Raw genomic sequence first — 144,179 nt, 5'->3', positions numbered from 1 at the left:
AGTCAATGAACACAACCCAGTACCTCAGAATTGCTGAAAATTACAAGGTTTTGGGTGCTTATTCAGAAGTCTGATACCATTGCCTCATTCAACAGGGATTTATGGGGGTTAAATAGGGGTCAGAAGTAACCTATAAGAAATCCATGTACTTTAAAAAGTGCGATAACTGTGAAATATTATCTTGAAATTGAGACACACTTTGAACTATCACAGAATGAAAGGGGACTCTGTGGTCTGGTACATGGATACCTACCTTGATAGCTCCTACCACCGAATTTAATATTCCATATGTTCAAAACGCCGTTCAACTAATCATCCAAAAACGATTTTACTTCTGGTTTGGATTAAGTATGTTTTGATGTCTTTTTCTTTTTTCTGGTTTGCTCCATTTTGATTCTGGTGAAGACACAGTGGTGCTAAAATGTTTGCACAGTTAAAGGCTGTGAAGTAATTGGTGAAATCTTGTCCACTTTTATACTCTGGAAGTTTCCTTTCCTTAGACTGAGAGACTCCCATTCAGAAAAAAATATGATACCAGATGCAAAGAAAACCCAGTCATTATCTTTTATTTGTTTAATTTGTTTGTGTTGTGCACATACAGCACTAGTTTGTACCCTGGGGAGATAGTTTACTCCCATGATTAAGAGAAAATACTATGAAATGCAGCCAATTTATGAAGTTCAAAAACTTTACCTTTTTACATACAGTATTTATGTATACAACTATTATACAATTAGTATAATTAGTATAAATTATACAATTAGTATAATTTGTATTATTATGTTTAAATATTGCTTGTTCCAATTTGGCACAGTTTGTTGAGATGCCAAAAGAGCAAGACATCTTCTTTATGTAATCCATGATCCCCCTCCCTTCTATTTCCATGTTTATTTCTTTTGCAGTAGGTTACCATCAATTCAAATGGAGCCATCTTACATCCCAGCTTATTTTTCAACAGCGCTCTACAAGAGGGACAGTGTTATGAAAGGCTTTTTCAAAGGCCAAAAGTCCCTTTTATTGAAAACCGTTTGTTCTGTGAAATGTATTCACAAAACCTGCCACAGTCTCTCCTGTGTGCTATGAGCCATGCATTCTAATAGATGGTCATAAATGAGAGAATTAATAATTGACATCCTGCATGAAGAAGCTTTAATGAGTGTTGGTCTGAGCCAGTAGCCCTTGGGGGAAAATAAACAACGTATTTATTAAATAAAATGGAACATGACGAAGGTTGTTATGCTCAGTCGGGTTCCTTTTTTAGGATCCCCTTTGTTAATTGTTAAAGCTGATCATGTGTGACGTAACAGCTTGGAGGTGACACAAGTGATCTGGTTAGATAATGCAAAACTGTTGAGGTTACCATGATATTTTATAGATGGATCTATCAATACAGCCATGTAGGAATAGTAATCATGGTCCAGTTAAAGGACTGACTGCTACAGTATGTATTTATGTCTATGTTTGTGTTTCATAAGCCCGAAATAGAAAGGAAACGTGTGGGTGTGTTATTGATCACAGACAGGTAATCACCTGCTGCAATCCTTAATTACATATATAGATTGGCTGAGGACATACAAGCAGCTGTGGCTCTACACCTTCCAATCTAATTGACAAGGTCACTGCAATGACAGTAACACTAACATGTAGCTGCCTTGCAATGCAGTTAATATAGTTGAATATCAACAACTGGCAGAAGCCTTTTCCCCCCACAGCAATGCAAGTATAGGGTAAAAGAAAGAAAAGGATCTTTAAGATTAATTAGATTAATTAAGGGATGATTCCCAAGCTGTGTGATCCTCTGCACATCCTAGAAGGCTAAGCAAAAGCCTACTCATTCATTCATTCATGTGTAAAACATGAATGAACTGTCTGTTTGATTTGTTTGGTTTGATTTGTTCAGTGATATAATGTATAAACAGTGAAAGTTGTGGTGTTAAAGTACCAATACTTATAATAAAGACTACAGGGTTTGTGCTGCTATTATAAGGAATTTATCAGTTCAAATTTAAATATGATATCAAAATTACATCACTGATCCAGATGTATGCATTATATATGTTCAATTCAATTTCAATTTTATTTATACAGCGCCAAATCACAAAAACAGTCACCTCAAGGTGCTTTATATTGTAAGGTACACCCAACAATAATACATACAAAGAAAAAACCAACAATCATATGACCCCCTATAAGCAAGCACTTTGGAGACAGTGGGAAGGAAAAACTCCCTTTTAACAGGAAGAAACCTCTGGCAGAACCAGGCTCAGGGAGGGGCGGGGCCATCTGCCGCAACATCATGCCTCTTTCAATAAGGATCGCTTTCTGCATCAACTTAAAAAAACCTGCAGTCCATATCTGGCTTCCCTTCTTAAAAAAATGAGACAATACTGGACTGAAATGTTTTGTTTTAGTTTCATGATCTTCTCCTCTATGATTACATGTTTTCATGGAGACACACAAAACCACGGAGATTTTTGGGAGTATCCAGTTTCCATCCAGATTCTCTTCACACATGCTTAAATAGCTGTACCACTGAAAAAAGTGCTGCCTGGTGTATCACTGACAATTCTGTGCTGCATTGTTTTCCCTCTTTTGCAGATTTCACTTTATTTTTTTTTCAATGGCTTGGTTTAACAATGATGCATTGTGACGACTTTGATTTCCCCCAACACACATTCTCTGTGCTTCTCTTGGTGACAACGTTGCGGTGTGACAGTTTCTTGTTGTTCTGATGTCTGTGTTTCCCCTCAGCTTTCACTCTCAGCTTGTAAGAGCTTAACCAGCGGCTCCCTGTGAGCTCAAGTGTAATTACAACAGCAATAACATCAGCTCAGCTGTTTTGTCTGACAAGAAAACTACTTTGCAAACACAGACATACTTGTTATACTTAATTGAGGTTTGGCATTGTGTGTGTTGTACCAGTAAGGTTTTGCTGTCCACATCAGTGTATTGTATGTAAAGGTATATATGCGAAATTACTTTGTTGCTCTTTGTGTCTCCTGTCTGTATGACATAAATATATGAGGAAGACGTGCATTAACATAGGAGAGTTTATCTCTTTATTTGTGTTCTCGCACAATAATTCAACAGTCACGGCTGCTGTAAAAGAAACCATGATAATTATTATCTTTATCAGGACAAATATTTGGTCACAAAGCACTTTTCTACTGTGCCTCAGCACTTTATACAACATGCCTTTTCCAACCATTCACAAAAGCACTTTTTTCTATGCTTTTTTCCATGGGATGCTTTGTGTCTTACACTCGCATTCATCGGATCTTCCTCAAGGATATTTGGCATGCAGGCTAGCATAGCCAGGGATTAAACCACCAACCTTCCAATTAGTAGATGTCCTGAGCTACAGCTACCGCAGAACTACTTCTGTCTTTTGGTTTTCATTGTGTGGACAAGCATACAATATTGAATCACTTCTGTAAAATAAAAGACAAGCTAATTCAGGCACTGCATTATATACACTTACATGTCATGTTCCAAGCATACCCTCCAAATCTGGCAGTCTTTTTAAGCTGCCAAATGTCTTACATTACTTTCCTTATTTCACTTTCAGTGCAGTTCATTATCTGCTGTTTTGACCTCTCAACTACGCCCAGATCCACCTGTAGAAATCCACCTGTGGGTTATTTTACTCATCACCCAATTTTCTGTGAATCTCATATTTGAAGGGAGTGCGGAGCTCAAAGCCTAGAAACCAAAGTCTAACTGTATTCTGCTGCTGTAATAGATCAATCATTCCGAGCATGTCTTGTCTGACTGAACAGCACTTACTTTGTGAAAACAAAGAATGGAAAAACTTTAGCTTCCAAATTATTTGACATTACAGCGCTAAATCATTTCTACATAATTTTTTAATGTGAAATCTTTTTGACCAATGTGTGATTTACTTTACACACCCACATGCTGCCTCTACTGGAAGCATCATGAAAGATAACTTGTTTAAAAGCAAGGCCTTTCAAATAGTCACATACTGTTTGGTTTTTGTTCGTTTGTTTGTTTGTTTGTTTTTTGTTTTGTTTTTTATCTGAAGCCTTTAGCAGCTACCATAGGACGAGAGGTGGGTGCACCCTGGACAGGATGCCAGTTTGACACAGGCCTAACACCGAAAGACAGACAACTGTTTGCACTCACATTCGCACCTATTGGCAATTTGGGCAATTTATAATTACCAATTAACCTAACCCACGTCAATCGGCTGTCGGAGGAAGCTGGAGTACCTGGAGAGAACCTACACAAACATGGGGAAAACATGGCCAGATGTTGGATTCAAACTTCAAACAATGTTCTTGCTGTTAACCAGAGTGCTACTAGATATATAGAGATATCTCTCTCTCTCTCTCTCTCTCTCTCTCTCTCTCTCTATATATATATATATATATATATATATATATATATATATAGTGTATATATATATATATATATATATATATATATATATAGTGTATATATATATATATATATATATATATATAGAGAGAGAGAGAGAGAGAGAGAGAGAGAGAGAGAGGGAGAGAGAGAGAGAGAGAGAGAGAGAGAGATAGATATATATATACACTCCTTTTTTAATAAGTTGAAAAATGCAAAAGCTAAAATATGAAAAAAATATGGGGGAGGAAATACTCTTACAAAGAGAGGGAACCACTGAATTTACCCAGAAGGCCTTTGAGTATGGAAATTTCATTAGTAATTGATCCAAATGCACTGAAGCACACATGCTTAAAAGAAAAAAAAAGACTACATTAATTTTCAATGCAGACATTGTGGGGCTTCAATGGTTTCAAAGCTTTATGCTCCCAGACATTAGTATCGAGTTCGGTTTTACTTTTCAACTTTTAAGACAAATTACATCTCAATGAGTACTTCAACACAAATAATACCAACAAAAAAGAGAAAAGCTGACCAGAAGTTGTGAAATCACAACTTCTGGTCTGTTTGTAAGTGATTACAAAGGATGTATCCATATGGCACCTGTGCAGGTGTGTTCTCAACCATCCGGTCATTCGGTTTTAGAGAAAAGCAGAAGAACAGATGTGAAATTTTATATTTAAATTTCAAGCTTTCAAATTTTTGTAGTTCACAGGATCTTAAACTGTCCCATATACAAAACCAACAATTATATGTCAACCAGGTTGCATTTTTAGGACTTCAGTAGAGACTACAACAGAGGCTTACAGGGCAAGAAGACGTCGGTCGGGGCAGAGGAACAGACATGAATATTGAAGGGAGGGAGGAAAGCAGAAGGTCTAAACACAGGTGGCAGATTACAGGCAGGTTAACTGGACCAAGAAACACCATGGCAGCGAAGCAATGCTAATGGAAAATGGAAGTGGAGGGGCTGGTACATATACACTGTAGGACAGGTGTGACCTGTTGTAGAAATGAAGGGCAGAAAGAGCAGGGTCAGGCGAAGGGCAAGAAAGGGAACCTTTTAGGCACAGACTGATGGAGAGATGGATATGATCCCAATATCCATGTGTCAGTCTCCTTTACCAAGTAAAGTTTCCATAATTAATTTAGGATAAATGGCAAATGTGGTCTACTTACAGATATTTCTTATATATAGACATATATATTAAAAACAGATGTAGAGTGTCACTGCAAATTAAAAGAACACTTCAAATTGTCAAAAATTAGATTAAACATATGCTCTGAACAAGATTGCTACGTGCAGGTCTGGTGTCAAAACCTTCTGCAGAGCTTTCTCTAAGCTCAGTTTTTCGTTCTCTCAGATTCTATTACATGACCGATCTACTAAAGCTCCAAACAAAAAGTTAGAAAGAACTGTAAGGAAGTTGTTATTCCGAGCACAATGTTCCGTTAATATAACATAATTAGAAAATAAAGTTTGATCTGAAGATATTTTATATACTTCCAAACTCTTGCCTGGCAGTCTTAACCAGTGATGGGAATAACGGCGTTACAAGTAACGGCGTTACTAACGGCGTTACTTTTTTCAGTAACGAGTAATCTAACTAATTACTATTCCTATCGTTACAACGGCGTTACAGTTACTAACAAGGAAACACGGTCCGTTACTATTTTTCAACAAACAGATGGTTGAAGCTGTGTTCAGCTTACCGCATCTTATATCAGCTGCACGGAAGCAGCTGTAAGTAATCTGGACGCTACAGCTTTAAGCAGCTGCGCGCTCCCGCGGACGGTAATCACGATCACTGTCTAGCACAACAGCTGGAGCTCAGGGGGCAAAACAATCGAGTGCTGCTGTTTGACTGAGGAAGAATAAAGTAGTCGTGGTAAGTCAATCACGTGACCACTTAAAGACAAAGCAACAAGGTGCCAGTTTTTAAATTGTGTCGATAGGCCACGTAAAACCAGAGTCATGATAAACAAGATATACGCGACGTTTTTTCCTCAATAGTTTCGCCACGTTAGCGCTAGCAAGCACTCTCTGCTTATGAGCAAAAAAACTAAACAAAAAAAACTTTTAGGAGTGACAGAGAGAGAGAGAGAGAGAGAGAGAGAGAAAGAGAGAGGGAGAGAGAGAGAGAGAGAGGGAGGGAGAGAAAGAGAGAGAGCAGGAAAAGAGAGAGAGCGAGTTTTGAGATGTGAGATTTGTGACGTTTAGCGTGTTTGGAGTGTGTAGTTAATGTGTTGTCTTGTGTAGTTAGTGTGTAGTGTTGTGGATAGTTTTGTGTTGTGTGTCAGAACAATGAGGCGACTGCTGTCTCCAGGTAGAAACAGCAGTGATACACCTGCTGCTGTCAGACCTGCAGGTATCAGGCTGTGATGTTCTCCTTTATAGTGGACAGAAATGATTTTTTTGGAGTGGCACAAATAATTTGTGTGGCATCTTATTGAAGAACAGCTGATTGTTCTGTAAATAGTTTGAAATGGTTATTTTAAAAAAGGGTAAAAGGTAAATGGATGCAAATAACTTTGTTGTTTGCAAAACTTGTGCATAGGATTTTAAAATTGACAATTTATATTTGCATTTGAAGTTATGAAATATGATTCATTAAACATGTTTGTGGTTGTTACAGTAAAAATATAACTTTTCTACTGTGATTTTATGTTTTTTGTCTGATTTTAGATCAATTCTGGTTATACAGTATGACACAATGAGAACATAACTGTAAATTCAGGCACGTGAGGTTGTGCTAAAAAGAATGATCCCAAACAAGGCAAAGTAAATAGTTTTTAAAGGTAAAATGTGGAGAGAAAATCAAGAGTAGTAAAACAAATGGTGTCATGATCCTGGGTCCGTTTGACCCAGCGTTTTGTGTTTTTCTATTTAGTGTGATTTTGGTTCTGTTCTTCCTCTGTTTAGTGTTTACTCTGTTCGGCCCGTGTGTGTCCTTGTATGTGTAGTTCCTGTTTTATTGTGAAGGTCTGTGTCTTATGTCAGTGTGTCCTGTTTACGTTTTCCCCTGCCTCGTCAGTTATGATGTCTTCCAGGTGTGTTCCCCTCCTGTTTCCCTTCCCCTGATTCCTGGCGTGTGTATTTATAGTGTGTGTTACCTCGTCCTCGTTGCTGGTTCGTCTGTGTTGTTTCCCCTCGGTCTCCCTGCGTCTCTCCATGTATATTTCCCCGGACCTCCCTGCATCTTCGTTTCTGGTTTGCTTTGTTAGTTTTCCCAGTTTAGGTTTACCTGTTAGTGTCACCCGCCATTTCTGTTTATTTGTATCACTGTTAATAAATTCTCACCTGCACTTGAGCTGCCGCTGCCTGGTCCTAATTAATTTCCACACGGCTTGCACCCGCAAACCGTGACAAATGGCCAATTATACCCTGGACGCCAGGGGGTTAAACGTTCTTTGTTTTTTTTTAAGTAACGCAATAGTTACTTTTCCAAGTAATTAATTACTTTTAGAATATTGTAACTCAGTTACTAACTCAGTTACTTTTTTGAAGAAGTAACTAGTAACTATAATTGAATTACTATTTCAAAGTAACTTGCCCAACACTGGTCTTAACTGCACAGACTAGAACAGCAGCTAAAAACCTCCATTATTGTGTAACATAATGATGGCGATTATCAGAATTGACTTTTCATTTTTTTCTTTTTAACTTCCCCAGATGGATGAAAATTGCAAGAAAAAGGTCTGGGTAAGGGTCTCAAGTAGCACCACGACTTTTTGCAAAACAGCCAACTAGAATTAAAATATGCTGTTTGAAAATGCAGCCTGTAGCTCCATTAAAAAAAGCTTGGAGCTGCCAGTGGCTCTCGGTGTGAAGAGAACAACCTGGTAATGAACTGTCAATTAGCCCGGATAACAAAGCTAACAAGATGAGACATAGGGACGCAGACACAGTGGATGTGTGTATGTGTGTCAGCAAGGGATGGGAATTATATGTTTGATGTTTTGCCGTTGTATGTATTAATGTGTGTTATGAACAGTAGTGGGCAGGTGTGTATTTGTCTGTGTCTTTGTATCTGACTGTTGACAGTCTGAGAAGCTGACCCAGTAAGTGTCAGACCTGACTTGTCAGCATGCTGTACAGTGTGAGCATATTTATGTGTCAGTATGATCAGAAAGAAAAAAAGGAGACAGACTTAACTTGACTAATGAAGTTAACAAGACACAGCCTCCTGTGTGTATGTGACCAGGAAAGAACAGAGAAATAATATGAGCATCTGCAGTGCATGTTATACACTGTAATTTTATTTATGCAGATAATGTAGGAGTTAATCTGAATATTCAATTTAATTTTATTCATACAGCACCAAATCACAAAAACAGTAGCATCAAGGCGCTTTATGTTGTGATGTAAACACCCTACAATAACACAAAGAAAACAGAAAACCCCAACAATCATATGGCCACCTATGAGCAAACTCTTTGGCGAGAGATTAATAATAAGTAATGGATAAATGCAGAGAGGTGTATAAACACATAGTGAGTGAGAAAGGTGACTGAAGAAGAAACACTCAATGCATCATGGGAATCCCCCAGCAGCCTAAACCTATGGCCACGTAACTAAAGGAGGACTTCGGGTCAACTGATGCCTTATGAAAAAGGAAAGTTTTAAGCCTAATCTTAAAAGTAGGGATGTGTCTGTCTCCCATATCCAAACTGGAAGCTGGTTCCATAGAAGAGGGGCCTGAAAACTGAAGGGTCTGCCTCCCATTTTACTTTTAAATACTGCAGGAACAACAAGTAAGCCTGCAGTCTGAAAGCCAAGTCTTCTAATGGGGTGATATGGTACTATAAGGTCATTAATATAAGATGGGGCCTGATTATTAAAGACCTTGTATGTGAGGAGCCGGACTTTGAGTTCAATTCTGGATTTAACAGGGAGCTAATGAAGGGAAGCCAATATAGGAGAAATATGCTCTCTCTTTCTAGTTCCTGTCAGGACTCTTGCTGCAGCATTTTGGATCAACTGAAGGCTTTTTAGGGAGTTTTAAGAACATCCCGATAATAATGAATTACAGTAGTCCAGCCTAGAAGTAATAAATGCATGAACTAGTTTTTCTGCATCAAAGAGACATATGTCAGCTTTCTCATCTCTCTTATCAACATGTCCATGTCTCCTTGCAGACTTTTAAAAGGTAGTCCTTCTTAATTTATGCATTAAAAAAACAAGGAGTGAAAGGAGATGAGTGAAAGAAATGCTGAGTGCATTACGGGAAGCCCCCAACAGCCTAAGCCAATTGCTTCACACCTCAGAGACGATTCAGGATCACCTGATCCAGACCTTACTATAAATTTTATCAAATATAAAGTTCTAAGCTTAAACTTAAAAGTAAAGAGGGTGTCTGTCTCCCAAATCCAAACTTGAGAGCTAAAGGCTCTGCCTCCCATTCTACTTTTGAAATTATAGGAATCACAAGTAAGCCTGCAGTGTGGGACTGAAATGCTGTGTTAGGATAACAGGGTACTATGAGTTCTTTAACATATGATGGAGTCTGTTTATTTAAGACCTTATATGTCAGGAGAAGGATTTTAAATTAATTTCTCAATTTAGCAGGGAGAGAGACCACCGCTCTTTGTAGTCCCGGTTAGTACTCTTGCTGGATCATTCTTAATTAACTGAGGGCTTTTCAGGGAGCTTTTATTGCACCCTGATAATAATGAATTACAATAGTGCTGCCTAGAAGTATGAACTAACCAAATGGAATGAGAAAGAAAATGATGCTAAAAGGGGACTATCTTATTAAAATATCATGTCAAGGAGTCCTGATCAAGCAACCATGAGGGATGACTTGAGAATGAGACTACCCCCATGTAGATATCTCAGGTCAATGCTTCTAAATGGTGAAAAAAATGTACAACTAACCATGATGTAATCAAGTTGGTAGGCACAGGACAAACTGGAGAAAAATGACAAAAATATAAGGTACTTTGTGACTGCAGTAAATATCAGTAGAACCACAAGCTGCCCATCAACATACAAAGGCTGCATTCATTCTTAACTGTTTTCTTTCTGGAAGGTTTCGCTTCAATCTGACTCAAATACACAATTTACCATCAGTGCTTCGGTGTTTGCTTCCTCTAAATTCACTATTTGTTTATGTCAGCATCGCTTTTGTCTCTCTTCCATACCTTGTCTTTGCACATCCCTCATTCTTCTGTCATTTGCATGTGTGTTTGTGTGTCTACCAGATAACCTGTCTGAGGTACTATTGAGGTTAATGAAGGGAGACTGCATCAGGCTCCAGATCCCTTTAATAAACCTCGTCAGCTCCACCAGCCTGCTGAATGCCAATGAGTTACTCAAATGTATCGCTACACCTGTGTCAGGCAGACACTAAAAGTCTGTGTGAGAGGAAATAAGGTTTGAGTAAAGACAAGTTCAGACATTAGTAAACCGTCAGGTCATGAATGTTATTTAATGTTTAGTAATGCTAAACTGATTATGACTGTTCAAGTCCATATGGCATCAATGTCTATATGCATAACATTATTTTAGTTTTCAAACCACTTTGTCATGATGAATGATTGTTTTCTGCAACCTGCACTCATCAAAGGGTGCGAGAGGGCTGAGGATGATCCAAGCACACAAGTTCACACCTGGCATAACTCCAGAACAAAAGAGACAAATCAAGTTACATTTCACATTAGGTTAGAGACTAAATTGTTGACACCTATATTTATATTACAACTCTGAACCAACATGGATGTAAACTGTAGTTTTAGTGGTGGGAAGAGGCATACAACTGCAAGTTCGTACTTCCACGTGTATTTGGCACAGACCACCTCTAAATCTGGGAATCATATTTAAGTGTCTTCCTCAGTGTCTTTATTCAGCCTAGTACTTGCATCAATTTGTGACTGGATCACAGATATCACAGTTTTTGTGAGACTGCAAAGCATCTTTATCTCGTGTCCCCATGTATTATTGTAGCGGCTTTACGTTATAATGCAAAGCACCTTGAGGCTACAATTGAATTGAATCTAACATATTGAGACAATGTCTGGTATTTTGATTGACTTTGGCTGACAAAAGATAACACAAGAAAAGGATGGCTCCCAAAAAAAAGAAAATAAAAGCTCATCTGTAGATGCATTCTTACAGAAACAGCTTAACAGCTATTGCACTTTTTAAAGTGTGTACACAACTGCAGATAGACAGTCACATAAGGCCTTAAAAGACATAAGACCATATTGATGCTTAACCTCTAACTCTCATGAGATGTGTAGGTTGCGGCCTTATTAAAAAATAAATCTTTATTGATTGATTGATAATGCTTTATTTCTCCCGAGGGAAATTGTTTTTTTATTGAGGTGAAATTAAATATTCTTAAGGCAACAAAAAAAAGACAAATTGAACTTGTTAGACTGAACAATTTAACTCTGTTGTATGAATAAGTGAGACTGCAAACAATAGTTCTGAAAATATTACAATTTTATAATGACTTAAATTCAGTCTGTTGCCACTGAGTTAGCTAAATATGGAGTTACTATTAACCAAAAACGTTCAACTTGTGGCACTTTTTTTTCCCTCTTATTGTAATGTGGTTGATTATTTGAGACATTTCAGTAAATCAGTCGGTTGTGCACTTAAATGTAAAATGTCTGAAAATTTTTACCGCTATTTTATGTTCTATATTTTCTGACTAGCCCTGTGGCAAAATCAGCAGCACAGGGCAAAGATGTTACAGAGCAAGATGGAGTGGAAATGCAGAGAGAAGGGAAAATATGTTAGTAATGGTGGGAAACTGACACTGATGCAAGGCAAAAGAAAACAAATCAACTTAAGCGATAGAGATATTTGATGTAGTCATTTGTAAAGTAACGTTTTCAAGGGACTTTATGCAGTTGTACCCTTAATGAGTACCATAGGAAATAGGAGAGTAAGCAACAGAGAGGTGCTGTTAATAAAACACAATTGATTAACTGATCATCAGCAAGTGTAACCATTTGCATGCTCAGTTGCTTTGCCAGTATAGTGGTAAAAATTTACTTAAGTGTCTTTTCAAATCACAATTACATGTGATTCAAATTATCTGTAACTGGGTTGACCTCAAAAGGATTTTAGTGAGATATAAATCCTCAGTAATGACTGTGATTTCATGCCTGAGGTGCAAACTTGTGTTTTCTGATATATTTAAGTAATCCACTAGCAGAATAAGTTAGACATACAATTACAGACATGCAATTATAACAGGTCAATTTTTTCAAGTTATGACCCAAAGGGCGCCCGACTGACAGAATTACCCGGGTTGCCATTCAACATAACATTCATATTTTTGAATTGTGGGAAGTAGCCAGACCCTGAAGAACAAACATGTTTGTATTGCCAAATACATTTAGAATTGTTTCTGTTGGTCCCTGCCAATACGTATTATTAGTACTATTATTATTAAAAAGTAATTATGTTGCTTTGCACCATTTGCTATAAATGCTGAATACCTAATTACGAATAAGATTATTTAAAGCAATGCAACCACATAACAATGCACTTTTTTCTTTTATGGGTTTTTTTTTGTGATTATACTAAATTCTGGGAAAATGTTGCACGAAACATCAGTGGTATATTGCATAAATGCGTTCGTTTCTTTACCTTTTACCAGCATGAATTATTGGCCCTCAGTCCATGCTTTGCAATCTTGCAATCTTGTGTTTGGTAAAACAAAAAGTTGAAATAACTGGATGTTTTCATAAGAGCATGTGAGAACCAGTCTCACACACTTTAATACTGCATGCTACTTCCACTTTCAGTATTTCAATGCCAACTCTGGACACAGACAGGAGTAACCAACCTGCAGGTGATTGTTCATTTGACTGGTGCACTTCTCCTCACTGCCCTATGTGATTCTTCCCAACATGGAGGTATAATCTTAGAACTTCTTTTAGTGATGTGCTCCAGGGCCTGAAAAAGATAAATGGAGTGAAAAATAAAAGGTGACAGTCTTGGTGACGCACTGAACCACTCATACTATAGTGGTCAGAATGAATAAATAGCCAGTTTTTCCATTTGCAGTAGTAGCTGACAGGGACATGACAAAATCATCTGTCCCTGTGTGTACATCTGATTATGCACTTGCATTTGGAGTTAGATTGTGTTCAGCTGAACACAGTCCTTCACATACAGCACAGAAAGAGATTTGGTGGTTGCAAGAGATTAAAGAAGAACACGTATTGCTTCTCATACTGGTGTCATGAAAGGAACAGCTCTATTTTTTCTTGGTATTTGCTACTCTCTTACGAGAGCATTCTGTATATCCAACCTCTTCACACACACACACACACACACACACACACCTGTACTTGGTGCAAGTTCCCCAATGAAATGCCTTCCTTGTACTTGAAGAAAAACTTTAAAGTAGCTCATATTTCTCTCTAGCTTGTATTCATATGAGTATAGATCTCTGCAGAGTCATACATCTAAATATGTACAGCAGACAGACAAAGAGAGAGGGAAAATAATACAAAGGAGGAGGAAGTGTAAGAGAAAGGAGGAAGGAGGGGAGAGGGAGGGCAGGAGGAAATTGTGATTGCATTCATTTTGTAGTCAGAGCTTTTGTTCTATGTCTCTAAAAGGGGGAAGGAACCATCTCCATTTAGATTGCTTTCTCTGGTAACAAAGAGGACACACACACAAATAAACATATGTTAAGTTTCAGTCTTTTACCTCTCTTATACTGATCTAATGAAATACCTGTACAAAATGTTATGTTGTGGTAGGGGGGAAAAAATCAAAGGATAAACTGAATGCTGATTCTTCCCACACTAATATGTTGGTGATTTTTGCGAACTATAGCAAAAACTTCTCATTGACTACAAAAATGGACCACAATGAAATAAAAGAAATCTCTCTTTTTCCTGTTTGACTCTGCGATAGACTGGCAACATGCTCGGGGTGGCCCCTGCCTTCTACCCAATGTCAGCCGCCCCAAATTATATATGTCAACATTACTTTTTCCATATGTTTTTGTATCATGTTCATAATAGAAAATTTGGTGTAAACTTACAGGTCATGACCAAATTGTTCCATAGGAACACTGAGCAATTTAGTTGCTCAATTTAGTTTCTCATGTGACACCATACACACATTGTTCAAGAGTTGTCCGCCATATTGGATGTGATTCAACCACCGGCTGCTATGGAAAAATCTGGAGGGTACTGGCTGTAGATGGGTGAAACTGGTAGCAAAGAAGTTGGAACCAAGGTCACTGACTGGTCTGTAGGTCTGTGTGAATAGGGTTTTAGCAGTCAGTGTCACGGCGGGTTGCGTCGATGGTTTAAGAAACAGGACCCAGAAGCAGACGCAGAGAGAGGGGTTGCAGAGGAACACAAGTTGAGCCTTTATTGTGGCTGATGGCACGAGAAAAACATGAAACAAGGAAAACTAAGAAGACTATGAACACTGTGTTAACTAAATGATTATGAAACTCTGTGAAAAAATATGAAAAACTACGAACCCTGAGTAAACTAGGAATTCTATGAAACACAGTGAAACAATGAGGAAAACCTATGAAGTCTGTGGTGTGGATAACAGACGACCTGACAATAACTTAACAGAAACACACTGACTAAATACACACAAGGGTGATTAGGTGGAGTGAAAACACATGAGGAAACAGCTGATACACATGAACCCAATGACGCTACAGGGGAAGTGAAACTAAACACAATGAACAAAGAACACAAGACTCTTTCAAAATATAACAGGAAACATGGAAAAAAAATACAATAATCAACAAAATAAAAATGAAATACACACAACACCGGGTCACAGACCCAGTACCGTGACAGTCAGCGTCCAGCAACCACTTATAACCAGTTGAGAAATACTTTTTTTTTTCACGACTGATTTCACATTGTCACCTTGATTGCCACTTCTCCAACGCAGTCATGTCACAACAAATCTCAAAAGATCTCATATACTGTTGTGAACCTGTATTGTATTTCAGTGTGCAACCATCTTTGAAAGACTAAATAATGGTTTTAAGATCAAATAATATATTCAGTGCAAACCAATACCCTGTTAAACCTGTCTCCTTGCACGTGGAATGCACTTCTAAAAGATGCAAAATCAAAAAAATGAATAAATTAATCTAACCAATGTAGAGTTGTAGGTAAAATGAACAAAATAATACCTAAAAGTATCATGATCATTTTAAAAATAAACAGATAAACAAATAAACACATTAAAGAAGCTCAAAATTTTTTCTGCATTTCTGCTTATATCATTCAGCTCTCACTCGCTTTAATCAAGTCATCATAATTTCTAATGATTTCTTAATGAGTTCTGTACAAAAAACTAAGCAAACCAAACCAAGAGCTGACCTAGAGTGAGGTCTATGTTCCACTGACCTTCAAACAGAGTAAAAGTATGTGGCGTGGACAATAACGAGCCTGACTTTATACCCATTGAATTTACAATATACTCCCCCAATGTTGTATGTTGCTATGTTACTTATTAATATATTTATCATTAATATATTATCATTCACCTGGTAAAGTTTGGTAAATGTAGAATACATTTCACTTGGAAGTCATGGTAATTTTTCTTTTTCTTTATGTAGAGTCTGACCTTTGTTCTTCATAGTTACTCTACAGTGATTCTTTAATATAAATACTTCAAAAGTTTAATTTGCCATTCTTCCACATAAATAAAATAGACTAGGTTATCAAAGTTTTTTTTTTCTTCACTATCATCCTTCCCCCACAGTGAAGCTTTCTTTTATTCAGGGTTTCATTAAAATAGTAAAATTGAGTTGTCAGTTGTCAGAACAGTAAAAAAGTGTCCAGTGTAACATCATTTAACTGAAGAATTAATTAACTCTCACTGGCAGTATTTATAATATGTGAGGGCAGAGGGTTGGTCTGTAGTTTTTAAGTATCACAGAGTTCGTCTGCAGAATAATTCAGCTGTTGAATGAAGCCTTTTTTCCCCTCTCAACCAATGTCGATGTGTGTTCAGGGTACAGAGTGATTGCAAAGAGAAAGCTTGACCTGAAAACTGAAAGTAGGCAGAGAGCACTACAATTGCTAGTTAGTCTACACAGTAAAAAGCTGCAAAGTGAAAGAGAAGTAAATCCAGGGCTTTTCTTCTTTTCTTTCTTTCAAAGTATACTGTCATGACATGGATTTGTGATTTTACAATTGCTAAAATTAAGTATTCATCATGTTCAAAACACATACCACAAAAATATCATTGTATTTAGATATACTGTAGAATTATGAGTAAAGGTACTATAATTTGAACCATCACTAGCAAATTTTTATTATTTGGTGACACTTACTAAGGCTAAAATATTGACTTTTGAAACATGTTGCAGCAGTACTTGTATACGTTTATCTCTTATGTGACATTTAGTAAAAATTTTATGACTGGGGATGAATCTGAATGACGGGATTTCTTGAATTTTGTACTTGCAACAGGAAGGAGAAATATTAGAATTCTTACACACCTTGCTAGCATTAAAGTAAACCTGTCTACTAAACATCTGAATAATAGCAATTGTTCCTAGACTTACATTTTTTTTTTTTTTTTTAGAATAACTGTACTTTTAAAAACAAACAAACAAAACAGTGTAAGATATCATTGAGATACATTGTGAATGTAATTTAAAAACACCCGTTGTTATTATTGGGCAATAAAAGGCATGAAATTGATTAAAATTGAGCTGTTAAGAGTTAAGGCTGATATACCCCAATGTCACACTATATGAAACACAAAACAGAAAAGTTTGTATTATTCATGCCATTTTCTGCAACCTTGGTGAACGACACAGTAAGCTGGTTTGTGGATAAAAGCCTGGATTGGTTACTTTATTTTTGTTATTCTTTCAGTATTTTATGAGGTCAATCCTTGAGAATCTAATGCAAAAATATTCTGATCATATGTTTCATGTCATTACAGCTTTTCTTTTTAAACTGATATGTTGACTCTGTGGAATCCTTTAAAAAGCAGTTAAAACTTTACTGTTTAAACAAGCTTTCTGTTGACCGATGCTTTTTACATTTTTAATTTACATTTAAACTCTATATTGTATATAGTGTGCATTTCGCTCTTTATTGTACTGTTTATTTTAATCTTTGTGTACAGCGCTTTGTGACTACCTGTCTATGAAAAGCGCTTAATAAATAAACTTTACTTACTTACTTACTTACTTACTATGTTCAGTTCCTTCAGTTCTGCCATCTGGATGGAGTTTCTAAAGGGACATATCAGCGAGAAAAGTATTAACTAATTTGGCAGTATATAATAGCATGGGCCATTGTTGGATAATGGAATATCATGCTAACTGGTTTATTTGAGGCAGCAAAAATCTTCAGCCGCAGAATTTTATCTAGTTTGTGTAAACAGTTTCATCAATTTAAAAACCTTTGCTAAAACACAGAGCTTCAAAATTCTGAATTACCGTGTTAACACAACCAATGGGACATCACGGAGAGGAAAGACTGGAGAGGTGACGAGACGCAGAGAGAGGAAAAAGATGAGCGTGTGGAGAAGGGGATGAGAGAGGAGATATAATGATGCAAGTACCCGAGATAAGTGACTTCCATCTGAGGTTGGCAGGCCCTGAACGCACACACTGGCACACAAAACCTACGCACCGCCCTGCTGTGCAGAGCCCGTGTGCCATCTGAAAAATGTTCGCTCTTTTCTCAGCTTGTTTACAACACTGGCACTTTTCAATTAGCTGGGCAAATGGACACACATACACACACACAAATATGCACACTCATATATTAACATGCTGACAAAGAGACACAATAGCACCACAAACACACTGGAAGCCTATTTTTTAGAAGAGAAAGCTATCAGTTGAGGATATAAACAACAGAGGCAATAGAGCAAATGAGCTGCTGCAAACAAACGGACACACAAATTCCCTGAAAATCATCCAAATACACAAAACCTTTGTGTGTGTGTGTGTGTGTGTGTGTGTGTGTCTGTGTGTGTGTGTGTTTTTGTGTGTCTGTATGTGTGTGTAAATTCAGTTCAATTCAATTCAGTCCAGTTCAATTCAATTGTTACCTCAACATGCTTTATATTGTAGGGTAAAGACCCTACAATATAAAGCATGTTTTTTAAAGAGAAAAACCCAACCATCAAACAACCTCCTATGAGCAAGCACTTGGCGACAGAGGGAACAAAAAACTCCCCTTTAACAGGGAGAACCAGGCTCGGGAGGGGTGAGTCATCTACCATGACCAGTTGAGGGTGAGGGGAGAAAGGGGCCCTTTCTCAATTCTAAGTACGCGAGTACGTACTCGCGTTCTCGGCGAGACTGGACTTGCCGAGACCGCACGGGAGTACGGACTTACCGAGAACGCAAGCACGAACTCGCGATTTGTACAATTGGAACACCAGCGTACTTGATGATGTCACAGGTCCGGAGTTTTTACTGCCGTCCCCTCTTAATTTAACTGTGAGTAACATGTTATGAAGCTTAACTTTAATCACAGCCAAACCGATTTACTCAGGAACAAATAAAACACTGAAATAAACCAAACATTAACATTTAGAAGTGATCTAAGTCACTTATATATCATGTTCAACCTCAGTAGCAAAATCTCTATTAATAAAAATAGTGTACATGTATGCTTTAATAAAAACAAGCAGGTGAGATGTTAGAATGCTTTTATTTTTATTTTAGTGGACACTCAATACAATAGACAGCTGCTGGGGTTTAGGGTTTGTTTAACCTGAGTAGCGAAAAGACCGCCGGGGGGGGGTTGAAAACGATGTGTCGGGAGTCCGCTGTTCTCGCCGGCTCTAGTGATCCTTGACCTCGCTGTCTGCTATGGAGCTGGCGGGTCACAGACGTCTCCGAAAACGTCGGAACACGTTTGGAAATATATGATATCTTGATAAATCGAGCAGATATTTGAAGCTTACACAGCTACATTCTCGCTTGAAAATAACTTAAAAGTTTATTTTGTGACCCAGAAAGAGTAATATTTAAAAGTTTTTACCCCCGCTCGTCCGCCATTGCCGTATTTGAGTTTTGGACGAAATGCATTCTGGGATATTTAGCTTTACCAAGTTCACACAAGTCACCACCAATGCATGCTCGATAAAAGAGGCGGAGCGAGAACACATCCGGGACTTTTTCGTGTTCTCGGCTTGATGCGTACTTTGAATTGGAACAGTATTTGGTCTCCGACTGATGACGTATCGCGAGTACACGAGAACGCAAGTACGCACAAGTACGCATATTGAGAAACGCCCAATGTCACAAACTCATACGCACACACACTTCCAAGTCCTTCTGTCTGAAGAACAAAAAGTCACACCATCCCACAATTACATCAATGAATTTGGGTGTGATAAAATAAAATTGCATATCATAGCAGTCGCTGTGGGCGTGTCATTTATGGCCACGCAATGACATGAAAAAGTTTAACATATGTAGACATATTGATGATTGAGATCATTAAAGATAGGATGACAGCAGAGCTTGGTTACTGCACATGACACGACATGATGGACGAAAAGGAAAAAATACTCTGTAATGATTTAAGGAAATTGCCTTGTTATTCAGCTGCCATTGTATGATACCAGGCTGGTCTTTCCTTTGTGTCTTTATCATTGTCATTGAACAGAACACACAAAGCCACAATATGCATCAGTACGTATACAATACTATGAGCATAACACACTGAACAAATATACACAAAATTAGAAACATATTTAATTGCTTCAGTCTTGCACAGTGGGATCAAAGAGTGCTTGCTAGGTGTTACCCATAGGTAAGGTGAGATTCTTACCACTCTCTCAATGAAAGAGTACAGTCTACACTAAAAGAAGGTGATGGGGTTTGGGGGCTATTTTTAACTGTTTTTGACTCCTGATGTGGATGTGCTGCATATCTGTATAATGTTTTATTATGCTGTTTCTTGTTTAAGCCCAATTTGAAAACATTTTACAATATTAACATGATGTTATTAATCTTAAAAATTCATAGATCAAAAAGTGTGATATAATGAAACTACAAACCAAATTCCATTAATAATTAATTTAATGGTAAATCAAATAAATATAGACAGGCTTTAAATTGTCCTATTGCAGTTAATGTGTTTTTACTCACTAAAATTATGGACTCAGAATTTTTAGAGAAAACATGGAAAAGACTTTAATTAAAACATCTTGTTCAACCCCAGAACATCATAAATATGAATGTAGATATCATCCCAGCAATAACAAAACAATTAATGAAAGAGCAGTTCATGCTCTCAAATCAATTATTTGTTTTCTTTCTTTTGAGATAACAGCCTACACTTGTTTTGGGCATTTCAGCAGAGCCGTGTAAACTAGTTCTTACAAAAGGCATCAAACATGCACCATTCAGTTTTACTTTGTTTCCTCTCCTCTCTGTTCCATTCCTCTCCTGCTGTGTCTCTAATCCAGTGCCACCACCACCCCCCACTTCCTTTCTCCCTGCTCCCCTTGCATTCTCATCCATTTAAAAATGTATGTTTGTACAGCTGTGGTGATGTGGCTTTATTTTGGCTGGTTGGCAATTTTAAATTTAGAATAACCCACTTTTAAAATTGCATTTCCTTACCTATATGTTAAAAATATATAGTGAGATTACAATATGTATTATTATTATTATTATTGTTATTATTATTGATTATAGTTCCGTGCAAAAGTCTTGAGCCAGCATTAATTTCTTTATATTTTGGTTTGAAAGAGTTTCCTGTGATTTTTAAAGAGGCCTTGGGTGTTTTGTTGCTGTGTAGAGGTTTGGCGATCAAGGACAGGAAAACAAAGAGAAAAGGCTGAGAGATGCCACATTACAGAAGAACAGAACTGAAAATCTATGGCAACTCATCTTACTTGAACCAAAAATGTTTTTGGTTAAGATGATAATCAGTAAATATGGAGGTCAGAAGAGAGGCATAATAGTGAGAGTTTACAGCCATCTATAAAACAGAGCGGAGGCTCTGTCATGGTTTGGGGTTTCATTTCTTCTGTGTTGTTTGGGATGAGCTTTTGATCTGATCTAAAATTCTATTTAGCAACAGCTTCATTGTTCAGCATGACAATGATTTAAAACACACTGTCATTGCAGTAAAAGAATACCTGGATAGAATCACGTATAAACACACACACATCCAAAATTAAGGCAGCATGGAGGGAAGTTAGCCAACTATTGGAGCTACACAAAGACATGATGAAGAAAGGGATGCCAGAAGTGCAGCAAGCTGCCCATATCTGAGGTCTTGGAAACTGCCAAGTAAAGACTCACAGCCTTGGCCAGCCGCTTGAAGAGGATAGAAGGATAGAAGCGAGAAGCCAATCCATCCAACGTGTACGCTCAGTGCCAGGGTAAGAATATGAGAACAGCAGCCCTATCAAGCTGGAGAAGAGCATATGGGAGAAGGACATGATAACAACAATGCTCAGTGGATAGTGGAGCTAAGAGCAGACCATAGAAACCTCTCTGAACAGGATCCAGTAACCATCACAGTGGCAGACATCACCAAAGACCCATAAGTATATCAGTAAGATGACCACAACTGATCATATGCTCAGGCAGGAGAAACCCGAGAAAGAAGAGAGCAAGAAGAGGGACCATTATGAAAGGACAGGCCTCTGCATGGCATGCACCACTGGCAGATAGAAGAAGTGGCTGATACTGAAAAGTTCTACCAATGGTTGGGCAAAGCTGAACTGAAAGACAGGACAGAGGCACTAATCATGGCAGCACAGGAACAAGCTCGAGATTGATAGAGGGTGGGATCTACCATGTTTTGAAAATGCTGAAAACACTGGCTTTATTTTCATGACTTTGGAATATTTCATGTATAAAGAAACCCTTAAACAAAATAAATAAATAAAAACATCTTCACAAAGTATGTGAAGATTGCTTAGATGCCATCTTCCTGCTTGAATTAGTATTGCATTTATTTATGGATCAAAAAGAGAGATTATCCACAAAGAACTAATTTCACCTCAAATGAATCACTCTGCACTTTAGCATTCAAACTGTGACATTTCTTGTCATTTAATAAGGTCCCGCTGTTAAAAAAAATAATAGGGAAGCAGTAATTACAATTGCCCAAAAATCTGACAGGGTGTGTTATTTATTATTAACTGATGTCTCTTTCATCTGTCCAAAAACTGACATCATCTGCTTTGTGAATAGCCCATGTGATATTTAGGCTGACAGACATCATAAAACTCCAATATGTGATCCTATACTGGATGGGATGTTGATATGATTAGTATGCAAGATCCAGCAAAGCATGTTTTCCAGCTGCTTTTTCATTGATCTTAGAAATATCTAGCACCTAACATCTTAACCTTTAAAATGATGTGAATCTTCAGAGAAGCTCTGCTAATATTTATGCTTATTTATTTATTTTTTTAATTTTTTTAAGCTGGGTTTAACAGTTTCAGTGGTTCCCACAAATATCAACATCTTTCACCAAAAGCAGACATTACGATATCTCGCTCAAGGTATTTAAGACTCTTAAACCAGGAGATGCAGAACATAGTTGAAATGTATTTGAAACTGAAGGCCAAATCATTCTTCATATTGCTTTTATTACCAGACACACCCGCTGCTATTTAAGTTACTCATTTTGGTCCATTATCATCTTAATGAAGGTCATTGTTTTACAAAATTGTGTCTAAAATCTCTTCCTATTGCCTTGAGTATACTTTAATAATTTAGTCACCAAAGTAAGAGTAAATTTGTTCCATATTATGTGCCCTCAAACATTAACATTGATCCGAAAACTCTAAAAAAGTTAAAGATTTTGGCATTTGATATTTTGCACCAAAGGTCTTCTTTTCACAAAGCATTTAATTTTTTCCTCACAAAATGTGATTTTTTGGCATCTGATGAAATGAAATGTCTAACTGATTCAAACCACCACCAATAGTTTGTCTTTAAGTTAAATTAATTATACACTCGTTTTCTTCAAACAGTACTTCTTCAAAGTCATTAGCTGTCTCCTGCCCTCCTGTGCGTCCAACTGTGCTTTAATTGTAACTTCAAACATGAGGATCAGCGAGTCATGACTGATCATGACAATGGCAAGTGCTGTGCTTTTCTGCTGTAATCTTCTTTTTTATGCTGTTTCCACGTGTAATATTCTGTGTGTATATATAATGGCTTTGCACACACTTTCCTCCTACTCATCATATTTGTATGTTAAGGCCAATCCTGCTCTAATACCTACATTCTCCATGAGAGTTCATTTTCTCCATTTCATGAATAGAAGAAAAAAATACTTAAAGAAAGGTTGTCTCACTGACAAATGTACAACAAATATGTGAATTCTGAAACTGAGAATCTGAGGTTTGTGTGAACCTGAACTTGCTCATTATGTGAAGATATATTTCTGTTCAACACACCCAACACTGCAATTCTGTGACATACTGCTACTGTAGCATCAGAGGGATGTGCAAAAAGCTGCCCTTTGGTGTTGATGCCATCATAAACTGGCCGCTGTATTATTGGACACAGAGATAATGGTTCCCTTTTAAACAATCTCCAAATGTGGACTGACTTTTGTTGAGCCAGTTCACATGTGGAGGTTGGAGAGATGGCAGCGGAGTACAGGTTTGCCAGCTAGGAGACAGTGGTTCATGTTGTTTGCACTTGGTGAGTTTTAGGCAGAAAAAATAAATTAATTGAATTAAAAAAAAGGTTTTAATAGAGCAATAATGTAACACATTGCTTTACTACATCAAGGTTCTTCAATTGTCCGAATGATGGGCTAAAAACAAACTCATATATATTTATGTGTGTTTGTGCGCGCATGTGTGTGCACGTGTACACAAACAACTTCTGGAGAGTAGAGATCTTGGACTTTAATTTTTATTGCAAAGGATAAGAATGTGATTATAAAGTGCAAGCTTGTGCTGACGCTGCAAACAAAGATCCTTTGCAAACATCTGCAAAGAGAACATGCTAACACAGAACTACACTGAAAGAGAGATACTGTGTGTGTGTCCTCATTGGTACAGGGATTTGTGTCAGTGAGAGACTTTAGCCTAAGGTTAATATTGTTAACTGGTAATTAGGCTACATTACGAATGGCCTTCTCTGTGGGGTAAATAAGTAATCTAGTGCATTACTTTTAAAAAAGTAATGAGTAACACCCCACACACTGCTCTTTATATATAAATAGCTGTGAGATAAGGCATTTTTTTTGGCTTTTGCAATAACCAAGGGTGTCATGACACAAACAATGACAGAACACCTTTGGAATATTTGAGAAATGCCAGTGGCTTTGAAAAAACAGCAGTACTCGATGACCTGGGTGTGATCTCTCCCTCCAATCACATTGTGGGGTGTCTTATGGCTTATGTGGGCAAAAAGGAAGTCTTTAGTCATATAAACCAATAAATGTAATTTTATACTGGCACTCTCAAGCACAAGGAGTGTGTGTGTGTGTACGTTTGTTCAAACAGACATGCAATTATCTGTTTATCTATTACATAGACAGAGACACATAAAATGCCCAAAGATCCCAGCCCAGAAATGTTCCAAACACAGGAAAATAAGAAAATAAGGGAATTGCAAGCAGAGAGTGGGGTTTAAATACATCACCACTTCTACTGGGCCATTAGAGATGATTGTATGTTTGTATGTGTGTGTGGATATTTCACATACGCTGTAACCACTGATTTTATTTGTGAAGGTCATATTTCTGTGGAAATCAAGGCTTTCTCCCAGCCTGGCTGTGACCTACATACTGAGCTTACAGAGAATGACAGAGAGACAGACTCAGATGGGTTAAAAGTGTGTAAGGTGACATGACTTTGTGTTCATGCGTTAACAACAACAACAAGTTCAACTGCAATACTGATGAAAAACAGCACCATCGCTGGGATGATGATTATTTCAAATACAAGGATTTTTAGACTCAGAATTATAACCTGCAAACTATCATCTTTTAAAGTGTTTATTGAGGTACAAATCTCCATCGCAAATTCATACTTTCAAACTAATTTCTAAACACTGTGACCTTACATTTCCATTCATCTTTCTTTAGTGAACTCACTAAAACAGATACATTGTGTCACAGCTCACTTAATCTTTAAAATGCCCTGTGTGTTACTTTCTTTATTCTTAAAGGAATATTATTCCATGAGACCCTAACCTGTCATATTACTCCTCACCCCATGTGCAAATCAGAATATATTACCAGCTAAGCATTAGTTAAAAGCCTCTGATAAACTCTGAGATACGCTGATGTGGCACTTCAGTGAGGAACAAAGTGGTTTGTGTCAATTTAATAGGTAGAGTGAGGTATACTAAAAGTACCTCATCCACTTTTAAAAACTGATTTATTCTCATTTGTATAAAGGATTAAGATAAAAGGGCAAGGAAGGTGGCGTAGTAAAATATGTACACTATTAACATTAACAATATTATTCACAGCTCAGACATGATGATACCAATTCCTTACTGCTACTTTACAACACAACAGTTACTTAAAAACAACTGCATCCAGGTACAATAAAGTACCTGATTTGCAAACTAATATTAGCATTAGCAACCCAAACAACCTTGATGCACTGAATTGGATAAACAGGAAAAAATTGGATGGATGGGCTGAACACATATAGTGTACTCAAATGTAGAGCAGAAGCTTACAAGTGCAGGGGTTGGTGAAGCACTATGCTTTTCTACTAGTGCTCTGTCCTCTTCTTCCTGCCCCCCCCCCCCCCCCCCTTTCTGTCTTCCCTTTTTCCTGCTTGTCAGCTCTGACATAGCTATATTACTAGATTCTTAATATTAATGGGAATAATAACAGAAATAATAATAATAGAAATGAATAAATAAATGGATAAAAGGAAAAACAAAAATGATGAGAACAGAACACAACAGAAAGTGAATAATTGATTAAAAATCCATGTTATTATGATTATTGTGTCATAGGCAACACTGACTTGTTTATTTAACTATAAATAATGAAGTTATGTTGTCACACCTGTTTATAATGGAATTGAAAGTCAAACGCTCAGTGACAGTAGCTTTAATTTAATATAAATAACTTCCTTAGCATATGTTTCAAATCACTCTTTTCCATCAAACACACACACACACACTCACACACACACACACACACACACACACACACACTTGTTTTCATATCTTAGTGAGAACATCTCATTGACATAATGCTTTCCATAGCTGCTTACCCTAACCATCAATAATGAATGCCTAATCCTAACCCTCGGCCTAAACCTAACCATAACCTAATTGTAAACCGGACACTAAACCACATTTTGATGCTCAAAAATGCCTTCAAACTCATGGGGACCGGGATTTTGTCCCCATAAGTGACTGTAGGTCCCCACAGGTACCGAAGGTTTTAATGACAAGTTTTCTTGTGTATTTGTGAATTTTCATGACCACACTAGCTACTCTCTACATTGGGCACCCTCTTTGCTGGCTTTCATACAGACCAATATTGAATCTTTCCTTGTAAAGCTTGTAGGACAAATGTTGACTCTCCACTACATATAAGAGCTTCAACTAATATTGCAACCATGATTATCCCTCAGATACTATACATTGCAAATTTAACCTTAAATTTGGCTCCAAAACACTGAACAGTAGGGCAAATAATAAGTTTCTTGTACAAACCCAATACCAAAAAAGTTGGGGTGCTGTATAAAATGTAAATAACATTACTTGTAAGCCTCAGAAACCCACATTTTTTCACACAAAAACATATCAAATGCTTGAACTGAGACAATGTATCATTTTAAGAAAAAAATTGGCTGAACGTGAATATTTGAATATCTCAAAAAAGTAGGGACAAGTGCAACAAAACACAAAAGTAATTGGTGATAAAAAAAAAAATTGTGACCAATCAGGCCAACTAGCAACAGGTCAAGAACATGACTGGGTATAAAAAAAAACTGCATATTAGAGAAGCAGAGTTTCTCTGAAGTAAATATTAGCAGAGATTCCTTAAAAAATGCAAGGACTGAACCATTTACAGTTCATAATATCATCAAAAAAAAGAATCTAGAGAAACCCCTGTGTGCAACAGACAGGGCCAAAAATCAATAGTAAATGCTTTTGATCTTCAGGCCCTCGAGCAGCATGGATTAAAAATAGGCATGATTCTACATTAGAAATAACTGCATAGACTCAGGAACGCTTCCAGAAATCACTGTGAACATAGCTGACTGCGACACCTACAAATGCAATTTAATGCCATATGTGTACATGATCCAGAAACACTGCCGTCTTCTTTAACCAAAACTCTGTCATTCCTGCAGCTCTGTCAATGCGGGAATGGCACATCTGGATAGAAAACCACACAACAGACCATTATCAGTCATGGATTGTCATGGACACTCTATAAATCTACATTCATCATATGTGTTAAAAATCAAGAGCTGAAAGTCAGCACTTTGACCAGTTGTTCTTTTTGTTTCTATTTATTTATTTATTTTTTAATTACTTCATTTACTTTGTTCTACAGTTAGGCTCAGTTTAATCTACTTGTTTAAAAAAAGTTAATGATTTAATTTCAAATAAAACTTTTTCCATTTGGAACAAACCCAAAGATATCTTCAGACTTTTAATTGACCACATGCATGCGTTGTACTTAGAAAAGAGGGAACTTTGTCTACTACTTGTGTTGGTTTTCCAACATTTTCCACAATTACAAATAGTCATGAATTCAAGCTTGCCCCATTATTTATGGTGTTTTTTGAGCTAGACTATCTCTACAGGTAAATAGTATGAGCTGAGACACACAGTGGCTAAGTAAAGCAGTGTACTATTAATAAGACAAGTCCAAAGAGGGTTGGACAACTTATTTTATCTGCCTTGTGTTCCTCAGGCCATGCTTCTTGATTCAAACCATAAGTTATTGTTGGAGCTAGGTAGGTCACCTTCACTTCATTTCCCCACATTTGAGTGATGAGTCTGTTGAAGAAGTGTGGCTCCCTCACGCCGAGAAAATGTATGCATTTGGATAAAGCATGGTTCCAAAGTGAAACATTTAGCTTATTCATTTTAGATTCACTTATAATGCAAGTATGAGAACATTCGAATGAACCTCACTATCAGTGTGAAACTCCAGAATGTTAAGAATATGCCACCTAAAATGCAATCTAATGTAACAGTCAATAGTTGGCACTGATGCTCATAACTGAAGTAGCTGGTGACCGAGAACCACATACGTGTGGTACTGCAGAAAATCCATCACTTGGTAAAATGTAGAGACTTTATATTTTCTAATTTAAATACCTAGAAGTTGTCATTTTTAAAATGCATTAATCAGAGCCCAACTTATAAGTGCTTAAGTCTACTGAGGCCTAGAGGTAAAAAAAATTAATGTGTTTAAAAATTCAATTTCATTTCATTCTTGACAGAAGTTTGACCTAAACTCAGATTTCTACAAAAACTGAAACATTTAAATATGTTCAGCTACTTTATTATGTCAGTTACTGACAGTTTAATAATCTATTGAAATTTGCTCTATTGTTATTTAAAAAATCATTGTCAGTGTGTTTTGTGATGAATCATCTGGTAAAGCAGAACAGTTTCTGGCAGGGACGTAAATTTGCTCTCACAGTTGCCTTTTAAGGTCTGATCCTTTAACAGTTTGCAAGAATAAAAAGTATTACATGCCATGTTAAACTAAAAATGTCAGCTGTAAATGGTTCATAACAAAGGGTGTTTGGCACATATTTAAACCATTCCCCAAAAGAAAGCCCAAATCATGAGATTATTGTTAGAAATATACAGTATAGCATTTAACCAACTGACCACTTCTAACAAACTTATACTTTTTAAAGAACAAGGCTGTTGTTCCACAAAAGGAGCTCAGGTGAAGTTATATGTGAAGTTTTAGAGGAATATTAAAAGATCAAACATCAAACACGTTTATTTATCATTCAAGGTGTCAACTGTCATCTCTACCAACCTTTTACATGCTGTAGTGCCAATTGTTTTGGAGCATTTCAAGTTGCTATCCATTAATAGAACCATTATGTCCCAGTTTTTAATAATACATAGTCCATAGTAACTACATAAATTGCAAAAAAGTGCAAAAAACTACAACAATTTTTTTTACACATATTTCTAGTTAAAGAAATGTCAGAGGTATATCCCTCAAAACTGTAAATGCAACAAAGTTGCACAAAATTGTTTCCAACCACAGGAAATTTATTTTGAGTGTCTTCATAGTTTCATTTTTTAGATACACATTTTTACAAACTGCAGAAAAAACAAAAATAAATATTATTGTGCAAAATTTACAAAAAACAGCATGAGGCATCAAAATAATTGTTTCCAAGAGTGCAATTTAAGTTCTAAGCATCCCAGAAACTATACAAAAAGGCAAACATGACTTTCGAAAATACCAGTAAACCTTTGAAAGGCCTGTAGGGAAAAAGCATGTTTCCATGAAAAGTCACTTCGGCTTTTTCCAGGTAATGGTGGGCATGTGATAGTTTGCGCTGGCATTTATTCCAACGTGGGAAGTGCTATGAACAGCTGATCAGATCGGCAGAGGGTGTTTCTAGATTATAATGTTTTTGTTGTTGCCAGCGCTTTTTATGCGATTTTTGCAAAGCCATTTGTGGAAGGAAACCATGACTGGGACAAGGTGAATGCATGTTATGCAAGTACAACTCCTCTGGTTTCATATGCCAAATAAAATTATTGCGCCAGCTTATTTGTTTGCAATTCTACTGGGATTAAAAATAGTTACGCAAATCAGAGTGTGCACGCTCCGATGGGCTTAAAAGGGTTACATCCATCCATTCGTCGTTCTTCTGCGGTTTGTCTAGGTCTTTGTCACAGGGGCAGCTGTCTACACAGAGCCCATGTTTCACACTCCCTGGCCACCTCTTCCAACTCATCAAGCTAACGCTGGAATTTTCCCAAGACAGCCGATAGCTATAATCTCTCCAGTGTGTCCCTGTGGCAGGAAACGTCTGGAACATCCAAGAAGGCATCCTAATCAGATGGTTAAACCACTTCAACTGGCTCCTTTTGTTGTGGAGGAGTAACTGCACTACACTGAGTCCCTATTGAATGAGTCAGACCCCCCTCCCTATCCCGAGCCACTCTTCACACACTATTAAATCAAAAATACATCAAAACAGGTTTTGGAATGGATAACATAAGCTAATATTAAACTTCTGGAATGGCCTTCCCAAAGCCCTGACCTCTATCCTACTGAAAATTCATGGACTTTGCTTAAAAGTCAGGTCCATGTCAGAAAACCAACCAATTTAAATGAACTATAAAGAAGAGTGGTCAAATATTCAGATATTCAAAATAATCAGTATAATCATTCCACTCTGGAAAAGCTCAAAGAAATTATTTAAAAAATAATTAAAGGCTGATGAGTGTATGTGAGCTTTTGATCACAGCTGTATGTTACTTACAGAAACTACTATCAGAGAATGTGCTACTTTTTAAACTGCACACTTTACATTTCTACTTTAACATGAAAGCTGTTTTCTCCCAAGGTCTTGATATAAATACAAACTTGTGTAATATTATTTATAGAAATGAGACATACAAATTGACATTTTTTCTCCGTAATGCCTTTGTGCCTGCTGCTATCTGAAGGCCTACTTTCTCTTGGCTGGGCTTTCATCCTATTGCACATCACTCAATGGGATGAAACTTCCATGCGAGCACAAACGCTTTGTCGTGGTATAGTGTGAGCCAATAGCAAAATTGGTTTCAAGTGCCATTGTTGCATCCTCTCTAAAAAAGCCTTTTACCTTGTACCACAGGCTGCTTGACCTTAGTTTTTATTTATAGTGTTTGGATAATTTCGTCCTTGAAGGCTTCCTTGAAACCTTTCCCCTCTACGCGATCTATTTTTATATTCTAATGCTCATGTTTGCCCTGAGAGTTAAACGATTTGAATCACCTGTCATTAGAAGTTACATAATGTGATAAGTGGCTATTACTGTATCATTAAGAAGCCAATGGGTTGAGACACATAGCGATTAATAGAACAAAAGGTAAAAAGACCATAAGCTGGAGTTGCAAATGTTCACACTCTCATTCATTTCCAATATCTACATCTACACATGGTGTCACGGTGTCTCAACCTCACCTCCCCTGATAAGGATGAAATATTCTGCATGAATTAGGCTCCATTTTTCAAAACACTGTCACCTAGACGATTTATATGAAGCTTCGTAGTCATAGACAACTAAATCTAAGTTTTCTCTATGCATCTGAGACAAGTGCTTTTTAAAAGAATGTAGAGACAGAATATTGTATGTCCATGTGTGTATGTGTATCTGTGCATCCATAGGCCTTTCACTCAAACTTGTGTGGCTCTTGCTGGGCCGATAAGGATCACTCATTATGTGGTGAGTTAGTTCTCCGCTGAGGCACGTCACAAACCTCTAGCCACATCACAACAAGCTCCTGATCTGTATTCATGGGTGGTTAACAGCCGGTGCACCTTCCCTCTGAAATATAGCAGGTGGACATCGTAAGTCTCGCTGCCGATTTGAATTCAGAGATGGAAAATAAGGGTCTTACCTCAATACGACCCACTTTAATTTGCTATTTATTCTTGATATATGATATTTTGAAATTGCCAACTATGTTGGGGGTTTTTTTAGTTAATTACATTTAGTTGCTAGGAAAATCAAGTTTAGCGAAAACGGTTTCAAGATTGCCATATTATTGACTTTATCAGAGCTCTTTTTGAAAGAGAAATCCCTTTTCACTTGCACCTTAGCAGTGGGTGCTGGAAAGTAACTGGATGACTGAAGAAGAAGACCTTGAAGATATGACTTGCCAAATATGAATGAAGGAAGACTTTTGGTCTTTATAAAAGTGTTTTTTTCAGGATTTTGTTCCCTCATTTAGGAACATGCTTTCAGTGGCATAGGGTTTTTGCATAAATTGTAACTGCATCTTTGCAATTATCTGTATCAACTCTGAGGTGTACTCGCACCAATGTCAGTAAACAGCTGTGCCCATAAAGATTTATATTTACAAAAACATGACAAAACACTCAGTTCTAATGATGTTAGCTAGTGCAAAGAAAAGGGTCTGTGCACAGTGGAGGCTGGTATCAGGAGCAAGCTAAAACTTACATGCAGAACATAGTCCAGTGTAAGTTTGCAGTGTTCAATCAATCAATCAATCAATCAATTTAACAATGTTGTAGTGAAATTGATATTTTAATTTATCTCTCATCTTAGATAAATTCAAGACAGGCAATCAATGTGGAACTATGAAAAATTTATATTTTTGTAGTGCTTTTATCCCACCTGAGCCTGTCAGCTTTTTTAGGAATCACAACATAGCACAACGTAGGATTTTTTTTTTTCTTTCTTTGTCTGAAAGAGGCCACAACCATCATGGAATACCATTTCCATGAAAGGTTATCTGCAACAATGCCTATGTAGGTGGTGCGTGGCAAAGTAACATTTACATGCATGGCAGGAGCCAAGGTTTCTCAAATTAACATTTCCCGAAGCATCAAACTGTCTCTGCTGGGTTGCCTTCTTCCAATAGTCCTCCTGGTGTCAGACGCTTCCCAGGTAAGTAATGCCCATACACCAGACCAGGCCACCTTCCTTCTTCCATTGCTCAGTGGTCCATTTCTGTTGCTCACTTGTCCATTGTTGGCACTTTTGGCAGTGGACAGGAGTCAGCATGGGCACTTTAACTGGTCTAGGTGATTCAGCCCCACACAAAACAAATTGTTATGTAATTTGTAACTTTATCATGTAATTAACCATCTTTCTATTAAATGCAGGAATAACTGTTGGACTGGACCACACTGTCGAGCCTTCGCTCCCCAACTGCATTAGTGAACCTTGGCCGTCCATGACCCGTCACTAGTTGACCACTGTGTCTTCTCTGATCTTTCTTTGATAGATACTGACCACTGCAGATCAGGATCACCCCACAAGAGCTGCAGTTTTGGAAATGCTCTGACCCAGTCATCAGCCATCAGAATGTGGCCCTTGTCAAACTTGCTAAAGTGCTTATGCGTGCTGATTTTTCCTGCTTCCAACCCATCAACTTTGAGGACAAAATGTTCACTTGCTTAACAGGTGCCATGATGAAGAAATAATTATTCTTATTCATGTCACCTGCCAGTGATCACAATCTTATGCCTAATAAGTGTACGTTAAATCTACATTTTAGTCCGGCAACTAAGATGTGCATGACATCATGCACATCTAAAATTTATAATCAGGTCATGTTTTGTTCTTTCATAAAATATTTTCTACTCCATAACTCAAGAGTATTCAAAATGTTTTAACGTGAAATAAGTGGAAAAAATGCAATTTCATATTTTATGACTCTTGGGAGTTTAAGAGTCCTAGAGTTTCAGTGCAAAATATATGAGTGGATTAATTTGGTTCTGATTATAGGATCATCCATCAGTGGCCTTGCTCAAGTGTCTTTGTCCAACACACTTAACTCCTACCAGAACCGCTGACCCTCCTATGGTGCTGGGCGAGCAAAAAATCATTCACTTCAAGCATTCAAGAATATAAAAGGAAATGAAATATCTGTTAGCATGAAATAAAGCTTATTTTACAGTCAAACCCTTTTTAGTACTGCTTGTTCTCCCTCTCTATGTTGCATTATTTGTAGAATCATGTAGAATTTACTATTGAGTCATATTTTCTATTTCTAAAGCTTTATACAGATACATTTTAACAGTGATTGTTGTGGTAACATACAGTAAATGTTTCCAGTGCAAGGAATCTAGGTGACGGCTTCATTCACTTACTTTGCAGAGTCACAGAGTTAGAAACATGATGACCATAAATTTGATTCTGAGCTGATAATAAATCTGCAATATAATCACTGTCTCCGCTCTTACATTGACTACCGATTGATTATAAAAATACGCACATGCACAAAAATAGTGAAATAACATCTAACTTCAGTGTTTCAGTGTGCTCTGCTGTGACTTTGACTGCGACTTTATAAATGACAAAATCAAATGACAGTCAGTTGATTCCACATCTGGTCAGTCAGCTGGTTAAAGAGCAGAATCATAGGAGCCAGAGAGAAAATCAGAGTTTAAGAAAACCTGTGAGCAAGAAGGTTCACCATCTGTTACCCCTGTGACTGACTCAGAGTTCAAGTTCAATCTCATAGAACAGAATTCAATCTCAACCTTAACAAACTCAGAGTTCCAAAACAGATGAGGATCATGGATCGAGCCCAGATCCGATGCGCTGGTCATTTCCCTGTCCCAGTTTGTTTTAAATTCATTCAGGCTTATTTTGTCCTCACAGAATCTCTATTCCAACCTCTCAAAGTTAAACTGAAAGGCTTAAAATCCATAAAAGCTTTGATATTTCTTATTACGCGTTTGCCTTTACTGATGAAAGTTTACCAAAAAAATAGGTAGCTATATTCCATCATTACATTATAATTATTAAAAAAATGTAATTCCCATAAGCTATTTTAAAACTTGTTTGTTAATGTAATAAAAAAAACTGCCTTCAGGGCAGATCACTTAGAGTCTTTTACTATCTGGGTAACTAATAACACAGGCCTGATCCGTATCTCCATAATTTTATCTTCAGTTTCTCTAACCTAAATTTTGTCCCTGTCAGGCTCTAGCTGAATAATTAGTTTTAAAAAATTAAATGTAAAGTTAGGATTTCGGCTTCTAATGAAAATTAAAGCTGGATAAATGATCAGTGTGGACATTATAAAAAATTATATACTTTGTATCAAAATTTTATTCTGTCTATGATGATGACAAAGTAGCCCAAGCTAATTAAAATGACAAGTTCTTTCCCTATTCCCATTTTTTAAGATGAATATCATGATCAGCACTGATATGCTTTCATATTCATTATTATAAAAGCAGCACCAGTTCTCTCAGAGCAGATACAAATAAACTTAGGAGGGAATGATTCACGATCAGTTACATTTGATCAGAGAACAATGCTCATTTTCAGAAACTTTAAATTAAAGAAATGTGAAACAAAAAAACAAAAAAAGAACAAAGCTTAACCAGCAACTTAACCCTTCCAACTTCCAGCTATAAAAAGTTTTGACTTTTTTAATATTCATTCATATCCAGCAGAAATTTAGGTTTAATTAACCGCATATGTTTTAATTCTGTTTTGTTATTAATTTCAATTTATTCCATTGTTATGTCGAGCTCAGAGTGAACGAAAACATAGGGCTAAAGAAGAAAAAGTGTCAAAGGATGACTAGTCCAGTGGCAAAAATTAAGTCTAAATAGAATGTATTTAATGATCAACAACGGTTGAAAATGCTTTAGGGTAAGAACAAGTTGAATAACAAACAAAACAATATATTAAAGCAAGTTGTTAAACAAAATATTAACAACTAAGAAAATTTCAATAGGAATAAGAATGTTAAAACAAAAAGCTCCTCTCTCAATCCAGAAAGCATTCTCTATTCTGAAGGAAAAGAGTGACATAAAGCTGAGGTGTCAGAGGTGCACTTCACAATGTTTGTTCACATGTAATTTTGTTTAAAATTGAGCTGATCTTACATGATATACACAGTCGTACTTGTGGAGAGAGCACATGAGATGGTGTGCATCTGTACTGCAAGGTGCTAGCGCCACAGTCACACAGTGTCACATACGATAGCAGTGGTAGTCCTCATCTCATTCCCTGGAGGACTTAGCACCATAATTTTAAAACATACATTTTTCTTTGGAGTTTTTTTGTATAATAAATATTACAAATATTATTCTTAAGTTTTTTGAAAGCAGAGGAAGTCAAAGTTGAGGGTTCAACAAATAAAACTAACACAACTAAATGGTACCTGAAAATGTGGCAACATGCATGATGGTGTGCTAGTACTGCTAACCAGCATGTTTTTTTTCAGAAAACGAACAGAAGCGGTTCCTTATTGTTTGCTACGTTAGCATTTGAAGCAAAAATTACTAAGTAGTATTAACAAAATTAAGTTATTACAATTAAATATCATGTAATTATAATTGTAATTATATTATTATAGTTTTGTTAAATTATTAACAAAACACCTTAAAAGTGCAACGCATCGCCCCCCAAAAAAAACAAAACAAGTTTTCTAAACAGGTTCACTTTTAATTTTTGGAAATTGCAAAATCACCAAGATTACAAGCTCAACATAAACAATAACAAACCAGATGTAGGATTTTCGGTCATCGTGGCAATAGCCTGAAACATATTCACCGGGTAATTAATTTTAGAAAATGAAAACAACACCTGATCTCTAACACCAGCTCATGCTGTGAGCAACACTAGGGCAGTGGAAAGAGTAACTGTGCAGCGTGGTTTATACGTAAAATGCCAACATCAATGATCCATAAAAGGGCTGTACCACATTAAGTCACAGAATGTTTCCTCCTAGTACATTTAGGAATTGCAATGCAAATCTTGTGCCCCATCTGCTAAATGAAAAAGCTTCAAATCATCATAAATGTCTGCTTTTGGTAAAGCTTTCAAATTTTATGCTAGCTAATGAGAAATGGCGTAACTGTTATTTTCAGCACAGGTCTAACTGTAATGAAGTGTCAAGATTGATGACAATAAATGCACTTTTAATTCTTACCCACGGGAGTTACTGTAGATCACACAAGGAAAATAATTGTCTTTTTATAATGGCAAACTCTGGCAGAACAGCAGTACTGACAAGAGCCACAACCTTTCACTTACTGAAATAAACAAGACGGAAGTCTGGTAAACATGTGTTAAACTCTTGCAAAAGCAGAAGTCTTGAAAGCGATAGCCTTGAAAGCATAATTAAAGCTCTGCTCAAGTGTGAGGGTGGCATGCACCTTGTGAACTATCCCTACCACTTCAGAGTAAGTCCAAACAATATTTAGATAGTTAAAAAGAACTGCAATGCACTCAAGTGCATAAAATAAAAAAATAAAATCTGAATCTTTGAATTGTGGTACCAGTGCAACATGTGATTTCACATTCAAGTTTTCAGGGGAAGAATGTAGGCTTTACTTTGAATAGTAGTGGCACTAGAAAGGTGTTCCAGCTCTAAAGCTCTCTCCTGAGGTGCAATTTTTTACCACCAATTTGCTAATGAGCCCCAGAGCTCCTCAGCCGACATCCCTGGCATACTGGGCATCTTTGGGAGCGGCTGTGACACAAGTAATGGGAGTATCAGTGGGAATAGTTGTTATGGGTGACACAAAATCTCAAACTCCACATGGCCTCTTGCTACTTTTCCTGTAGATGACCTGCACACAAACACCTTTCCCCAAGCTTTTAAACCACAAGCTGTTCCTTTGATGCATTCAATGGTAGTGGAGCATCACATTTAGTTAACATCACATTTAGTTTCCTGGAATTTACTATGTTGCAATGTGAGGTTTCTTGCAAAACTACCTAAATTAAGCTCCATTGTGCCATGCTTCAAAAAACATGAATACTGACATAAGTCAACATATCTACAGAAGCAGTCCAACAAAACACATTCGGGAAAATTGGAGCAGACTGACTTTCATTTCTTACATGTGACCTAGTGCCTAAAATCTACACTAAGCGCAATATTTATGATTTATATGAGCATGTCATAAAAAGGACTCCCTTCTTTTCCCATTCCTATAGGTTGTCGTGCCACAACACAGTTGCATTACGAAGAGTTGATTTAATAATGAATAGGCATAGAGGTGCAAAAGAAAAAAAAGTACCAAAAAAGAAAACAAACTGAAATATTAACAGCTAGCTACCTCAGCACCATTCTCAAAAGAAAACAAAAGAACATATAGCCAGAATACCTGGCAGCATTCCTAACATCTTAACGTGGGGAAATAAACGTTTTCTTTTATCAAGGTATAAGTTCTGTACACGTCAATCTGTCCTGTGTGATGCTCTAGTATCATTAAAGACCTTTTCAAGTTGACAGTGTATAAACTAATCACCACCTGCAAGTCAACAGTGAAAAGTACAATAACCAGTTTGAGCATCGCCACAATCCAGCACAGAGGTAAAAAAACAAAACAGTCACAATCAAATATAAATAATAAAACAATATGAAACGCTTTGTCAGTAAAACTGTTTCATTTCATAAATGATGTTTCTGTGATGTCCAACAACAAAGCCACTTATTGCCTGATTAAACTGTCACAGACATTGAATTACGCAATAAAAAATAATGGCACTGTGTCGCAGTAAAAGTATCATTGTATGACCATTTAGCATTTCATTATTGTGACAGAAGGAATTAACGGCCTGTTTAATTGTTTTTCTGTGCGATTCTGCACTCTCTCCAAATGTACATTGCTCTTTATTTGCCTCCAAGACCATTTGTTTAACAAGTAAAGATGATAAACACAGCTAAATCTCAATAGCCAAAGTAATGCTAACTTCTTTTAGCACTTCCAGCCTAACCATAAAAAAACAATATCTGATGTGATATGTGACAACTGGTTAAAAGCAACATTTTAAATGGCGTTTGGGCCAGAAAAGCATGTCTGGAAAGTGGAAAACTGTTCTGTGGTCAGACAAATTGAATTCTGATTTTTTTTTTTTAGGAAAACATAATAATGAAAGGAACCATGTGTTGTTATCAGCATCCAATTCAAAAGCCTGCACCTTTGATGGTAAGTGGGTGCATTAGTGCCTAAGAGTTTAGCAGCTTGAAAATCTCAGAAAGCACCATTAGTGCTAAAGCAACAATCCTCCCAACCAGAAAAGGGCTTTTTCAGGAAAGGGCTTGCATATTTCAGCAAGACAATGCCAAACAACATACTGCATTACAATCGTAGGGCTTCATAATATAAGCCTCTAGAAAGCAATGGGACAATATTCTTTTCCTAAAAGTACAGTAACTGGTCACCTCAGTTCCCAGACATTTACAGAGTAGTGTAAAAAGGCGGGATTCTACACAATGGTAAATGTGGACCTGTCCCAACTTTTTAAAGATTTGTTTCTGACATCAAATTCAAAATGATTCAAAATGTTATGTTTCCTGTGTTTGATATTTAAAACAATATGGGTTTATGTGGTCATTGTATTCTGTTTTATAATTACATTGTATAAAGTGTCCCAACTTTTAGGACACTAAAAGAACTAAAGTAGTATAGTATAGTAACTTATATAACTAATATAAGTAGACAATCATAGCAGCACACATAAGAGCAGAAAAGTAGATTGTTGTGATTGTGAGTCTCTCTAGTTTCATGATGTCAAAACTAGGTTAGTTTATGGTCTTTTTGTTATTGAGCATGTTTCTTGTTTCTCTGACAATAGATTTAGTTTCCATTTGTAAACAACTATTTTACAAATTGTAAACAATTGTGAAGTGTTAATTGTTTTCTTGCACAAAATATATAGGAATGGAAACCCTATGAAGTATGCACACTGTGCATTGACATGCGTTTAAACACAGCATGTTTTATCACTTACTGTAGTACAGATTCATTTGTTCAGGCAGCCTTCTGTTCCTGCCCCAGTACCGGCAACTTAATGAAAATATTTTGTAATATATTCTATTATTTTCCTGCAAGTGTGGATATTATTGCTGATGAATGTGTTTCAGCTGCAAATTATTCCACAGAGAGAATTAAAAACTAAAACCTGCAGGCATGTTTTGTAATTTAAATAGGGGAATTACCTTCTAACTGCAACAACACTTTTCTCTCCTTTACTTCTACAGTTGAGGCACCTACAAGAACTGAAGAGAAAAGGAAAGAAAAAAAACTATTCACACTGATTTATAGTATAATGAACAACTGTGCCGGTCTTTTGATGATTTTTTTTTTCCAGCTTTAAAAAAGAAACAGTGATCCTTATGTTTAGTCGGATTCTATGGTGGGAGCAGACCTTTTTGACAGCTTGTCTCAACATCATGTTGGACACAGATGGGAGAGACAAGGGACAAAAACAGCAGGGGAAGGTTTCAATAAAAGGAAAAAACAAGGAAATATAAGGAAAAAGGAAACATTGGATTTGATTTACTCTCATCTGCTGTGTAAAACATTGAACACTGCTGAAATGTAGCAGATTGCTACGATGTTCTTTCGCTGTTGTCTGCTTCTGTTCCTTCTTAGAGCTTTTGCCTGTGTCACAACAGGATTTTTCTATCTGCAGTATATATACAGAAAATCATCTATACCTATGTCCAGTTTTGCATTATCTTCCACAACGATTACCTTTTTTGCTCACGAAGACATTTTCTTTAACCAGCAACTACAGAACTCAAGCTTTCTGAGATCAAACAAGGTAAATCATTAGCTACTCCATCAGATATGCATATAGGGCTCAGATGAGAGGCACATCACTTGAAACATGCCATAAATAACTTTATCTTGATGTCCAAAACATTATAATTGCACACCATAGTAATCACATTAGGGTGTGATTAAACATTTTAAATCACAGCTGTACTTGGAGTTATCATTTGTGATCATCTTCTACTAATTAAGCTTGCAACAACAAGAGTTAGGAAAAGTGAGTGGGGCTCAGGCAGGCATCATATCCTTGCAAAAAAGTATTACACACTAATGCAGTATGGAGCAAACACCAAAACAGACACACACACACTGTTTATAAAAAAAAAAAACCCTCCCCTCTCAAGCTTGAAGGTCTCTATCCTTCAAGCTCGGGTCCTCTACCAGAGGCCTGGGAGCTTGAGGGTCCTTCCCAGTATCTTAGCTGTTCCCAGGACTGTGCTCTACTCGACAGATATCTCCGATGTTGTTCCTGGGATCTGCTGGAGCCACTTGCCTAGCTTGGGGGTCACTGCACCTATCACCCGATTACCACTGGGACCACTGTTACCTTCACCATCCACATCTCCTCCCTCTCTTCATTATCATCCAAATACAATTCTCAGATCCGAATGTCATTGCTGTAGATCCTGTCCATGTGAATCAGTGAATCGATGTCTTGTTTGCTCGTGGCATACAGCTTGATGTCATCCATGTAAAGGAGGTGGCTGATGATTGCTCCATTTCGTAGTCGGTATCCGTAGCCAGTCTTGTCAGTGATCTCACTGAGGGGCTTCAGGCCTATGCAGTGGGGACAGAGCATCTCCTTGGTAGATCCTGCACTTGATGGTGACTTCTGCTATGGGTTCGAAGTTGGCCTTTAGTGTTGTATGCCCCATCCCCATTGAGTTTCTGATGAAAGCTCTTAGGGTCCTGTTGATCTTGTACAGTTCTAGGCATTTCAAGATCCAGGTGTGGGGCATCGAGTCATAGGGCTTCTTGTAATCAATCCAGGCAGTGCACAGGTTGGTCAGTCTGGTCTTGCAGTCTCAGGCGACTGCTCTGTCTACCAGTAGCTGATGTTTCGCTCCTCTGGTATTCTTGCCAATTCCTGCCCCTCTCATGTATCGAATCATGTGCCTATTCATCTTAGCCGCTATGATGCCTAACAGGAGCATCCATGTGGTACTGAAGCAGGTTTTTGGCCAGTAGTTGGATCGGACGGGTCCCTTCTGGGGTCTTTGGGGATCGGGACTGTCCAGCCTTCAGTTAGCCATTCTGGGTGTGTCGTGGACTAGCAGCTGGTTCATTTGTGCTGCCAGACGCTCATGGAGTGCAGTATTATCTGAGCTCATTTTCCAACCACAGAAATCACTCCACATAGGCCATCAAAAGAAATGCTGGTTTTAGGCACTTTTGGGAAAAATCTACTTTACTTTTTCAAGAACAAAGTGTGTGAGAAAAGTCTGCCCTAACTTGCTCAGCCTGCTGTCAGTCTTAGATTAGGCAATAGCAATGCAGGAGTAGATTAGTTTATGGGTTTTTTTGTTTTCACAAGGGACAACATACATTTTGTGTATGTATTTTCAGTATTTTCGAACATGACTTGAACCCTGCTGACTTCAAAGACACATGGTAACAGATGTTTAGCATCTGGAAACAGATATCATATTAGTCATTCGTTTAAAGGACAATCAAGAGTAATATCTATGTTTTGCAGCAGAACCAGAAAAATGAGCAATCTAGATCAGAGTATGAATTTTAGTGAGTCAACTCTTTTTCATTGATTATTTTAACTGCTATCAATATCAAACATTTATCCCGATGAAGCTGTCAAAATGAAATTGCTGATTGCAAATTTATGTGAATCATTGCATTAAACCTGTTCTTGTCTTGAAGAATTTGAGCTATTTTGTACTACTGCTGAACTGTTACACAGACTGGGATGTGAGTTAATTGGGTGTTTTGCAGTACCATATAATGTTTGTTAACCTGTCAGAATGTAGGGGAGGAACAATCCACCTTAATGCTGTGTCTGATGTATGTAAAAAGAGTCAATGTGATTTGCTTAGTGTGAAGTCAGCCTGCATTTTTAAGGCTGCCAGCAAATGAGCAAATGCTGGCACTCACCTCACAGGTGAATCTCTTCCACACAAGCAAATACAGTACACATGCACACAGGCAATAGGACTTATCTGGCATGGGTGCAGAGGCATTTTACAAATGCTTGATTTTGTGATTTTCCTGGGTGTTTTGACAGCAGCTGCTCAAATCGTGACTTCCACTTACACACTTGTGAACACACAAAAATACCCACCCACTAGCACTCACAGATGAAGACACACAAATTCACATAAATACACATCAGTGCGTGGGCCCACACACTCACACCGCATATAAATACACTCATATACATACACTAATCAACAGCTATATTCCCTGCATACAGAATATTCTGGAAATAGGCAGTTACAAACACACAGACAGGTTTTGTGAGGACATACTCTTTATCACATACCTCAGTGCGTACAGGTTAAGTTGGGATATTGCTAGACTAGTTAGTGACTGTGGCCTAGCTACCAGTCAATCTGTATTCACTGACTAGTTGGCAAGTGACTCCTGGAGGTTTGTGGTTGTTGCTGGCAAGAAGGGTTCTGCAACAAAAACCTATGTGTAATTACTTTGGTTGCTAGCAGATTTCTGCAGTCACCTGTGATTTGCATGGAAGGCACCAATTTGTCTGCAGACACTAACTAACCAGCCACGGAACAGTAGTAAAACTTAAAAACATGTAAAATGCAAATGAGAAATGGAGACCATTCACCTTGAAAAAAATGTGCCTTACCACTGGAACAGAATATGTTTTAAAGGGCACGACTTTTATTTTGAAGGTGAAAGGTGCAGGTAGTGTTTGCAAACAAGTTTGATATGAGCTGCAGGAGATGGCAATCTGCTGACAACCAAAGCAAACACAACAAGCATTGTAGCAGAGCAGGTCAGCCACTAACCAGAAGGTCGGTGGTTCGATCCCAGGCTGCTCTAATCTGCATGCCAAATATCCTTGGGCAAGATACTAACCCCATGTTGCTCTCTCCGATGCATCCATCAGAGTGTGAATGTGTATGAATGTTAGATAGAGCACTTAAGAGCTTAGAAGAAGTGCTTGTGTGATTGGGTGAATGAATTAGTTGTATAAAGCGCTTTGAGTGCTCAGACAGAGTAGAAAAGCGCTATATAAGAACCAGTCCATTTACCACCTAGCAAGAGCAAGCAACGTCTTGCAACCACTTACCAGTTGGTTGAGGATTACACATTTTTACCTAGATACCGGTGGTTACCAGGTGGTCACTGTCCAGTCTTTAGGCCTAGGTGAGTGGGGCTTTAGTAATCGATATCGCAGTGACTGCCAGCATTTTATAATGGTCAGATTCTTTGATGCACTGAATTATAGTATTTTTGCCATATGGCAGTGCTATCTATCCAATTTGATCATCTTCTGAACCCTAGTGAATTAAATGAGGATATGCTATATTATATGAATTATCACAGTAAAATGACACAGTGAAGAAGCTAATTGATAGCTTGCTCCCAATCTGAATAGACTGAGTAGAGGAATGTTTACTATATACTTCGATGTCGATATAAAATATTAATGCAGTTGTAATTGCTTGCTCTCGAGCAAAAACAGTGAAATACTATTCAATACATGCATTTGTACCATGACTACGTCCTTCCTCCTGCCTTGCCCAGACTCTGCATTTAGGATTAACTAACCATCCTTTCTCAGTGAATATGCAAGCACAATATTTAGTACCTGAAGGCCAGTATATTTTTCTCTGGGTGTGCTGCTCATACCACTGCACAAATAAAACCAGTACACACTGCCTTGGTTTCACACACAGGCTTCAGCTTAATTCAGCTTTGATCCTCAAACTTCCCTCTAACAAGCCTGTGCTATTTTATTCTAGCAGATTGAGAGTATTCTTTTATCCATGTGTGATTTGACTAAAAAAACAAAAAAAAGGTCATTTTTTTTAAAAGTTGCCCTATGAGCTATAATTTGGAACAAGACACAAAAACATGGGGAACATATGTAAAGGTATTATGTGATTCATATTAAATGAAACCTAGAAAACATCTTACAAGTTATTTACAGTTTTCATTCATACATCACTATTTAATGTTATTATAGGGGAATAACAGAGTCTACTGGCCAGTCTAGCACTCTGGGCCAGACTGAAATATCTCAGCAGGCTTGATGCTAGTCTGATTTGGCTGTGGAACTCTGGCAATAATCGTTTTCAACTTGACCTGACATTTAAAGAATCAGACAGAAAACACTTGAGCTGGTATTAGAGCACACAATAAGTTACACATAACCAAGAGAAGCACAAGTAACACGGTCACATGCACAGATATACAGACAACCACCATTATGTCTAAGTAAATATATGCATCCACAAGCACACATCTATACCGGCACAGGCACACAAAGACATAGACAGGTGCAGGCAGTGACACATACATACACAATTACCGACAGGCGGTCTCACACACAGAGAGGGAACAATCATGTCTACTTTGTTTTGCCTCCTCTTCCACTGAGGAGTGACATTTTGAGGGGCTCGGTGGGGTGGGGCTGAGGGCAAGAGGTTCAGCTATGAAAACACAAGTCAGGTGGTGAAAGAGCAAAACTAAAGGAAAAAAAAAACCCACAGGAACAGGAGAGTGTCAGAGAGAAACAGAAAGTCGGGAGAAAAAAAACTGTGTTAAGTTAGCAAACAGGTAACATGGCAGGTAAGACTTGCACTGCCATGCTGAGTACAAGAGAGGGTGAGCCAGCGAGACACTCAGAGACAGAGAGAGAGAGTGAAAAAGAAGACAGAAAGAGAGGAAGAAGAAGGGAGTGTATCAGGAGATGCCAGGTAGAATAAATTGGGTCACTTTAGCTGCCAACGCAGCAGAACAAAGTAGGAAAAGTTGAATATAAAGATATAGTAAGCTTACAGTTAATGATACCAATTACAGAATATTCTCTACATTGAATTTAAATGAAAACTACTTGAAAACATACACCATTTCTCCCATAGAAAGCATTTATACTTTACTTATCCATGCCAATACTGAAAGTTTAGTTCTTATGCTTTCTAAGAATTACATTTCACAGAAAGCAAAACAGTTTAAAGGTGATCTGTTTGAATGACTGACATCTTCATGGCTTCGACAGAAGTAAGTCCAGATATAATCACGTCTTAAATATATAGTGCGATTCTGGTGTGATGTTGAAGAAATCCATTAAACAAAATTGTCCAGTGTACATATTTAATAATCTTGCGATTGATCATGAAGTCACAATGTCCTCTACGTGCAGCATCAGAATTATCCTGCAAATACATTTCTGCACATTTAAGGAAAATGTGTCTATCCTGATTTAGAAAATTGAAATGTACAAACAGATCAGAAAATATTGCAGACATGTGTCATATAGATGATTCTGGAACATTTAAATGTCAAGTACAGTTTGTATAGATTGAGCAGGGTCTGGCTTCTGCACCCACCTACTTGGCTGCGACTGGGGACTTGCATGGTTTGCAAGATCTGAGGAGTCTTCTGACTGCTGGCACTGAAAACTGTCTTAAGAGCGCATTTATATGAGGCATATTTGGAGCAGTGTATTTAAACTCTGGAGGTGGATGTCAACATTTCCCTGCCTGCAGTTATTTAAGCTTGGAAAGCTCTGCTTAAGAAAATGAAGAGGGGGCAAACTCAGTCAAGATGAGGTGAATTTTTACACTGCAGCCACAGACGGTGTTCAAGTTTGGTTTCTCCCTTTATAGATCTTCTTCTAATGTGTTTTTCATTGATAAAAGCTAGAGCAGAATAACATTACGGTAAAGATCAAGTCCTTCATGCTTAGTTGAAAAACCTGGAAATTAATTGAAACCATAAACATTTCTTTTTGTAAGTGAGCAAACTTAGCAGAGCTCAAATAATTATTTCCCCCACTGGATATTGCTCACAACGCATACTTTTCCTCTCCTCGTTGAAGCTTTTCTTTTTTAAATCTGACTTTTGTCTCCCTGTCCTTGTCTGTCTCATTCCATTTCTCTGCTGTATAACCCTAATGTTTGGACCTGTCTGACGAGGCCCATAGAGAACCAATTAGCTGAAGGTCTTTATGCTTTGCTGTAGAGACACTTTTGCAAAATCTGCACTTTCTCTCGGACAGTGTTTCTCTGACTACCAAGATTAAAACTGGTGCTTAAAGGAAAAAACTGGTTTGTGTGTCTAACAGATTAACAGTTTTAAAAACCTGCTTTTTTAAATGGGAACCTGGAATTTATTTTAAAACAATGTTTATTAGTTTCTTCAATAATTCTTTCTGTGTGTCTATCTCTAAATCCAGTAAAAGCCCCAAGACGACAACTTTTAATATCAACACTGGCAGCATGAGAGCTTCCGTCCAACTCAGAATAATCTTTTCTTCTGAGGTTTTCTCTCTATTATTGTTGACTCTGTATATAAAGCACATCAAGGTGACTGTTGCTGTGATTTAGCACTATATAAATAAAATTGAATTCAAGTGAATGGAACTGATTTCTGTCCTCAGTTACCTCCTCCAAAACATTTTTGGTATTATCTTTTTACCTTCACTTTAATCTTCTCAGTTTTTTTTTTTTTTACACCAATGCTAAAATACAAAAGTGTGACAACAAAAGATAAAAACAGACATCTACTAGACCACAAATGTTGTCTAAATCATTGCATTGCCTTCCACAAAAACTATTTAGCATCTATACGTTAGGCAGTTCAGAAAAATCAGTGTAGGACAATGTGAGCATGAAAAAAATGTTGTCTTAACCTTTAAGTCTTCAAATTTTTCACTGGCATGAAACAATTCTGCGAATCTTGGTGTGCATAATAAATTATTTGAAATGAAGATATGTGAGGATTTGCTGTACATGTAAACAGTAGGGATATAGTACTGATTTCACCTATTGTACACATTGTACAAACAACAGTCAAAAGCTTACACACACACACACACACACACACACACACACACACACACACACACGCACACCTCCCTTCTCTTCAGAACTGGGCCGCCTGGGTTCATACACTTTGAATTTGTTTCCAAATGGACTGATACCAAAGCATGTTAGACACACTAGGATGCTCTGTGGTGCAGCAGCCTAAGACATACCTCGTGCTCGAGATTTTGTGAGTTTGACTCCAGCTTTTGGCAGTTGCCATCCAACTTCTCTCATCCCTGTTCTTTTCCCACTTTAATTTTTTCATTCTCTCTTTTTACCCCCTGTGTCCTAATTTTTTTTCCCTCCAAATTTTGCCTTTCATTTCAGAGTGCTTCACTGGCATGATTCTTGTCTGCTATTGCCAGAGCCTCTTGTCTCACATTGCCTTTATAACCCTCTGTGTGTGTGTGTGTGTGTGTGTGTGTTAAACCGCGATCCCTTTAATCCCACTAGTAATGGTGTGTATTGGGAGAGGTATCAAACATGACCACTGGGGTTGGTTCTTTGGCCGAGTTATATCCATGAAAAACAAGGATTCAACACGTCCAAAAGCTTTTTGGAATCTACTGTGGAAAATTTGTGTTTTCTAAGACACAAATTAAAAGGGTTTATATTCACATAATATACAGATAACAGTTAAATAAGAAAAATAACACTGATAAACTGTCGGTTTACTAAGTGCATAGACATGACCGTTATATTCGACATCTCATAGTCGTTGAGCCGTCTCCTGAAGGACATATTTGACTTTTTGACAATCAATTCATCAATTTCCGTAACTGTTTGTCCTATTGAAGGTTAATGGGGGGGCTGGAGCTTATAGCAGCTGTCATGGGGGGGTAGGCCTAACACATAAAGACAAGCAGTCATGCTCAGATTCACACCTATGTCCAATTTAGAACAACATGCATGTATTTGAACTGTGGGAGGAAGCCAGTGTACCCCCAAACATCCCACTCAGGCAGAGGGAGAACATGTAAACTCCATACAGTGCAGTAACTGCTGCTTAACTGAGCTACAAGCTGTTTGACAACTGAACCTACACTTTGTCTATGCAGCACATACAATGCTATCATCCGTATTTTTTGGTTGAGTGTATGTCACCTTGAAATGGGACAGCACCTGTGTTGTGTTCTCATTAAATAATCTGCTTAAATGTCTCTAAACTGGAGTTAAGATGTACATGTATAAGTCAGTCTCAGACTTTGTAAGATAAGAGTACACTTCTTTTCTTAGGGGTAATTATTTAGATCTCATTTTACTTAAATCTGCAAAAGCATCTTTGACATCTCTGCGCACATGTTATGTGTATTGTCTATTTTTGGCTGGTTTATAGGTCAGCATATTTATTTTATGACATAAATTAATAGTATGTGTGTAAAAAAAACTGGCTCTTTTTAAACCTTGTAACAAGAGATCTTACAAAACAAGTAAAAACTGAAGCTATGGCTAATGTTGTGTCAATGCAAGAGTATCAATCTGTGTATAATTCATAACTGATAATAATCTTTAAAGAAATACATGATTCACTCTTGCTTAAGTATCAAATTCATAATAGTAAGATAGCAGTGATCATTGATCACTGAGTCTTCCAGGAGCTTTGTGCTGAGATAACATGGAAGTTGCAACGTAGAGGTAAACAGATTTTTGCACTACTACAGGTGTTTGCTCGCTTATCTAAGATGCATTTCAAAGATTCAATTTATGTATAAAAATCTCTTCTGGTACTCAGAGTCTCAGGGTAATTAATGCAGTTAAATTATAGCATTATGACCCAAAAGGCAACTGAAATAGCTTGATCGAAGCTTGAAAGACAAATTGAGAACTTTTTCAATGTTTAAAATAAATAAATATAGAAGTGAATAGCTTATGTGGATCACATTTTATCTCCGCTTTTTGTAGGTTTTTTTTTTTGCATGTAGGTATTTTTTTGAATGTTGACTTTTAGAAGATCCATCATTGATTATTAGCTATATGGATCATATTCTATGGTAGATGTCACTTTTCTGATCAATACCATATGTAGGTGGTTTGTTACAGCAAGGTTTAGAAAATGCTTTTCTTGTTCAAGGTTCAAGGTTCTTTATTTGTCACATGCATAGTTATACAAGTATAACACACAGTGAAATGTAACCTGACACGCTACTCGACTTGTGCAAAGGGGGGTCGGGTTGGTTTAGGGCCCGGATGGCTCGGGGATAGAAGCTCCTCTTGAGTCTCTCTGTCTTTGCCTGGATGATGCAGAACCTTCTACTGGATTGCAGAAGTTGGAAAGTTGGAACAGTTTGTTGCCAGGATGGGACGGTTCCTTCGGTATCTGCGCTGCTCTAGTCCGGCATCTCCTGGTGTAGGTGTCCTGAAGCGGGGGGAGAGCAATCCTGCAGCAGCGTTCTGCTGTACGGATCACTCTCTGGAGAGCTTTTTGGTCCTTAACACAGCTGTTCCCAAACCAGGATGTGATGTTCTGTGTGAGGATGCTCTCCACAGCGCCTGTATTGAAAATCCTGAGGATCTCTGGAGAGACCCTGAACTTCCTCCGCGCTGCCTGGCCTTTTTGGTCTGGACCTGAATGTGGGCCGACCACCATCTTGTTTTAATGTCAGTGTCTTTAGGGTGTATTTTAAAATTTTTCGCTGCTTTTGTACGCATACATTTTATGAAGTGAAACTCAAAAGCCTATATAATGAACGCATGACAAATAAAGTTTACCCCAGTATCCATGTGATCTTGTGGGTGTAGGTAGTGGATTTTTCTTGACGTATCTGATGCCAGTTGTACTTATAAAAGGCCCATATCTCACTCACAGTTATCCAGGGAAAGTTTGACTTGTTCCAGCAAAGCACTGACATTTGAAAGTTGAGTTAACCTTTTGCCTCCCACTGTTCTGCCCTTAGGATGCAAGCACTATGAGAACTATGAAAAACTTCCACAGATTGCAAATACTTGAAAGGTTACATGAATATGAACGTATAATTTATGTTTTTTATATAGATAATAGATCCACTTTTTTGGTAAGTATGATAATTTTCAGAAAGCAGACTGCCAGTCCAACAACAATAACAAAGTCAAAGTGTAACTTTCAGAAATGAAATCCCACCTATACGGGTGGGAGAAAAACATGACTGTATGAGTAAGGTTTTTTAAAGTCTTTAGCTGGTACTGAAGTCACAAAACCTCACTTGACCAAGTCAAATTAAAGTCTTGTACTAAAAATACTACTCCTCAACTCCTCTTTCATTTCAGACCTGTTTAGCCTTTTGCTTTATTTTACTTACTGCATAATAATTGCACCCCCAGGAGATCACACACGTGGTACATTGCTTCCTGCTCCATTATAATACATGTATATTTGAGAATTTAGTTTTCATGTGCATGATGCAATGCAAAGTTGATTAAGATTTTTGTACTCTGGCAGTGTGAGCCAGGTCTGGGCTGGGATAAAAAGTCGGTTGTGGAATTTCTAGTCCAGGAGGGCCCAACATGATCAGTCAAATGCTCAGCAGTCCACCACGCGTTTAACTTTTGCACAAACATGTTGCACAGTTTTATTCAGTTCATTCAACCCAATATTACGGCAGTGTATAATAGACACCGGTCAATCGTGTCCATTTCACAGTTTGCCTCTCCAAAACCTAAAATGGACATGCATGCAGAAGTTGCAGTAACAGCAGAGGAAGATATTTTATTTCAAGCCAACATGACAATAATCATGGGGAAAGACATTATTAACCCATTTGCATGTATATGCATATTAGCCACCTAGCTTAATAGTTTTGGCGATTAAGAGCCCAGAAATGTACTTCATACGTTTTTTGCTCACGATCGACTTTGTGGCTTTAATTATATCATCTCCCCCTGCTGCTAATGCAACTTGTGCATGCTTATGTGGTTGTTTTCATGGGAGGAAAGTCTTAATTGTGCAACTGAACATATAGATATAGATTTCCTGTAGCTGTAGAATCTTACAACCAAAGAGCAATAGAGGACTATGTAATTACATACATTTCTTTCTTAACTCCTACTCTGTTTGTTTCCACACAAAGATACAAGGAACATTCAGGACTTTATTGTTCATTACAGTTGTGATTTTAAGCAAATAAACTAGAGTGATTATACACACACAAACAGATTTCCATCTAACTGCTACCAGTTACATACTGTATGAACTTTGTGACATGCCAGTGTCCATTTGTGATTTCAGTTTTCTCTTACATTGCATTTAAACCCATAAACACATTTGTATGCATATACCTACTTGCAGGTACATACGTCTATGTTATTCTGTGGCAGGTTTCAACTTGGCAGCCCAATAATTGCTTTAGTAATGAAAAAGATAGCATTTAAATTAACTTCCAGAGCATTTAAATGGAAGTGAGAAGGCTTCCTCATTTTCTGGTAGTAATATATATCACTGTTCTTTACAGCGTAAGAGGTGACAGAGCATGGATGGACAGAAGTAGCAGCGCTGTGGCCAGTTAATGAGGCTCACCTGCACCTATAATTAAATGTCTGCCTCCCTATAAATGCTGCTGGAACAAGCTTCAACTGTAGTGTGCAGCTGCTTGTCACATATTTAAAAAAGAACCATGCTGTGCTTGTTATGCTTTTGTCTTTATCTCTTAAATATAGAACACTTTATTTGTGAGCCTTTTCAAATTGAAATATAGATTGAATATGACTTTTTCTTTTGTTATTTATACAGTTACTGAACTTTTCATACTATTTTTTCCCCTAAATAGAATGTGCTCTGTCCATCATCAATTTATCATCAGCGGAAAGTTATCTGTCAATATTAGTTCAGCTTCCCCTTGTCATTTTTTTGAGTTTCCACCAGTGTTTCGATGACTAATAATTTTCTTCATAGTCAACGACTGTTTTTTCTGACAAAAACAAGACAATGAATAAATAGAAACTAATGCACGAAGAGAGCCACTGTGATGAATACGAACTAGATGAAAACATCCTGCCGCTTTGCCTTGCTTCTTCATTTAAGACAGCGATAGCAGCCTGCCTAAAAATTATAATCCACTGACATCACCACTAAGATCAGAAATGAGCCAATATGAGACATTCAGGTTGAATCCATCAGCTACACGTGTTTAAATACCTGAAATCGGGGGTTGTATATGTGTCAGACAGATATTAGCTGTCACAGCGTGAAAGTTCATGTGTGATCGCATTGCAGCGGAAGTTATTTGAGTGTCAAAGGCTTGTTGTGCATACGTCAGTATGAGGAGAAATAGACATACTTGAAATGTTAAGCCTTCACATTCAGGCTACCTCTTATTTAGTCATAGTGAGTTTGTTTTTGTTTATTTATAAATTAAAAATTTTGTTTTCAAATTGCATGAATTTTCTTCCTTGACGCCTTTTGTGTGTTTGTGTCTGTGTCACCCCCTGAGAGGTGTGACTGATTCAACCAGACAATGACATTCATGTTCTAAGTCGTTTTTTCTGCGGTTTCTCTTGCCTGACCCAGATGAAATGATTGCTGACCATATAATTACTCTCATAGACTGAGATTTGTTTGCATGTGTCTCTGTGTGTGTTTAAATTAGCTAACTATGTTAAATGACTGGTAAATGAAGCAGCAAATTACTGTCCTCTCCAGTTGCACTCATGAATTTACCCTAGTGCTACGACAGGATTTTTTAAAACTATTATTTCTGTTTTACCTTACTGGATGTTTCACAGTATCACACTTTCCAGCAACACTTCTGTACTGTAAAGGTCATGTAACTCATTGACCAAACAGCTCTGCTGGCCCGTCCACCATTAACAGTAATCCGTGTTAGTATCAAAAATGTATTTTAAGGGGAGAGCTCAAGTGCATTTTACTGCACGGTTGTTAAGAAAAGTCAAAGCACACTACACTAGATTGATATGAACATCCCATTTATTTGCAAAAACAGAAAGTATAAAAACAAATAAGTAATAATGCTGATTTGAATGTGGCAAGGGTCATTTGTTTTATATGAAAAACAAGCACTAGCTAGTTTGTTTTTTTGAGTAAGCACCTTTTCCCCCTGTGGAAAGTAACTACTCTTATGTTATGTTTGCATTGCACAACATGACATGACATGAGTACTCTGAGACCATGAAGCTATAGTCGATATCTAAACTAAAGAGCAATTTATAGAAACACCTGTAGCAACAGTAATATTACTGTAGAAACATAAAACTGCTGTGTGCATAGCCACAAGCCTGTTCTTCACTGCTTTTGTTATTTGCTGAAAAACAGACTTTGGCTGCCTGGTCGGAGTTGACATACACTTAAGCTTGAGCATCACTCGTGGTCTTTTGCCATTTTTGTTGGCATGATTGGAGGTGCTTGGGTAGATTTGATTTCATGTTTGCAGTAAATTGTTGTTTCTGACCTGGGCACAGTTTGCAATTCATCTTCACGTTGCCGTCTTTTTACTGCAATAAATTGGAAACCATGAGCATCTCAAATGCTATATTTTTACAGTCTTTCACATAAACCAGAGCCAGGGGTAACACCCTTGATTTTTTTTCCATAACCCTGTTATGCAAGTAATTGAAGAAATTATCCTACACAACTGACAGTGTCATTGTTTGATATGACACAATGATTGAAAGCAATTGTACTTTCCCTACCTACCTACAATGCAAAATAGTTTGCTCAAGCATACACACACACACACACACACACACACACACACACACACCAGTAAATATGGTTTGACATGAAAAGACTAGAGGTCGGAGGGGAGAAAAAGACAAGAAAATACATTCTGCTTGGAAGGAAGACAGAGAGGAAAGACCAAGCCTACACAGAGAGAGAGGCTAGCTGTACCAAAAATGTGAGGAATGGAGACGCAGCACATGACTCTAAGTCAGAGCAGCAGGTAGACGACCTCATAGCAATAAAGTTGGGAAAGATAGCATATCTCTAGTATGATTGAATTTTTGTGGTGGAGCAACATTTGGATATATTTGGATTTTTTTAAAAAGTGTGTGGAATTCCAAAGATGTGTATGTGTAAGATTTTTAAGGTATATTCTTGACATTTAAAGAGAAACCAATAATACCTTGTGACCAGTAGTAACTGACACAGTTACACAGCGCTACAGTGCTATATAGTAAGCCTAGACTAATGAAAACATCCAATTCGAAATCCTCGTGCAAATACTGATTTGATATATCAGCATAAATTATTTCAGGTGAGGTTAGTGGTACGTTTGAGCTTATTGCATAGGAATGCTCTAACAAATCACTGTTCTTTGTCTGTGGCAGCACTGTTTTGTGTTATTACCATAAACATAACCCAACGTAAGCTGGAAATTTTCAAAAAAAAAAAAACAAAAAACCAAGTGTCTCTGGAAAGTTACCAGTCACATCTTAGCTTTTTTCCTCATATCTTTTTTATGCCAGTGATGCTTTTGAAAATTAAGATATTTACAAAACTGCAACCAAGATGTCCTTGAGCAGTGTCTGCAGCGGGACACTGTGGCCAGTATGACTCTGGATAATCTCACATGTATGAATATGTAGAGAGAGTAAGTGCTCTGTTGATTATAAGTAAAAGAAAAATAATGAATTTATAATAATTCTGTCACAAAGAGAAACATTTAAATTACTTTTTGTCTGACTTGCATACATATCAGTAACTTCTCCCCAGACAAATGCAGGTGGGCTATATAAATAGAGGACATTTTAATAACAAAGATATTGCCTTTAATTCAAAATATTAGGAGTGGTGCCATTTGTCAGAGACAGAGGTAATGATCTGTTCATAATGGAAATAAAAAACATAAACACAGAAAGGAGAAGTCAGATGAAAGACGAGGAAACTGAAGAGAGCACATGGGGAAAATATAGGAACTACAAAATAAAGAGAGACACATATATAGAAAGATGCCATCAAGAAAGCCAAAGATTAAATGAAAACAGGGAAAAAAACAGAAAGAAAGACGCAAGACAAAAAAAAGCACAGAGACAAAAAAAAAGACACCGACAAGAGGATTTGCATTCAGACTCTGTCAGACTCTTCTATCAGCCTATTAATTAAAGCCCATCCTGATTGTTCTAAAAATGAACCAGCCAGTCGGCAGACAACGTCACATGTCATTAAGTCTCTGATTACATCTACATCAAGTCTACTGCTTTTCAAAAAACAGAAATGATTACAGCTACAGCTATTAAATAAGGCAGAAATCATTACATGTGCTGTCAAGTCAACAGTTATTAAATAGGCCCGAAAAACGATGACAGTGATGCTGATTTCGTCTCTCATATCGCAGCCAGAGAGCACAAAGACGACAAAAAAAGACTGGGTGGGAGTAAGGGAAAAGAAAGAGTAAAAGAAAGGCTCAAAGATATGAAGGAAAGCGCCCAGAAACAGAAGTGTGAGAGAAAATCAAAGGCCTAACAAGCTAACAAAGTGCGATAGACAATTAGCTTTCCATGAATTCCAGACATCTGTGAGTGTCTTTTATTCTCTATTTCCACAGCATGAAATGAGACCAGATATTCCGAGCCAACATTGCCCTGCTAATTAAGCAGCACAGACCGAGCTCTGGAGTGCTTTTCTCCCTTGCCATCTTTTTTCTTGGAGGCTTTGGAAACAAATATTCTCTCTGTAGCTTGTTATTCAAGAGAGAATTCAAGAAAATAACATGATGAGGTTTTTTGTTGTTGTTTTGGTTTGGTTTTTCATGTGTCAAAATTCTGTTCCTGGAACTAAACAATGTTGTTACTTGCATCTTCTCGCATGTTTGGCTTCAAGTGTATTCAAACACTGTGAATTATGGTAATTATGACTGTGAAAACATTGGAAAACATGAGTAATATTTAATAATCTGGGAAGTAGTTTTATATCATTGTGTATGAGTCATGTCAAGCATGGAGTGAATGTAATTCAAAAATGCAAAGAACAACATGAATCAACACAGAGAAAGAAAAAACTTGGGTACCCTCTAAGGCAGTGAAACTGTAGAGTTTATTCTTTGGACCTTAGAGACCAGTCTTGAAATCTGGTGACAATTTTCTGGGTAATTTGATGTAGTAGTGAAAAAAAAAAACAATGATTCTGTTAAATGCCCTTTTCCATGTGTATAACATTTCTTAGTTACTGATTAGTCAGAGCTTTGGTAATCTCATATCTACAGAGAAAACAATGGCAAGCGTGAACCCAGGACCTGTCAATACTGCATAGACAATAATGCTGGGACAAATCTTGTAATGTCTGAATTCAGCCACTTTTAGTCCCATTGCAATAGTTTAATAAAATCAAGCACAGAGGTATGAAGTCTGCCTTTACAAACATTTGTGAACAAATGGGTCAAGCTTCTGTGTTCAGAAACCACAGCAACTTGGCCATGAAGTTGTTACAGTAGTAGTAGTTACAGTCGCTGACTGCTTGTGTTGCACAATGCATAATAGGTGCCGGTAAGCTGCTGAGTCAATAACTACAGAACTCTAAATCCCCTCTGGTTTTAAAATTAGAACAAAAACTGTGGGTTGAGAGCTTCCTGGCCGAGCAGCTACAGCAGGTGTAATGTGTAGGTTCCCAGGACTTTTGTCCACATTATTGTACATGCATAATCATAAACCTGTCATTATGTAATAACTGTTTCAATTACAGGTACAAATGTGATGAGTTAACTCAACACTAATAGCTAATAGTAAACGGATATTTTACATAATAATGTTTTCCTAATTATATTCATTTATATCTGTATATCAGTATATATACTGATATATCAGTACATATCAGTAGGGATACAAAAGTTGGGACAACAAATGGCTTTGAATATAATAATTCAAGAAGATTATCGGTAATGAAATAAGACTGAGCTGAGCTCCTACAGTTATGAGGCTAGAAAGCAATCATAATCAAATTTTATTAAATTGTATATTTTCTTGTAAAAGGGCCCACTCAGATATTTCAAACATATCTTGTGTGGCTCAACATGAATGAGTAACTTTATGTTGACAGTTAACAATATCTTATATATTAAGCCCATGAGAAAGCCAAAAACTATTTTGCATTCAAGCCTACTATAACTATATAAGCGGCTACTTTTATACTTATTTTCACCATGCTCTTGTTTCTTCTATTCCCCCATAAAGTTTCTTTGAATAAGCAATTAAGTTTTTTAGGAGGTTCTGACTAAATAGTACCTTGGCAAAAAGGGTACCTTTATAGTTTCAAGAAATAAACTTAACTCACCAGGAGTATGGGCAATCAGTTAGTCTGCTGGTGACAGCGTCAGTATTTAAGATGCTAAAGAGCAGCCAACAGAAATGTGGGCCAAGACTTTCTCTTCTTAAATGCTAATAAGAAGCTCAATTATCATTAGATAATGGGTGATCGTTTCAAGATTGGATTTCTGCCCGTGTGTTTCCTCTTTTTGTCTTGAAAGTTTGCTAAACTTTAATCAAAAGTATGCCACCTACAACTAGACTAGAAAAAGCTGCTAGTATCAAACTTGCTGCCTACAGATTCTGCATAACAATATTCCCATTGGTTGCTGTCAGGTATTATATTCGTAAAGTCTCTGTGGTATTTTAAGCTGAAACTTAAGAATACACATTCAAAATAGACTTAGTTAAAGAAGTATAATTTGACCCCTTTAATATCTCAGCCTGCAGTGGGAAGGAACTCAAAAGTTTCACTTTTAGGCATCGCTCTGTAAACTCTGTCCTGAGTTATTGTACATGAAAGGTCGTAAGTGTTGAAGGTCAAAGTGGCTCGGTGTCTTGCTTATACTTGAATTCTTATTGGCACTTGAATGTGTGTGCGTGTGTGTGAGTGTTACAGAAAGCAAGAGAGAGAGAGAAAAACAGTGTGTCAAGGTGAGAAGTCTGTCACACAGGAACGAATAAATGGAAACTTTGATGGCTCAGACCACAGGAGACACACACACAGAGGACTTCAAAGGTGCTCAGCCTGCCACGGTCCACACTCACAGTTTGTGTGTATGTGTGTGGGCAGTGAGAAGTAAAGTATTGATCCAGAAGGACCAGTTAGGAATAGTGGTATGAGGGTAGAAAAAAAAAACAGACTTTAAAAAAAGAGGTTTGATCTTCAGTCACTATTCCACTGTAACAACTAATAACGTTCAGAAAGAATTCACACAGATGGGTATTGAAGGGCTTTTCTATGATTGCATGCCCTCAGTTGAGGTCAAAATAGAAATCCATATCATTTTGAACTTTATTCTATTGCAGTCTTCATCTTTGTATCCCATTAAATTAGAATTAATCAAAGATGAGAACACAAACAAAACACAGCTGGGTCACTGGTTCTGATTGCAAAACAAGACCTCAGCAGCCATCCCTCCACAGTGCAGACGTGTGAGGACAAAACAGAACCTGATAATTGGTAAGCACACACCTGCAGAGGAAAGGAAATGTATTTTAAGTAACTGAATTATCAGCCTTGTAAGCCTAAAAAAAAGCTGTGGATTATAAGGTCATGGATATATAATAATTAGGTTCTAAGAAAGAAACACAATGACAGATACTGAGAAGTCATAGAAAGTTAGCAGAGTGAGCTTTTCTGCAGTTACACTCTCACTGTATTAGATTCCTGGTATACTGTGTGTGTGTGTTTGTGTGTGAGTGTGTGTGTGTGTGTGGTCAATAACACATGACCTAACACAAAGCCATGTCCCACCGTGACCAACAACAAAGGTAGGTAGAGGAGGAAGATGAGAGGGCAGGACACTGAGACAGAAGGACGATGACAGTAAGAGGAGAAGATAAAATGTTTGAAGGAAGAAAGGGGAAGAAGAGGAGGAAGAGAAAAGGGGGAAATGTGAGAGCAATTGTGATAACAAATGACCTGCCACAGAGTCCACATACCTGTAGCGGGGACTCTTGGAAGGAGAGAGACTTTGGACAGCAGCTATTATCACTTCAAAGCCTCACTGGGGAGTTGGAAAGTTCTCATTGACTCGTGTAAGGTGGATCAGTAGTTCTACAACTATTCAGTGGTGGAGAGCTCAGGCTTCTCATTTACCATTTAGCTACTGTGACAGGGGGAAAAAACTAAATCATATTTAGCGCACGATATTAAGCCTATGTTTTGGAGTGCAAGAAAAATACAAATAAAACAAAAATAACAATAACAATAAAATAAAGGCACTTAAAGTTACATTTGGTGCTGTCTATATTTCTTTGAACACATTCATTTATCTAAACCTGAACAAGAAAACTGTCCATATAGGGGCATACAGGGCACCATTATAAACGTCTGTGTTTGTCATTGGTGCGTCTGTGCAGTGCAGCTGAGTGCATACTGGTAATAAAGAACAGTTATAATTCAATATGACTCATTGGAAACTGCATAGCAATGTGCCACAGCAAGAGTTTGAGATTTTATTAAAGTGTAGTCAATATTCCATTGTCCTAAGAGCTCACCCATAACATTAAAACCACTGACAACAACTGAGTAATATTTATGTTCTCATAACAATACAATGGTCTGGTTGAAACCTTGGGTACAGACATTGGTGTCAATGTTACTTTGTTACATACTAATACCTAAACACTGTTGCAGTCCAAGCACACTGCCATCTGCTCTCGCTTGAATACAGGAGCCTCCCCCAGTAGGATAATGCCTCCCACCACAGCACGAAAACTAGAGAAATCCTTGATGGTCCATGAAAACTTCACAAGACATTTAATCAGTCTCCCAACTCAAGGGAATACAAACTGATTAAGCATCTGCAGATTGCACATAAAAAAGCCAAATCCATGGAGACCCAAACCACAGGAATCAAGAGAATCACTGTCAACATTACAGACACACACTACAGGACAGCCCCTGAAGTCCGGTGTACATGTCTCCAACTGGTCCTCAGTTTGTGACGGTATTATTGTTTATATGGTCCTCATGCATAAAACAAGACTGTGTGTGTGAATCTGTGTGTATGTGCTTGTTTGTATCTATGTTCACATTTGTGTGTGATTTAATGTTTCACTTGCATTCACTCACTTAGCTAATGACTCCCAGCAAAGCTGTGAAATTAGATATGTGTTTAAAAAACTGCAATAATAGGTGATTATTCATTGGATCTATAAGAACATCATCTTAAGGAAAACAAAGTTTGTAATTTCTGGAAGTCTTAGAAATGACGGCACCATTAGAGCGTAAAAGTGGTGGGAATTTATTTTTGCGACGTGACTCTGCAGTAACAATGATTTTTACTCGCACTAATTTGTCCTTCTCAGTCAGCCGCCTCAGCTCTTTAAAAGTAGAAGAGCAAATTGTAAACAAATTTGAGCAGTGTAATCCCTCATTTCGAAATATATAATAAAAACAAAGAAAGTAAAATGACTTTTGGCACCAGTGTGTTTGTGTCACTTTTAGATCCTTGCATTGACATCATGTTAAGGCAAAGTACATGGATACATTCAACAAAGGTGAGCAATAGTGTCTCATACATTCATTATATACGTCTACCCAAGCTGTTCGCAATGGAAAGTGATAATTAAAGGTATAAAAGTGCAAACGTCAATATGATATAAAGGCTACATTAGTTTATTTAGAAACTTTAAAATACTGTTAAGAGTTGGCAAAAATAATTATAAAAGTTGTGAAATAAATTCAGACATAATCAGGTAATTTTTAAATTGTATGTATAAAGTGTCTATTGTAAGCTGGATGTGTGTGTCATAAATTGATTGTGCACAGGACGAATGGACCCAAACGCAGACTCACTGAGGCGAAACGTGAACTCCCCAAAAAAAACAACAAAACAAAACAAAACAAAAAAACCCCACAGCTTTATTTGCTACACGAAATAAAGATAAAGATAAACATGGCAGGCAGGGGAAATAATAATAATAATCAATAATCAAAACCTAAACAGAACAACCTTTAGACTAACAAGGTGGACTTAAACCATAATACTAAATGACAAAAACACAAAACACAAAACTCAAAACGCTGGGTCAAATGACCCAGGACCCCGACAGTGTGCTCTGAAACAATGGTAACAAAGTGTTCTGGGTTTTAAACAAACTTCCACAGCTTTCAGTCTGACAAATGCAGAGTGCCTAAAACATGAAAGCCACAGATAAAATGAACATTGATCATCCTGTTACAATGCTCTGCTGGGCATCTTTAGACCCTGACATTGATGTGAATGTTTCTTGTGGATGTTCGTACCAACCTAAACAATCTTGCAGACCAAGCAAGAAACACCCTATGGCAAAAGCACCCTGCCATTCTCCACAATAATACAACCTGCCACACTACAAAACTTACTTTGGGATGGTTCAGGGAACCTGATAAAGAGCTCAGGTGGCTGACCCTTAGAAACTTAGACCCAGTCCAACTGAGTAGCCACAGAATGAAGGTGAACTAGTCTGATTCCTGTAGGGCTTCATTACCAACAAGTCACAGCAAAATATCAGGGAGGTGGTTTGTTGTGGCTTATAAATGCAGTTGCCAACTGGTTTTAATTTATTGCTTTTCACCCCTCTCATAGTTTTTGCACTAATGATCCTACATTCTTTCCCATATCATTAAAAACGTAGAAAAACAAAAAACTAAAGAAAGGGTTACTCCCACCGCCTGTTTCCAACTGGCTAGATATGGGAAACCTCAGATTTCACCTATCAACGTTTAATGAGACTCATATTGCAGATGGCGTTATATCTGTTTATAATCATAAGCAGATGTTTATCTCCTCTGTATACACAGACATCAATGTGACACTATGTTGGTTAAAACTTTAATGAATGAATGAATTTGGGAGCGATTCTGCTGCCTACAGCATGATGTCGTTAATTATTAAAGAGGTTAATTACACAAAACCAGAGATAGATGACGTCATAAATTGGCTGAAATGTGTCTTCATGCATCAAAGGCAAACGATGCCACCATAGGAAAGGCGGATACATAAATCACGTCTGCTAAAAATCATTTCGTTCAGTTTAACACAGGATTGTCAGGGAGTGGTCTCAAAGTAGAAAACAACAAGAACACAATCTTAAAGGGAGATCTGCCAAGTTTAGTTGGCAGCGTTTCTTTTCTTTTTTCTTTTTTCTGTGTAGTTAAATGTGTTGCTCCTGATGACTTTTTCAAAAACCTGTGTTCTCGGGCTACGTTATAAAGCTGCTGCCGGTACAAGTTCAGACCTTGAAAACATCGACTCACGTAGGACAGAAAGGCTTGTTCAACCTTTTTGGCCAGGAATCTGAGGAAGTGAATTTGCCTCACATCCAGGTGCCAGACTCATTAAAAAAAAGTTTTAATATTAAGCTCCATAATACATTTTTTCAACTGAGAACACAAACTGAGAATATTGAATTTCACAAAGCTCATTAAAACCCTTACTCAAACATACATTAATGAATGTGGCAAAGAGAGAATTCTCTGAATTTATAGATTGAACAATAGAGTAGATAAAACAGAAAAGATTAATAACAAAAAAGGTGAAGGCCTTTTCTTCCGTATGTGTTGTGTTTGTTTGTTTTTGTCTCTTTGTGTATGGACAGGCTGCAAATCAACTTCCCATTGGGGACAATAAAGTTACCACTGACCATTAAGACAAAAAAAACAGTCTTTATTGGCAATTCACATTATCTACATGTTTTTAAAAGCAAATGTTAACTCACTGGGTCATGGTGTAGGCATGACGGCACAGCTGCAGCATGTACCCAATGACATGCTCTAACAGACAGATTAAATACATTTTACATACCTTCTATAAACAACTTGCTAAATATTTATTATACATTATTTTGATTTTAGGAATCTCAGTGGCTGTTTCTATTCACAAAAACATAATTGAATAAACAACATATTTTTGAAGTTACCATATTTGTCTTCTGTAGGTCTCTTGTTTTTCTAGTGTATAGACTTTTCCTGTGTTGCTTCATCGTACTTTGGTTCTTTATTCTTTGTTCCCTATTTGCTTCATATGTCTTGCTTCATTTCTTATCTGCTTGTCTTCTCTCTATATATTTCCAGTCCTCTGAATTTCTAACTCTGTTGCTGTCACCTCTGTTCTCCATTAGCCCTATGACGTATCCGTAAAAGTAGTTCTGTATATTGGACCACAAGCACTCAGCTAGTCTTTCATAAGTGTCGCTCTATGTTTCTCTCTCACTCATTCTTTGTTTCCTCTCTGTCGCTATCTTTTCCTCTTCTCTGTCTCACTCTGTCTCTCCCTCTTTTCATCAACAGTGGCCTCCAAATAGCTGCAGAGTGGATTAATGATCCACTGGCTTTATATTGTGTGAGATGATGTCTGTGACGTTTTGTGTGCATGCATGTGTGAATGCCGTCCTTGGTCAGGCATTAAGAGTTCATGTGGGAGTTGATATTAGTGTGGGCTGACAACAGCTATCCATTTCACGTTCACACACACACACACACACACACACACACACACAGGGATGTGCACACAGAAAGTGTAAAGGAACTGGGTTGACAAGATGGCACTCAGTTGGTGATTGCTTCAAATTTTTCATCCAGATCAAATTTTAGTCTTTACTTTGGGAATTCATTAGCTCATTTTGTGAATATGGGGATACTTCTGGTGTCATAAGTGAAATAAGAAACTCATTAATCAAAAGTATTGTATTTGCAGCATTAACGGTTGCAAGAATTTAGACAATTTTAAGCCAAAGATCAACATTTTGTTGCAATTCAAGTTTTTACGGTTGCAATGACATGAAAAAAATGAGAAAAAGATGGTAACTAGAAAAAACATGGCATCTTCACCCTCAAGGATGGTTATCTTGAATTATCCACACCCTTTATAATGCTAATAGAGCCTTATACATAACAGGTAAGAAAAAGCCAGTAAGCTTTGGCCAGAACACCTATGCCAAAAGTAGGTAAAGACAATGTTAAAAATGTTATTTGTGTCAAGTGTGTCAACCAGGCCCATGTATAGTGTTAGGAGGGTAGGATCAAATAAGTGCATCATTCTGTGGACGCCATGCCAATGTAATAATGTTGTCTTCAGAAATTGAGAAAATATCTGTGTAAACATCTAAACTCTTCAGAATTATCTCCTTATGCTTTCCGGCTTCATGCAAATCATTAATTCATGACTACAAGTCTTCTGAGATCTTTTTTGCAAGGGATTAGCTATGTCAGTTGACGAGGCTTATTGTGAATAGCAAGTGTGTGTTTGTAAGTCAAAGCAACTCTAAGTCACCCTCGATCTTCCTCCAAGCTCACTACATACTGTTACTTGGTTGTGACCTGTGTGACCACATTGTAGCACAAAATCCCCATTGGCATAAGTTTTTGAACATGACGTATGGCCCAATCCATACGTAACATTTTCCTGAATCCAACCAATTAGTCTTGAGTGAAAATAAGAATAAGTAGGTTTCTCACCTATACTGCAAAGATTTTGAATATCTATATAAGATGGACAAGATCAATACAAGTTTTTTTCTCATTCATATTCTTTGTGTAACTTACATGCCAGTATAATTGCATTTTGAATCAATTATAAAAAACTGTGGAAAGTTGACTTTCTGTTACTACATTCACTGCAGTGTCAAGTTAAATAAAAACATTAAAAATGCCATAGATCATCCACCTTAATCCTATGCATGTTTCTCAGTTTTAAATATAGTGGTGTGTGTTTGCGTTTCTAAATATCACTTTGTTTCCACTGTCCCTATGTGCATCAAATCATTTCTGTGTGTAATCTGGATTTAGTTTCTGGTCATTTTCTGTTCATGTCTAATTTCAGTTGTACATAATTGAAAGGCACAGACCACATCTCCGAGTTAAGAGCGGCAATGTTCGCAAACACAAACCTGATGAATTTTACAACACCTCGTTGCGCTTTACAGTGTTTTACAGCATACACAAAGACACGCATGGCTGCCCAGGGATATGCCTGCTCTGCCTGCCCTAGTTCTGGTACTAATTCCCCTCCTCTCCTCATTGGGAGCTGTCTCCCCTTCTGCTTCTCATAATTTGGCTTCTCTCTTCTGTGTTCAACTTCTTTTCTCCTCCGTCGATCAGTCTCTGTCAATTCTTTCACTCTATTGTTAACTTGATCAGTTTCATAAGGATTCTATCTGGGTCTTATTTTGCTTTTTCCCCCTTTTATAATTGTGCATTAAATGCTTGTTTTCAATTAGTCAGAATGTAGTTACAGGGATATAGTTTTGCCAGTAATCTTTAAATAGCAAGTGATTATCATCAACTGCCCCCCAGATAAGTAGCAATTGTAATTAATTAATTTAAAAAATAGCAGTGGGGATGGGTTGCCCTGTCATATCTGAATACTAGCCATCTTCCCTTTTGGTTAACCCCATTTTTGCATATGTGGCTAACGGCCACAGGCGGAGAAGAAGTTGCAGGCAATGAAGAGATATCTAAATTTGTATCTGCATCTTCAGACTCAAGATATAAAAGATCATATCTCTGTTTTATTGCCAGAAACAGCCTAAACCAAAGAAGAAAAAACACAAAAGGACAGACACATCCTCTTCCTTCTCACTTCAAGCCTTATCTCCTCAACTGAAGTCATGGCTCTAACACACAAAAATATGCATAAACAGGCTTATTTATGTGGATATTGTCACAATTACTTATTGTTAACAGATTAGACATGTGACCTTCCCATCTCCAGTCTGCTGAAAACATTTAGCTAAACAACAACAGCAGCTGGTTATAAACTAACATTGGCAAACTGGTCCTGGGTGTGGGGTCAGACAAAGAGCAGTTCAAGAAACAATGAAGTGATCGTCCACAAAGTGATGTCTGACTTTACAACTTTTGCTGATGTGAAAATAGATCAAGCAGCACCCTTACCCAATCCAAATGGAATATCTGTAGTAGCAACAACATGTCAAAGGTACACTCCTGTTTTATGTTTTATGTGAGAAAAGGCAGCTTCATACAAAGTGGAAACAGCTTTACTTTGTGTGTAAACCCATCAAAACATTGTGTATTTCTTTGTAGTCTTACACTTCAGACACATCATTCTTGTGGTCTGTTGTGGTCAAGAAATGATGGAGCTGCTGTTTGAACACAATCAGCACACTGTTTTGGAGTTTGTGTGCTGAATGAGTATGTGGACGAGGGTGCTGAAAGAGTAAATGCATGCATGTGTGTTACAGCAGGTCAACAGAACTTTCCTTTGACTGAAAAACTTTTTTTTTTGTTGTTTTTGTGTGTTTCCAGAGCTGATGTGTATTCAGACTCTAAAAATGTAAGATTACAGGAAATTGATAGACCGACTACATGCAAAAAAAAAGAAACCCAGAAATAACTCTGGTCAGCATGCCTGGCATCAGAGCTCTGACTTCAGTTCAAAAATTAGGCCTGAGATGTGGAGGAAGAGGATGGGGTGGAAATGAGGGAGAAGAGAGAGCAGTGGTGTACAAAATGAGCAAATGTTAATCGGGGCAATAACGTTTGAAAGAGCAATTTTTGATCTTTAAATTAAAAGTAACTTATAAGGTCTCGTACATATGTCACACAATTAAGCCGAATGTCAACTCAAAAGTTGCAACTTGTTTGATATTTATTTACTTATTAGTTTGTTTGTTTTATCTGAGGGATCTGAAAAATGAATAGGGACTGGGAATGTTTGCAGAATCTGCTGACTACTCCAAATGCTTTGAGCTGCATCCACACTAAAATGGATGTACAACCAGAAACCATGAAGTGAATGAAATTTGACAACTTCAAGCAATCATAGTGGAAAAAAATAGGTAGGACCCAAGATAAACTTTTCTTCCACTTAAGTGACTTCAGTGACTACTAATGACAGCAGAGGATTGAGGACATTGATTGACATTTGATAAGGTAGTAAAAAAAAAAAAAGTGAGTTACCAAGGCGACCAGAGCCTGGAATGTCCACAAGCGACCAGGTAGCTAGTTAGCTAATTAGCAACAGAACCAAAAACTAGTTTAAGGGGGTCACTTTTGTGCTGAGTCAAAAAAAAACCCAACAACCCTATAACCCTATAAAAAAAAGAGTTTTATGTTAAAAATCGAGGATATAATGTCCACTTTCACTCTGTCAATTTAGCAGTAAATGTCTGAAAGTTGTTTGGCTAGCTGCACTGACACAGGGAAATCTACCTGTTAGCCACAATGTTCAGATTTGTAAAAGAATTTATGAATGACTGTGTGGAGAAGAGTTTGTCTGAATCACCAGACCAACACACTTGGTGAGCTTTTCCTCACCAGGCCGGGTGCAAACAGGCACGCAATCAGCTGGCACAGCAGATGTTCACAAAATGTGATCAGTGCTATTTAATGCAACAAACCCTAAGCACAACCAAACAGTTTGCAACATCACAGCTTACTACACGCGCATAACTTACCACAACACGATGGAAAATCCTAACATCCATCAGCATGTTTGCAGGGAAAGAAAAAAAAGCATCCAAGTTACAGTCTCCTTCACTTCCTTTCCTCACTTTTAAAATGAAGTAATCCAGTCAGTGAGATGATGTTCAGGGGAAAAACTGTCTCCAAAAAGTGTGGCATCTCTGGAAGTCTCCGGGCTTTTTCCCCTCTTTTCCTTTGCACACATTTACCTACTTTCCCTGCAGACCTGCGGATGGGATTCTCTTCGGTAAGAAAAAGTTGTGTGGGGTGTGATCAGCATGTACTAACCTGTGATGTTGTAAAATGTTTGGATGTGCTTGGGAAGAAAAAGATTATTTTATTGTATTAAACAGCGCTGATCGCATCAGCTGACTGTGCCGCTCGGTATACTCGGCCAGAGGAGGAAAGAAATCACCTGTCACCTGACTCAAACAAACTCAAACTACAGCTACAGTAACAGGTGGAATTTCCCATGTCAGTGCAGCTAGTCACACAACTAGGAACCACTTACTCCAGACAGACAGTAAGATTGGACAGTATATCCTTGAACATGAAGTTCATTGTTACAGCCAGAGGCAGCACACTCTGCCCCCTTTAACTGATTTTTTAGTTTTAGTGTTCCCGTTTTCCCCTGAATTACTGGTTCTGTTACTAGTTTACCTAGTCTACCATTATTTACTTAAAGATGAGGTAGCTTGCCAGGAAAACCTACTAATAGGGTCTTAGATTGACAGCATTTAAATTTTTTTACACTTTATTGATTGTACTGTTATGAAATTGTATGGTTCGAAAACTGAAAACAACAGCTTGGAACAAACAAGCAAAAATGAAAAAAAAAAAAAGAAAAAGAAATCTTAAAGAAGAAAAGTTTTGATCTGAAAAACTTAATTAGATGTAAATTTCACATCCTTCATATTAAATCAGCTTCAACGGTGTGTCTAGACTGGAAGGGGAGGATACTGCCATGGCCTCCGTCTTTCTTGGATTATTAGCAGCAGTGGCTAACAGAGCAGAGAATGGAGTAGCCCACAGCAGTCTGGTGGTGTTGAATTGAAATGCCAGGCCAACCAATTATGTTGTCAGCACACACAGTGATGAGAGTGCACTACTGCACCACTGTGATCATTTTAGTCTGAGGGGCACGGAAGGACGCAAACGCACAGACACACACAAGCGTGCACACACAGCGGCCCACAGCCCGATAAATAAGGCTCATCTCGTCTCAGCGGCTCATTGCCCTGTCAGGCCAAATAAGGAGCCCTCATTTCCCCTCAGTGATGCGCGCACACACACACACACACACACACACACACACACACACACCTATATACTGAAGCATAGAAACAAACAAATACTGACACGCACACAGACTCATGCACAATAAGAAAGATTACATGTGGACAATGAGGAGAGCTGCTGAACACACAAACAAAGACACACACAAGTGCTGAGCCATTACATTAGTGGAGAGAGATTCAGCATGGTATACATGTGACACAACCATTACTCAATCCTGTACCCACAATGCACTGAAGTGGCAAAGGCAATCTCAAGTTCCAGGGGATTGGGGCTTGTTTGTGTGTGGATTTTTTATTAAAAAAGAGAGAAGGAGAGAGAGATAGAAAGACCGGATGTTCATTTGTACTTTCATTCTTCTGTATGTTTTGTAATCTGTATCACTAAAAAAAAAAAAAATGTACTGGATTTTACAGTACTGGCTCGTACTTGTGTGGGAGAAACTACTATAACATGTTAAAAATGCAAATGTATCAAAGGTCCTGTAAGAAAATGTCAGAATTTGATCATTTTGTTTGTTTTTCTACTGAATGATTTTCTTGTCAAATGAATGGTATTCATAGTAACCTTAGTAAAAGCAAGTCATAGAAACCTGTCACGGCTGAGCAGCCGGTGTGTTAAAGGAAACAAACCCAAAAGCAGACACTAGAGAGAGGAACTGCAGTTTTAAACAAAAAGCGAGCCTTTTATTGTGGCGATAACATGAGAAGAAAAATAAAGCAAAGGGCAAATGGGCAAAACTAAACTAAAACCTGCACTGGGAAAACTAAACAATGATAACTATGACTGTGATAACTGATTCAGACCAGGTACGTGAACATGAACACGACCTGAGCTGAATCATGAAGAACGAGGAACTAGACGTGACATGGTGGGAAGGAAAACAGACAACCTGACACTGAACAAAGGAAGACAGAGGACTTAAACACACACACACACACACACACACACACACACACACACACACACACAGGAGGTGATCTGGGGAAGTGGAAACACATGGGGAAACAGCTTACACAAATGAACATAATGACATCACTGGAAAAGAGTAAAACTGAACAAAGAAACACAAGAGTTTCTAAATAAAACAGGAAACATGGAGAGACGTAGACATGACAACACACGCTTGACAAAATGAAACACGCAGACAACAAATGCATGGAATTAACACAGATGACCTTAGTGAAACATCCTAAACTAAACTCAAGGCAAACAAATAGTCCTATAACTCAACATTATCTCAGGATATAACATAAGAACTCAAAACAAGCTGAAAACACTGGGTCACAGACCCAGCCCCTGACAGAAGCCTACTTATCAACAGGTGCATAATACAAACTTAACTGTTTCTTGAGCTCCCTGGAATTTTTTTATATGCCCCACCTCCCCAAAGCAACCCTTTAATGTGTTATTCTGGAAATGGCATGCTTTGAGAAGTCAAATAAAATGCATTGCCCTTGTAGCTACAGTACAACATCAAGCTTATGAACACTCTGGAATGGGAATACCAACTAATCAAGTTTCGAAATGGGGTCTTTACATGTCATGTAACTGTGCAATTTTCTGTGCTAAAGTCTTAATTTAAAAAAATAGAATAAAAATGAATTAAAAGAAACCTTTTATATCAATTTAATTATCACAGGTAAAAATTCACATTTAAAAAGCAAAAATTCTGACCTGCATAAACTCAAAATTACAAAAAAAATAGTCTAATTAGTCTTTAGTTTGTTGATGAGTTGGTTTCCTTCAAATCCTTTTTTCCACTCAGTGTCGATGGTCAATGTACATTTAAAGTTCCACAACAAGTTGAGGAAACGTGTGTCTTAAACCTCCAACTAAGTAACAACCTAAAGACTAATGGCTGTCTATAAATGTCACCGTGGATGTGTCTATATTCATAGAGGCAGTTATCAGCTTTTAGATGTGCTTCTGCCTCCCCGAAGCACTCTCTGCTTTTCTCTCTCTCTCTGCCGTAAGTGGTCCTGATGTGTCTATACTGATACCCACCTGTTTGGAGCCATTTCAGTCGCCTCTCTCTGATGAAATATGGATGCATGCCTCGCACTGTCACTTCTCCTCCTCTGAAAATGTCCCTCATGCCTATTTATTGATGTTCCCAAGAGTTATCAGTCAGTGGCTGTCCCTTTCCACCACTGTTTTTCAGATTTTTTTTTAACTATGTGTATTTCTATGTGATGAAATATAAATGCATGTCCTTTCTCTTTTTGTGCCCTTCTTTTTAGTACTTACCAGTTGTAGCTAAGTGTCTCCCTGATGAAATATGAATGTGTGGCCCCTGTCTTTTCTCTCCACCACTTACGCATTGTCTCATCTGTGGACCACTGGGGAATTAAGAAAGACGCCTGTCCACTCTTATAGCTGTGAAAGCAAACTGCTGGGCATTACATGTGGTGTTTGCCTTTGTGACGTTACCCACAAGTGTGCATCACCAAGTCATTAAATTAGCTGAACTGAAACTAAATTCATGAATCTCTGTATTGTCAAGCTATATTACCCAACTGACTGTCGCTGAATACTCCTGATATTTGCTGGAAAAAAATACCTTATTTAAACATCTTCCCTTCAAGTGCATCCTCCTGTGTACCTCCAGATCCCTTCCAGAGGGTTTGCGACTTTTAGATTGCTGAGTGAACATCCTACTGTGCCACTCATGCCTCTGCAATGTCCACTGGCTATTTTCCAGTGTGGTCAGGCTGCAAGTTGGCATCTTTTCATTTTGTTGATGTGGACAAACTGACAGGGAGCCAAATCTGGTGAGTGGAAGGTGGGGAGCAAAAGCTGTTTTGGTGTGGCCAGAAAACACTGGTTTCAATGTGCTGTTTGTCACCACACAATGGCAATGACGGCTATCATCATTTCAGATAAATGTTCTGTGTCAGACCGCTCAGCATGTTACAATAAAACTCCTTTATGACAAAACTCCCTTGGGTACAGATTCACAGTAAACAACCCCATGCATATTAAAAACAAAAGTGAAAAAAGAAAGAAAACAGTGAGCATTAAACCAGTCCCACTGCTGACCTGATGCATCACCCCTGGGCTGGGTTGCAATGACAATCCACAAAAACAGCCCCTGTCTGTTCGAAAGAGAGTTTTGTGTCTACCAGTGGCTTGTGGTGACTTTTACAGAAAGGCAAGCAGAGGTGACACCCTGACGGAAAACCCCTGATGTCTACACCAATCTGGCATCAACAGTGAGATCACAGAGTGCACAATCCGAGTGGATGTTTAGGGACTTCTGAGAAGCAAGAAAACATAGCAATTATTAATATTATAAAAACTTCCCCTAAATATGAACGGTAAAGGAAATTTGATAGTTTTGGAGTTTAGACGGTTGCACTGTGCTTCAAGGTATCATGTCGTATTGCACTCAAGTAGACATTTCCAAGACTAAGACTGAGCTCCTCACAGTTTGTTTTTTTTTGTTTACTTTTAGTTTGTTGTTTCTTTTGTGTTTTCAAACCCACCACTCTTTTAGTAACATTTTTACAAACTCCACTTTTACTATGACTAACTGCAACATAAACAAAATGATAGCTGAAGTAACATTTTTGCATATATTGCGCAATGCAGTTGTGCAATATATGCAAAGAGCAGTAAACCCAACAGATGAAGCACAACCAAATGATAAGCGATTACATGACTCTTCGTAAGGAACACATCTGCCGGAGCTCACAGTACAAAGACATTTCGTTATTTTTAGCTGAATCATTTTTCCCTGCTCTAGTGCTGGACCAGATCTTAGGATTTCCCCCACCTGTTCAGTCCCCCTGTAACTTCATACCCATTTGGTTATATATTTTAAAGAAAGTGGGTTGATACTATATGGAGGGTTTTAAAAAAATCCTTTTAAAAAAGGACACAAAAAGGACAGTAAAATGCCCACTTTTGTTTCATATGCCAATCTGGAGTGTCAGCAGTTTTCTCTGAGTGGAACTTCTTCCTTAGTCGACCCTTTCATCCCTGTTTTGTCATTTGTTACTTCGCTCTAAAAGAATGAGAGAGTTGGCGGTAACTGCAATGTATTATTAAATGGCCATATGTGTTTCTGCAATAATGGAACAAAGTAGAAAAGTGTTGCCTTTTTCACGGTGCTATATCTAGATCTCTGTCACATATATACACATCAACAGTGCCTGTAGGTACAAGGCTGAATCATAAACACATACACATTAATACACGCCTGATAAAAATGTCAAAGGTTCCAGCAAGATATGTGCATGCTTTTTTTCTGATGAGATGTGGGAAAATGAGGAGGTTGAGTGAGGAAAAAGGGGAAAAGATCAAGAAAGTATCAAATAAATTGACAGAAAACCTGCTAAGTTGTGTTATTTGGAAAGGGCTTTCCATCAATCAGCTCCTCCGCATGCATCCAAAGAAAAATGAAGAAAATAACAGCAGACTGAATTAAAGAGCGCAGGTGGAACGGAGACTTACAGAGGGTTTGAAAATTTCTATAGCAATGAAGCAATTAAACACCTAGAAACATGACTCGATAGCTTGTTAATACTGGCAAAGAGTAAAATTTAATGTGTAATGCTAAAAGCATCAATTGTAATCCAGATAGCAAATTTAATTTCTTTTAGTTGGTTGTTTCTGAGCATAGCAGAGAAGCAAGGATAAATGAAAGAAATGAACAAAAAACAAACAAACAAAAAAACTACAGAACACAATTTTTTTGACATTAGGATTTTTTAATCTATGTATTTACATTTATCTTACAAAAAGAAATGCAGATTGTTATATGTGTAATGAAACATTTCCTCAAAATAGGTAAACTTTTCAATTTCCTTTTCAAGGGTTGTAAATCCACCAGATGGCATAAATTCCAGCATAAAATAAGAGGATCTACTGTGCCCTTGCCATCTAAGGAATTAATAATATCTATATTAACCAAGTTTGATCATGTTTGTGTCCCAAAATACAGGATTTCCTGTAACACAGTATGGAACTACGTTTCATGTGAAAGTGGGATGAGTTAGGTGAGATGCAGGGAAACTAATAAGTGCACGAAGGATATGTCAAATACACCAAATCACACACAGTTCTGTTCTGTTTTGTATTCTCCCGTCCTGGATTGCCATATTTAAATTTGGACCATTATTTTTCATATTTCCACAATGTTTAAAAGTGAACCTCATCTTTTAAGTGTGGAGCTAATGCAAGAAAGGCCTTGAGGTAAATACTGGAAATTTTGCCAGATATTAGGCTACACTGCTGTCATGATCATAACTACCGTTTTCAGTTTTCAGCAGTTGTTTATCTTCTGTGTTATCTGTATATCCAGTCCGTTTCTAATCTGGCGTATACATGCAATAACCAAGAATCTTAAAGCCAATTATGTCACAGCATGAGATGTCAGAATTCCAGTTTTAGAAGTCTTTGGATGGGACATAGAGAAAGTAGTTTGATCTAAGTAGCACATCACTTGTACTAATGTCATGTCTTTGTCCTCTGTGATTCTCCACTTTTATTTACATGTGAGAAGTTTTTGTGTAGGCTGAGATTTTCTTTCTCTAATTAAAATTTTAGGTAAACTTGCCCGTTACATTTTTATGTTTTGAGGACTTATCAAATCTTCATTGTGCCTGGTTTAAAATCCATAGTGGTTCAGATTTTTTGCTCCTAGATTTATCAAGAGATATTTTTTTCCTCTTCCACTGAGCATTACTGCTTGATGGGTTAAGCAGCAAAACAATTTCCATGATCAATTCATATTATTAAAAGTTTTGAAGCAGCTGTCTTAATTACAGAACAGCTATTAATGTAGATCGCTAATGGGTGAAAAGTTGGAGCAAATTTCCAGTGGTTGAGCGTCATTTGTATTCCACCCATCCGAATGACAGTAAAGGTCTTTATATGCTTTGCAAGTGTGTGCTCCAGTATTCATATTTAATCAAAGTCTTCTGAACAGATCATTTCCACCACATTTTATCATTCATTGTCTTTAATCAATGCCATTTCTCCCACTATCAATACTCAGTGAGGCTGTTTGCATGAGCCCTCATTCACCCAAAACAGCACAATTAAAATTAGACCAAATTCTAATTAAAATGATGCTGCTTAATGGGAGCCTGTCAGTTCTGTCAGTGCAGCTAAATTAACCAAAATGAAGCGTTTATCACTTAAATGAATTACAATTGCATTACTTTAGGTGAATTAAGGGCTTGCTTTGTGTAAGGGTAGCATAACACTGCTGTTCTTGCTCATCCCATGTCTTTCAGAGACATTGATTAGCGCAAAATCAATGGGACAGTTTGTGCTCCTGCTGATGTACTCAGTCAGTTAGATTTAATCTAATTGCTGCCCGTGACTCATTTGTTAGTGACTTAAAGTCATTTCTTAACACTTTTTTCCTGTCATCATATCCCTACTGCAGGGGTCGGCAACCCGCGGCTCCGGAGCCGCATGCGGCTCTTTTGTCCTTATACTGCGGCTCCAGGTGGTTTGGGAAAATAAAGTATTTAGCTGAAGTGTATTTTATTTGTGTTTAGTTCTTTTTTTAACTTGTAGTTCTAAAGTGGAAGATTATTGTGATTTTGAAATATAAAAATAAAATTATATTTTATTATTTCATCGCTCACAATAAGCGTCGCACTCGCAGAAGCCGCTATACCCGCCGAAAGACTTTCGACCCCAGGTAGGCCAATTATGGATCTTCGGATCCACATTATGTCAGCAGCTGTTCTCCACCGTGAACTATGTTAAAAACAAACACCGCTCACGCCTCACAGATGACAGCTTACAGTCCTGAGTAAAGATGAATGCCCCGATTTGCAGACGTTGTGCGCAGAGGTTCGGGACCAGAAATCTTATTGTAAACATATCACGGCAGACCCGACGATGTTTGCATGAACACGCTTTTCAGCATCTCTTTATTGGCCACTTTTCACACACGGTTGCTGTAGGCATAAAGCCGACTGTAGCTTTTCAGCTCACAGCCCGACAACACAACAGCAGAGAGAGCACAGGCTTTAAGGCGGCGAGGCGTGATTGCAGGTGCCGCTCAGGTGCATCCGACTCCCATGCAGCGGCACTGCAGACCACGCCCCGCCACACACATTAACAAGGTAAAATAGATATTTAGGTAGAATTTTCCAAATATCAATTTTTTTAGCGGCATAGTGCTTTTTTTCCAATTACTTTTTAATTGAAAAAAAAAAAAACTGTTGTGAGGGTGGCGGCTCACAACAGTTTTTTTTTGCTACATGGATCATTTTAGTTCAGCTGGGTGTCTTTCCTTTTGTTATATTTCTTTAAGAGTTCAACATGTGTTAATTACATAAATAAAATGTAATTTTCTCTGTAGCACTTCATGGATTTCATAAGCAACACACCTTAGTTGCTCTGTGGATTCTTTTAAAAACCAGTTAAAAACTTTTCTGTTCAAACAAGCCTTTTGTTGAGCTACGTATTTTATATTCTTTACATTATTTACATTTGATCTTTTACATTGTGTATAATGTCTATTGATTGTATTGTTTATTTTAATCTTTGTGTACAGCGCTTTGTGACTGCCTGTCTGTGAAAAGCGCTTAATAAATAAACTTTACTTACTTACTTTAGTTGTTCACACAAAGCACAAAGGTAAAAACCAATATATACAATGTTATCTTCATTTTAGATTTCAAAAAGTATTTGCGGCTCCCAGTGTTTTCTTTTGCGTGGAAACCGGGTCCAAATGGCTCTTTGGGTGTTAAAGGTTGCAGACCCCTGCCCTACTGTATTTGTTTATCCCTCTCAACATCCTGTGGCTATTCATCACTCCGTCCGCTCTTATCACTGGTACTTCATCCCTCTATCCACCTTTTGCAGTTGTGTGTGCAAAAGTGCTAACACTGACCTCTAGTTATCGCCCTCTTCTTCTTCTTGTCTCCTTCCTTTCTTGTTCTCTTTCTTATACACTTCCCCTTTGATTTCCACCTCACCCCCCTCCTTAATAAACTTATGCAGTCATTACCAGGTCTTAAATTGAGGTAAATACAACTTCAGGTGTACAACAAAACATATTACACTATGTAATTATTTACGTAACTGAGACTAAGCCAAAATGCAGAAGCTTTGTATGAAAAGCCAGGTACGTGCCCTGATTCAATAGCTTGTAGAATAGAGCAGGAATACCTTGAAATACCTTTCTGTGTGATTTAACAGTCTCTCACAGTATTGTGAAGGAAATTTGACCCATGCTTCTTTACAACATGACTTTAGTTCACTAAGCTTTAACAGCATTCATTTGCCAGCTCGCTTAAAGTGGTGTCACAGCATTTCAATGCTACGCCTTCATTCTTTTTCAGGCATTCTGTTGTAAATTTGTTGGTAGTTCCTGGTGCCATTGTCCTGTTAGATGGCCCAGTTTTGGCCACGCCATGGTCCACCCAATGACTGCAAGGTGCCCAGGTCCTGTGACTGCAAAAGAATCAGCCCACATCATCATTTGCTAAGATATACACTCCTGAAAAGACTGACAACTGTCTTCCATTCATCAAGGGCATTTTAGCCCTTTAAGCTTTTCACATACTGCCTATGCATTTTGGCTTAATTTTTGTAAAATAAATAATTACATAGTTTTGTAGGTCATCATAGGTTGCATTTATCTAATTTTATGAAATCTTAAGAGCCAGATTATTTTTATTATGTCCTTTTATATAAACCCTTAAAGAGGATGAATTTTCTTTTAACCATGAGTGCATCTCAGGGCAGCTTTCCATACAGAGTTCATTCACACGGTCACTATTTCCTCTTCTGCTTCCTTACCGCTTTTGCATTCTCTATACCACGATTTTTTCTTGTTGGTATTATTCTATTTCGCTTTCCCTCTGTGTTTATTTTCTCTTTGTTTATCTCTATTAATCCATCACTATTTTCTTCTTTTTCTTTCCGCCCTTGTGAAAGACTTTTTTGCAAAGGCTGGAGTGGAAGAATGTAAAACAACTGCACACAAAGCTCAAGTCTCAATATATAAATGTGTGCGTAACCGACATTGCTGACTATAACTGGCATGAATACAAGCAATGTCAAAATGCTATTACTGATTTATTTTGAGTGTTTTTTTACTTGAAAATACATTTTACTATCTAAATGTAGTATTTATTGTTAGTGACTCCATAGTGTAGTGGTTTACAGATTCCTGGCTCATTCCTGTGAGGAGACACAAAACCCTGTGGAGTTGCATCAGTCATCTGCCAAAATCTAAATATGTTGCGTTGCCTGTTGTGGTGACACCTTGTTAAAAAGGGAGCAGTATTGCGTTTTGTTTATTTGTTTGTTTGTTTTGTTTTGTTTTGAAATGATGCCTACATGGAAAGATTCTTTTTATAGGAAAGAAGCTTTCCGTGTAACATGTTTGCGATGGCTGATTTGACAGGTGCTCTTTAGTGGGGTAGGTAAAAGTGCAAAATAAAAGACCAGCAGGTCTCGGCTGATATTAAATGGTGCAGAAAAAATAATTTTGCAGATGGCAGGTAGATGGGAGAAAAACAAAAGCAAACCATAACAAACAAAAACAATCAAAAAAAAAATCTTCATGGGGGTCTGTGCCATTTTTACCATTTGCTATTTGGTCTCATATCACTTCTTTAATCAGTGTGCTACGAGCCATCAAACAGAAAACGTTTAAAGTGAGAGATTTCAGGACTCTTCATGTAGAACTACATGTTGTGAATGTGTCTTACTAAATTATAAATGACAAATTTCACATAAAATATTCCACAACTGCATACAGGCAATTTGCCAAATACAGAAATGTCTAAAAATACACAGAAAAGTGTGAAAAGCTGCACACAATGTTGACATCAGAGTTATAGTGCATGTCCATAAATGTTTGCTTTGTGATTCAGTAAAAGGATACCTTACTCAGCTTTTAAGTATATATTAAGGTAAGGTATACAGTTGAAAAGAACAGGATTGGTGAGTATTTCATACCAAAATACTGTTTTTTCACTAAAGCTGGTTAGAACATAAAAATTTGTTTCTAGCAACATAAGTAAATAAAGTTTGTAAATATATCACAAAGCATGCGTTTCAATTCAGCCCTCCCCTCAGTCCACATTGTGCATATTCTAAAGATCTAAGCAGAGGTAGTTTATCATGAAACCTCCTAAAAATAGTTTGCATCTATTATTTATTGCCTTTTTTGGCACACACTTTTTTTTTCAAGAATATCATAATTTTGCCATACTTTTAATTTGTTAGAAAATAATAAAAAAAAAAAAATATTTGAACCTAGTCATTAATCAGCAGTTAAACCAGAGAGCAGTGCATAAAAGTGTTTAAAAAGGACTAAAGAAGATGTTCCCATATTTCCATATTTCTTTTGAGTAACTGGAGGTCAGACAGCATTCATCTTCACGCCTGCATGCACTACAGACACCTGAAGAAAAGTTGGGGTTTGTTTATGAAATAGCATCCGATAAATATACACCTACCAACACCCAAAGAGGTAAACACGTCAACACTCACTAACAAAGCAGCTGTAAAACTGCTTTATTCGACCATCTGGTGAGCCTGACATGTTTATTGTGTCTCATAACCTGGCGACTCTTTACTAGCGAACACAAGGCATTTGTCTCAGGAATACTCTGTGTGTGTGTTTGTGTTTGCAAAGTAGTCATACCACAGCAACGCTGTGTCTGAGTTGATGTTGTGTAACTACGAAATGTCATGTTCATGTAGCTAATGTCCTGTGACATGCTGGCTGGTTGAGTCCAGCATGGAGCCTAAAGCCTGCAGCTAATTTTTAATTCATTACTCTTACACACTAAAGGCTATGTGTATTAATCAAACATTTAAAACCAAAGATAAGAAGATGAACTGAAGAATAATTCACAACAACTTAATAATTTAACATAAAGAATGGTTATCTGCAACACTTAATACAATCAAAAGACTCCACATGACGTAAACTGCAACCTGCCAAAACACTGCAGCTTGATTGACACTTGCCTTAGCCATAGTGTGTGTGTGTGTGTGTGTGTGTGTGTGTGTGTGTGTGTGTGTGTGTGTGTGTGTGTGTGTGTGTGTGTGTGTGTGTGTACCTGTGTATGTTTCCATCTGCACAAGGTGTTTGAGGGGGGTAATCATCAAGAAAGGAGCAATCAGTCGAGGTTGTCTTTGTCTCTAATCATCCGGAGAACCCCCACGGACCCAGTTGTGGGCATGTGTGTGTGTCTATGTTGTGCGTCTGATTGCGTCCAATCAGCCAGAGAGCTCCCATAAACGATGTCAATGAGGCATCAAACAGTAAACTCACATATATCAATCCACCACCACATATGCACACGGGGACAAACATGACATCTGTCACTCAAGTGGGGCATGGAAAATTTTTCTGTACAGATTCCCTTGCAGGAGACAGGACTTTAGTGTTTTAGTGTATCACTTGGGGCCAGATTATTCTGTGAACCACTGTGCGCAGCGCAATCATCGAATGTTATTTGTGCAACTAGCTACTTCTACTTTAATAGCTGTATTACTTTTGATATTTGTGGTAAAACTGGGATGAATTATGAATTGATTTTTTTATGTTTTTGAAATTGAAAAGCTGATACAGTCTTTGTAATTTAATTTTAATTTAAATGGAGAAAAGCAAATGACAAAAGAGTGGATGCTGACAAATTTTGTCTTTTTTTGTAAGTAGAATAATATTTATTAGTATTATTATTGTGATGATGATGAGCATCGGATCCACTCCATGATCTTTTTACTGTTGTTCCCTGAAACTGTAAAATTTGAATTATCATGTTTTATTTTTCTTTCCTTGCTGTGTTAATTGCTCATTTACCTTTCATTTATCAGCTTTACCTATAAGAAGCAAAAAGCATATCCTGATCTTTATGGGTGATCTTCCCCTAGAGATCATCTCTTTGTGCACCTCCAGACTGGTTTCCATGTTGTTGATCTCTGGAAATCCTTTTCTGACTGGTCTGGATTTGAAAAGCCCACAGTGTAAAAGTGTGAAGGCAGTGAGTCAGAGTAAATATTGCAGCTAATCAGGCGGACAAAGAGGAATTGTACTGTAACATCCGGAATGAGTACAGTCACTTGTGTATGTCATGCACTGGCAATGCATTAAAAAAAAGGTGAGGGGTGCTTGATTTTGATGCTTGCAACCTTATCTTCTACATTTTGCAAGAATGTTGTTATTGTTGGTTCCATTTGTTCAAAAACAGATTGGCAAAGAGGGATGCAGAACAAACGGCAGTGCTGGAAGTAGCATGAAGGTGGATATTGTGGCTCCTCCAAAACTAATGGCTGCGGCAGGCTAAACACGGGGATACTGACCATGCGCAATAATAAACACATGAAATGTACTTCTTTTTATTCAATCATTATACTGTCCAAAACCACACATCAGTACATGGGATCCAATATAAAACAAATGCACAGACTGCACAGAGAGACAGGACTGCAACTCACAAAGTCTTACAAGAATTATTACGTCAAACTGAGATATCCATGCGCAGAATCAAACTACAGCATCAAATGGTGTATCACACTGTGCATCAAGCTGCAATCAACAGAAAGTTTCACCCCATGCTCACCCTACCTTTCCGCTCATCAAACAGCAGGTGTGGTGAACAGGTGAGTGCAACCACATTTATTATGTAATACACACCCATGAGTCACGCCCCACAGCCGTGCACCAAGACAGTGTGTGCAATAAACCAACCCTCTTAACCCAAAAAAGGAAAAACTCACTTGGCTCCTACAGTGCAGAAGGAGACAACTTTAAAGGTAACATCAAACTTTCTGACCTTGTATGCAACACATTTTTTAACGATTATTTTTTAGGGCATTTTTGCTTTTATTTTATAGTGGAGCAGGGAAGATTAGACAGGAAAGTGGGGAAGGAGAGGAGGGGAAAGCAAAGGTTCGTGCGACAGCAGGTGACAGGTACCAGCAGGCCACTCTGCTGCTCTGGTAGCAGCTGAAGTAAAAAATCAGGTGAGACCAAGGATCAAGACTTTTGGTTCAAAATGATTCAGACGACTCAGGAAAGGGAAGCAGTGCTTTACTCACATTGTATAGAACAGGGTGGGATGCTACTGACCTCAAATGAGGATATAGTTGCATGGTGGAAGGAACACTTTGAGGATCTCCTCTCTCCCACTGTCACACACTGACTCAAAAGGAGTCAGAAGAAATGTGTTGCAATATAGGTACCGTACCCAGCATCTAATTGCAAATTTGAGATGAACTACACATACTTTCCAAATAGCCACTGAAATTATACGAGTCCCCAGCTCAAGAACACAAAGCAAATGTTCTGGGAGTAGATTGTTACACCACTGAGTGAATCAACCTATGCATCACAACAGCTTTTATTAGACTGTTTTATACTGTTGGAGAGAAGAAATCCTTCATGGTGACAGTGAGTGATGTGTTGATGATGTGCTATATGAAACAAGTAAACAGGCATCATGAGATTCAGTTAAAATTAATATCATGTCAAGGGTAAAAAGAAAATAAAAAATAATCCTGTCCCAAGCTCCAGTGGCCACCATGTCAGGTCCAGGTATTCTTAAATAACTGCTGTCCTGAGTTGTTCACGCGGAACATTGAGTGGGTTTAATGAGAATGATGTGGGAAAACAAAAACAGCAAAACACACACACTCGCACACACCTCAGCTGTCAGTGTATACTAGTAAATGGGAAAGTATGGCACAGCAGACAGGCAAATAACAGCTCTGTACAACAGTGAGTCCAAATGAGTTTTGATTTCTGTTTGACTCTTGTAATTGGCTGGAAATTACTTTGTTTGATCGGCAACATGTTTGTGTATGTTTACATAAAGGTATCACATTACTTAACAGACAAGAATAGCTACATACCTTTAAAAAACTTTTAAAAGTAAGAACTCATATTGATTATAAACAGATCATTCTTTTAATTGGAAGCAAAAATCACATTGTAATATAAACCATCTCAAGAAAAACCATTTGGGAATGTGACAGCATTTTTTAGTTCTTTCATTTTATACATAACAGCATTTGATGCCCTTGAAGATACAAATGCAGACAAAAACACAGAGTTTGGTGTGGCTGTGTTTTCATTTGCATGTGTTTGCAGCCTATGTTACCAAACCTTTGTGTCCTGCATAATTTTTGGTTGCCTGTCATTCTCTTTGATAGTATCTTTGTGCATATAAATGCATCTGCTTTCTTTGATGTTCATTTATGTGAATTTGTGTGTTTTCTCTATGACGAGCACCGCAAATCCGCAGAGACCCAACCCTCCCATCTCCAGGCAGCATACAAATGGCTGCTACATTTTAGTAATCGCTTCTTTATTGACAAATGGCTGTGAAGTGTTCTGGGGCACTGTCTGTCAGTAATGCTTTTATTTCTTATTGAATTCAATCCTTTTTTTGCTACTCTGTGATTCTCAGAGTCAAACAAGTTAATGTTACTTCATATAGCACCGTGTGTGTGTGTGTGTGTGTGTGTCTATTTTATCACCAATTCTTACATGCATGCACATATATAAAGCTGACCCTCTATGTCATTATGATATGATTTTTGTCTTTCACTTCACCAATTAAATACTATTATGGAGAAACAACTTTGTTAATATTGTTATCTGCAAACCACTGAGCATTATTAAAACTACAAAAGGCATCAGGCATTAGTTTCTGATTTAACCTTCAACTCACCAGCAGAATTTGATATTAGCCTTTGGGTGTCAGAGTATTAGTCTGAGTCGATGATTGCATATGCAAACGTGCACTGCCTTTGTATCATTTCGTGATGCTTTAGAATATCAGTCAGGTATATTGTCACATTTGGCTTTATTACATTTACTAAACTGACCACAGAACAGTGGTCTGTTTGTTATTCATTTTAGATGCATTGCACATATTCAGTCATGCACCTTAAAATAAATAAATAAAGGTTTTAAACAAAAATATTAGTATGTGAATAATGTCAAGTATTTTAAGTTTGCTTAAAGCTTAAAATTAAGGGTTAAAGTTGAAAATATTTTATGTAAAGGTGATGCCTACAGCAACTGAGAAGACTACACTGCGCTTCAATTATCTACTTAGCCTATATGACAAACTTATTTACTATCTACTTTAATTCACCTACCATGAATCATCAGTCGAGGGATACCGTGCCAAACCCTGAAACAGGCTTTTTTGTGAGTGCCTCAGTGGCACTGGCAGGGCTCAGCTGGAATGAGTCACATAGGTCTATCCTCCCGTGGGTCAAGCACACACAGGCGAAGCCATATGACTCCAGTGCTTTGTGGATCAGGTAGTGGCCAAAAGAAGATGCCTTGCCAGTCCAATTCCCAGCTTCTCAGACTGGTTTTAGGGACACAGAACATCACCTGTCTGGTGAGGAAGCAGCTCACAATTTTCCGTGAAGTTGAGAGATACTGTCTAGATATAGCCAGGGCTCACCTCATCACACAGCTCAAGTGCTGGAACCAATCTCCCTGAAAGGGGCTGAACCCTGTTCCACGCTGGAGTTGCACTCAGTGAGAGACGGTGAGCAGGAGTCGGTATATTAGTATTACCTCAGTTTGCTGCATGTCGATTGGGATTTTTCCTGGTAGATGAGAGGGTTATTTCCCTGTGCAAGCAGGCAAATATACCCTGACATTTGCACTTCAGCACCAAATTTCATCTTGGGTATGAGGTTCAAGATACATACAGTAGTTACATTGAAGCCTATATAGTCAGGTAAGATAGCTGATGTTAGACATCAAAGGCACAACTTAAGCTTTAAATTGACATATAAAGCAGTTCACTCCCTATTGCCCGCTGCTTTGTAGCTGGTTGGTCACTGAAATCTGATAGTGTATCAATCAGCTGTTTTCTAAGAATAAGAATAATAAGAATAAGAACAACTTTATTTATCCTGAGGGAAATTCTTTTGTCATGTACATGCTCAAAGCAGCAGGAGAGACAGAGGAACAGATGAATAAGATATAAGATATACAATATATACAATAAGAATAGTAGTGTACAGCAATATACAGCAAGACATAGTATCGGATAACTCTAACGAAGTAATATATATAACTATATCCTGGTGAATAAATAATTTAACTATCAGTGCAGGCGATTCTAGAAAGTGACAAAGTATTGTGCAATAGAATAAAGGGAGTAGCAGCGTATGATGGGGGGATGAAACAAATATTCAATAAGTACTCTTGGGTAATATTGCACGGTCTGGGAGGGAACAGAATAACATTGGTAATCGTCTCAGGAGAATCACCTACAGAGTGAGGAAGAGTTAAACAGTCTTATAGCCACCGGTACAAAGGATTTACTGTGGCGGTCAGTTCTGCATTTCGGGGCAATGAGTCTTTTGCTGCGTTTGCTCCGATGGTCCATTATGGGGGCGTGCATGGGGTGGGAGGGGTTGTCCATGATAGAAAGAAGCTTTTTTAGCATTCTACTTTCAGACACCTCCTCCTCTACACATTGGTTGGATGTTGAACGGTTGCTTGCCTACTTTGTTCCCTTTTAAACCAAACAGGTATAAATGTCACTAGTATCTGCTGTTCTTTATAATAGTGATTCTCTATTATTTTTTGAATGATTACTTCTTTGTAATTTACCATTTTGTCCTTTTTCGGGCATTCAGTACAGAAACATTGCCAAAGTGAATGTAAAACAGAAACAATCAGAGTCTGAAAACACTGAATTAAAAAATAAAAATAAGAGACATCAAAGTAAGTGCAAAGCTAAATGTCAGTGTTTATGTTGCATTTCTAATTTGTCGAGGCTGCGAAGAACAAGTTCCTCCTAAATAATTTTGCTTGATGACTTTTCTTCTCATCAATATTCATGAGACTGTAAATGAAAGAAAAGTAATTCAGCTTAGAAGGTGAACGTATTTAGAAGGAATATAATTTAATCTAAACAATTCGATTCCTTCCTGTTCTTCATTACATCCCAGCAGTTTACAAAGAGATAAGGACAATACAAATGTCAAAACAGCAGAGTTTAAACATTAACGTTTCCATTTGTTTGGAAATGCAACAGACTAAGTATGAAGTGGCTTAACAGTTTAATAATATTTAGTGCCATTCTGGAAACTTCTCGTGTGTTATTGCAGATTTTGAGGTTTGCCAGAGGGTGTGAAGAGTGATTCAGCATTAAGATGTGGCGTGGAGGGGTGGGTGGGTCCTTGTCCGACCTAACCACTCTCTCTTCATATCAAATAAAATCAGACCGACACCTTCTTGATCTAGTGAAATATATTCACTACGGAGCTGAGGAGGCTGGAGAAGTATGATAGCGATCAGGTCAGTGGTGTGATTCATGCAGGAAATGAAATGGACACGTAGCCTACCAGACATGTCCATGTGCCCTGTGGTTAGTCTCTTCAGCCACTGTTTCATTTACTAGTGCAAATGTGAGTCTAGACAGTTTAAGATTTTTGTACCAAACACTCTTCAAACACGGCACCTCTTTAATAGTAATAACACATAATTTAAATAGTTAAATATGGATGTTCAGCTGAGGCAAGTCAGGACGGACGGCTACAATGTCAACATGTAAGATTCGATAGGATTCACAGTGTAAAATGCTTAAATAGCTGTGACAGGTTTAACCTACAATGACAGACAACTCTTCACTCTCACATTCACATCTATGCTCAGTTTGGTATCTCTGGTTTTCCCTCACAAAGATCCAAAGATGTGCCTGCCAATTAGTTAACTAGAGTATCTAGAAAGAGAGTCCACACAGGCACAGGGAACACATGGAATCTCTACACAGAACCTTTCCTGGTAAATTCCTTATGTTAGTGTATTGGACACATTCAGAACATCTGGACTCAGACATCTTTTACCATTCTTAAAACCCAAGACTCTCTGTTTCCCTGCTTTATGTTATAAATTTGTATTCACCAGCCCTTGTGGTAAAAATGTTTCTTAGATTATATAAAGATGACAAAGACAGAAAGGATGTTACTATTAGATCTGTTTTCACTGGCTCAGTAGTGCCTTATATTTCTAACAAATTGACTTTAACATTAAAATTTGGTAGAGTGTCCCACTTACAGTATCTGTTTCTGTGATATTGAGCCAACCAGTTGTCCACAATATTTCACATGAATATTCTTTCCATATACGAGACCATAAAATTGTGGTTATATAATAGCAAGGGTCTGGAAAGAAAAGCAGTAAATTAACTGACAGCTGTCAGAAACTGAGGCCATGGAAAGTAGAAGTAAGGTCAATAAGTTTAGTTTGACGTCCTGTCAAATAGCACCTGCAGCCCTGAACTGGGACAGTGCTGTGACAGTGAGTGATAAATTGAACATCACTGCACTCAGAAGCACCTTGCAAGATCAAATCTTAAAGTTCCAGCAGTTAAATGTAATTCATGTACAGAAACACATTAAACTGAATCACTTTAATGCATGTGCATGATAGCACTATCATACAGTCTCACAAAACTGTTTCTGCTTCTAATTTAAGAAAAACTTATTTCTATTCTCTACATTTAAATATCACAAATTATAGTCAACTAAAATTGATCTGTTTGATAATGTCATAAAGGGTAAAGAGAAAAGAAATTCAAATGTAAGATGCCAGGAAGCAAAATATTACAAACTTCATATTTTATTAGATTGACAGCAAAAGTATAGTGACAAATCCCAGAAGAAAACAAATAAAAATCTAAATCATCTCAGAGAGCGAGAAACATCGAGTGCACATCACGGTAAGCAGGATAAACAGATGCAGATATGTCAAAGACTAAGAGAAAGAATAGGGCTATAAATACTGAGGACTAATTGAGATTAATCTCTGGAGGGGAAGGAGACACAGGTGAAAATAATGAACAAAGGGTGAAAACAAGTCAAAACCAAAACATGGTTTCAGAGAAAAACTTGGAAACAACCCCAAAGAAATAAAGTAAACACAGAGACAAGAAAACACACACGTTACATGTTGAATGATTCCGAAAAAGGGAAAAAAATGTATGTGAAACACAGCAGTGGAGCTACTCTTTAGAAATATTGTAGGTGCTGCTCTACAGCTATTCATTCAGAATATTTGGGTGTGTATTAAAAACAACAACTTTTATCTAGAACTGCCGACGATGTCATTTTGACCCCATAGAAATGAATGTAAAACCACTATTGCGGTTAGTTGGTGAGGCAAATGTGGACAAGATGATAAACTTTTACTGTTCTCCTTTTACAATTATTATTTAAAATGTCTTTCTTACATTTTTTGTGACCAGAAGCTGCTCAGTCTGTTTCACACTAAACACTCAGAAGGGTCTTCTGTAATAATTAAATTATTTTCATGTGTTAGTTATTGCATTATTTGTTATACCCATTATTTATTAGTTTTATAGTGTCCTATTTAGGATCTATAATAAAATTACCTAAATCATTTATATAACTAACAAAAAAACTCATAAAAAGTCATCTTAAATATCGTTTTGAGACAGAGAGGAAAATTAACAACTTGATGTAATTTGTTTGCTATTACTGCTGTTGATGCAGGACAGGGTCAAAATGACCTAGTTCTAGTGTTATGGTTCTATATAATCAGTTTCCATCAGAATTGTCCTTGTTGTATTGAAGCCTTTAGGATTATCATAAATTAATGTTTACTTCAGGTCAGCTGGGATAAGTGATGGATGGGGGAAATTTTACTGCAGTCATAGAAATCCTAAACGGGCCAGGAGAAGAGTTCCACTGGATCAAAGCAGGTAAAAAATAAGATGGATTTCATTTTATAGGCAATGGGACAGATTTATTAAGCAGGGCAAAATATTGTAATGCTGCAATCGCAGGGTGATCTTTTACAGTGTGCTATAGTTTATTTACAGTGATGCAGCCTGGTCACTTCAGTAAAAAACAGTATTTTGCCAAGAGCAGCTCAAATGACTCTCGCTATAGTACTGCTGTTCAACCATATAAACCTGAAATCTGTGTGGAACAGCTAACCTGTACGATGTGCAGAAGAACACAAAACATTATTTCCAATCAGATCATGAGTTACTATGTTAGTGTGCCATGTGCGTAAATGTTTGCATCTTTTTTATATCTCGCTCATTTAGCATTAATCTGACATAAACACTAATTCATTAATAGCAGGCATTTCACTTATATTCATTACAGATTTGATAGCAAGAAGTTGCTCACTGTGCACACTGCTGAGAAAAAGACAGCTTCCTTAAGTTCATTTCTGCTGTTTCAGTACAGTCCCAGTACTATTGAGGTGCGAATGGGGGCTTGCCTTTAAGCACTCAGCATGAGAAATGCGTGAAGACTTTAAGGACATTATGGCACTGTGCTCAAAACTGCCCCGCCTCCTAAAATCAAACACTCTTAGAAGCAACTATCATGACCACAACCTGCCTTAGACATGATTTTTTGGCATTAGATTTCATGCAATGTGCAAAGTAAACTGTGTGCCACGGTTTCTTTTAATTCGCATTCTCGTGACTCATTTAAAAATTCTCTTCCTGAATGTGAAACTCTTACAAATACATATGGCATAAAGCCAGCTGCAAAAATACTTCTGTTCACAACTTTCAGTTGAATAACATTAAGCCTCTTTAATAAATCCAGCAGCATTTTACCATGAAAAGACGTCTTCATTGTATAAAACAACAGGGTTAGAACATGTTGTGGCAAAGTAAGTTGCACATTTTATAGTTAGTCTTCTGCACAAGTAGTTTCAGGACAGCACACATCTGACAGCACATAACATCTTTTTGATTCTCCTACTGACCTCAGTGAAACATCATTCAGGTCAAGGAATAGAGCTTAGGAAAAATATGTTCACAGGAGACACGCAGACCTATCACATGCTCAGCCAATTAAATCATTCATTCAGAATGCATAGAAAAGAAAAAGCTCTACATGGAGATGAGATGCAGAAGTCTGAAGAAGTAAGTCAGGGAAATGGAGAGAAATAGATGACCTGAGATGATTTACATGTGAAATGCAGTTAAGGAAAAAAGGAGAAAACTAAAACTGTACCTTGTCATTATTTTTCTGTTTTTAATCAAGCACTTAATTTGAAGACAACCATTTTTACTTGACCTGAGAATAAATTTTTATTATTATTTTATTATCAGAATACCCTCCAGTTCCAGTACCCTCCGAAATATTGAAACACTGATTGTAGTCTTGACCTTGAAGAGAAGGCAATTGGACAGTTTTGCCTGGCATCTAAGAGAAGGTTCTTCAGTTCTACAACAACTGTTTGCTAGTCCCAAGTAATACGTCTATATATCGTATATTAGACAAGATAAATCGCATATATAATTGCCTGACAGGTATTGGTTGGCCTACCTGTGGTCTTATGACAGGCCAAGCTGTCTATCTGGGAGATATTACTTCTGCCTTGGGGAGATTAATAGCAGATTTCCCCAAATACTGAACTCCATCTTAACATAATAACAGGTATTTGCAGCATTGGACGGTGTGTGAATATTCAAAAGGAAAAAGTCTGAACGTAAAGGTGATGTTTGTGTGTGAGTGAAGAATGAAAGAGAGGGTGGTAGAGACTTTCAAAGGGGAGGTAAGGTGTTTGTGGATGCTATCTGTCTCCTGTGTTATTTATCACCAAGACAGGTACAGATATGGAGTCTTAGCTTCCCAGCCTCATTACACATTCACTTTCCTTTTCAAACACAAACACACACTTCTATACACACTGACGCAAACTTTGTCTCCTTCCATCTTTCACTTTATCGCTTTAGCTTTCCACTGTTTCTTTCTAACCCTCTCCTTCCTAACTCTCAGATGAGTGGGCCTGCACACACACACACACACACACTCACAAAGACACACACAAACAAACATATATTTCAATTAAGCCTTGGCTCAGTATGATGAATGTGGTTACCTTTTAATTTCAATTATACTGGCTGTTTAGCTTGCTAGAAAGCTGTTGTGTGCTCAAGCAACATCCACCAAGCAACGGTTCAATTACAACACACAAAGTGCACAAGCCGGCTTACACCAAGGCACAAGCACACAATGGCTGACACACAAGCAAATATACACAGCAAATGCACATAGACAAGGTACACATATGCAAGCACATGCACACACACAAAATTAGATTAGCTAATTTAGCTCTTGTCTGGACACATTTTTCACCTCCATCTAGCTGACGGCTGTTCTAAAACCTATTTAGAATTTCCACAGGGCAGCACGACATTTTGCTGCAACTGACAATGTGCGGAAACGAATAATTATTGCCCCAAATAGAAGTGTTGTTTATTCATTTATAAGTAAAAGACGTCATACGTGAGAAATGAGAAGCGGAGGACATAATTATCTCACGAGATTTAGCTGAAATGGATTTATCGTAGGTCCTATTTATGCCAACACAAGTCAAAAGACGTGGTGCATTTTGAGTCCGTAACCTACTTTAAGAAAATCAGCATCTTAAGTTCTCCTTTGTAAACTTTATTCACATGGGGAGTCTTTGCTGAGCTTGCATGTGCTGTTTCTGTAGCACTGCTCTACACTTAAGGTGCATATTCACACCTGAAAGCTGCCCGGTACAAAAACTGCTTCTTTTATCTATAAAAAGAAAATTCCAGCTGATTTTCCCATCCTTCTCTTTCCTCTGTTCCCTTACAGACCTTCCCACCTGAACCACATGATCACAAAGATGAGCTGAGAACATTTTTTATCCTGAAATCTTTTTTCGTAACGTCAAATCAGAGCCTCCGACAAACAATGTGACAAACCCAAATAAATGTTGCATCTTCCACACACAAGCCTTTCCTTTGCAGAAAACCAAAAAGAAAAAAGAGCCCACAGTTTAGTTCAAGTCAAGTCAATAACATAAAGTTATAATGGTTTCTTTTGCAAGAAATATTACACAAATTTAAATCAGCAACATATCATGTTTAGATCTAATACCTACAATGTAAGGACTTTTCATGCATGATCTAAACTTGCTGCTTATAAAATTTCACTTCCTGATCTGTTCTGCCCATTAATGTCCGTTGTTCCCCCCGTGGACCCAATGTAAAAAACAAGAACTTTTCTGTGTTTTATTTGTCATTGTATCTATTAGTTAACTACTAGGGTGGAGTATGAATGGCAATGGTGAAGGTCTTTATCATTAGGAAAAGCTGTAAAACCTATGAAAATACAGGGGTTTTTTGCAGAGACAATTCTGAACCAATTCTGGCCCCCGGCCATGTGTTTGACACTCTTGATGTAAGCCGGCCATGAGATAGCATTTATTGCATTCTGGATTATTCTAGAGATTATAACTCATTGGATTATAGAACATCTATGTAAGGTTTAAAGTAAATGTATTCATGCTGAAATTAACCTGATTTGATGTCTGGAAATGCAGCATTCTGCAAACCCCTTTAGCAAAACTCCTTGTGTCTGGCAGTTACTGCAATGAACCTATTTAAAATGAAACAGAGTGAGAGGCAGCAAGTCAGAAGGGAAAGACTGATATATGCCTACATGGTGTGACAGGCAGGTGGGGACAAACAGGAGAGACAAAGAAATAGTGAGAGACTGAGAGAGAAAGGGAGACACCCAATGGTAGGAAACGGGTGTTCATTTCATCAGTTCCTATTCAAGCACTTTATATTGCTCCTCCGGCACCTGACAGAACACTCAAAAACAGGCAAATGGCTAGAAAATAGGTCAAATTTAACACAGAGTGATATTCATACTCAAAGTACGTGCCATCACCTAAGGAGTCAATTGAAGAAGGTTGGAATAAATAAATGTGTGCACACACACACACACACACCCAACACCTCAAGAGTCAATCAGAAGAGGAATTGTCCTAACAAGACAAGTGCCTGAAGATGAAAGAACTCTGGAGGCATACTTTGCTATTTCTAACCCAGTGTTGTGTGTCTCACATGCACAAATTACCTCTGTCTTTGTTTTATACACACAGACACATGTGCATGCACATGGTGTGTGTGCTCGATCCCCTCGGTCTGTTCCCTGTGAAATTTGACATGGAATGAAAAGTGTCTGGAGGGTTTCAACACAGCTTGTGTAATAGGAAGTGGAAATAAAGACGGAAAACCCATCTGTTGTCTCTTATAATCACTTTTACACCACAAAACCTTGAGACTATGACAGATCACACATTCATACTTCATACATTGAACTTGTCTCCATAAATGCATTCCTTTGTGCCAAACCAACATAAGGCACAAGCTGCAAAATATATGTTAATAAAATGTTTTATTCAGGGAAACCAAGAAATTTGAATTAGGCTTTTTCAATTATAAGAATCTTGTGATGCAAATTTACCTAAAAGGAAGAAAGCAAATAGTTGAGCTGTTCAACTAGCAACCAGAGTTGTGTTGAGGTAAGTTGGGGTCAACTCATATGTCATTGAGAAAGTCAAGTTTCCAATTTCTACAAAGTACACTTCACAGTAAATACAGTTGTTTAAGGAAAGTCCAAGTCAAGGCACATGAGGTGGTGTCAAAGCAAAACATGTAATACTCCCCCAAAATCTATTTGGCTACAATAACACTGATTGCCCCATTTAGTTTTTTTTTCAAAAAAGTCAGCAAAATTGTAAAAGTGTATTATTGTACCTCTTTTCTGTTGAAAGTCTGTTTTATGTGAGCACCACTTAGAGTTTCACAAGACACCAAATGATTCAGTAGCTTTAGAAACACTTCAGTTGATTGAGATTTTGGGGCATTTATGCCAAAAACCACAGGGAGTCCTGTGAAAAAGTAAGTATGGCTACAAACCTGAATGAACTGAGGTAGAAAAGGTCCTTTCGTAGCATCTCAATTGGGATGTGGTTTGGACTCAAACACACCAGCAAATCTGCAACAAAATGGTGATTGTCCTGTTTCATGACCTACAATGCTGGCCAAGCTTTATCTCTCAGACAGATGGCCTTGCATTCCAATCTAGAATACTTTGTTTAATCAATGGCTGCAAGGCGCTTACATCCAGTGGCTGCAAAAGATGCCCAAATCATCAACTCTCCACCACCGTGCTTGTCTGTTGTTTGTGCTGATATGTATAGAGTATATAAAGAACATTAGAAAACAAAGTAATTTGAGAGAAATAAGAGGACTATTTGGGGACTGAGGACTACTGGTTTGATGCCACAGTTTTTGTTTTTTTGGTTTGTTTGTTTTTTTTATTAGAAGGCTGGGGGAATTGGGGACAGCAATAAAGAAATCTGAGTTATCATACCAGATTTTTCCTAGCTAAAGGCTACCAAAGTAAGGCCCATAGAACATATGAATTTAGTTTGTGATTTACACTCTCAAAATTACTACTGCACCTTCTCTTATTATCTGTGGAATCTGTTTTCTCTGATTATTTAATGTGGATGTAAACACAGCCTATAGTGTTGAACTAAATGCTGCAGAGCAAAGCATTAAATAAGTATTTCGATTATTGGTTAGACAAATTGTTTATAAGCACATTTGCACACATTATATTACAATGTACCTTAAAATACCTTATTATTGTGGTCTGTATTCATCAAGTTTATCACTCCTTTAAACTCATAGTTTCCACTCTTACATGACCAACTTTTACTAGATTTCTAGAGTAAATGGGAAAGACGTTACTATCTTTATATGATTATGTGGCTGCCACAAATATTCCAGTTAGCCAGTGATCTTAGTGTTTGCATTAACTGCTCTTTTGAGTATTGATATCACTTGGAACAATAGTTTTATTGGAAATGAATATGAAAATCAAATAAACTTAAAAATCCAATCCAATAAGCGATTGATATGTCTGCTTACAAAGGTGGCGTGTGCTGACTGACTCAGTTTCTTTATTACAATCAAAAACATGTGGGTCTATAACTGGATCAGTTTAACTGGGTCTAATGTTTTACTCTGTTGACATTCATTTAGCAGGGACACTCATGCGTCATATGCAGCCATAGAAACACATTTATTGATTCTCTACTTCTAAACACAAACATATTGTAGTATGTGGTTGACAGTCATCACATAAGCCACTGAATACTTACTTTTCATCCTCATTTCCCATTATGCTCTGTGATGCTTAATGGTGACATTCAAATGCATTAGCTGATAATAGCAACTTGATGAGTGGTGGGTGATTATTTTATACACATCGCACATCAAAGTGAAAACACAGAAAATATCAGAATGAATGAAGGACTCAGGCTTTCTGTAAGTCTGTTTTTGTTGGTAAGTGTGTATTTAGAGGATCATGGGAGGTAACCCATTTACTGTAGGTTCATCCCATCTCCATTAAAGCCATTTTCCCTTTCTTTCCTTTTCTGGTAACCAGAAAGATCCAAGTAGCTTTTATTTAAATTAAGGCCCTCGACTGAGACAGTAGATGTTAAGGGACTGGAGGGTGCAGAATGGGGGTTGAAAGTGGGACATAGCACCAGACAGAAGTACATTTATGTGGATATTATTCTGTGACTGATCTCTAGATCAGTCTGCATTATTTTCTGGATCAATGTTCAAAGTTTAAAAAGCTTCATTGTGATTCAATATAAAAACAGCCAATGTGTTGGTGTTTGTTGTAACAAGCTATCGTATGTATACCAGCAATTATTCTGGAATCAATATAAAACACTGGGTAATTAGCAAGAGTAAATTAATTATTTCACCAGTGACATAGAGGAAAAAAATGTATTAACAAACAAGGTAAAAAAAAAAAACCCATTTGCTTAGGTTTAGTGCTATGCTATGACCTTGCATATATATCAAACCAAAAAATATTGTAATCAATATTTTTAATAAAAAGCAGCATTTACTACAAGAAAAACAAACAAAACTCATAATAAACATACTTTGCCCTCAAAGTAAGTTTATTATTAATAAACTAATTAAACTTTGAGGGGGTAGAGGAACAGAAAATAAAAAAGGCTGAAAAATATATATTCAGTTAAAGCCTCCATGAGACAATACCTAATGAACTCACTTGATCCATCAAACTAATCTGGGCTGTCTCTGGCTTGGAGAATTAGAGCAACCTGTTTCAATGATAGCAGTCCTCATGCCAGTGCTGTGGCTTCCTCTCACAGTCCAAATACTGTGCAGGTTAAGTTGATTAGTGATTAAATTAGCCACTTTTATGAGATATATAAGGTGTTTGAAGTGTATAGATTGAAGTCCTCGAGAAATATACAGTTAAAATGAGGTTGAGTGGTGTTTAAGACTAGAAAACCACTATTTAATTATACTAGACATGAAAAAGAAAGAAAAGCACCATGCAAATGTGAATGCATTACAAGCTGCCAGAACTTTGCCTGTAATAGAGTTCTTTTAATGTCGCTTTTATGTCCGTTATATGACCATTAATGAAAGAAAAGCATCACACAATTGTGGCTTAACATCAAAATGAAGCTTATTCAGATATTCCTGGTAACTGCAACCTTATCCATGGATATTAAAACGGATAAGGATAGTAAACTTCTGGGTGCAGCTCACAAAATGAAATGTTTTTTCAGAGGGCAAACCAGTTAAGGAAAAAACAAAAAAACTTGACTTTGCTGGAGTGTACTCCCCCCTGTTACTGCCTGTTTGCAGAGGAGAACAAGTGTGTTTGGTGCAGTTAGAGCAGAAAACTGGCAGTGTCTGACAAATCTGTCACTCCCTCTCTGTCTTCCTCACGTCTCTCTTGCTGACAGTGACAATAACATCACAATGTTTCACTGACTTTCTCTACTTTGTCATTTTCTTTCTCCTTTCCCCTTTGTCTTTCACCACTTTCTTTCCTGCCTCTCAGTAACTGACACTTTATCTTTGTCACCTTACCACTCTCCTCCGGCTTCCTTCCCTACAGTCGCCCCTATTTCTTCTTCTCCCCTCTTGTTATTGACAGCTGTCCCATAGCATCAGTGATGCAACAGTCTCCAACCATCTGTCCTTTCCTCCCTTTACCCAATCCTACACCTTCTCTCCTCCTCATCCTCCTCTTCCTTATCCGTGATATTGACAGCTGTCATGGAGCACTGATTTGGCTTCTTTCTTTTTTTCCTGTGACAACTTAGCTTATTTTGGTCTTGCAGCCTTTGATTGGATCCCACAGCAGAACTGTCATCCAGTGTGATGATTCATACAGTGAGCACACTGAGACAGTCTTTGTCTTTTATTTCTTGTGCACTCCGCCTTATTATTTCTCCTTTTCTCTTACTTCCTCCCACTCCTCTTCTCAAGGGTTTAGTGCTATTAACTTACATTCACATTTAGTGTAAATTCTGTGTGGGAATGCCAGTGTGTACGTGTGGAATGTTCCTCTCTTCCATTCTCAGTAATGCATCCTGACAAGGTTTGAAGTGAACTCAGGAGGAGAAGTCCCTGCACATCTACATGTCTCTCAGTCTCTTTTTCCCCAAATATTTTGATCATGCAGCAGCTGAGGAGTTACTCAGGTACTAACGATAATCCTGCTGAGAGTTTATTCCTGTTAAAATGGATAGATGCATCACTGCTACCCTGGGATTGGGGATTCCTGTATGTATAAATATATCAAATGAATAAATGGAAGCACTGATCTGCCTCTATCATACATCACGCAAGTGTTCAACAATTTCTGGCACTTGGTACTTTTGAAAAAAACAAAAACGAACACTAATATGATGCTCACAGCATTCACGGAAGTCTTTTAAAGCTAATTAATGTTTAGACACGGCTACTCTTAGTATAAGTGACAAATTCAGCAGGTCTTTGTTTCTGTTACATTGACACTTTCTTTAAAATTGTATGTGTAGCCACAGAGCATGCCTGGATGAATACTGAAAATATTTACCTAGAGTAGGACACTCACCTTTAATAGATAAACCTAATTAGTTTTATATCTCTATGAGACACAAGAAAGAAATAGTGGATGAATACATTGCAATGAATTAGTCATGAGCATTTAAGTGTTTATTTTTCAGACTGTGTGGATGTGTGTACACACTGTCTGTGTACTATATTAGTCATAACTAGTTTACAAAAGTCTCTTTGTGCTGGTGGTCCAAAAGTCATAGTGAATAAATTGTCTGAAATTTAAGTGTGTGTCACTTTAATTAAATTTGAGGCAAACACAGGTGGAGTTTACTTAACCCTGGGGATATAATGGGTGAGACTGCATCGCTTTCTGGCTCTGACATGGCTGCTGGTACTACTTGCTCTGGCAAAAGGCAATTGTTGTAATTTAATCAGATGCAAAAAATAAATTTTGGAAATGCTGAAGATTAGCGACAGGTGGGAAGTCAGAGAAAGGAACAGCATAGAGAATGCGATTAACTGCCAAAATGTAAGAACAAAACACAGAAATGTTTTTTGCAATGCTGTTGTGACTTGTGATCTGAAAAAGAGATACACATCAGAAAGACACATATCCGTTACATCTGTGAGAGCCTGAGCCCACCCTGTCATGACCCTGAGTAGCTATAACAGGTATCAGTCACTGAGCAACACGTCATTAACTTACACCCAACAAACATTTCTGAACGACAAAGGGGTTCTTGAAAAAAAAGTGAAAGACTCTAACATCACAACAATTTAAAAAAAAAAAAGACAAACCTCTAAAGAAAGCATTGGAGGCCATTTTCGCCATTCTTTTTTCCTCGCTGATAATGTGAAGCATAGTGGTGTGTAACGTGTCCAAAAAGAATATATAAAAGTGGTCAGTTTAATGGTATTTCCACTGAAATATGTGCCAGTGCACAAAATAGCTGATATGGCACCACAAAACCACTGGGCTCAAAGTTGCAACCAGTGACATCAGTGGTTGTTGTGGCAACCTCAGCGTAGCAGTGTGGTTACAGATTCTGTTCAGTATTATTTAACTACCCTAACCCTAAACATGTGCTGATTCTCACAGGGCAGGAAGCAGGACTGGTTTTGCATCATCAACGGCACCACGCCTGTAGAAAAAAGATGAGGACAAATAGACCCCAGCAAAATGCACAGCTGGGATGAAGACTTCAGGTATTTCCTTTAATTTGTCTCCCATCTGTATAACATGAATTATTAATTTGAACAGCTTTGAAATCATTTATCAGAATTTTACGCACAAGAGACCTTCCAAGAAATTACATCCTAACTTATCCTAAAAATTAAATAACTTGCCTCAGATGTTCAACTGATAATATGCTGCATCTCGCAGTAATCAGTCTGCAAATGCTATTTCCTTATGCTCACATTGCTTTCACAAACATAATCATTATTTCTTTTTTTCTGATGTATTACAAAAAAAAGTTGAAAAGTTGCCTTTCTTTCTGCTCGCTTGTTGCATCAGTCAAGCAACTTAGCTTAGTGTGTGAATGAAGCAAATAAACCAGCGCAAGAGAGGAGATAACGTGTGTGTGTGTGCGTGTGTGTGCGTGTGTGTGCGTGCCTGAGGCCAGCCCCCTGAACCCTCTATCTTCCCCTTTCTTTTTCTTTCACAGAGTAGAAAAAAGAACGTAAAGCAGAGTGGGACAGGAGAGAAAGTGATTCTCTAAGTTTACAGCCAGTGTGAGCTGAATAGAAAGCAGAAAGAGAAGCTAACATCACTGCATACTGGATTTACTGCAATCATCCCTTAGTGGTGGCCTTGTTAATTGTTGGTGGTGTAGCAGTTTTAATTATTATAATTATAATCAGCAGCATCATGGCAGTTTTGTGTACTCCACATTTTAGGGTTCACGTGATCTGAAAATAAGAAGGAGAGGAAACCAGCACTACACATAGAATAATGGTAACTCTTTTTCATCAGGTGGGCAGATATCCATGCTGGGTGCATAAGAAAATACCCATTTGTTAACATGTTCACGATAAATACCCAATTAGCAGATGATGAGCTGTGTTTTTGTCTGTTGAATGCAGTGTCTTTCATCACTTTGTACCATAGTTGTCTATTGAAGAAGTGGAGAACAATTGTTAAGAAGATACAACAAATGATAATATAATATAAACAGCAGGATTTTAGTTATTGATTATTTTTGTTTCCACTTTAAAAGTTAGAAAGAGCAGTTTTGGCTGGACCTGGAACGAGATGCTGGCCCAGATGAAGTTGTTATAGGTCTCTTTAAAGGGTAGTGACCGTCACTATCCAGTATGAGACAACATCCATGAGTACATCAGGAAGATGGCTGCAACTGATAGTGTGCTGAGTGAATGCCTCAGACAGCAGAAACCCAAGAAAGAAGAGGAGCAAGAAGAGCAACCATGATGGAAGGACAGGCCCACGCCAACTATGTACCACTGGCAGATGGCAGAGGAAGTGGATGACTGTCAGCGTTCGCAGTGTGGATGTGGAAAGGAGAGGACCCAAACGCAAGACTCATGGGTTAGTGTCGAATGAAGACGGTTGTTCTTTTCAGAATGGATGAAAAGAACATGAAACGACTGACTGGAAGACTGACTGACTTAACTGAGAGCACACATGCGGGAGAGACGATGGCAATGACAAGACCATGAACTGATGAAACTGAGGAACTTAAATACACAGGCTGAATGATGAGAATAATGAATAATGACACATGGAAGTAACTGGAACAGCAAAACAGGAAATGAGAATGAGTGACAAAATAAACTGAACAGGAACAAACTGAAAACGCTGGGTCAACGACCCAGGAACCCTGACACTGGCATCCAGAAATCCTACCAGTGACTGGAGAAAGCTGGTCAACGAGTGAAAGACAGCACAGAGGCACTATTCATGACCACAGTACAAGTTCAATAGAAGCTGGGGTCTACCACACAAGGCAAAACACTTCGTGCATGCTGTGTAAAGATGCCCCTGAGACAATCCAGCACATAACAGCAGGGTGCAAGATGCTAGGCAGGCAGGATATACATGGAACGTCATAACCAAGTGGCCAGCATAGTATACAGGAACATCTGGGCCGAGTATTGTCTGGACTACAGCAGACTACAGTGGCAGAAATGTTCAAAAGTGAATTTAGGAACAGGTTCATCAAGCAGGGCCTCAGGCAGCACTACATTAACAAAAAGCATGATTCATGGAAAACACTGCATAGGCTCAGGATTACATCCAGAAAATCATGCCATCCACAAATGCAGGTTAAAGCTCTATCATACAAAGAAGACAGAATATGTGAACATGATCCAGAAATGCTGCCATCTTCTCCGGAAAACACAAATTTGAAATGAACTGAAGCAAAGTGGGTAACTGTTCTGTTGTATGACATTCACTTTTGAAAAACATGGATGCTGGATGCTTTGTATTTAAAAAAGAGAGATACAACTGGTTTTCTTATCAGTTCTCATTTCAAAAGCCTGGATCTCTGATTGTATAACGGTGCCTATGGAATTGGCAACTTACATCTGGAAAAGCAACATCAATGCTTCCTTTACTGGAATTGCGATTGTATGTCGTCAACACCAGCGACACAAAAATGTCAGACAGGTAACACGATTAATTGAGGTGATGCCCAGGAGACAGCTACTTGTATCAGTACACTTGCCAACTTTAGGCACTTATCACTTTATTAGGATCCACTTTTGGCGGGTGAAACTGTACTGCTGTTGAAGCTGGAAGCTATCCATTGAGGCTAAAACTATCGCAAGTTCTAAAATGTGTACAAATGTTGGCCAGTGGACTGGAAAAGTGATCACTTCTACATAGAAAAGGGAAATATTTTAAAGTCTGGGCAAGCCATGCTGCCCCCTTCAAGCTACTCTTCAAACAGAAATTTGTTTGGGAAAACATATTTTCCAGACACAAGACAACCAGTATCATTTACCCCACATTGAACATAATTTTGGAAGTTTATGTGTTCAAAAGTAATTTATAACGACCAAAACAATTAAATTAACTTGTACGCAACCCAGAGTGTACTAAGCGAAACTAAGCGATAGCTATACTGATACATGGATGTTTGACAATCTTCAGATTAACTTAATAATTGGCAGCACATTCTGAACTTAATTCCGGTTATGCTAATACAGCAGCATGCTATGACAGCATTTCTCCTGTCAAGCCAGAAGACTGATTTTTTAAAACATCTTATTACAGTATAACTAAAGTTACAACAAGGACAGCAATGAAAAACAGACATGCAATGCTTCAAAGGAGGCATGTTGATGAGAAACACTCATCCCTAATGAATGATACTAATTATAAAAATTAACTCCTTAACTAATCAACTTATCAACACTGATGTCTATTCTACATCTGTGTTTAGTTTGCTCATATGGTGCTTAATGCTTCAGCGAACTGCAAAGGTTCAGTGGGTGGTACAATCATCTCAAAGGAGCTGCCAGCTTCTTCAAGACTTTTAATGGCAAAACAAAAAGCTAATCAAGGAATATTCGTATCCTAAGTACATGTAATGAAATGTGATGACACCGAGGGAGACTAGACTAGTTTTTTTTTTTTCAATTTCCATGTTCTCCCCTACCGCTTTCTTTCCATTCAGAGTCGGAAAACTTCTGTGACTTCTTTTATCTTGCAGTTTGTGGGGTGTTTAAGATTATTTGTCCTCAGAGCCACCGTTCTCCCTTCACTATCTTCCATTGTTTTCTACGCATCTTCTAGTAGAATACAACTGGCACTGAGGGAGGGGAAAGAACAAGAGGAAAACCAAACAGACCCAACAGAAGAGAGAGTATGAAAAGAGTCCATAAAAGACAAAAATCGCAAAGTAGAATACACAAGCAATGAGATGCAAGAAGTCAAGTAGAAGAGAGAGAGAGGAGGGAGGGAAAACAGCAGCAGAACAGGTGGGAGGAAGCAAGTGGGTGAGAGATGCCTTCAGGTAGCCTATTTTCTCACCCTGCAGGAGAGAGACAGCAATTAGGATAGCTGTGTGTGTTTGCATGCACGCATGCATGCGAAGCTTGTCATGAAGACAGCAGGGTTTTTAGGTTCTTGAAAGGCAGGGTGCAACCCACTACAGCACCCTTCCCATGTCTCATCATCACTTAATAAACACACATGCACTGTTAGGTGTTGCTCAGGCATGTAGTTGCTGTGGTTTGACAGCTGAAGCACTTTAAAGTTGAACAAGTGCAGCTATGGCATTATCTGGAGCATACACACAAATGCATATGGAAAAGCACAAATATGCTTGTATCCTGTTTTATCATGATTGAAAAAATCAAACAAATGATGAGATTTCTTCTGTAGCCAAGCTGGAAAAATGTCTTTAAATGTAACTTATTAGAAAATGATTTAACTAGTTATAGATACAATACTTTCCATCCATCCATCCATTTGCTTCCGCTTATCCTTTCCAGGGTCGCGGGGGGGCGCTGGAGCCTATCCCAGCTGTCATAGGGCGAGAGGCGGGGTACACCCTGGACAGGTCGCCAGTCTGTCGCAGGGCGATACAATACTTTATTTATTTATATTTATTTATACATGGTGATAATATAAGAATATTCTTTTTGTCTGTTCTGTCATTTTGATAGGTAACAAGATGTTTTTGATTAGTGACCTGTTAAAAGCTGTTCTTAAGACAAAAGTGTTGAGAGGTTTATCAGCTACCACCAAAATCCACAAAAACCTTGGTTTAATATGATTCTATTTGCTCCATTTGTCTCAGTGAGCTCTATTGTTCGGCTATAAATGAAGAGAGTTCAGTGATTCCACTAAATGGCTATCTCCAGATCTACATAGCCATTCAGACAGCAGGTGCTTCATCTGCCTTGTGGTAGGATTGTATCAGCCAACCCAACTGGTTACAGTTGAAGAAACAACGTAAGAGAGAAAACTCTAAACCTATGAATTTGTGGATGAATACTGCAAAATTTTGACTTTTTTTGCCGCCAGTTCTTAAGGTGCCTGACTATTAACCAAACTGACCATGCCTCTACTAAACTGAGGAAAAAACTGAAATATAAGGTTGCAACTTAAACAAATACACAAAAATATCAGGTTGTGTTTTATGCATTACTCTGTTTTGTAAAGGTCTAAGGTTTTTATTTCCATTCGTGAAATTCTTACTTGCTGGTACATTGACAAAAGTTGCAGATAACTGAAATACTTATGTCTTATAATCATTTGCACTCATGTTAAGCTTCCCCTGAACTTAGAAGATTTAGTCTCTGTTTCCACATGTATCAAGTTCAGTCCCAGCTGTGGGAGTTGAGGCAGTGTATCCTAAATTTGAGATTTTTCGATTAAAATATCAGTTTCATGTCAGCATTGATTAAAAAATGGAATAAAAGTAGAATAAAAGCATAACTGTGATCCTATATCCCAGGTTTCACATTTATGTACAAGTAATACAGTTATTTGCCAAGGCACACTTTCACCACTGTGAACACAACATACTTTGAGTTCATATTTGTAAAGTTATAGCTCTAATCTGTGCTGTCATATGGTATGTAGATTAAAAATGAATCTAAGTCTGACTTTTAAGCATTGACCTTTGAAAATGTCATAAGAATCACTCATAGACTCATATAATTAGACATTTAGAGCTAAAATATGTAACTTTTAGTTTACAAATCATAAATAATCTCAGTGAAAAAAAGCATATTTAGCCTCTTTTATGTGGATCAGCAAGGAGCTTTAGGCTTGATGTTCTTGCACTTACTCTTAAAAAGGATGGCAACATTTACAATATGCTTTGTTCTCTGTTGGTAAAAACAATAGTGCTGCTGCTTTTGTCCATTCCACAGATTTTTGTTGACAACATTTTCTTCTCTTTTTTTCTGTCTGAACTATCTGTCTTGACTTTAACAATCATATTCTAAAGATACACAGGTAGATGAATGAATGGCAAATAACACACCAGAAATGTGCATTTACATATATCGTCAATCATGGCTTGATTGATATGAAATCCCAGATTGGATTGGTGTCTGTAATACTTTAATAGAGGCTGAACCTTAATACTAGATGATGTTGCAATGGCTCCTTGAATCCTTGAAGCTTATTTTTCTAAAACAAGTTTTTATTCCATATACTATCCACATTGTGTGTCTTCCATACGCCAGCTCAATATAAGTCACATGTAGGATAATCAGTGACACAGCACATTTTATTATCATGCTTTTTCAGAAGACCTCAAATTTGGGCCACAAAATTGATCTGTGATTTACACAGCTCAAAAGAAAAGATCTACTTTAATATCTTACAACCAATACATATTAAAAAACACACACCAAAGCATCTCACAGTTGCAGCCATGCTAAACTCTGCATGCTACACTAACCCCATGGGGATATAGCCTTGGTCACATCCAACTTAATGATGTATTATTCACTTTAACACAGAGCAAGGCTGGGCACCCATGATTACTCTCCACACAGACACTCTTAACATTCACCACCAGTTCCTAAGCTCAGGTCTGACCACACACCCTCTGCTAACATGCAATCACGTATCTGATCCACCACTTGAAAAGGATCCTATTCAGATGCAGAGGTAGGAGGATTTTAATTTAGAAGTTACACAAAGGGACCATATTATTTGGTATCGACCACCCGTTAACACTGGCCTTTGAGCAGAATCATACTATCGATTAGCAGATAGTCTTCTAGGTTATTGCAGGTTTCTGCATAAACTCTGTGTAAACATGTTAATTAGAACTATGCACATGATTTAAGCATGCACTCTAGATTAGGCTGTGTGAGTTTAGAACAACATTGCTTCCAAAATAATGGGACAGCATGTAAAAGACAGCAAAGTGACGTGAAAATAATTTAAAGAGTATCATTTATAGTATAAAACAACATATCAAACGTTTACACTCAAAAAATTATGCTTGTAATTTAATGGAACATACACACAGAAATATAAAAATTTTATGGGGCAAAAATACACTGATATTTTTTGTAGTGTTTCAAAAACAACTCCTCATTTCTTGAGCAGTAATAGCTTTGATGACCTACATAAACTAGCTGACTTTAAAGAATCTATTCCTTATACTTGCTTTTATTAAATTATTGTTATTTACACACTAAAAATATTGAATCATTGTAAGTGATTTTTCACCTGTCAAGCAAAACCTTCCAGGAGCTCATCTCATCTCAAATTCTTAAGCAATTAATTCAAGAGTGAAGATTTAACACAAGTACCTAAATTGTAAGCTGCATCCAAAGTCACCCTAGTTTCCTAGAAGATATGTTGCAAGGAGACCTAGAGATTCCATTATCTAAGGTAGAAATCTGTTGGGAGCACAAACAAGAATTTCAGTTTTCTCTTCATTACATTGGAGTCATTTTAATGGAGTTCAAGCAACTCTGCAAAATCTGTAGCTTAGAAATATCTTGGGGTTTAAGAGAGATATACAACTAAATGTCATCTGTATAGCAGTGATACGAAATGTCCTTAAAAGTGCTCAGAATGTACTGAAGAACTGTACTGAATTATATACAATGGAAACAACAAAGGCCCCCGAAACAGAACCCTGTGGAACACCAAAGGCAAGAAACTTTAATGTTCCCTGGACAGAAGATTTGCAGCGTTAGTGTGGCATACTGAGTAAGTCTTAGTACCCTACCACAGATGTGTCTGATAAATGTGATCCTGTTCAGTCCTCCAAAGTACCACAACGTGCTTGATGTGAATGATGCAGTGTAGTGGTCAACTACTGACTGGTTGACAAGCGGGCCAGAATAGGGACAGGAATGGGAGAAGAAACACACACACACACGAACACGCACACGCACACACACACACACACAAAATACAGTGTGAAAAGTACTAACAGTGGCTTTAGTGGACAATTTCCATTGTTTTTTGTTTCACTTTAGCTCTTTGTATTGCATAACTTTGCTCTTGTCTTTGGCTGGTTGATAGACCAATGACAACACAAGCAAGTTTAGCCTACAGACTGGTTGTACCACAAACTGTTGACATACATACATTCACATACATGTAAAAACAAATGCTTGCAGTAAGTAGACAAGTGGTCCTTAGCTGTAGACTGCCAACATGCTACCACGCCTGAACCATAATTTCCCCATAAAGAGCGTCAGAGTGCTTGTATTTTGGCTATTTTGTAGAAGCTCACTTTCTGTTTTGAAGAACAAGAAGGAAAGTTGTCAAACTACTAATGAGCTTGTTTAACAAATTAGTAACAAATTTACTGTTCCTCTAGTTAAACAGCAACCTATATCCACAGGACTTGTTAGGAGGTGTATAAATGAAGATATAGAAGCACCGCAGAGCTGCATTGAGCCTAAAGACTGGAATGTACTTTGTGAAGCACAGAGGACATTTCCAGTTTGACAGGCTGCAATATAGAATATATTAATTTCTATGAATATGCCACATTGCCAACCCATACCCTATGTTACTCTGTGAACAGGCCCTGGATCACAAGTCACCTGAAAGAACTGCCTAATATAAAGAACAAAAACTTCATGTCAGGGGACAGGGAAGATCCGGGTAGGATGCAGCATGACCTAAGGGTAAGAAAAGGCAAGGACTCATACAGAAGGAAGCTGGCCAAGAACAGCAAGAGGGTTTGGGTTTAGGGTGACAGGCAGAAAACCAGTGGACAGCTTGGAGAGTTCAAATGAGTTAAGCAACTTCTTCAACAAATTTAGTCCACAGAGCTCTGCTACCTCCTTCTCCATATGCTGTGGCCTCCATAAACCCTCAAACTCTACCATCAGTAATTTTACTCTTCTTCACATCTTCCCTCAAGTGAACTGTGTGGATCCGTGAGGTCACATGTGACGAAAATGCTTGAGAGACTAGTCTTGGCCCACCTGAGACGGTAAGAGAAAATCTGTCAACCCTCTGCAGTTTACATATCAAACAAATCTGGGAGTGGAGGAACCAGTCATCTACCCTCCAAAGGGCTTATTCCCATCTAGACAGTGAGACGTAAATGGTGAAGATCACCTTCTTTGATTTCTCAAGTGAAGTTAACAGCATCCAGCAGCTGGTAGTGAGGGAGAAGCTACAGGAAATGTCAGTAAACACATCCACCAGCTCATGGATTACTGACTATGTGATGTTCAAACTGCAGTATGTGGCATGGAGAGTTGTTGACAGTCCTCGGGGGAGTGTGTTGTCTTTATTCCTGTTCACTTTGTACATCTCAGACTTTCAGCACAATCCCAGGTCATGCTACCAGCAGAAATACTTTGATGATTCCCCGATGGGCAAGAGGAGGATTGTGTGGAGTGTTCTGGGGAAAAAAATCATCTGCTTCTGAATGTGAATAAGACGAGAGTGATTGACTTGAGGCGAAAGGACCACTACACTGTGTCAATGTAGTGGAGGAGTATGAATACCAATAAAGAGACTGTATGCAGAATGGTTAGCAGGCTCTATATCCCAAGGAAGCTGAGATCCTTCAGTGTGTGCAGCAAAATGTCGGAGAGTTTTCCATCAGTCTGCAGTAAGTTGCTGTGGTCTCCTTGGGGTGCAGCATTGGAATTGGTGACACCATTAGACTTAATAAACTTATGGATAAGTTTATTCACTTACTAGAAGAGCAACAAAGCTTTTTCTAGAAATTTCCATCACATTCCATAAAGAATCTGACTAATTTAACTCCACTACCACAAAGACTGATATGTTTAGCAGACAATCATCTGTTCTTTCATTTTATTTTATCGCCTTTTAAAATTATTTAATTTCATAATTTGTACTTATGTGTTATCATTTTGTACATACGCCCCGTAAAAATTTTGTACATACACCCCGTAAAAATATAAACAGAATTCAATATACTTACCAAGGTTAAGACCCTGCAATAATTCAGAGAAAACCCCAACAATCAAACAACCCCCTTTAAATAAACACCTGGTGAGAGTGGAAAGGAAAAACCTTCTTTTAACAGGAAGAAACCTCCAGCAGAACCAGGCTCAGGGAGGGTTGGCCATCTGCCGAAACTGGTTGGAGGTGAGAAAAAGAAGACAGAACAAAAAGACACATTGTGGAAGAGAGTCAAAGATTAATAATAACTAATGATTAAATGCAGAGTGGTGTATAAACTCATAGTGAGTGCAAAAGGTGTGTGAAAAATAAACACGAAGTGCATTACTGGAAGTCTAAGTCTGTTACCACACAACTAAGGGAGGATTCAGGGTCATCTGATCCAGCTCTAAACATACGCTTTATCAAAAAGAAGAGTTTTTGGTTTCATTTTGAAAGTAGAGAGGCTCTCTTCTTGTATGTGTTAACCAGATTGATTTTTTTTCCAATTCTCTCAACCAATCAAGAAGTCTTTGAACATCTGAGTTGCATTGTTTGCTTGTTTGTTTGCTATTTTGTACACCAGAGTGCCTCTAAAAAGAGGGATAACACCCTCAGAAAAAGAAACATGGATTTGATTGGGTCCAGAGTAATGAAATAAACAAAAGCAGAAAAGAATCCAATTTATCATGGAAGGTATAAAAATACCAAATGATAATCATTCGAGATTAAAACAGAAGAGCGCCACAAAAAACAGGCTAAAGATTGTGTATTTAAATATAACAGATTACAAAATCAAGGCTTCACTCTCACTGCATTTCTCATAGGAGCTGTTCACACACAATTTTATGTAACCACATTATGTATGAACTGGTAATGTAATATTTATGGATGCATTCATGCTTTTGACAAGCCAGGAAGGGCAAATCACTTGCATAATGTGGAAAAAAATCTACTACAGAGTTCTTGTACTGCAACTAATAAATTTAGTGTCTGATATGTAATCAACAGCTGTCTACGAAATGTGTGCCCATGTGAGATTAATGCTAAGTTAATAACAAAATAATTACTTTTTTCTTGCCTTGGTTTCGTAAGCAAGTGCTGTATGTGTTTCATGTGTACTCTGCTATTTCAAAATTGTATGCTCTGTACTCGAGTATACACACTAGTATTCATCTGCACTGCATCTGTAGGAACCACCCCAGCAGCTGGAGAAAGAACATTTGTGGTCAGACTAAAAATCTTTCTTTGGTTGGTTGGTATATTTGTCATTACAGTTTTTCTCAGTTGCTTTGGTGCATTTCTCACAACAGAATTAAACTTTGCACAATAGTTAGTTCAACCTCCACAACATGTAGTCGTTTTGGCACAACCTTGTGGCGGTTTCATGGCAAATGCCTTTGGACATGAAGCAGTTGAGTAAGTACAAATATCTAAAGAATGGTCACTTTTGACTTGCTATTCATCACTATCTCTTTGCTTCTATCATGAATGTCACAATTATTTATACTTGTACCGGCTGAATAGTCATTGTCCATACAACTAATAGTCTTCATTTCATTGCTTGTGTCAGTGCACTCAAAATTGTTGAACATCTTGTCAAACAATTTGTACACCCATTTTGAAAACCCTATTTTTAAGGAGTTTCCATGAAAATCTCCATAAATTACTTTTCTCAGGTGAACCTTATCTCACACTAATGAAAATTGGTGTGTGTTACTCTTACTTGCAACCAATGAAAAGCCTCTTCTACCCAGTCATAGGTGAATCGCGTTACAGTATCCCCTACTCTACAAGTATATATATATATAATGTAAACCAACAGACAGGATTGGCATGAGGTGCATACTGAATCTACAAAAGCTTGTGATGACATCACAGCAGAGTCCTGCAGAGGGTGGATTCGACACTCCAGAAGATACTTTCCCCGATGCAACGATAGAGCTGACATTCGCTGTGATGTTGATGCAAATATGTGGGCAGACAGACGGGAGCGTCTAGATATCAATGATTGATATGCAGCAGTGTCTGTTTTTCAGTTTTTTTTTGTTTCATAACTACTGCAGTAAGGTTTACTGTCTAAGTGAGTTTATGTTTGCTGTAAAATGTTTGATTTACTGTATTTCCCCAGTTGCGCAATGCTGTGCACAGTTTCAATTGAATATTATCAAGAGTGCATATGAAGTGTCTTGAGTTTCCTTTACAATTTATGGTTTTCAGACTTGACATGTCATTGGGAAGCACCTACAAAGAAATCCGTCACAATGAGAACATGTTCAAACCATTTGATTTTGTGACCAAAGGTGCTGGTGTACTGACTTGTAATAGTGACAGCCCAGACACTTTGATTGATATAAGTACTTGCTTTTGATGAATATATTATCTGTTTTGATTAAGGGACTTGCTTTTGAAGCATTGACTACTTATTTTGAGCAACTGACTTGCTTTTGAACAACTGACTTTTCTTTTTGATGAAGTGACTCACTTTTGCAAGTTATCCACCATGTTTTGCAGTTTGCACTAATTGTTTTGAGAAGAGCCTTAGTAGTGGTGCAGAGATCAATTCTGTTGTGAGAAATGCACCAAAGCAACTGAGAAAAACTGTAAAATAGGAATATGAATAATACAAAAAATAGTAAAAAGTAGTAATGTATTAGAATAACCATCCCCCAACAAATAAGATTAAATGTGACAAAAATAAGTTCTATGTCACTGACATGACGATAAAATATATTATTTAATATATTTTTCAAATCTAAATTATTTACTTCTAAACTGCTAAAGTCTCCATCCGGACAAGATGAAGATCATTTATTTTTTGCATTGCAAATGTCTTTGGCACATTTCAAATTAATCATATTTTTTTGCAGCAATTATTTGCATTTATATTTGTATTTTCTTTCACCTAGTACTGAAAATATGCGATTTTAAAAAAAACTGTAACAGTCTCTCAGGATAAGAGGAGCCCTTTCTAACTTCCCTTTGCATTTTTATATCCTATTTTGAATGTATGCTCTGGACCACGGAGAATAGATTCTGTGACCAGTGTGTCGAAGGAGAGTGCAGCTGACGTACACAATAAAGCAACAGAAGAAGTGAACGCTTCATGTTTGATCAGAAGCCACATTTGCCTTTACTCGTTTTTATCTAATAACATCTGCTTCTGTCATACCTGTAAGTGTGTGTGTGTGTGTGTGTGTGTGTGTGTGTGTGTGTGTGTGTGTGTGTGTGTGTCTGCAGTATAATGAATAATGGAGCATGTGTTGTATGAAAGATAAGGAGGCAACATGGGGTTGCTTAGGGGTTGAAGAAGGTGATGTCACTACATTCACCCTCTACCCTCACACCAAGATGGTGAGGAGTGAGGACGGGTGAGGAATAGTTAAAGATAAAGGAACGAAAAAATATATATAAGGAGCGACAAAGGTCACGAGGAAGAGTCCAACAGAGAGAGAGCTAAAGAAAAAAGAAAAATGAGAGAAGCTGTCATTAGTCCAGGAAGATGGTTTGCTTACCATACATTATCCCCTGTTTATTATTTATACTTTTCATACACACAGCAGGGTGGCTGCCATACCCTTCCACACAAGGACACCGTGTGTGACAGTATGTGTGTGTTATTATGTTCTAGAATTTAAGCTTAGGAATTCAGAATATCTCCATGAGACTTTGGTATTTCATCAGGCTTTGGCCCAACCTTTGACTTCATTAATCTAAAATCCCCACATAGACTGACCTGTGCAAGGTGTGTCCTTTTGACATTTTAGCATTTATAGGAATCATTGGAGGCATTTAACTGCAAGTTTTTTATTAATTAATTTTTTTAAAAGAGAGAAAAATAAGTTTTTGTCTATCCAAAGTTGTATGACAGCCAATCAAAAGAGTGACACATCAATCAGAAAATATAGAATATAATGTGAATGCCTAGCTAAACAATGCACTTTTTTTCCATAATTTCTCAGTTGAAATTCAAATGATTCAGCCTGTAACGGTGAATGAAAATGTCGTCTAAAAGCCATCTGGCTTCTCTGTGATGTATTTCACCGCAGCTGTAGATATAACAGTAACATTGTGTTTAAAGAAAGAAATAAAAGTCTGCATGTTTTGGAGCTATTCCTTAAGTAAAAGAAAGAAAATTAATTAGTGATGTCAGCATTAATCTCGTTAAAATGACGTTAACTGATGTTAACGCCATAACTGACGAAATTAACGCTGACAGCACTCAAATGAATTCACCTGCAGATTTACATCATATTTTACATGTAATAGTCATATCAGTAACCACCAGAGGAATTGGCATGTTATAGAGTTGCTTGATAGGTCAATGCCCTGACCTAGCTGTCAGACTAGAAAATGCTTATGTTTCATTCTAGAGGGCAGTTACATATGACCAAATTTTGTTCATTGATTTAAGGAGTTGGTATATTTGCTGACAGGATCAAGCAAGGTTAAGTTGTGGATATATTTTATTCAATAAAGAGCTTTGAACATAAGGATAAAATTTAACTGAAGCACTCAGCCATTATTTTTTTTTCTTAGTTTCGGGCTTTCTTAGTATATGTAAATTTGATCTCACACTGTATGTCAGTACCTGTTTCAATATACTATAGTTTATGCAGCCATGTAATCAGAGCTACGTTCTAAAGTTCTGAGCTTGCCAAGATCAAAAAGTTGTCTTCAACATTAGGTAAAAACATCTCAAGATAATAAATAGAAGAAGAGTTGCAGGAGGGGGCCATAAAGCCACGAGTGTTGGCAGGTTTTTTTTCAGTATGCCTTTGACAGCTGTGACACTTTCTAATCACCCCCTGCTATTTAACAAGTCACATGTGATGACACTAATCTACAAATAAGCTGGCCTTGTTTTTCTTTCTCTTTCTCCCTCTATGTATTTTCATCTACCATCGCCTCTCGCTTGCTTATCATCTGACATTTTGTCTTTCTTTATCTTTCTCCTCTGCTTACGTTCTATCTTACGCCCTGGACCAAATTGAGTCTGAATGAGCTCCAAATTATGTTCAAGTGCAGCCAGAGACACTTCCAACTCTTTCAGACAGTCATTCTGCTTGCTAAACCATCATCAACACACACAGATGCAGATTGCTCTGTCTGGCAGTCTATCAAGAGCCTTTGGCACTTGCGCTGCTGTACTGTCATTATCCTGCAATGAATAATCTCTCAGTCATTTCCTTCTCCAGAACAGAGTCAAGGAGCAGGAGAGAGAGAGAGTCAGAGTGACACAGTGACTGACAGACATCATCATTTAATGTCAGACTGCAGGGCCAAAGAGCTTTTTTCTTTTTTTTTTTCAATAGTGTCTGAGAGCCTGTGACTCTACTGGTAGCAAATTGAACTGGGGACTCTAAGAACAGCTGGATGCCATTAGACAGCAATGAGCAGGCAGTGAAATGTAAATAGACAAGTGATTCCAAGTTGCTCCTAAAATATAAACTGGAGCTCTTCTTCCATCTTGAGACTTTCAGGATCATGCTATTAAACCTTCTAGATGTGTTCCTGTAGACTTAATACCCTCTCGGGGCAGGCGGGGCCTGAAAAACCTTCATTGTTTCTGATTACCTACCCTAAAGGAGGTCAGTTTTTTTGTAGCCAATTTTCTGCCTGTTTATCTGCTGATTTCCATCATATTTGCTGAAGAGATACAGCATGAGCAAAGGGAGAGCTCATTACATTTGTGATCACTAGGATCAAAGGGTTCTTCAAGGATTTTTTTTCCAGACTTTGAGCCTAGAGCTTGCGAGGAGGCATGTCAGGCATATATCATTGGCCTTCTATTGATAGCATCACCATACCACTTGAGTTTCAAATGTATTCTTCAAGCAACCCTATGACAGTCTTTCCTTCAGCAAGCTGGTAATGTGTGTAGCATTCACAATACATTTTGTATAACAGTAAATTTATTACATTTATTACATAAATTATCAGAAAGACACATTTACCAGAAAATTATATTTTTTATGAATATTCCAATATTCATTTATTCGTTATCCAAAAACCCATCCACACATTCAATTTCTAAACCAGCGTGGGCATGGAAGGGCAGCCCCTTAACACAGCTATTGGACAGGTTGCCAGTCCATCACAGCGATGATAAATTCTCAACTTTTTTTGCTAGTTAGAAAAGATCTATCCTGTACACCTAGATCACTTTTGAGAGCCTCCCGTTCAAGCCTCAAGGTCAGAAGGCAGGAAAACGTGCTGAAAATGTTCAAGCTATTTTAAGTAGAACAATATAAAACAAATACTGTATTCTGAAAGCAAATTTATTGTGCAGGGACAGCAGACAATAACAAGACAATGGCAGATCAGCATCAGAAGCATTACAACAAATCAGCACTCATTAGGTGGAACTTCTCCATGTGTTTCCCGTGAACCAGATGTGCAAATGTGCTTTGATTGCATCTCCACTGCTTGTAACCAAGATTAATTTAGTTTCAGTTGACAGAAAATGAGGCCGTAAAATGGAAAGGTATGTCTTAGGGCTCTCAAGCTATAGCTCGAGAACAGAGCTCAAGGGAACAGTTTCATTATTTCTCTGATCACAGCACTTGCCTGTAAAAATTTGGATTAAAAAAAGCGTTGCACTGTTAAATAACTGTTTAAAATTATAAAATGTTTGAAGCCTGAACTGACACTCCAATGTTAATGTTTGGGAAGCCTTGTTTTTCTTTAATTAGGTGGCAATGTAAAGTGCAATACAAGTGCTATTCATATTACAGTGCAGATGCAGCGCTCTTACTGGCAAGACACAAATCTGTCTGCTGTCTTGCTGACTGATTTCTAAGTGGCAAAGGCCAATTACAATCATCCGTCATGTGGAAAATTAAGTGCAATTTAAAAAAGATTATATAAAAGGATGAAAAAATAGGTTGAAAATAATAAATGAGTTGGACTCAGTGATGTCTTGTATTGTTATGTTTTAACATATATACATTCAGGAAGCAGCATCTGTTGCATTTGTGATCAATCAAACCATCATATCATATATGCAGAAGCATAATGTGTTTCTTACACAGCTAACATTATGTTTCTTCTGTGAACTAAGAGAACAGATTAATTTTAAAGCTTTATTTTACTCACTGTCAGGACGCGGCCTCTCAGTATGCACTACTGCTTTAAAACAGTCAAATAAAAAGCAAATTTTCTTTTGAATTTGCTTATTTCTCAGAATAATTTGTAGTCTTTAGAGTGTTGAAACTCATTTCTTTGAGTGCAGATAGAAGAAGAAATGCAGTATGTGCTGAAATCAGATGTTAGAATAAGGTTAGAGTGTCAGATTCAGGGACACATCCCACAGGCTGTTTCATAAAACAGAGTTATCAAACCACAGACAAAGAAAATCCAGACAGAGGGACGATAGTGAGACACAGATGCAGACACCGATGGCTATATCATTAAGACCGGAGTTATAAAAAGTTGATAATTAAAGGCAGGTCTCACAGGAGGATAAGAGATAATTGGCTTTCTCAGCCACGACACTTCGACCCACTTTAGTACCAATAACTTAATAAGGAACAAAGTCAGATGGAGGAATTGGAAAAATAACGTCTTTCTTATGACTCTGAAAATAATCTATTAATAGGTGAGTGTAGGCGTGCTTCACACTGTGATCCAGGCTTTGTTTTTGCCCCAGAAATAAGTGGCTTTGGTTCAGACAGATAGAAAGCTCAACAGCCACACTGCCCATATTTGCTGTTAAATCATGATTCCTCTATTTTTTTAAATTTTAGTGAATAGTGAGTTTCTCATCAAAGATGCATGCCGAAGAACACAATAAATTTCATTTATGTAAGAACAAGTCTCTGTGAAACGCAGACATTAGATTAAAATTGCTCTTGGAGGCTCCACTCGAGACTATGAGCAGTGCAGAAATAAAGGGAAGAAAATCACAGGGGAAAGGAAAGGAAAGCAAAAAGTGACAGAGAAAGGGCAAAGAGTCACACAGGAAATGAAATCTGACGTGGACCCTTGTTATTAAGTGTCAGAGTGCACTGAACCTTTCTACAGTTCAGCAGCTAACCTATGCTCTCTCTGAGAGTGTGTGTATGTGTGAGGCTGAGATTACTTGAGCTTATGTGCATTTATGTGTAAATGAGGATCTGTGATATGTGCGTGTGTCCGGAGAAAAGACAATAATAGTCCCCCAAAGCGCCAGCCTTCCCCACACATACGCACCAAGTTTGTCGAATCAGCTGAAAGGTATGTCTTCAGTGTGCATGTGTGTGTTTGTATCCTAATGTCGTATGGCTCAGTGAACACTGTGTATGTGTTGCAAAACACAGTGTACATGAGCAAGTGTGAATTGACCTTTTGGAATGTTTGTCAGCCAAGGTCAAACGTATCTAATTTAATAATTTTAAACTAAATATCCACTTTAAGGAAATACTGGGGGCAATTGTGGGTGGGGGGAGGGGTGGTGTTCAGGGTACATGTCATTGTTGTATCCACCTTTCTGTAGTAAGTTACATCCCCATGTAACAGTCAGGGAGGAAGAGGACCCAAAAGCACAAAGAGTAAAATCCAAATCCTTTATCCGGTTAGACGTCATACACCAACAGTCAGTGAGGCACATGAACATAGAGCACATCTGAACATAAACCTATAAAGAAGCAGAAAAGGTAAAAGATCAGACACAATGAATAACTGTAAATCTAAGGACTATAAACCAGTAAACCCACGAAACACAAAATTCAGTTAAGGTTTCACACATGACGTCATGCTCACAGTGTTTGAGAGTTGTCTGCCATTTTGGATGTGAAATAACTACCCGTTGCTATGGAAAAATATTTATTCCCCAAATAGTTGGCAGTGGTTTCTGTAGGTTGCTGGCTCTCTCTAGATGAAACCGGTTGCCACCACTAGTTGCTAGCAGTTTGCCACTGTTGCCTGCAGCTTTTCAACTTTTTTTTCCTGCCAAAACATGTACAAATGTTTGTCTGTCAACTAGCCAAGCAGTAGCATAAGTTTTTGTTGGTGTTGTTCCTCAGCACTCCAGTCAACATGTTTCACAAGGCACTTTTATGTTGAAGGCAAACATTCTCCATTTCTGGTTTGTGTCGCAGTTTCACTAGAGCTTAATGTTTGCAGACACATGACCATATCTATATCACAGAGGTTTTTGCCTTCCCGTTGTATTTTTATTTCTTTTCTCATGACCTGTACTTGCCAGATGGTTGCTGACTATGACTCTGACCATTTTCATTTGATCTTAGATTGTCACATGACTGTCACACATCCATGACTGTCACAAGTGAAGCACAAATTAACATCGCACAGTTAGTAGTTACGTGTCTGCAACACTTTAATGCAAATGTTACAACACATTAGGACAGACAATTACTTAGGACGGAACCAAAACAAAGAGAAGAAGTACAATTTATAACAGAGGAAGAATGTAAAAATGTAAAAAAAAAAAACACAGAACACCAAAATCATGACATACCCCTCTATGTTGTGGCAACACTGTTATTGTTTGCATAAATTATGTTCTTTCTTTTTTTTACCTTTTTGTTTCATTACAGTAAAAAGTAATTTTCCTTTTTATTCATTTTCAACTTAGTTTGAATTTGTTTTCCTTTATGTATAAATTCTCACAAAAATTCTTGCATTTCTGTTCATATCACAAAGCAAACTATGAAGTTTTCAGACACAACACAGACAGGTTTATTCTAGTCATTATAGTCATTCCTCTTTCCCGAATTCTCTCTTTATATGTTGGTTTCTATCTTCCTGTCATTCATTTTTTTCTTCCTTGGTTTTTTTTTTTTAAATTTTTATCTGTTTTATGGCCTCCAGAAATCTTAACACATTTGTTTCTTTTTACTGAATTTCTCTGTGCACTATTCATCAGGCTAGTCGTGGACAGGTCTAAGTGTTGTTTTCCTGAGCAATAACATTTTTTATCATTATTACATAAAATCACACCGCATTCAAACAGTGCCATAAACTTTTTAAGAAATAGCTAATAATAAACAATAATGTAAAAATGCAATTGTGTAGCTCAAAGAACTTTAATAATAATTCATTCAATAAAATGTAATAATAAAAATCGTTTTAATTTATCCAGAATACAAGATCTGCCTTAGAGGGTTTTTAGCTGAATGACATGTCACTAACTACATATCCTGATACCAAACATTCAAGTGAAAAGTGAAATCAAATGTTTAGGTTCAAAACATTTTATAATTCAATTTGTGAGCCAAGATGTGGAGAAAGCAGCTTAAAGGACATTTCTTTGTGAATGTGTATATGTGTGTATGTGTTAAAGTCACCAATGTATTTTTAACGCCTCTGGGTAACCATCAATAACCCAGACGTTGTAAGTCAGTCTTCACCCATCTATCAGGCTTGTGTGCTGCCCAGGGCTCGAACCCACGGCCCCCTCATTTGTCTTGCCATGTTTTCCTGCTTGACAGTTTGCCACCCCCCCACTTAAGCACAAACACATTTGTCCCCTCAGTGACCTACAAGAACTGGCATGAAACTAAGGTTAAGACAAAAGCTCCCACTAACAGCTGATATAAGATCAAATGGATGGAATAAGAATGTGGATTAAATGGTTTTGTGCCATCTGACAGAAAAGCCAGGGTTTTCTATTTTGTTTTTATGTAAGCAGCATTACAAACACTGTGATGGTAATGCATCATTTCCCTCTAGAAATACCTGCATCTAGACTTTTTCCCATCTGAAATAGATTTAATGCCATATTGATCTGATTTCTTCTTTTTTTATATTAGCTTGACAAAAATATTGAAAAAAGGAAAGTATGAAGCAGCCTGAAGAAGTGGAGGTGTGCAGTGGAGAAACGAGTCAGGCGAAGCAAAATCTTCTGCATCCGTGTGAATAAGGGGGACGTGGAAAGGTGGAAATGCAGGAAGTAGAGGTAGTGAAGGTGTCTAAATACCAAAGCAATGGCCAGTGCACAAGAGAGGTGAAGAAGACAAGAAGAAGTGCGAGTGTTACAGGTTATTTGTGACAGAAGGATAGCATCCAGAGTGAAAGGGAAGGTTTATAAGGTGGTAGTGAGACGTGCTATGATGTAGGATTTGGAGATTGTAGCAGTAAGAAAAAGGGGAGGTGGAGCTGGAGGTGGCAAGGTTGAAAATTTTCATTGGGGGTGATCAGAGTGGACAGGATAAGAAATGAGTAATCAGAGGGACAGCTCACAGTGAGTGGTTTGGAGATAAAAGGAGAGAGACAAGGCTGAGGTGGTTTGGACATGTGCAGAGGAGGGGTAGGGGATAAAGGATTTTAAACAAGGAAAAGAGGAAGACCAGGAGAAGGTTCATGGATCTAACGGGGCGACCGTGGCTCAGGGGGTTGGGAAGCACATCTGTAACTGGTAGGTCGCTGGTTCGATCTGGTCGCCGGCTCTCTGTCCTGGTCGTTGTGTCCTTGGGCAAGACACTTTACCCCACCACCTACTGGTGTTGGCCAGAGGGGCCGATGGCGCAATATGGCAGCCTCGCTTCTGTCGGTCTGCCCCAGGGCAGCTGTGGCTACAACAGTAGCTTGCCTCCACCAGTGTGTGAATGTGAGAGTGAATGAATAGTGGAATTATAAAGCGCTTTGGGTGCCTTGAAAAGCGCTATATAAATGCAATCCATATAATGACATGGTGTGTTGGTGTGAAGAAGGAGGATGCCGGTGATAGGGTGTGTGGAGAAGGAAGTAGTATGTTTTGTTATTTTGATTTATTATTTTGTTATTATTGGTATTACTGTCATTGCTGTTGCATCATAAACATATAGCAAGCATATGTATACAAGAGGTATTGATACGAGAGGTATTGATATTGCATTCAGATGTTCAAATATATTGGTATCGTGTTAGTCTTTATTACAGGTCCAGTAAGAACCACTTTAAACTGTTGAGTTGAATCTATAAACCGAAATGAGACAGGAAGTTATAGGCTTTTGAAGTTGCAGGTTTTGCAGAAGTGAAACCGAAAGCAGAGTGAGCGCAAGCCAAAGAGTAGGGTGTTTATTATGCATTTATCTTTGATTTAAGCTTTTAGTAGAGGCTTTTGATTAAAACATTTATTCAGTAGATTACATATATATTTCCAGTTAGGTTATTATATGTAAGGATGAGCCTCTGTTCTGGTGAAAGGTCAGAAGTGTAACGGGTGAGATGTGAGAGCATTTAAGGGCGAGACACACATACAGACACAAATAGTGAGAGGTCATGACACGTACGCAGTACACAGCATGCACGCGCCCTCGCACGTGTACGCACACACACATACACACCATAGTAGATCTATTTTGGTAGGGCAGAAGTGAAGATGTATTTTTGCTGCAAGTGCAGAATTGTGCCGACGTACTTAGAGGAAGTGCACCAGATGTCCCATAAGATAAGCGACAGCGAAGGCGGGCGGACAGGAAGCACCTGGCGTTGACCCGAAGAAGATGTTCTGTTTTAGACTATGTTAAGAGTCATTGTGGTTTTGGAGTGACGTATGCTTTGTTTAAGTCTGCCTGGTAACAGGAAGACTGCAAACCCTATAAAGCCTTTGTCTAATGATTGTAAGTTCAGTTCGACGCTGAAATCTGCACAGCGGTCGGACTCACACATGTGTTTATTAAAATGCTGTCTAATTGCACACCGGACCGGATCTGTGGTTATTTATGGATTCCTCTCTCAACATTGAACCTTAACAGGTGAAATTGAATAATTGCTTTTGATGTGAAATATCAAACTTTTTGTAGTATTTTGCTGTTTTAGTTTTATCTTAATTGACAGGCAAAAAGGTTGTCTATATGACATATATTGTTAGTCTGACTGACTTTGACTAAGTTTTTCAAAGGATCATGGCTATTTTTTTTTCCATACCAAATAATATTTATAACCCGGCAAATAAACTATAATAGAAAGAAACAGTTTCATTCCTCTTCTTTCCTTTTCCTGTTTCTTTCCTTCATCTTTTGATTTTGCCTTTACCGACATGAATATTGTGTCATGGCCCTCAGGACGTTACATTCAACAGAAGCACACACACATACACTGACATCCTTGCTTATGTAAACACACACACACACACACACACACACACACACGCACACACACACACACTCAAAGTACGACAGTGGATTGCAGAGTAGGACAGCACATTCCTGAGGATATCAAAGCTGAGACACACAATCAGTGGAAAATGTGGTGAAATTAAGAGGGAGGATGGCAAGTAAATGAAATGTTCACTCTTGCATTCATCACAGATACACACAGTGGTGAGATGCTGAATTAATTTCTGCCCTCACATTTCCATTTCTTCCAACAAGAAGGTGGATTTAATCATATGAGCTGAAAAGCAGGGATGCCGTCAACTTTGAAAAGGTCTCAAGCACAAAATGGAACAGGTAGATAGAGCAGGAAGATGACAACCACCATTTTTCCTGTGCAATTAGAGGCTTTACATTTTAAAATGCATGTACATCTTCTGAAGACACTTATGTGACACAGTAATGATTCTCCCCCATCGATGTGCTGTATTTGTTTAATAGCTCAAATTGCAAGACAGTCGTAAGATCTGGACTTAGAGCAAATTCTGAGTTATCCCTCGAAACTAGGGTTAGCTTTAACACTTTTGGGCTTTTCTTCAATGCATGATGTTGCATAGTATACAGTATTGTCCAATATTTGGCAGTTATGTACCATTTCATACCACTTCAGAGGCTAAGCAACATCTGAACAGTTGTGGACTGTAACGGGATGTTTTAGAAGCGACTTTGTTAGATTATGTTCAGCACACATTTTCCCAGCAGGTTACCACTAGTCACAAGTTCTAAATGTGGTGTACAATCAGAGCTGTTCTCACAAATATTGAGCTCCTGCCGAGGAGAGGGTCGTGAAAGCCTAAATTCTATTAAAAGGGGGAATGAAATAAGGAACAAGTTTGCCCACAAGGAGCTCATGGTCCATGTCTGTTTTCTTTCTACTTGCTAATTAGTATGGTTTGTATTCCTTCATGCTACTGCTTTGGACACGAGTTAGGTTTATAGTAGGTACCAGAATTTCTTTCTTAGGTTTAGATTTCTTGCAATAAACCCTGTGTCTCCCAGCAACACTGCTGCAAGACATTTTGTACATGTGCAAAAATGTAGCACTTGATTGTCTGGGGATCAAACTAGGGAGATACATTGGAGCAATATATTTTCCCCCTGTTTGGTTGCTTACAGATACTTTTTCAGAGGTAATGCTTGCTGACACAGTGTCCCTTGTGTGGACAATGATGTGCTAGTCCTACAACCTACAACTACAACCAGAAAACAATTCCCAAAGCCTTAGAAGAAATTATCTATTATTATCCTCAGCACATACACATGTGCCTAAAGAACACGTGTAAAAATCTCATGTTCTTGAATAAAGAAAAATGATTTATTTGGGTCTGACAGAGGACATACATATTTCTGTAACAGATAGGACACAATCAACTAAATTTCCTAAATTATTCATATTAATTATCTATTAATCATCTAAAATTAGATCCTGCCAACTTAAAGAAATGTTTTAAAGAAATTCTTTGCCTTGAATCAAAAGGTAAATGCAGACCCATGAGGGTTTGCCCCAGAGTTTTGCCAAATGAGTTTGTACAGACAGATGCCCTTTCCAGCGTTATTAATTTTATTATGATTAGTATTATTTCTTTTTTATCTTTTATAATCAATATTTGATTTGGTTTCCTCCAGATAAAAAGCAAAAACAAGCATCAGAATAAAAAGCAACGCTCAAACAAAAGAAAAACTCGCTGTGATCAGTTTTAATAAATTGCAGATGTCTGACCGACTACGTTGGCTGTCCGTGCATATTAAAGTTTGTGACAACAGTGAGCATTGCAACATAACCTGGAGCAACAGAGTGTCTATTACTCATGTGACACACACAGATCCACGCTTTCACACCCGAATGCAAATGTTGGCAAAATAAACATTTATGTAATTACAAAAAAGGTTGCAGTTTGTTTATATGCAAATAAGCTGTGGACACATCTAAAGAAAAAAAAAAAACACTGAAAAAAAACCCCCACATTCTCACACACAACTATTTCAATCATGTCAGTTGTGCATCTGAGTTAATTAATCACTGCTGGACACCAGAGGGACGAATGTGTGTGTGCATCTGTGTCTGTGTGTGCTCCGATTAGCCAAATAGAGATCAGTGGACCTGTTCGCTTGGAAGAGTGCTGGGAGGAGAAAGAAGAAGATAGGAGGAGAAGGGATGAGTGGAGCGCTGGCCTGGAGAACTGAGGAGAAGATGAGTTGGAGGTTACAGAGGTTAAAGAGGATTTTCTGCTCCACAGAGTACAAGAAGGAGCTCAAAAAACATTTAGCTGCGTGTTAAAACTGAAAATCCCTCTCATGTAATAAAGCTACAGCAAGTCATTAACTTAAAAGACTTTCCGCAACTGTTGGTTGGCAGCTAACTTGCAAGAAAGGTTTAACTGGTTTACTGAATTTCCTTTGCTTTGTAGTCCTCAGAAACACGAGGAAGAGACACAGTGAATTTGTTTTGCAACACGGTCATAAAAAGCTAGAAGCTTGGTGACATAGCAGACACATGTGGTATGTGCAGTTTCCATTTTTTTAGCAAAGAAAAAATAAACAGAAAGTAACTCTCCATACTATGTATTCAGACAACAAAAGCAGTTAGGTTCAAATCTGGCATTGGATTAAATGTAAATTCAAAAAGCTTAGATCAGTTGGAAGACATGAAAATTATTTATGGATAAACTTGAATCGTAAGGAATTTGACGATTTGCCTCCCACAAAGAGCATTGATCCCAACACTGGTGTGAAATAGACTTCAGAGTCTACCTCAGACTCTAAACAGTGGTGGTTTTAAAGACTTGGAGATGGTCGACTGTCTCTGAGATAAGGTCGAGATGGGGAAGAAGTGGATTACACAAATTAGTGAGAAAAGAAGAATGACAGAACAGCATTTACGTTTAAATAACAAGAGGCACAAAACTGCCTGGTTGCCATGGTCTGTCTGCTAACCTTCCTCCTGCTTTCTTTCCTCCACCCTTCTCTCTCTATCAATCTCCTGTCTTTTCTCAGGTGAGTGAATCTCTTTGATCTGGCGAGGTGCACCTGGAGGCGTGGCCTTAAAATCAGTTCTGGTCATTCCACCTGTATGTTCCTCGTGATCAGTCCTTCATCAAGCTGTTCATTCATTCAGTCTTCACCAGATTGTTGTTGCTTCTTCTTAACCTTTGTATGTTCCTTGTGACGATTGTTTTGCCATCCACTTACCTTGCCTTTCCTCCTGTCTCTCCTAGTGTCCTTGTGGTGTCTCTGGATTTGGTTAGATTGCCTCTCTGCTTGTTTCCCCTCGCATCCCTGCTTTGAATAGAAAGGACTCTCCGTTGTATATCCAAGTATTGTTATTCTCCAGCTTCTGGAAGAACACTCCCTGTAAAAAGAAACTTAGTGAGTTTTATGCATAACTCAACAAAGTACCACAATCTAGTTGCAGTTACACATCTTTCAAATTCTATTTGCATGGTAAACATAGTTTTTTTGAAATTCTTCCAAACAAACAAAGAAAACAACAACAACAACAACAACCACACAACAAAACAAACAAGACAAAACCTAAGCAACTGAATTCTGATCAGGACTGAACAAAATCCAACAGACAGACTCAGCCAACAAAACGTCTGATAAAGCCTTAAATTGTAAATTGCTCCCCTCTTTGCTCTCCTTCCAATTTGCAGATGCAATCAGACTCCATTTAATCTTCAATCGTGACATTTATTCCTTAAGAGGTGCTATTCAACTGTCATCTATATGGAAATTGTCATGTCATACCATAATCTTTAGAATCTTTAGACATATTTAGGGATAGTTATGCATAGGGGGCAGGGGGAGTGCTCTTTAAAGAGCTGCAATGTAGAAAAGTGACGTACAAAACAAAAGCTGACAGTATATCTAAAGAAAAGCACATTTGATGTCTCTCCTTATAATCATTTTCTGGTTCTACAACTATGCAAGTACAAGTGGTTTCACTTTGCCATTAAAGGCAAAATGAAGGCAAAGGCAAAATACAAGTTCATTCCCTCCAATGGTAGGGTACTGATCATCCTGTGGGCATATTGCAAGAAGAGCAGAAAGTAAAATTAAAGGAAAAACTTCATAGGAAATGTACACCTTGCCTTAACCTGTACCCCAATGGAGGCATCTGAAACTCAACATGTTATAGATGTTGAATATAATGATGTTGGATATAATGCTCACTTCCCACCAGTGATAAAAGTCAAAAATGATAGTAACAAGAATGTTATGGCACGGCTTGGTCACTCTATAGTTCTTTTCATTTTCTAAGTAAAGAACTGTTAATTTTCTTTTTTTTCTTTTTTTTTTTGAAATGGGGCTATTTTGGCATTGAATGAAGCTTCTTATTCAGGACAGTGCCCAAATATTTACTGTACAATGATGCCTATAGCTCATTTTTATCACCCATACAGATTAGATAGAGTTGTGAACATTTCCTCAGTGTTAACCATATTCATAATTAAGGACAGTTCTTGTCAGATGTTTTCTTTGAAAGTTGTTTGTATTTGAAAGAAATGAAACTGATAAAAGCATAAAGCCCTGATAGCATTAATTGGAAGATAAGCTCTCAGTGAACAGTGCTTATTTTTGTTGGGAAATCAGTAAGCAAACACAGTGGGCTGAAAATCCATCTCAAATTTAGATCAGAACATTTGTGCCATAGCATGACTGAATGCAGTTAAACACAAAGGAAATGCGATAAAAAGCATGTTTATATTTCCTTCCAGGTGCATCAAGGCAAGGCAGGCAAGGCAAGTTTATTTATATAGCACAATTCAACAACAGGGTGATTCAAGGTGCTTTACAGAAACATTGAAAACAACAGATAAAAAACATGATTTAAAATTGATTAAGACGAGCAAGCAAACAAACAAACAAACAAACAGTATATAAAATCAAAAATCAAAACAGTAGATAGAATCAAATCAGTAGATAAAATCAAAACAGTAGATAAAATCAGGACAGTAGATAAAATCAGTAGTTAAAATGTAAATTTTGAAATGTAAGCTTAAAAGTGTGGATTTGGTGTTTTATTCAAATGCAGCTGAGAACAGGTGAGTCTTCAACCTGGATTTAAATAAACTGAGTGCTTCAGCTGATCTGAGGCTTTCTGGGAGTTTGTTCCAGATATAAGGAGCATAAAAGCTGAATGCAGCTTCTCCATGTCTGGTTCTGACTCTGGGAACTGATAAAAGACCGGATCCAGATGACCTGAGAGATCTGGAAGGTTCATACTGGGTCAGGAGGTCACTGATGTATTTTGGTCCTAAACCATTCAGAGCTTTATAGACCAGCATCAGAACTTTAAAGTCTATCCTCTGATGGACAGGCAGCCAGTGTAAAGACCTCAGAGCTGGACTGATGTGGTCCACTTTTTTGGTCTTAGTGAGGACTCGAGCAGCAGAGTTCTGAATGAGCTGTAGTTGTCGGACTGATTTTTTAGGTAGACCTGTAAAGATGCTGTTACAGTAATCAAGCCTACTAAAGATGAATGCATGGACTAGTTTTTCCAGGTCCTGTTGAGACATCAGATCTTTTATCCTTGAAATATTCTTGAGGTGATAGTAAGCTGACTTTGTTATTGTCTTAATGTGTTTTTCTAAGTTTAGGTCTGCATCCATCACTACACCCAAATTTCTCGCCTGGTTTGTGGTTTTTAGGTGTATAGATTGAAGTTCTCTGGTGACCTGTAATCGTTTTTCTTTGGCACCAAAGACTATTACCTCAGTTTTGTTTTTGTTTAGCTGGAGAAAATTGTGGCACAACCAGTCATTAATTTCCTCAATGCATTTACCAAGAGCCTGTACAGGGCCTCGGTCTCCTGGTGACATTGCGATATATATTTGTGTGTCATCTGCATAGCTATGATAGTTTATTTTGTTGTTCTTTATAATCTGTGCCAGTGGGAGCATGTAAATGTTAAACAGAAGGGGTCCCAAGATGGAACCTTGGGGAACTCCACATGTGATACTTGTCTGCTCAGATGTGAAGTTACCTATTGATATAAAGTATTTCCTGTTTTCTAAGTATGTTTTGAACCAGTTTAGTACAGTTCCTGAAAGACCTGCCCAGTTCTCCAGTCGTTTGAGTAATATGTTGTGGTCAACTGTATCAAATGCTGCACTGAGATCCAGTAAAACTAAGACTGACATTTTTCCACTGTCTGTATTCAGACATATGTCATTAAACACTTTGGTCAGAGCGGTTTCAGTGCTGTGGTTCTGTCTAAAACCTGACTGGAAGGCATCATAGCAGTTATTCTGTGTTAAGAAGTAATTGAGCTGTTGAGAAACTGCTTTTTCAATGATCTTACTTAAAAATGGGAGGTTTGAGATCGGCCTGTAGTTATTCATTTGTGTCTTGTCAAGATTGTCCTTTTTCAGTATAGGTTTAATTACAGCAGTTTTTAGTGATTCTGGAAACACACCTGACATTAAAGAAAAGTTTACGATCTGTAACAGGTCTGACTCCAAAGTCTTTGAGACCTTTTTGAAAAAACTTGTTGGCAGGACATCTAAACAGCAAGAGGAGGAGTTCAGTTGACCTAAGATGTCCTCCAGGTCTTTGCTGTTAATAGGGTGAAACTGTTTGATGGTGTTTAAGCAGTTTTTCGGTGGACACAGTACATATCCTGGATCTGCTGTTGATGTACCAATTGCTTGTCTAATCTTTTGGATTTTTTCTGTGAAGAATTTGGCAAAGTCATTGCAGGCCATGGCATCAGTATAACAGAGTAGCTGTAGCATCCTCCACTCCCCTCTTTGCCCTTTTGGCAAACTGTAAAGTGTCCAGCATGTCATGCACTGATTTCAGATTTGACAAAGTGTCCAACTGTCTTATGAAAGACAGACATAAGGGCAGCAAGAAGTTAATCATTATGTCCCTTAGGAGATGTAACATTTCTCTCTTCACTATAACCATGAAATTAATACCCAGTCACCACATACATTTTAATCTTGTCACATTAAACTGTAATGAATTAAAAAAATATATTTAACAAAGAAGTAAACAGGGGGCACTGCCCACAGAATGCCCCTAAGCAAGTTGGTGGAAAGAATAGGACACAATAATGATGTTTGTTGAAAAGAGACAAATAGAGATATGTGAAATTTACCATTTTTCTTTTGGTTATGTACAGTTTGAGGACAGTAAAGTATGACTGAGGTGCTAAAGAATAAAATACTGATAATCTCCCAAACGGTCTTTAAATCACTCTCAGTGTCACAAAACCACAGAAAAACTGAGAACTATTTGAAGTTTTCTTTTTCATTCCTGTGTTATTTTAATATGGTCCTTTCTGCAGATTCTTTTCATCTGAGGGCTTATCTCCACTCTTCCAAGTTTCCTTTTGGCATTGCAGCTTCCTCAACTACTTATTCCGTTTCCATCCTTCTCATTTTCATGGGAAAACAAGCAAATATAATTAACAGAGGGACAATTTTTTTTTCCAAAAAGCCCTGGATAAATTTCAAAAAAGAATCAGTCTTTCCATAGACTCGAAATGCATTTCTTTGCAAAAAACCAAAACCAAAACACAATTATACAATTATTAACAAGACCAATGCTTTTTGGGTGTAATGTATTGTCAAAACCTCTGACATTGCTACATTTTTTTCCACATGAACCAGAGTAATAAGACAAAATAACAGCTTAATTTTTGCACTTGTGAACTGAATTACATTCATTTATGTCTAAATGAGCAGTAGTTTAGACTGAACAGCTTGTTGAGAAGCAAACGTGATCAAAGTAAAGACAGCACTTGAGGAATGCTGCATATGGTAATTGGCAGTACAATACCCCCCTTGACCTAAACGCTGACTGCTCATTAAAATGTCTTCTTGATTTGATTTTGTATATGTTGAATTTGAAAGCTGTGGTATGGCAGCTTAGAGTTGCTCAAAGGCATATTAGATGGTGTTAAGTAACACAAAATTATGCAACAAGTAAAGTAATTTAAACAGAAATTGCTTTAATACCACATTAAGTGATTGATTACGGTTTTTAGTAAACCTGCCCAGTGTTGACCATCAGGGGTAGATAATTACATTAAAGACATAAGATGTGTGGTATGCAGACACTGTAAATACATGTAGATTGCTAGCAAACAATTTAAATCGTTTACTGTTTACTTTCCCGTCTGACTGCAACATCACTACTCATTGGGGAGAAGAAACATATGCAATATTCTGATGTTGCATGCAAACTTTCCTGCTATTTCCTGTAAACACTAATGAGGTACTGCAATGCCTTCATCTCATTTGAAAGTTTGATTTTCACAGCTCCTATACACCCATAGTTCACCCACAGATTTTCACTTCAATATCCTAATTAGACCTCTGTCTGGATCTGCACAGACTGGGTTTGATTGACATCCCCCTGACTCTCCTGATGCATCAAATTTGTCTCCTAAAAATTGTGTATAAAACACTAATTAGCAAGTTTAGTTAATAAAAACAAGGAATGCAGTTTGTATAAATGTGGCAAAGTTCCCTTAATTATGTTTTCTTTCCTACATCCAGTGTTTGCTTGCAAAGCGTTCCCTCTAAACAGAATTTCAACATGAATATTTTCAAACTCTGTCTCTGAGTCTGACCTAAGTTTAACATCAAATGAATGACGAGGGCAAGTGCTGAACTGACTCAACTGCCTCGCATATTCAGAAAAACATGCTGGTTCATGTTGTTTTCATTCCCACACTGTTAAATACTGTTGGGGTGTTTTTCTCACAAATTCACACAGCTGTTCTCTACCATCTATGAGATGATGGTAAAGGGTAAAAGGTCTGGTTTTTATATAGGACCTCATTCATTCATTCACGCAAGCACTTTTTTCTATGCTTCTCTATGTAAGTGCTTTCTATCTGTCTAAATTCACACACAATCATACTCGGTGGTGTTACTTGGTGTTAGCATCTACTACAAGTCCTCCAAATGTGAATATGACTGTTAGTGTTTCATTGTGTGTTTCTCTATACAAGTATGTTCTTACTGCATTTAGGATTGTTGTCATGCTAAAAAATGAAGGTGTTGCCATTGAGATGCTAATATTACTTGTATGTGTTCTTAATTCCATCCATTTTGACTAAATCCCCAACATCACTGGCTTAGATCCATCCCTAAACCATGAAACAGCTCCACTATGTTTTGCAGATGGCTGCAGAGATTCAGGTTTACCTCTCTCCTGACCTCCTCCTTACACTCTGACAAAAATTTGAACCAAAAGCTTCAAGTTTGGATTCATCACACCTTAAAATCTATTCCACTGATTTACACACCAGTTCTTGTGTAATTTGGCATACTTCTACCTTTTCTAACTCTTTCCCTTCCTTAAGAATGTCTTCTTGGCAGTGAACCTTTAACTGAAACCATTTCTCACGAGGCTTTGGTAAACAATAGATTGATCAACTTAAGGCTTAGATATATTGCTCAGATCCTGTATTTTCTTTCAATTCTTTAAGGACAAGTTCTTTCAGATACTGTTCAACTGTAGATAGTTTTATTTCCACTTGTCTAGTTTCATCATTTTCACATTCCTCTGAAGACATCAATGAAGGAGTTGACTGAAAATGAGAGAAAAAGCAGCCAATATCCTAAGTAAGTTGAAGGTTCTCAGAAAGCTTGGGGAACTATTGGTCAAGAGCACTGTTAAAAATACAAGATAGTATGTTCAACAGACAACCAAACTCAAATATAAGATAAAAGGAGCAGTGGAGGCTAAGAAGGACAGGCAACGACACCCTTCTGTCTGTGAAATGAAAGTGTTCCTGCATACACGGCTCTCTTGTTGACTGAGCAGGAAAGGCTTTGCTGCATGGTTCATGGCAGACTTCTAATGTAAGCAACGACAGATAAGCATGATTTCCTCCGTGTAACTACAACAAATTGATTTGCAGCGCTTATCAACGCTATTCTGAAGAGGTTGCTCATTTAGCTAAGATCTGCTGAAAAGAAGAGTACAGCCAGCTGAATGCAATATTCAGCTGCTGTGGTTACGAAAATGTGAGAAAGACACATGAAATACAAGCAACAGATCTAAAAAAGGACAATGGTAGCTGAGGAAAAAGATTTCTGATTAAGTGTGTGATACAAATCATCCATGAATGCAGTAGGATTCGGAGGGACCATTTAAATTATCATTGAAAATACTGCACAGATACCATTATCTATGCAGTTAACTACAGTTCTCTGTCATTTCTTTATATTGTTGTTTTTTTCCCAACATTACATATGCATCAGATAACATCACATGTCAAGCAGATGCAAAAAGTAAGCAGCAAAGTGGAAAATATTATTTCTCTGAGTTTTAAAATCCTGCAGTTTTATCCGGTAAAGAGAATGATTAGATGTTTTGGGGCTAAAATGAGTATTTCTTGTCCTATTTTGGCCTCACTTGCATCATCAAGTGCATGATTTTTGGGATGAATAAATTCTTCCTTTGCCACATCCAGCAGTACTGACAACTGAAATTGCGCACATACTGTGACAGATACACATACATAAAGTTTAAAGGTGTTTTCGTGCCTTTCTATTGTGTAGCAAATCAGCCTGTAGCAGGTTAGACAGAATCCCTGTGCTTTTTCTCCTGTGGCACACATGAGCTTTTGTCAGATGAGCTGTTTCTATGGCAGGTGCAATGCTGTCATGCATCATCCATCAGAATAATCCTGTCTGGAGCGTAGGGAAATGTAGAATCAATTGGGAGCAACACCAAACAGAAATATAACTTAAAATATGGATTAAAACACAAGGAAATTGTAACACCCATGTCCTTATTTCCTATTTCTTCCCCTCCTACCTTTCTTCTTCCATTATTTTATATTATTTCAGAGTTTGTGTTTTTGTTCTGGCTGTAATCCGGTGACACCTAAGAAAATATGTTTGTCTGTGAATTATGGAAAATCTTCCATCTTTTATTACTTCACATCTCTTGTCATCTTGTGCCTTCTTCCTTCTCATCCCTAAGGAGGACAAAGAAAACAAACAAACAAACAAAAAAAAACCTCTTCCATTCCCTTCTGAGTTTGAGTTTTTTCTCCTCACCTGTCCTCCTCAGGCTTCCTCCTCTATATCTGTTCCGTCTAAAGCCAAAGAAGCTCCTCTAACAAGGTGAAAAATGATGATTTGAGGGAGTCTCTGTGTAACATATGGGAAGAAGTTTCCAGAGAGAAATGTCCGTCATTAAGACTTTAACCTACCGCTGGCTCAGAGGCCCCTCAGTGCTGACCCAGCTCTCTGTAAGCATCTGTGTATGCATGTTTGTGTGTTGGGGAGAGACCTAGTTGTCGGATGATGCCCTGCTGTACTCCGACATCCTCATATATCACTCAGTCTGATCTAGCTCTCACACACAATACACTGTTATGTGTTTTTTTCAAACACCTTCTGGGATGCATACATTCAAACAGTAGCATTCTGCCTCTCTGTCACCTGTGCACACACACAGGCAGGCAGGAGTCGAGCCCAAAGTCAGGTATCATGTGGTTTAATTAATTACCGTCTAAAAGTGACCAAGGTCAGACTACAGCTCAGCTGGAGAATGTTCCAGAGGTTATGGCCTCTCCATCCACCTCTTCTGAAGCTGTCAGCTGTCTGGAAGGGTGAAAAAAGAGCACCTTAAAACACTGGCTCCTAGGTGCATATGGAGCCAAGTGCTGAAACACTGTCACTCTGTAAAAGCCTGGTCTACATTAAGGATTTTCCTCAAACCTACTGTATAAACTACCCAGATTCTACATTTACTATTAGCTGTGGTTCTTGATTAAACTATCAAAAATGAGCTTGGAAAAAATTAGAAAACCATAAAAAACAACAAGTGCCAACAGGAGGACCACTTCCTGTGTTTCAGTGTCAGATTCTGAGTCATTAAACTGATAAATTATACCAATATATAAGTGTAAGTCATGACCTATTCATGCAGCTTATTGATCGTTGGTTTAAACGCTATAAATTTTAATCAATCTGGTTTCTGGTCAGATGAAACCAACACTTTAGTGGAATTTGTTAAATTTGAATTCACTTGATTGATACACATTCATTTTATGCCAAGCGCATTTTCCTTAATGATTATTTATTTGAATAAATAAAAAAATTCTTTTTCATTTTACTGAAAATTATTGCTTCTTGTTTATATGTTAATTTTCTACTTTAAAAGTAACTTTGCATGACTCACAGTTCAAAAAATCTTTTTTTTTAAATCCTTTACTCTCCCTTATTTAAAATATCCTTTTAACTCCCTTCCCATTAAGCTCATTTCTTCTGATTTGCCGCCCCTCACAAACAGAAGGTTTAACAGCTGGTAGGTGGTGTTGCTGTTCTCACAGCCAGAGCCGTATGGCCAAGATTTTTCCTCTCAATGATATCATACAAAACCAAGAATAGAAAAAGCATGTTATATTCGAACCAAAACACAGACGCAGGACACAGATACAGGCCAAAAAGATAAAAAGTTGGAAGGGGTTGGATGTTGGAAAGTCTTTCAGGTATTATTAGTGATTAGGGGAAGGAAGCCAGCGGCAAGGCGAGATTAAGTAGTTAGTAAGTTACTAACACAGAGCCAACGACTAAAGCTGACTGATGGACCAACTTGTAGAGAGTACCAGTTGGGGAGTTGAGGCAGTGAAGGAATCTGAAAGATACAGAATATTGGTTGTAGGAACTGAGATGAAGTGCCCCTGATACACCTGAATCACTTCGATTCACATTTTAATAGGTATGTAGGTTATAGATGTCTTGTTATTTTTGACCCTTTTTAGAGTACTGTAGCTTCTGATTGCATTAAATGAAATGAAATAGATTTATTTGAAACATAAAACTGGCACAGAATTTCTCAAAAGTAAATACTGCCTTCTGTAAGTTCACATCTGTGAAATACTTCCTGGCTTAATCTAGTAATGGTTTTCACCTTTGTCTGAGAATTGTTCCAATTTAATCTTTCACTTTGATGAATTTATGAAACTATTCAGTCAATCAGTTTCTTGATATATTTACTCTTTTATTGCAGAGCTAATTATGTTGTAAGTGTTTGTGGCCCAGCTCTGTTATCAAATATAATGTAAAAACTGTTGCAGTTACACACAAGGAAATCGGCATAAATATGCTGCTATGGGATATGCCTATATGCATATGGTCTATACTGGTGTGCTTTGATTAATTAAAGTAGTATGCAGTGGTAAAGGTCAAAAAAGTTCCTCAGGCAGATTTTCAAAATACAGAGAATAATGGCACTGTATGCACCTCAAGCCTCTAATTCTTTTTCTTCTCACTCATATAGTCCTTCAACGGGACTCCAGTGTTGCACTCAGACTATTAAATTTAACAGGATGTGATGTTCACTTGTGTAAATGAAGTATACAAAGTTAGAGAACAAGTACGGTTAAGTTAACAAAAGTATTTTCACAGAGTAAATGAGAGGCATGAGAAGTGTTGATGTTCTGCAAAAATCCAGCCAGACTCAGAATCACAGTTTTACATGTTCAAGGTTGGCACTGTACCAGAGCGCCAACTAGAATATTTCTCATGCTTCTCTGTTGGTGGCTCTTCTAATGCCTTGGGAGTTTAAATAAAACCGACCTCAGAGAAGTGAATCTGTCTTGAGGTTTTTACAAAAGGAGCGGAAGGCAGTGAAATCTAATTATTACCCCATCTTAACAAGGTCACATCATTATTTTTGGGTATTAAAGAGTTGGAAACGTCGAAACTTATGTGGCAAGGTACTCAATTTAATTCTGTTTTTACTGTTTTTACTAGTCGCAATGTTACCTGAATTGTCTTTATAATTTTAATTGCACCTATGTGGTCTTAAAATCAACTTCTAGAGTATCATGGCAAAAATGTCAGCACATCAGGCCTGTGAACAAATTAAATAACCAAGACAGTTGTCTCTGTATGTATCTTATCCCTTAAGATATTGTAGAGTTTAAGTAATTTACCACTGACCACTAGGTATAGGTGCTCTCTCTAAATAGATGCAGCTGCCCACAATAAAACTCTGAATGCACTGCATGTTCTTACAATGAAATGATGGATGCCTCTAAACGAGATACAAAAGACTTGTAAATTAAGAAGTGCCTGTGGATTTGTCACCAACAAAATGCTGAGATACATTTTCATGTCAAACACATGCAAAGGTCATGTCCCTATGGGGATCCTATGATTTATATGCTAGAAAAATCATAAATAATAGATTAGTAACTGGAATGCACAGCGTGTTTTAATGCTCTAACATTATGGGGACATGACATATTTCTAGCCTCCTATATTCACATATATGGCAATCAGGACCTGCAATATGTTGATCCAATAAGTTCCCAGAGTTAGGGATTAAGGATAGTCACAGAACCACATGGACCTTAATATTCTCTGTCATGTTAACTTTGATCTGGGAAACATGATGCATTGTGTATTCTGACATCTGTCTATCAGAACCAGCATTGTTCTGTTTGTTTTCAGCAATTGGAGGTACAGTAGCTTGTCTGTTTGATTGGACCACATGGACAAGCCTTCCCTTCCTAAATGCATCAGTGAGTCTTGGCTCTCAATGACCCTGTCGCTAGTTCACCACTATTTCTCCCTTGGATTACCTTTGATATGGACCACTGCAGACCAGGAACGCCCCACAACAACTGCAGTTTTAGAGATGCTCTGCCTCATTTGTCTACCCATCACAATTGGCGGTTGTCAAACTTGCTCAAATCCTTCCACTTCCCCACTTTTCCTTCTTCTAACACATCAAATTTCAGGACAAAAAGTTTACCTGCTCCCTAATATATCCCACCCACTAACAGGTGCCATGATGAGGAGACACTGTTATTCACTTCACCTGTAACCTCAAATGTATGTCCTTGTTTTGGACACCTGAGGTACTTCCATACTGGCAAACAAATCATTGCTTCATTATACGTAGCTACACTGCTGTAAGCTACAGTGTGTTTTATATTATTTAACATATATAAACCTTCACAGCCACGTTCAAAGTGTCTGAGGGAAAAAGCCAGATACATGTCACAACCTTTTGTGTGTGTGTTTTCTGTGGTTTCTCCATGCTCCTCTTTTTGGTCTTATTCCCCTCATCTCTCACCAGTCACAGCAGATGTCTACCACTCCTCGAGGCTGGTTTTGTGATAAATGTCTATTCCTGTTAAAAGGGACATCAAGTGCTACTCATAGATTGTCTGATCAGTGAGATTTTTAGTTCAGAATTGTAGAGACTTCCATTGATCCTTTAATATAAAGCTCCTTGAGAAAATTGTTCCTGTTTGCAGTTCATCTATGAGCAGAGGTAAGGACTGTAAAACCTTCAATTTTATCAGCAGTTTAAGGATGATAATCATTTATGCAACACAGCTGGAATCATTTTTTTGTCTGTGAATTGCTTTCAGGGAAACACAGCCCAGACTCACTCAAGGCCAAACCTTTGTTTTTTAAGGACTGAGCAGTCATGGTATTTTGAGAAGTTTATACTTTTGACATCTTGCTGAAAGCTTATTACATTTAACGACCTGCTATGCTCATTTCAAACTCCATACTTTTTTCTTTGAGTCTACTAAAGTAGCTTTCTTTTATTTATAGTCAAAGATAATTCTTATTTGTGTCAGATTGAGCCTTTATGTAGCTCTTCAGTTCATTCACTCTATGAAACAAGCGGCATTATCTGCTTTGCTCTTTATAAGCCACATTTCTTATGATTGCCTACCTGTAGTAAACAACAGGTTTGAAGAGCAGGCGGATGGGCTTCTGTGTTTACAGCCAGACATGTGTACTTTTGAATGGTTTGGGATCAGCTTGAGTGTTATGTGCTTTAAAAATGTGTAAAGTCAAAGGTCCCTGGTTCAATTTCAGGAGAAGACACATATTCCTTTGGGGTGTGTCAGGAAGGGCATCCGATGTAAAAATAAATAAATAAATAAATCTGTCAAATCAAACACGTGGAGCTACCAGCTGTGTTTACCCCTTGTGAATAAGAGGGCAACTGGAAGTAGCGTTTAAATATGTAAGCAGCATTATAGGGCACCATGATTACTTCTCACATTTATTACATTTATTATTTACTGTGTCGGTGGGGTTGGTGGACAATGACACCCAGCTGTAAAGCTCTTCAAAACCAACTGGAATAAAGTAGAATAAGATCTCACATAAAACCCACATTCAGTGTGATTAGGCACTGTTTGCTAGCATAATTGCCATAAAGGCTATGTGGACCTGCCTGTAGGCTTTCAACTGAAAACTGAGTTTTTGACAAGCTGTGAGCACCTGCGTGTTTTGATAAGGGGTAACAGTTATGTCTTTTCAGCCTATGGCAACACTACCAACAGTTTTACTGGCTGACACTAGAGACAGCTTCTGTTTGGCTGCACTTGGATTGCACATGTGACCTTCTGCAGACCTCTCTGAGGAAGAGAATTCCACTTCATGCTGGTAAAGCTGTTAGCCCTGTGAGAGTGTCTCTGTTGCTGCAAGATGAAAGCATATGTGGACACATGCTTACCAGTGTTATGTGTTGAATAAACGACTGTAAATACCCTGGGCTTTTTGTTTTTCAAGTGGACGTGTCATAATGACAATAAAAAAGAGCTCTAATATGTTTGTGCCAGTGGCAACATAGACACTTAGATGCACTACAGAAGGTCATAGATAGAAATTAACTGAATAAAACTCAAGGACACTGTCAAACTACAGTGGGTGGGCTGAACATGTGAAAAATATATTGAGGAGCTCAGAGCAGCTCAGCGTGGCTGTCTCATTGTGTAAGAACACCAGCTGGTCACATAGATATGTCGGTAATAAAAAGAATGGTTGGTCCAGAACAGGTGAAAAGGAACCAGAAAATAGGAAAGTGAATAAATTAAAGGAATGATTTGTCAATAATACATCTTGATATGTAGAATTGCACATTATTTACTTGTTACGTTCAAGTTCTACTAGATTAAATCATGTAAATCTAATAATAATAATAGCTTAGATTTTATAGTGCCTTCCAAGAAACCCAAGGACCCTTTGCAAAAGAGCATAAATGAACAAAAAGACTGGAAGAGGTAGGTTTTGAGAATTTTTTTTTGAAGGACTCCAATGACCAGACATTGTGAAGCTGATATGGGAAAAAGTTCCAGAGAAGTTCACTTTTTCTTTTCTGGAAGAAATCCAGAAACCTCAGCATGGGTCAGTGGAACCTGAAGGTTGATGTGGATCAAGGGAGCAAAGTGGTTGGATGATGTTGCAGGAGAGTGGCCTGACTGTGCTGTTTGCAAATGAGGGAAAAGAGAGAGAGAGCTGCTTTATAGGCTCTCACAGACCAGATCTTTTGTAGCGCATCTCAAGTCAGCTGCTGGTAGTCTTTAGGGCACAAAGGTCGTAGTGAACCATAGGTCAGCCCAGGTATAAGAGACAATCTAAGGGAGTTGGCGCTAAATTTCCATTTATCCAAAGGCACGTTTGGTGAGGAGCCTAGGCACAGGAACAGAACAAGAAGAGAAAACAGCAAGATGGTCAGAAACAGCAAGGTCCAAGCACTTCAGATTGGAAGGAGTAGTGCCAGTCGAGAAAGCCAGATCCAGCATGTGACCTCTGATGTGATTAAAATATTATTCAAAAAATTATTTAATATGTAAGCAATAGGCAGAGTGTTACAGGCATAGCCCTAAAGAATGTAGCCTCATGGGTAGTGTAGCCCAGTTGTAAGGTAAGCTATTAAGACTCGCCTGTACACTGTGTTCGTGTTTTCCTCCGAAACAATAAGTTCCGTGGGAGCAAACAACAAAGTAAAGCTAGTTTTCGGCTACGGGCCCGACATGGAACCCAACATATTAGCCAAAGGTCCCTTTATACGTTTCGGAGCTGCGGACCTGTTTTATATACGCGCAGAATAGTTTTCTAGACGGGATCGCTGCAAAAAGTGCAGCCTTACCTAATGTCCACCCTACTGTTACTCATTTTATATTAAGATTTAAAAATCGAGTTGGTATTGGTATGGCGAGTATCGGTCAGTAATAGTAATAAATCACACAGCAATAGTACATTCATGTAGCTGTAAAAAGCTTGATAATATATTAAGTAATCAAAAGTATTCAGAATGCATTACTCTCATTGAGTAACATAACGGAATACGTTACAAAATACATTTTGGGGCATGTATTCTGTAATCTGTAGTGGAATACATTTTAAAAGTAACCTTCCAAGACTGATTATCATTAATAATGCCAATATTAACAATTCTCATTTGACCTGGTAACTTTGCTACATAGAAATTTAAGGGTCCAGAAATATATGGGCAGTGATCAAAATATTAAACAACTCTACCTATAAAGAGCAAAAAGCTTACCTTATTAAATATAGCTCATATTTTTTAAGAATCATTGTGCTCTTGCTACTTGCATATAATTTTTTGTGATTTTACCTGATTTAAGAATGACTCTGTAGCAACACTTTTGCTAACCCTAACGCTAACACAACTCAGGAGGTCTTTGTACAAATCCAATTTGTATTATTTCACACAGTTTTTTCCGCCAGCTCTTTAAGGCATTGTGCTAAAGACCCCAACCGTCCTCCTCTCTGAACGCTAGCTCCGTCAGCACTCTCCCTGATCCCTGACTCATTGTATACAACTCACCACAGGACGTCTTCCACAGAGTTATCAAAGGGCTGGAAGTGGTGCAGTTCTGCACATGGAGACGGCCTTGAAGAAAATTATATTCTGTTGCAGAGAATAGTTTGCAAGGCATTAAAATCCCACATCAACCTCACTGACATCAATCACTTTACTAAAGTCTATAGTATTTATCCTCAGGAAACCATAAATGTCAACAAAAATGTGCACCATACTCTTGTTCATGTAAGTGCTAATATATTTTTCCAGAAAAGTGACAAGATTTATACACTGAAAAAAAAAAAAAAAAAAATCAGGGGATGGTCGTATTAAGACTCCTACTAGGGACCTCGAAAGTCTAACCAAAGTGTTACGACATACATTAACTGCTGCAAAGATATTTTGTGAACCAGTATGATGGTTGTTTTGCTAAAAGCAACAAAATGATCTACACCCTAAAAACGTAAGAGTAAAACCTGTAAGAAAGCATCAGACATGTGAACTACTTTCTGGCAAAAAGCATGACTGCTGATCAACAAATGATCCAGTTTTTTTTCCTCGCACTTCTCTTGTTCACTCTGACCATAATGAGGACTGTTGGATTCTGCTGGAAGGAGGATTATGTAAGAATTCACCTCTGAGGAAGTTGAAAGGCATTGCCCCAGGTTAGAGGACTGGGGCTGGGTTACTGCTTTTGTTGTAAGGTTTCATACAGGTTGCCTCATTATTACACTTTCTGTTCACCAGCAGTACACTGATTTGAATTCATTACCATCTACAACCACCGTGTGGCCTTGGGAGAAAGCCATTTAAAGACACTTGTTATTTTGTACATTGATATTTTGTGTAACGAAACTCTGCAAGAAGCAAATGGAGTAGAGTATAACAGAATAAATAATACAAATCCCAAAAATCACTGAAACAATGATTAAACTAGATTAAAATGAGGAAGAAAACTGTTAGCAGTGACTTTTAGTGACCACTTTAATAGTTAATGATAAATGTTAATTGGTGCTGTCTTTGTTGGCACTAAAAAGTTACATCACTACTACATCACTATACACTGAAAAATAAAGCCTAAAGCTTGTGTTACGCCCCACAAAAGTGATGAGCTGGTTTCCATGGAACATCTCAAATGTATACACAATTTACAATTAATTAGACGAAATAGGTTTAATATTTACACATGTAAATACACAAAATGGCAGCAGGACTGAGCTCTACCACAGGCTGTATTTAACCCATTGGTGGGACTTTGCTCACACACTGCAAGACTTTCTAAGATATACGTTCTTCTGGTACTCTGAATAGTATTAACATATTCCTTTTTTTATCCATAACTCTTTTTAGTAACACTCTACACTGTAGGCTTACCTGAAGGGGAGAAACAATCACAAAAGTGATGAGCTGGTGTTTCCTAATTGAGAACCTTTACTCAAATGAGGGTAATACAACAATTCCCCCCTAGCTAGTGGGTGGAGACAAAAGCAATCGATCCAGATTCAGACCATTTCGTAGATCACAGAGAACACTTATTAATGTAATACTTAACAATCAAGGATGAAATAAATAAAATAATTATAGACTTTTAAGGTCAACCCACACTTATTTTACGTTACGAGTTTTAACTTTTCTTAAGTAATTTTTAAACATATCTTATAAAACAAGCCCTATATCTGCCCTATATCTAACTTTTAAAAGTATAACATCCAAGCATTACAGAGAACACTTACTATTATTACCTTTTGTGTGTGTGTGTGTGTGTGTGTTGTACCTTTACTTAGAATGTTTCCATTTATCCATTGCCCTCCACTTATCTGAAGCTGGGTCACAGTGGAGTATTATTCCAGTCATACTTTCCAATTCTGTTGGGGGATCCTGAGGAATTCTTAGACCAGATGATAATATAACAATTTCTCCAGCAGTCTCGGGGTCTACCCTGGGTTCACCTCTTGGTTGGGTGTGACTGGAAAACATCCAATGGGAAGCATGCAGGAAGTATCTTAACCAGGTGCCAGAACCACCTCAACTGACTCCTTTTAACTTGTCGCCCTGAGAAACTGTCCCAGTACTGTGGTCAGGGCTTTGCACATCCATGTGATCATAGGAACTGTCATGATCTGAGTGAGTATCCAGTGTTTTTACATCTTAGCCCTGTTTCTCCCGTGTCTGCCCACTGGGGCGGAGCCCTGGTTCCACACCTGTCTTTCTACCTGCCGTCCATCAGTGGCAATCTGCGGTTCAAACTGCCATTCTTCACCAATTTGCAGATACCTTACGATGGTAACTAGGCCTTCAGACTCTTGCCATTTTCTCATGCCTATGGTTCATGTCACTATCTAAATAACTCTTTGTTTAAATCACTACCTAACTGTCCATTGAGTCTGCTTTTAGGTCCACTCCCACAGGGCAATAACCCTGGTAGAGTCCCCCAAGGCAAAATGGTTACAGATGATACAAGACAAAGAGCAGTTCAGAAAAACCTAATAAAGTTGAGATTTTAGAGGTCGTTAACCTCCCAGGAGTTGGAGATGGAAGCCCTCTCCTTGAGCCTTGACCGGAAGGGGAGCTTTAAGGCTCACGTCTGGTGGCCAGGCTTGTGTTAAAGTCTGGAAAAGATGATGGGAATCTACCGCTCTGTAGGTCCATCACCCAGGGACAAGTATTGGGGTCATGGGGGCTGAGGGTTAGGCAAAAGCAGAGGACTGGGTATTTGGACCTTCAGCATCGCAGGATGGAAGACTTGGTGGAAGACTAATGCAGGTCACAAAAAAGTGACTTAAGGGTGTCAAACTAAAACAAGGAGATGGCAATAGAGATTCTTTTTCATTTAAACCCCTCTGTGTCAGTGAAGAATAAAAGCTAAATAAAGTCTTGCTCTAGAACTGAAATGAAATAATCTACTTTTTCTTTATGACTTGATGAAAAGATTACAAATAAATGCCCACCTCTCAACCAACCACACCTGCCTTCCCCACTCCACCTCCTGTTTACTTCAAAAGAGCTCAACAAAGCGGAAGATAAACAGGAACACTCTGTATTCCCGTGGGACAGAGGATCAGGTCATTGTAAGTGTGTGTGTATGTGGGCTGGGGAAGCGAAGTGAAGTGGAGTACATGTGAAAGGGGATAAGTGTGTGTCACTGCACACATGTGAGTTTAAAAGGTCATTTGGAGTAGATGAATGCAAGATCTGTAGTTGTTCAGTGTCTCAGTTATGTGCATTTTAATGTTTTTTTTCTTTAACTATGTGTCAATATGACATCTGTGTGTAATAGCAGGAGGTCACTGTAAAGCTGACAGGCTGCTCACTGTGGCAAGGTCACACAGGAAATGCAGCTGGTAAAAGATGGATGGATAGATAGATGGAAGGAAGGAAAGAAGAAGGAAGCTCAGGAGGCATTTAGAGAGAAGTGTGCATATGACCTAGCCTATGGAGAGGGGAACTTTGAAAGACATGTGGTCACAGCAGTCAATAGTAGCCAGAGAGAAGAGATGCCATGTTGTTTTACATCAGCAAAGTCATGGGCATGTAAATAAAACATTTTTCAAGACCTGTATTCTGCCATTTTTCTTTTTGCTGTTAAAAAACAAATCCTCAAGACTCATCAATAAAGTAACACATTTGATAGACACCAGATTTTCAGTGAGACAAAACTGGACTAAATCATCACTAAAAACAAACTGAAAATGAAGCCTTTAAAATTTTTGGTATAGTTTAAAGTAAAAGAAAGATAAATGTTCAGTGATATCAAGTTAAGGGGCAACCACTGGGGCTGAAAAATGAAGTCTTTGTGTTGACTTGAAATGGGGGATAGTGGCCCTTTGTTTTCACATT

General features: G+C 37.9%; 2 long non-coding RNA genes across 3 annotated transcripts; one reads left to right on the top strand and one right to left on the bottom strand.

Annotated features, from left to right (window-relative positions):
• Positions 1-81,838: 81,838 nt before the first annotated feature.
• LOC106097855 (uncharacterized) lies at positions 81,839-83,678 on the top strand. Its single transcript, XR_001223905.3, has 3 exons — positions 81,839-81,924; positions 82,006-82,134; positions 83,399-83,678. It is a non-coding gene; the product is annotated as an uncharacterized LOC106097855 (long non-coding RNA).
• Positions 83,679-115,072: 31,394 nt separating this feature from the next.
• On the bottom strand, positions 115,073-141,788 carry LOC102082358 (uncharacterized). Of its 2 annotated transcripts, none has more exons than XR_002064204.2 (5): positions 141,717-141,788; positions 140,367-140,450; positions 133,260-133,354; positions 124,965-125,124; positions 115,073-117,313 (listed from the first exon to the last, which is right to left on the bottom strand). It is a non-coding gene; the product is annotated as an uncharacterized LOC102082358 (long non-coding RNA). The 2 variants fall into 2 exon arrangements; XR_002064205.2 differs by lacking the exon at positions 115,073-117,313 and adding an exon at positions 123,168-124,578.
• Between the last annotated feature and the right edge of the window lie 2,391 nt (positions 141,789-144,179).

This window comes from Oreochromis niloticus, linkage group LG13 (genome assembly GCF_001858045.2).
Source record: "Oreochromis niloticus isolate F11D_XX linkage group LG13, O_niloticus_UMD_NMBU, whole genome shotgun sequence".
Taxonomy (NCBI): Eukaryota; Metazoa; Chordata; class Actinopteri; order Cichliformes; family Cichlidae; genus Oreochromis; species Oreochromis niloticus.
The sequence above is the reverse complement of the archived record's forward strand: the minus strand, read 5'-3'. Positions and strand labels throughout refer to the sequence as shown.